Source organism: Cottoperca gobio, chromosome 8 (assembly GCF_900634415.1).
Source record: "Cottoperca gobio chromosome 8, fCotGob3.1, whole genome shotgun sequence".
Classification (NCBI taxonomy): domain Eukaryota; kingdom Metazoa; phylum Chordata; class Actinopteri; order Perciformes; family Bovichtidae; genus Cottoperca; species Cottoperca gobio.
Window position 1 is genome coordinate 18,210,428 of NC_041362.1, and position 105,338 is coordinate 18,315,765.

At 41.2% G+C, this 105,338-nt stretch overlaps 3 protein-coding genes across 6 annotated transcripts; all 3 read right to left on the bottom strand.

The window, feature by feature from the left end:
- Positions 1 to 21,801: 21,801 nt before the first annotated feature.
- nfil3-2 (nuclear factor, interleukin 3 regulated, member 2) lies at positions 21,802 to 32,404 on the bottom strand. Of its 2 annotated transcripts, none has more exons than XM_029438625.1 (2): positions 32,187 to 32,404; positions 21,802 to 26,173 (listed from the first exon to the last, which is right to left on the bottom strand). In XM_029438625.1, the coding sequence occupies exon 2, from the start codon at positions 25,726 to 25,728 to the stop codon at positions 23,854 to 23,856; it is 1,875 nt and encodes a 624-aa protein (XP_029294485.1). In that variant the 5' UTR covers positions 25,729 to 26,173; positions 32,187 to 32,404; the 3' UTR covers positions 21,802 to 23,853. The 2 variants fall into 2 exon arrangements, with proteins under 2 accessions (XP_029294485.1, XP_029294486.1); XM_029438626.1 differs by lacking the exon at positions 32,187 to 32,404 and adding an exon at positions 31,037 to 31,079.
- A 5,029-nt stretch (positions 32,405 to 37,433) lies between these two features.
- On the bottom strand, positions 37,434 to 40,642 carry nfil3-6 (nuclear factor, interleukin 3 regulated, member 6). The gene is made up of 2 exons (XM_029438601.1): positions 40,317 to 40,642; positions 37,434 to 39,449 (listed from the first exon to the last, which is right to left on the bottom strand). The coding sequence occupies exon 2, from the start codon at positions 39,374 to 39,376 to the stop codon at positions 38,180 to 38,182; it is 1,197 nt and encodes a 398-aa protein (XP_029294461.1). The 5' UTR covers positions 39,377 to 39,449; positions 40,317 to 40,642; the 3' UTR covers positions 37,434 to 38,179.
- Positions 40,643 to 68,552: 27,910 nt separating this feature from the next.
- Positions 68,553 to 103,892, bottom strand: LOC115011643 (paralemmin-2-like). 3 transcript variants are annotated; one of them, XM_029436811.1, is made up of 9 exons: positions 103,467 to 103,892; positions 87,732 to 87,828; positions 81,463 to 81,513; positions 78,496 to 78,576; positions 75,361 to 75,473; positions 74,771 to 74,903; positions 73,913 to 73,937; positions 71,291 to 71,371; positions 68,553 to 70,655 (listed from the first exon to the last, which is right to left on the bottom strand). In XM_029436811.1, exons 3-9 carry the CDS (start codon positions 81,505 to 81,507, stop codon positions 69,805 to 69,807), a joined length of 1,329 nt encoding a protein of 442 aa, XP_029292671.1. In that variant the 5' UTR covers positions 81,508 to 81,513; positions 87,732 to 87,828; positions 103,467 to 103,892; the 3' UTR covers positions 68,553 to 69,804. The 3 variants fall into 3 exon arrangements, with proteins under 3 accessions (XP_029292671.1, XP_029292670.1, XP_029292669.1); XM_029436810.1 differs by lacking the exon at positions 87,732 to 87,828; XM_029436809.1 differs by lacking the exons at positions 87,732 to 87,828; positions 103,467 to 103,892 and adding an exon at positions 96,676 to 96,759.
- Between the last annotated feature and the right edge of the window lie 1,446 nt (positions 103,893 to 105,338).

Here is a 105,338-nt window from a genome sequence, read left to right on the forward strand (position 1 = left end):
GCAGCAGGCAGCTGTTTACAGTGAAAGAGCTCTGAAAACCGCCCAGACAAAGTTAGCACCTAGCTGGTGGACATAGTGGAACATTTAGCAGCTAAACAGGTGGTGGAGACCAAAACAGAGCTAAAAGGAGAATAACATTTAGGACTTGCATTCATCAGATGGCCAGAAACAAGACTCCAAATGAAACCAAGCCTTGCTCCACATCTGTTGGACTAACAAGTTCATCATAGCAACGTGATCATTTGTTAGTTTGCAGCTTGGTTCTGCTTATTGTAGGTTTAAAGTAATTGCTAATCAGTTTGAGCAGTAGTTGTGTCATTTGTAATGAATTTTCTTTTAGCCTTCTTTAGAATTTAAACAAATAATATGTCATTTTCTGCTACTCGGGTCCCTCAATCAAAATAATAACGATTGATGGAGTTTTGAGTCATTGTGAAACAGTGTGGGATCGTTTCTGCAGTGAGCTTCTACCGGTTAGGATTCCTTCAATGTTCATCGTTCAGGTTTCCTCCTCTCCAAAACAAACGGACCCGTGACACACGACATCCCGGTGGCCACTAACGTTTGCTCACCATGTTACTCTGATAACTAAAGATCCAGACGTCCCGTGACTAAAACCCTCATCAGGTTCAACTATATTGTAAAAAATAACCAAAATCTAAAAAGCGTAAGAATGAGGCAATTTCTTCTGGTAAACAACCACAACGCTGAGGTTGGGAATACGTCGCTATTACAGACAACCAGGTTTGAAAAGTGTTGGAAACATTTGAAATGATGTAAGTACACAATTCACCAACATATATAACACAGGTGTGGTCGTTTTAATGCGGAAAAGTTACATATTATATGATTTAAACCAGAGAACTTCCTCATTGTCGCTTTATGAACTGTAATATTGTAATGTTACTGGCTTAATCACAGAAGTTGCAATTGGACTCTTCGTGTACACGCGTTTGTCAGCAGTCAGCAGAGTCTTGAAGGGGGGTTGTTTATGAGGTTATTGCACCAGGAAGCTGCGCTGTAGACCTCATTTCTGTGTGTGAGTGTGTATGTTTGTGTGTGTACATTCCCGTGTGTGTAGATACTCACTCGGATGTCTGTGTGTATTGCTTGCAGGTATGTGTGCGGGATGTATGTGTAGTTTACTGGGGCAAACAGGAACAGGTGGGTAGGAACAAGAATCCCCGCTGCTCTCCTTACAGTCACTTGAACCAAGGACGGCTGGAAACAGATGGACGGGCCTGTTGACACTAATCCACTGTATGAGGTAATGGAGTTAGCCTGTGTTTGTGCACTACTTCCTTGCCACTCCTGACTTACTGACTGACCTACTTAACCAATAACTCACGTGGCACCAAAGCAAGCACACACACACATTTATGGTTTCTTTCCCAGAAGCTTAGAGGACTGTAAGATAAAGAGTGTCTGTGTGTGTGCGTGGGTGGATGGGTAAGTGTGTAATGACTCATTTGTTCATAATTACCCAACAAGAGCAAGAGTAAAATCTCACTAATAAACATTTGAACATATTTACAACATTAAAATGATGTTGAATGTTGTAAATGGTGTCACTTGAGGATAATGCAATGATCATTACTCTATTTATTTATTTTCTATCTATTTATTTTTGGGCAATATCTCTCCTTTGGTTTGCAATATGAAGAGAGTTGAGTACATTATAAATGTTGTTCCTGTCAGCATTAATTTAAGACAGAGTGTGTATTATTAGCAAACATTGTGGTTACAGGTACCGAGTTACCACCACTCATAAAAAATATTAATGAAGTGTAACTAAAAGTAAAATAGTTAGGAAATGGAACAAGGTCATTGTAACAAGTGGCAGAAAGTTCATGGCTCTACATACAAGTTGTGTGCGTGTGTGTGTGTGTGTGTGTGTGTGTGTGGTGCGTGTGCGTGCGTGTGTGTGTGTATGTGTGTGTGTGTGTGTGTGTGTGTGTGTGTGTGTGTGTGTGTGTGTGTGTGTGTGTGTGTGTGTGTAGGGAGAGAGAAGATTGTGGTATGTGTCCTTGACTCTATGTAGCATGTATATGTATGTTTTGTACTCAACATAAATCATAAAATGTAAGTAGGAGGAGATGAAAGAGAAATACTAAGTTAACATCAAGGGGCAAACTCTAAAAATGTGTCAAAACAAAAAGTCAAAACAGAAATACCTTAAACCTTTTCTCTAACATCCAGCAGGGGGCTACTCCATTTGTTGCAAAAAATAAGTCAGATTGTATAGAAGTCTATGAGAAAATGTCCTGACTTCTCACTTGATTTATTACTTCAGTAAACATTTTGCTAACGAGTTTATGCCTCAATTGTTAGTTTCGAGTCTTCTTCAACACAGCATGATGTTCATTTAGCAAATGATGTTCCCATTTAAAGCAACATAGACAATAAAGCAAGGAATGCTTTATGGCGGGACGACCTTGTGAATGACAAGATGCTACCACGGTGCCGTCCGGTTTGGGTTTTTCCGCGTTTTTTGTCTTAGAACTTTACAATTTGAAGTGAAAATTAGCTGTAACATTTAACATCTAAAAATATCTTGTTCAGTGTTCGGTTGTATTTAACTTCACCCGCTCATCCTCTTGTTGTTATCTGGTTCCAAAAAAACTAAATGCCAAACTCAAGGCTTAAAAAGGTAGTGCCCATACCAGTGGTCATCACAGTGACTACGTCCACTTCTTATATACAGTCTACGGGTGGAATTGAGGTGCAATGAATGCAATACAACACACATGAATACAACACACCCACAGAATACTTCAGCTTTCATTAAAAGCTGACCAAATCTGTTTTTACAAATTTATCGAAAAAGTCCTTCCAAGGACTTGCGTCTGTACACTAAGGTCGTACGTGTTGTTCCAAAAATTATAAATATAACAAGTAGTCATTGTTCATGCAGATATCTGCGAGACCTTGGTGCAAACATTTCCCTGCCGGACGGACCGAGGAGGGATGAGGACAGATGCGCTCTCTGATTCTCTGTGTTTATGTTTCATCATTAGAGAACGGGACAATCATCTGAGGTCTAAATAACTTGCCTAATATCACAGAGGATCTACAATCTACTCTGCGTGTTTGAGGAAATGATAGTGGGTCATCAAGCTGGCCTCCAATGTCACAGGTGTTTGAACACATGGGAGGTGTTTTGATATGTAACATAATATGTAGTAGTAAACCCCAGATTATATTCCAGTTGTGGAGAGGATCAAGTTCAGAGATGTGTTTTCTGCTGCAGTTCTTCTTGCCCTATTTCATGTTCAGTATGCCAGACATAGTGAGAACCATCAGTGATGGGGAGTAACTATGCAACCTAATCAAACTACAAAATAAATGTAACTCGTTACAGTTACTGAGAAAATATTATGTAATTAAATTATAGTTACTAATCAAAATGTTGGTGATTAGAAAGGGGGGTAACAGCCAGATATATTTTTTATATGTAGAATATAACATTAATTCTGTTCTTTGAATGGCTCCTTATATATGTCCAAACTTTGGGAAATATCAAGCTTTGTTGCCCAAATACAAATAAAATGTAAAAAGTTTTACAATTACAATCGTTACATCACTTATTATTATTTTTATTAAGCGGATTCAGCCAAATTAATCAATACAATTTTAAAAGTAACCTTCCCAACACTGACCGTCATACATGTCGTCTTTCTAGATGATCAAATATTCAAAAAAAATGTTATCCTAACATTTTTCATAGTTTATCATAATTCATTAAAGCTGATTCAAACTTGAGAGATGACTTTCAGCACATCTTTTATGGCGGGAAGATGAAGGACTCTCACGTAGACTTGACACGTCACATTGAAAATGATTTACAGTGAATATGTCTCACAGCAGAGATTTGGAGTAATGTTTTATGTTACGCGTGTGCCAGGACAACATGAACATCATCAGCTGCCATTTGAAGTTGCAGGTTGACCACTGCGATGTAAAATCTTACTTAATAAATTAAATCCACTAATCTTTTATTCCATGTAATTTAATAAGTGAGGTCAACATGAATTGTCAAATTACAATAGCTAGGGAGAGACATGTTATTAAACTGCGTGTTAGATGTAGGTGGGATTTTACTCTAATTGGTGGTCAGACAACAACAAAAAAGATAATAATTATCTTTCTTGGTTATCTAATATTACCTCTATTACAAAGTCATATATTACTTCATAATAATAATCCATTCAAACAAACTCAAACTTAAGCCTCATGACATTTTACCTTTATGTATTTCAGCCCACTGAAACAAGATTACCAAACACAATATTTACTTATTTCACAAGAGGCCCTTGCACCATCATTATCACTTTGTTTTCTCGTTTCTTTCTATTTCAAAACAGTGGCTCGCGTCTATGCTCTGAGGTCTTGCTAATGTCTGTAGAAACAATGACCAGTTGTTACAACATAATTTTTTTTTAGACCAGGACTAATGAGGGGAAGCTTATCAAAGGGAACAAGCGAATGAGAGAGAAGCGTAGAAGAAGAAGAGCATGTGATAGAGAGTGATGCTGAGCTGCAAAGACATGGACTGAGATACAAAGCCTGTCATTGTCTGAGAGCTTGTGCCTGGGTTGCACAATAAACCAGATCCACTTGAAGGCCTATGAAGAATCCAGGCTCATAGCCCAGTCCTTTGTCTGTGGCAGGAAGCCATCGCCACTGTGGGAGGGATAACATATCCTGAAACATGTCAGTCAACAGGACACTCTCCCACGCCTGCATCCACTGTGTGTTCATATGGATCCTGCTATAGTTCAGGCTGATCTCTTCCACTGTTAGTACTTATACCTACGAAACGTAACGCATTATATTTCATATGTAACTCACGTAATACATTTGTATTTAACTCCACGTAATCTGGAGTCAGGATATGCAGGGCTGCCTCTACGGGAGTCAGAAGACAGACTGTAGTATATAGAGCGACAAAGTCCATGTTGGGTGGAGGTCGAGTTGGATGGATGGATAAATAAAGCGCAGGACTTCACCAGTTTGTGTCCCGTGTGAAACCAAAAGTCAACATTGACTTATTTTAACCTTTTTTACGTACTTAACGAAAGCCACGTACGTAAGTTATGTCACAAACTTACTTATTTTAACCCAAACCCCGTTTTTTCCCAAACCTAAACAAGAAGCTAAATGTAGGTTCTCCACTGATCGATCATGTTGTTGGACATTCGTAAGAGAACGCACAAAAAAATAACAAAATGACTTTTCGGCAGATACAATATGTTCGAGGACAGGTTGTATCTTTAGGGAAAGAGGTGGACATCCGTGCTAGATTCCTGCCCTATTCTTAAACAAAAATCTCTAACCGCAACATAAACATATTTGACTTTACCCAAACATAACCATCTAAAGACTTATATCTAAACATACTTTATAATGCTTTATTAATCCATTTTTAAAAAGGTTTTATTTACTTTATTTGTCTTAACATCATTCTTAGCCATGGTAGAGGCTCTATAGATGATGACCTGTTGGCAGGTTGGTCGATACTTTTGTCCATGGATATATCTTAATAACTGTATTAAATTGTGAGTGTTTTGGTTGTTGTGGGAAAGAATTTGTCCATTGTGCCTCCCAGTGCGACTCCAGCGATGTTTGTCCAGTGTTGCTCTGACCTCTGACCCTGTTAGGGAAATGGCTAAGTCTTTTTTTCCCTTCTTCTGACATCTGATCCCAGAAATAATCTTGCATGTGGCTGCTCTCGATCCTCTCCGGTCTCGCTCACCTTAAGCTTGTTGTTTGCAGCTTTGTGACAAACTGGATCGAACTGGATGAGAAACTAGGTTCAGTGGCGTTGTGTGCGGGAAGAAGTATCAGTTACACTTGACACACACTGGAGCTGTGAGTGTGTCAACAACGTGAGAGAAGCTAACAGACAACGTGAGCGAAAGATGTATGTCAGCATGTGCTGTGTGTCACTGGATAGAGGTCACACTATTATCTATGCATGTGAATGCTTCAGCAGTTTGCAAGACATATATGCACTGTAAAATCTGTTGCACACAACGTAAACAACCCTCTCTGAATTCTTCCATTTGTTTGTGAGCCTCTCTTTTCTATGGAAAGGCTTCTATGGATTAGATAACGCTATTATGTGCAATCCTCCTCAAACAAAAGGTTCTTTTTTTTACCGAGTTGCGTAACAGGCCACTGAATGCAGTTAAGCTTCTCTGCTTTCAGATCATATTTTGACTATCTCACTGGGAAACCCTTCTCGGAGGTTTAACTCCTCTCCCCTCCCACCGTATTTAATTTTTACCGTGGCAATGCTGACGTCCTGCAGCTGTGAGATTTGTGTTTTAAATCTGGCCGGAACAGTGCGATGCCTCATTATTACTTATTACATGTTTCAAAACATCTTAAGATCATTGAATGGGACAGGAAACAGTGAACTACTTTCTAAACTGTCAAGAATAATGGGCCTCATTCACTAATGTCTTCTTAAATCTGATCTTTTTTTGTTCTTGCGAAAGGTCAATTTCACGACGTATTCTTAAACCGCAAATGTTAGTACCTGTGTTCTTATAATGATGAATCCCATTGTCCTTGTAATTTGACAGCGCATGCCAGTTGATCTAATTACAGTAGCATACAGGAGGACGCCCCGCTAATCACACAGAAAGTGAAAAGAAAAGTTCAGAGAATTGAGTCAAAAATGCCCAAACCAAAGTCTAAAGAGAGTGGATGGACTCTAAACGTAAAAGAAAGTGGAGGTCCTTCTACAGGAAGTGAACAAAAAAATTACTCATCAGTGATCTACTCCTCCCTCCTCCCCCTTAATATTTTTTGTACTGCTCAGCTGTTGATGCATAACCTGAATGATTCAATTTCTTAGCCTTGTCTGCCAGAGTGGAAAGTGTGCTTCCCCCAGTATGTGATACACTGCCCTGAACAGCAGACTCCTAATGGAAGGCTGTAGTCACCCACCCACACCGGTGCAGTCAGCTGCTGCCGGGGGCCCCTAAAACAGCGTCTGTGCTCACATTCCAGTCTGAGGAGAAAATAAAGATCACCCCATCATCGTCTCCTTCTCTCTCTTTTTTTCTGACTCCCACTCCTGTACCAGACATGTAAAACCACCTTTGTTTATGTCTCCTTTAAAGGTGGCCATTGTTCTGCCCCCTACACAAACTGTCATGGCATTAACACCTAGGGAAAACTAACTGAACCTGCTGATAAATAACGGTCGCCCCTGAGAGGGGTCGCAGCAGAGACGGGACATTCCTGCAGTTGGCCGTTGAGGTGGAATCAAAGCCAGCTGAGACACGTGACTGCAGTTTAGTCAGTTGGTTTGGGATCCCACAAGCTGCTGTATATGGTCTGGATTCCTGGAGCAGAGAGGAGATTTCCTCAGAAGTCAGGGAGGAAAAAAGGAAGGAGGGGGGTCGCCAAGAGACAGAGCCATGTTAGGAGGGCCAAATCTGAATTTCAAGCATGCTCTCCTTCTCTTTGCCCCTGATCAATCCCAGGAAGACGAGAGGCACACCCATGTGCTTCTAATGGGGATCCTTAAATAAACAACCAAAAACAACCCCCATCAACTGCCCCTCTTTTCCCGTCTGTCGCACAGGCCTCAGCTGCTTTGCTGTGGCGCGTGGGGTTCACTCGAGGCTTTGCTGCTTGTAAAGTTATTTGGTGAAAGGGTAAGAGCAGGGCGGGGCCGCACTGAAGAAAGTGGGGGGAGCTGACCTACATTTTTGCTGGCTGCCTCCAGCGCCAGCCTTTGGCGCTGTGTTGATAACCACAAAGGGCTCACTGACTTATACCTATTTTTGTTTCAGATGAGGCCTGTCAGGCATCAAGGTATGTAAGGGATACAGCAGATGGTAGCTTGAGAAAGCACAAGCATGTTTTAACCTTTTTCTTTGCATTTCTTATGTTATACGAATCGGTGAAGTAAGACACAGGTGATTTAATAAAAGTAGATGTGTTCCTTTATTTGATTAACAAATGACCTGAAAATAAATGACGAGTCAAGAGGATCTGTGTTTATCACTAATTAACAAATGTTAGCATGCTAACCAATAACCTGAAGGGGTTTTCACACCGCCTTGCGGTAACTCGCCACCTCCAGTCATTTCAATGAGGGGCAGCGGTTTCAATCACAGCCGTAGGTGTATGAAAAGGTCGCCGCCCACGTGAATGTGCACAGATTGCCACGCAGAGTTTAGTGTGCTGAACTTCTGGCAGTAAACCGCCTGGCTTCGGCCAATCCAATAGAAGGGGGCGGCCATCGTGGAAAAGAATGAGGCGGAAGAAGAAAGAATTAAAGAGGAGCAATGGAGGAGCTGGTTATGCTGGTGCTTGAATACCCGGAGTTGTACAACACGGTGCTAGCTACTCAAAGGACAAGCAGAAGCCTATTTTCTTGGGGAAATATTCACACCGCACCTAGTTAGCTTGCACTCCTGGCAAAAAGCCTTCATCACATTCACCTAAGAGCCTGTATCATCGAAGCCTTGCACCGTAGCGGCAGTAGCAACTTTTAAAAATGCTTTGCTTTTTTACAGGACATTCTTGCAGGTAGGCGGTTGTCAATGGTGGTGTGAAAGTATCTTAAGATGGTGAACATCAATAATATTGTACCTGCTAAATATCAGCATGTTAGCATTGTCATTAAAAACATGTTAGCGTGATGCCTTCCAGAGTTGCTAGTGTGGCTGTAGACTTGTAGCCTTGTTTGTACTGTAGTTTGTTGATTTAATTTTTAGTCACCCTTGAAGAGAAGGTTAGGGAGTGATAGTGTGATCTCTCCTGCAGGTTACGTGCTAGAGCATAATGAAATCATAGTTTTCCCCTTAAACCCTAAATTATTACAGGCAAACAGGGAATCAGCCATGATAATGATTTGCAGAAAATTATGTTTTTTTTTGCTTTCAATGAATTACTCAAATTAAGCAATGCCTTAAGGCAGCATACTCAGACAGCTCACCCTTTTTGATTATGGCAGTGCACGCAAGGTATACATACCATGCCTGCTGCCACAGCGCTCACCTGAATGCTATGCTGTCACTTGCTGCTTCAAATAGCATTTGAAAAGCACCACATCTGCCCCAGCATCCACCTGTAGGCTTTGAGTCTTCATTTGCCTTGGGGGGAAAGTGTTTATCTTCACTCCCCCTCCCCTGCTATGCTGTGCTCTGTGCTTTCTTATAGGGAGTGACAAGGTCTAGACGCTGAATCTCAATCCTACACATATTCTTAATTTACATAATAATCCATTCCACATGAATTGTCTGACAGACACAAATAAATGTGAATAATTGCGAAGGGTCTAGCTGCAGAGCTCCAGGCTCGGACCCACCTCCCCTGTCCAACCCTTTCGGGTCCCAAGCTTTGAGAAGGTAGTGACGTCTGAAATTGTGTAGCCTACGCTAGAGATGAACATCAGGATACAATAGAATACATTCATTAGTTTGAATAAGCCACAAGACCTCCAGCAATAACGCCAAGGTAATCAACACAACCTTAATACTTTAATATACCTAACTTATAAAGTTAGGTAACATTGAGCAGCAAATAACTCGTACTGACCTTAATATTTAACCCTAAATATGCTAATGTCGTTAGCTAACTAACATTAGCTTTACCTGAAATGTTTACATTAAGCTTTTTGCATTTTCTTACTTGTGTTGTGCTAACGTCACCATTAGTTTGCTAATGACTTTAGCATAGCTACAGTAGCATGTTATTAAACTCATGTTTAACTCGTGATACAATGTATCACAATATACCAGGGGTAGCCAACGCGTTGCCTGTGGGCACTTGGTCGCCCGTAGGGACCACGTGAGTCGGCCGCCGGGCATGTTCTAAAAATAGCACTAGTCATCATGAAGCTCTATCTAAAATTTGTATTTAATTGTTTTGCTGTTAAAAACAAATAAATCAATAACACTTGAATTATTCTTTATTTTAAAATGACAATATTCCATCCATCCATCGTCTACCGCTTATCCGGGATTGGGTTGCGGGGGCAGCAGCTCCAGTAAGGAACCCCAATCTTCCCTTCTCCGGGCCACATCCTCCAGCTCCAACTGGGGGATCCCAAGGCATTCCCAGGCCAGTGAGAACGAGTTTGACTTACTGCCGAGTATCCGGACACAACTCTCGCTTTGAGCATACAGGGATTGGATGGCCCTCAGAAGTGACCCCCTCACCCCATACTCCCGCAGCACCTCCCACAGTATCACCCAGGGGACCCGGTCATACGCCTTCTCCAGATCCACAAAACACATGTAGACCGGATGGGCGTACTCCCAGGCCCCCTACAGGATCCTTGTGAGAGTGAAGAGTTGGTCCGTTGTTCCACGACCAGGACGGAATCCGCATTGTTCCTCTTCAATCAGAGGTTCGACTACTGGCCAAACCCTCCTTTCCAGTACCTTGGAGTAGACTTTACCAGAGAGGCTGAGAAGTATGATACCCTGTAGCACACACTCTCTGTTCCCCTTTTTAAATAGGAGAACCACCACCCCGGTCTGCCACCCCCTAGGCACTGTCCCAGACTTCCAAGCAATGTTGACGAGGTGTGTCAACCAAGACAGCCCCTCAACACCTAAAGCCTTCAGCATTTCTGGACGGATCTCATCAACCCCTGCGGCTTTGCCACTGTGGAGTTGTTTGACTACCTCAGTGACTTCCATCAGGGAAATTGACAATGATCCCCCATCAGCTTCCACCTCTGCCTCTACCATACAGCGCGTATTAGTCGGATTCAGGAGTTCCTCAAAGTGCTCCTTCCACCGCTCGATAACCTTCTCAGTCAAAGTCAGCAGGTTCCCACCCTTGCTGTACACAGCTTGGATGATTCCCCGCTTCCCCCTCCTGAGGTGCCCTGCTTCCCACTCCTGAGGTGCCGGATAGTTTTCCAAAAGCACCTTGGTGCCGACCGAAAGTCCTTCTCCATAGCTTCTCCAAACTTCTCCCACACCCGCTGCTTTGCCTCTGCCACGGCAGAGGCTGCCGCCCTTCTAGTCTTTCGGTACCCTGCAACTGTTTCCGGAGTCCTCCCGGATAACATAACCCGGAAGGACTCCTTTTTCAGTCGGACGGCTTCCCTGACCACCGGGGTCCATCACGGTGTTCGAGGGTTACCGCCCCTTGTGGCAACTAAGACTTTGAGACCATAGCTCATCACCGCAGCTTCAGCAATAGAGGTTTTGAACATCGCCCACTCAGGTTTAATGCCCCAAACCTCCACAGGGATGTCTGAAAAGCTCCGCCGGAGGTGTGAGTTGAAGATCTCCAGGACAGGGGCTTCCTCCAGATGTTCCCAGTTCACCCTCACTACCCGTTTGGGCTTACAAGATCTGTCCAGAGTCTTCCCCCACCCCTTAATCCAACTCACCACCAGATGGTGATCAGTTGACATCTCCGCCCCTCTCTTCACCCGAGTGTCCAAAACATGCGGCCTCAGATCAGATGATACGATTACAAAATCGATCATTGACCTTTGGCCTAGGGTGCTCTGGTACCACGTACACTTATGAGCATCCTTATGTTCGAACATGGTGTTTGTTATGGTCATTCCATGACTAGCACAGAAGTCCAACAACAAACGACTGTTCGGGTTTAGATCAGGGAGGCCGTTCATCCCAATCACACCTCTGCAGGTGTCTCCATCGTTTCCCACAAGCAAGACTACGTGTCCTAGTGGAGCCCCTTGCAGAGCTCCATTCAGGGTCTCCAAGAAGGCTGAATACTCCGAACTGCGGTTTGGGGCATAGGCACAAACAACAGTCAGAGTTTTCCCCCCCATAACCCGAAGGTGTAAGGAGGCGACCCTCTCATCCACCGGGGTGAACTCCAACATAGCGGCGTTCAGCCGGGGACTTGTGAGTATCCCCACACCCGCCCGACGCCTCACACCTTTGGAAACTCCGGAGAAGAATAGAGTCCAACCCCTATCCAGGAGTATGGTTCCAGAGCCAAGACTGTGCGTAAGCCCCACCAGATCCTACTGGTAGCGCTTCACCTCCCGCACTAGTTCTGGCTCCTTCCCCCACAGAGAGGTGATGTTCCACATCCCCAGAGCCAGCCTCTGCTGCCTGGGTCTGGTCTGTCGAGGTCCCCTACCATCACTGCCACCCGTGTGACAGCGCACTCGACCCCAGCGGTTTTTCCCATGAGTGGTGGGTCCACAGGATGTAGCTTCTTCTGGTTTGCTCCATGGCAAACCCGGCCACCAGGCGCTCGCTGTCGGGCCCTCCCACTGGGCCTAGCTCCAGACAGGGGCCCCAGGCTTCCTCCGGGCAGGGTCTCTCCTTTACTTTCCCTCTCTATCATGAGGATCGTTTTTGACAATGACAATATTGAATATAGAATTTAAAAAACAAAAATGTTTTATGTATATATGAACTCTGACCAGTGGCGGGCCGTGCATTTCACACCTAGGCCTTCAGTGATGTCCTACACAGTCCCACCTGAATTATTCCACCTCTTAATACCATCATTATGACGCCATGGCTCTAGAAACTATACATTTAGACAGAAACGCAGTATAACCGGGCGTTACATCACCCTAACAACAGAGTTATATTAATATTTACGAAACATTTAGTTGTAAATAGCAGGCATTCCCAGCAGTACAATTTGCAGTGCCTCTCGGAGGCTGTGAGCCGGGGGTACCACTCGTAGTTAATGATTTGAAAGTGACGGACAAACCCTTTTCCCAGCTATGATAGGCTCGCTAGCGTCGGGGTTGGCCGTTCTCTTCTCACGATGTCTATCTTGTCTTGAAAGTTTGTCTTGAAAATGGCGTTGTAATTATATCTGCGACCAAATTGATCTCTTCTCCTCCTTTAGCCATTGTGGGTTGAAAAAAAGCTTGTAGAAATCTACACAAATTAGCTTGTTCAAAGTTTGCTAGCTCTGCTAGCTCTGCCTCTCAATAGTGCGTATCCAATCAAAAGACGTGGAATTGCTGACGTTATCGTACACCTGCTAGCTGGCTCCAGTGTCCCCAACTCGAAATCTGATTGGTTAACGCCACAGTTTTGTCTCCGTTCACTTTAAGCGACAGGCGCCCGCACTGTTGATTCTGAAGGCCTAAGGGCAGATTTCTTGGATCCTGGCAACACATTATGGCTGAAATATGATTGGATAAAAGCTCTAACATAAAGACCAGACCTCCAAATCTCGATCTGAGGCTGGAAGCAGCGCAACCAAGAGGAAAGCTATGAAATGAAGAGAATAGACTATGGGGAATCATTTTATTTATTATGAATATTAATTCTGATTATTATTATTAATGATAATTTTATCATTAAAGGTGAACCATGCAACTATGCTATTCAGGAAGTTTGTATCAAACAAGTCGCCCATCGTATTATTCAGTACCCTTGAAGTAGCTCTCAGTATCAAAAAGGTTGGTGACCCCTGCAATATACGCTCCGTAACATTAGGCTACTTAATTTATTATTGTTAAGCGCAATCAAACAGTTCACTGCGCAATATAATACTATGGCATGTCAACATTATTTATTGATAAGGAAACACGATTAACACGTGATTCTCCACCCTGGGTCATGGCAATGAATATACAATATAGGCTGGAGGTGGGCCCGAGCCTAAAGCGCTGCAGCAGGACACTATCGGAATAAACTGTACATTTAAATAATGAGTCACTTTGTATTCTATTCAATTTTATTTAGCTTGTATTTGCCGATATGGAGAATGCAAAAGTCCGCAAAAGCTTCTGATTCAGCTTTGTCACTGTTTATCACTGTTTTTCCCCTTCGGCCCTTTTTCGTATATTCAGCTGCCACAGAAATGAATCCTTGAGATAAACACATTCCATGGTGGACTATTCTACAAATAACAACATGTTTGTTGTCAATATGTAAATGTGCGCCATTTATGCAATGTTATTTGTCTGGCAACTCCTTTCAGAAAGATCTGTCTGTTTGAACTAAAGTATACATCAATGATGTAAAGACTAAATGTATTACTGTGTGTTCTCTTAATGTGCTTTTGTTTCCTTGTTCCTGCCACTCCCATTGCCTGTCAACACACACACACACACACACACACACACACACACACACACACACACACACACACACACACACACACACACACACACACACACACACACTAACAACACCTGTAATTGAGACTTTCCACAAGGTCACTAATACTGGAGTCGATCCAAAGTCAACAGTAAGCTTAACAAACGACAAACTGCCATTTCTGTGTGGCTCTGTCAAAGGAAGAAGAAGATTTTTGTTTAGGTGACGAAGATGTTTCCTCAAAAAGTCTGCAGATGGCGGATGAAGCTTTATACTTTTAAGGTCAAGGCACAGTTACAGATTGTCATAGAAATATCTGTTTTAAAGGTTAAGAATGTCTCGTTCCTCTGGCTGAAACATCACGTGTGACTGCTGACCTCATTTTTAGCCATAGATGAGGAATTGAAAAAAAAAACAGAGGCAAGACAAGTGAAGGTAATATGCAATGAGTGAACCCTCTCCCTCACGTACATGCACATACACACACAAACACAGACATGCACACACCTCCATGCACACACATACACATACTGCTTCGTCCTGGGCCCCCTGACTGAGCCCTCTAAAATCCAAACAAACATTCCACACTGCCGGGATCCAACAGTAACACAGGCAGCCATATGCTACTCAAGTATAACTACAGGCTGCCTAGTGTTGTGTAATACCTTCCCCAGCGCATTCTAACCTGCACCACAACACTGTTGTCTTGAGATATGCCCTCTGTGAAATCAGTGTTTGCAGCCAAAGTGAAGAAGAAGCAGTTCTTTCATAGTAGATCAAACACAAAACAACAAAAAATATGTTATTTTATGATTTTATCAACACAAGAGTGTGATGTTTTTTTAAAGTGTTATGTGTTATAGGAAAGGCTTCAGCATTGCCTTTTTTTCTCTCTCTTAATAACTCACTACCATTCGTCTTTTTTTTTACGTAGCTCCATGTTTATTGCAATACTCATTAAACATTACTAGTAAATCATTCATCATGGTGTGTGTCAAAAAACCTTTGATAGCCGTTAAGTCAATATTTACATGAGATTATCACAGTTTCATCTCTTTATATGTGCACTCGACTCAGGCCTGATGTTTACAACGCTATCGTGTTCTTTCACTAAGCTTTGCAATGATTTCAATTTTGCACACTATACAAACACATTCCTTTTCATTTACTTCATCGCTCTTTGTTACTTATTCAAACCATTAAACCATGACTCTGTGAAGATATTAAACACCCCACACATCCTCTCAGATTTACAAGTACACTTACAGTGATTCAAGTTGTTGTGTATTAAATAAAAGGTGATATAGTTAACGGAAAACAATATATGTTTTCCTTATCATCACTGGATTCCAGACTGTTTGATTTTGGCAGCATCAGTGTTATTGCAGCTGTGTAATCTTGGTGAAACAATGTGGCCCCACTGCTGGCCCAACATGTTTTTCATGATCTGAATTATTGCCTTGACCTTTGAAATGACAGTTTGTGATACAGTCTAAACACAAATGTTGCTAGACAGTATCCAAAAGTGGTTCTTTGACTTGTTATTATAGCGGTTTTGGGGTTATATGGCACCCATCTTTAAAAGGTTCTCTATAAAACCTTTTAAAGATGGAATCATTTGAAGTGTCATTTAGCATTATGTCGCTTAAACAAAAAAGTTGCCAAATAAAAAGGTTGAAATATATAATAATTGTTGTTCTTTGTTGATTTGTCCCTATGTCCTGTGTGTGACATTAACATTGGAAATACACTTTTCTTTCTCACTTATAATGCAGTGGTCCTCAACCAGGCGGCCTTGAGATAATAGTAATTTATTGAAAACATCAATTACACTAGAATACTTCAAACCCAAAACATCAAGACATAAGTAATCATTTGACAACATAAATAAAAGAGTTAATATATGAACATAATAACAGCCTTTTTTACTTTCTGTAGATTTCACATATACTTATTTTTGTCACATTATGAATGGGAAAAAGGAAACAAAGAAGGATTTCTGCTTTGTTAATATTGGAGGACTACAACAAATCACTTTTATGAGGTCAAATGGAATAAGCTGGACTAACTGCACTGTGTGTGCAGGTCCGCCATGATGACAGACGGGTTATCATGTCCTCTGTGGGGGGCACTGGAATATTTCCACGCGCATGGGGGCAAAGAGGTCGAAAGCCACAGCTTAAATGTGTTATCCTCTGGAAATATATAATGTTTGTAGGCTATTTGAAGTTATGTTTTTATTATTTCTCAACTAAACTAAACTTAATTCTAGTAAACTAAGCTGAAGAACCAGCAGAGAACCTCTAAAGAACGACACAGGGGCCCAAAAGGTTATTTGTGTGGCAGCGGTGCTGTAAAGCATATATTTCATTGTACTGCATTGTAATTGGATTGTAAGTGTTTTACAATTGTCCAACAGACAGTCTGGATCACTGCATCCCTGCATCTCCCTGCTGCACGAGTTCAGGCATCTCCACCTGAGAGAGGGCCTCTCTGGGCGGTGTTACCGTGGGTGCGTGTGTGGCTCGGGTGGAGCTGCAGAGCTGCGATGAATGCACAAGCAACAGAATGTGTGGTATTTGTGTCACCCCCACCTCTTACATCACTTGAGTTAACCTGTTTGGCAGGGAGGTGCAGGTGGAGATGGCCTTGTGGCCCAACAGGAAGGAAGCCCATTGGGCGAATGACACAGCCAGCTCTTTGTTTTTACTCCCTACAATGTTTTCCCACTCCCTCTCTTTGCCCTCTGGGCATCCATCATCATTCATGATCTGTCCTCACCGTCTCCCTCTTTGGACTGTTTCCCTCTAGTGATTGCACACTCTTCATCTCTTCCTCTCATTATCTCTCCCTCTAGCATATTTTCTCCTACATTCTAATATGAGCCGGCAGAACCTGGCACTGCAGTGACAGCCCTCGCCCAGGTCTGCTGCTGCGTGCCAGTCAGCAGCAGGTCCACTGCTGCATTTGCATTCTGCTTTGCTAAGGAGGAGGACAAGTAGTGGGGATCCCGCTGCACTGCAGGTGTAGATGGTGAGCGGTAACTGAGGCACCATTTTGTCCCACCAGATCTCAGGACTGGAGACGCTGTAAGAAATGGGTCATACTAACGTCGGGATAAGTAGATCACAGTTTGAGGATTAACTCGCGCTGAGTCAGATTTTTCCTTTTCTTTTCTTAGGCTGCTCCCATTTTTAATGGCATAGTGTCACACACACATAAACACAAACACACCTTTGAAATGTCTTTGAGTTATTAGCTTGTGCCACTTATTTATTGCATGGTTCGGCTAAACTTTCTTTGGGTTTTTAGATCCTTTTCTCTATTTCGTTTCCCTCAGTATAGGCGGATTCTCAGCTGATCGCCGTAGCGACACAACGCGACAATTACTGAATCCATCTTTTCATCGGCAACCAAATGTCGGCATTACGCCAATTGTACGCTGTAGTTTTGTGAACTGCTAAATGTGGTCGTTATTGATGATAGCTTGCCTATTTAAAAATTGGGTTTGTGCAGGATGGCCGGCTGGTGACAATTCTTTCTGACCAATCAGTGGTCTGCGGTGTTATAACTCCACTTTCTAGTATCGACTAAGCTCACATTGAACATCCACAGTTTTTCCAATAAGAATAACTAAGAAAGAGTGAATTGAGTTGAGTAGAGCCGTGCTGCACCATGCAGTGGAAATACAGCCTAATTTGTTTGTCAAGAATAAATGCACTTAAAATACATTCTGTGACATTCCTGTACATCTTACATAACTTATTCATGTGTGTGTGTGTGTGCGTGTGTGTGTGTGTGTGTGTGTGTGTGTGTGTGTGTGTGTGTGTGTGTGTGTGTGTGTGTGTGTGTGTGTGTGTGCATGACCTAGAGAGTAGGGTGAAGACAGTGGGGGCCACAGTGAGCCCAGAGCTAATTCAGGGCAAGGCCACTCCCTGTCCGAGCTCTATCACTCCTCCAGCCGCTTCAGACCAGTTTGAATGTGAACAACTGCGTGTTGTATTTAATGTGTCATCCATCTCATCTCTCACTGCTAGTCTTTGCTGAAACTAAAGATGCTTCCACCCTAAGAGTTTATCTCAAACTGAAACTGCACACTTGATTTTTTGCCATAGCCTCTTTTTCAACACACATTTTGTAGTGCTCCCCTATCTCACTTCATAATACTGCATTTATACAACTCTAACTTTTCTTCTCATAGCTCTTCCCTCACATTTGTTTAGCTCTTTATTGTTGCTGCCTCTGTTCAGACTCCTTCTGTAACCTCTTCATAACATGGGGTGAGATGTGTACTGAGCCTCAAGCTACAAGCTAGTAATGTAAGCAGAAGATGCTTTTCATCTTTACTTTTTCATATGCTTGTTATGACTGGCTTTGAATACTGGAATATTTTCCAAGAATTATTTTCCAAAGAAACCATTTTGTTTTGTTCTCCTTATGTAATGATAATTCTGCTTAGTTGAGCATACTTTAAGTTCAGGAGAACTTCAGTGTCACATAGTGAACTGTGGAAAATGATAAACATGTAAGTCTTCTGAACAGCAGTGTGGGGAAACTATGTGCATCATCACTTCACTACTCTGTATATTTGCCCGTGCACAGGTGTGTTTGCTCAGCAGCTTTACAATAGTGTTGATGGAAACATTTTAAAAGTCGACATGTTCGCTCCTTATCTCCGCCAGTCGTACATCTGTGTTCATTCATGCGTGTGTGTCTGTCTGTTTACGGCTAAACTGGCATTCTTCTCGACCCTTCAGCCTCATATATGTTGTGCTCATTTCTAATTGTACGCTCAAGGACCTCTCGTGGTTGTGGTGACAACTTTAATTTTTTTTATTTATTGACTGTTATACCGCCATTGACTGCTGACTCCTCTTAACCGACTGCTACGGGCCGCAAGTATCAACAACTGCTTTGAAAAGGCAGACTAAATACAAGCCTTACCTGTTGCAGGCCACATTTTAGCCTTTGTTGTGGCTAAAAAACTGACATCCATAGAAAAGTTTGGTGTCATTTTGAACCGGAACATCTGCAGAACAATTCCATACCGGATATGTTATGATAACCTAAAGTTAGGCACAATAAGAGGTAAATAAATCCCCGTTTTTGTTATCTTCATCACCATCTTGACTGTAAGGAAGCCTGGAGAGACAATTGTCACTGTACACCCGCTACTGAATGTAGAATGTTGCACACAAAGCCAATTGAGGTTTAGCTGTGTTTGGCATACTTTCCAGTATGCAGGCAGGGGATTTTTTCAGTCGTGTTACCTGAATCTGACCTGGCTTCACAGGCATCCTGGAACCAGCCCCAGAAATGTGTGAGAAGCTTCTAGTGTGACATCTTGAAAATATACCAGATCTCTGCAGTCCCCTCTCCCCGTCCAACCCCGACTGCTCCATACTATTCTTCTCTCTCGTCCTCCTCTGACTCTGCATCGCCCTACCCTCCCTCCTCCCTCCTCCCCTGCTCCACTAACCCTTTTCCCCAGGCTGTGAAGGGGAACCAGGTAACAAGAGAGCCCTGTTTGCCAAGAGCATCTCTGCTGCCAGAGACGAACAAGAGTGACACGGATGGAGCCATAACCTTCATCGATCCATCCTTCAGCACACTCCTTCTCTTTACTCCTCTCCCCCAAACTGACCTACTTTCCTCCTGACCTGTTTATGCAAGCTCCAGTGCAGCAGCCATTCAAGTCAAATCAGGAAAATATGAGATGCAGTAAAATGCTGCCGAGGCTTTGCTGTTCCTTGCAGGGAGTGTCACCTTGGTATGATCCCTGAGGTGCTACATAGGTTAGCTATTCTAAGGAATTTCATGTTTACTGAAAAGACTCCCCGTAATCCAAAATCCTAACGGTACGGCAGTTTTTTCCCCCCTATTTTTGCACGTGTGTGAGGGAATGTGAATTGGTGTGTGTGCATGCATGTATTTGCTTGTGTGTGTGTGACTGAGAGCATTGTGAAGGGCATTGATGCGTCAGCCTCAAAGAGGTGCTTTGTTTGCAGACTTAGATCAAGTTAGTGCACTGGGTTAATTCCCTCCCCCCTTTCCCCCCTCACTGCTCCTCCCTTCGCCCTTTATGTTGTTATGAACATGACCCCGTTTTGGTTGGTGGGAGACAAAGATAATCAGTAATCAATAAGTCAATAATCCACCAATTTTTAGGGACCAATTGTATAATAACACCTTTACAATTTTGTATTGTAATTTAATTTCTAAATTTAGCATTTAAAGGAATAATGTGAACCCTAATTAAAAAGGCAAGATATTATTATTATTGAATATTCACCTCATGTATCTAACTATCATTTACACGTACAGTCCTCCAACAATATGGTAGCATATAGCTGCTGAATGTGGACTTTGATAACAGCCTTTTCTGTGTCACTACAAAGAATGCAGTGGGACTTGGCCAGGAGGTTGGCAGGACAGTTGAGCATGCAGCAGCAGTCAGAGGCTCAGACTGGCTCGGCCCCGGCTTTGTCCCACACAGAGCTGACTCTCTCGGTTCAGATATAGGCTGTTTAGTTTGAAACGTGGCCCACTTTGTGCCACTCCTCTGCTATAAATATTCTGGATTTTGGAGGGGGGGCAGGGAGGCACACCTGTTCAAGTTGTTACAACAAAAGCAATCCTTTGGCTTTGGAGGCCAGTGTCTCATTGCTGAGTGAAATCATGTTAGAGCAGAGATGTATTTTAGAACATCCTTGATTGTGATTTTATTGATTTTCAGCTTGAGTCTTTCTAATGTCCACTCAAGGACAAATGTAATGTAGTCAAAAGTAATGAAGAGGCTTAAATATGAGTCTCAAGTGCAAAGGCTATAATCAAAAGAGTGTGTACCTATACAAGGGCTTTGGCTAAGTTTACTTGAGTGCACCATTTGATGGCATTTGCATGCATTAGGCTCATGTCTATTAGTAGAAGTAGGCCAGTGTTACATCACACAGGCTTGCCAGGGAGTCTGTAGGCCCCCCGGGCAAAGTGCGTCACTGCGAAGTTCTTCTCATTGCATATTAGCCTCAGATGCAGAAAAGTGAGTAATGGTAAGCTCTATACAAAGCTATCTCTGCCCAATGGAAACAGGTTGAGCATTGGTTACACACACATTATCCTGGTTACACACTCTCTCCACCTCCCTACTCTTATTTGGAGTGTAATTCATTTGCCAAAAAAGAGACGAAACACAAAATAAAAAAGGTTAAAGATGAATTTTTTCTTGCAACACTTAATTTAAAAAAAATGTTCTGTATACATTGGGATAATATCATCATAATTTTTTTGGCAATGATAATGTTGTTTGGAAAATCTGATATTGCGAGAGCGTTATTTTTGAGAAAAGTAAACACAAAAAATAAACAGTCTTACAGGAAACAGGGGCATGTCTTTATATAACATGACAAGAAACTAGCTGTCCTCAAGGAATATAAAAGAAAGATTAAAAACCAAGTATGGTTATACTGCTCTAATTTATTCTGTTTGGTTACCAATAGTGATTCATTCTGTTATGTCAATCAGTGAGTAATGTATTACCCAACTGGTGGTTCTGGCATAATGTTGATAGTATGACAAGCCAGGCTGGCAGTTTGAATGTGCTGCATACAGTCTGTGATTGCTATTTTGACAGTCGCTGCTCGTAGAAAGATCAAAATGGCAGCTCTGTTCAATGTAAGGCGGCTGCATGTGTGTGTAACATCCAAACAGGTGTTTTGTGATAAACCACACAAACAGTGGTGAAAGAACAGAGAAAAACAGGCCATTTTCATTGATATGTTGCTAGGGTCAACATTGTTTTTATTTAATTTTTCTTGAAATGCTCCCATCTTCCACAATGAACATTAGTGTCTGTACATACATATTCATGTCAAAAGGAAGCGATGGTAATGACCAACCAAACCAACCACCACCCATCTCTAAACACCCCACTAGCTTTGCCTTTTTCTTTTTTTTGTCCTCTTGTCTTTTTCATAAAACCATCAGCAAAACTACAAACATTACTGATTAATACACACTGAAAAAAGGGGAAGGGGGCATGAGGAATGAGGCAAATACATGTCATCACAGTCAATAGAAAAGACACAGAATAGAGAAAACAGAACAACACCTTGACGAACAAATAAAAGAGGATATAAAACCAATGAAATAAACATTACAGTGTTGTTTGAGGGTGGGGGGAACTTTACATTTATACACAAGCACCAAAAAGCCAAACGTGGTACATAGACCTTTGCTAAACTAGGATCCAGTGCAGGCAATTCATCACTGCCCAGTAGCAGAACTACCATGAGAAAGGGATGAATGACCCCTGATATGAATAATGGAGGCACATGGGAGACAAAGGAGGTAATTGTTTTCATTAATTTAAGCTCAGATTGCTGTTGGGGAATTTTAAAACTGTTACCAATTGGAGGATTAGAGTATTTTGTTTTGCATTGGCTTTTATTTCACAAAAACTCAATGATCTGGGAGCCAATATGAACATCGAGGGCCATGCTTGGTCACAGTATAAAACCTAATTTAATGTCAACTAATGTCCAGTAACTCTTCTTAGGTCTTTTCGCAAGAGGAACTTGTTCAGTACAATGCAGTGTGTTTACATGAATGTGACGCAACTCCCAATCATCCCAAACCTCCATTACAGTTCAAAGGCTGCATCTAAAAAGTTCTGTACACATTCTCCGTCTATGTTCCTGTGGGCTTTTCAACAGCGATGGGCGTGTGAGGAGAGGGAAATAAATACATTGGACCAGTGAATGGTAACAACAACAAGATATGGTTGATAAAGCTCAATAAAATAAAGGCTCATAGCCTGCAGCTGGTGAATTCCACCAAATATTTAAAGGCTGGTTAAAGGTTAAGAAATCCAAACATTTTAATGAGGCCTCTGGAAACAACATGTTCTCCATTCAGTGCTGTTGGCTCTCCAAACTGGACGGCCATTGCTGTGTAAACAGGGCATTAAAAATGATTAATGCTAAAGCTTAACAATCAAGAGAGAGGCGTTTTTAATTTGAATGGGTCCTGTATCAACAGTGGACAACATGGCTGTACAGTAATTGTGATTCATAATAGGATGGTCACTTTCAAAACCCTCTTTTACCGTTGCAGGTTTGTCGCATTTTTGTTGAATTTGTATTCAAATTTCTTTGTAAAATATATATTTATAATAGATACATATATTCATATATCACAGTAATATACAAACCAAGTGCTTAAAAAATAAAGGTGATGGCGATCTTTGTGTGAAAAAATGGAGTTGGTTGGGGAGAGTATGGGTTGGTAGAGGTAGGGTCTGGGAAGAGGTATGGAACTTGATATTTGTAGTGTTGGTGGTGTTGGTGCTTCTTTGGTCGAGGGAATGTCCCCAGTGTACGTTTGCATTAGATTTAAATTAAGGCAGATAGCCATACATGTGTATGTTTGTCTACAGTCAGATATGTACCAAATTTATAGTACTTATAAAGCTCAAAACTTTTCCTATTTCCTACAATCTTGTTTGTAGTGATCTAAATGTTGATGAAAAGCAGGCAGTTCCATTCCTCCTCTCGTCACATAAACAAAACTGCTTCTGTAAGTATGGAGAGGATTTAAGAAATGACAAATCTGTACAATATTTACAAATATGATACAGCCCTCTAAGAAGTCTAGCCTTTTAGGTGACATTGGGCATAGGGGAGTAGAAAAAGCCCAGCTTGCTGTCCCAAGGGCTTGAGGAGGGGATTTGATTATAGGGCAAAGGCATGACGGCAGGGTAGATCTTAGAGGTGAAATTATGTCTTTTGTTGTGACAAGTTCTAAAAAAGAATGTCACTTAATCTCGCCTCTTGTTTCGTCGTCCACCTGTCTCCTTTTTCCCACTCTCCTTCCTGCCCCCCTCCGCCTGTTTATAGCCTCCACTCGGGCTCTCTCGCATAATGTTCTGCTGTGGCATGAGTGACAAGTAAGGATGCTGGGGCAGGGGAGGTGGAGTGGCAGAGGGAGGGGTTGTCGGGGATTCCTGGCCCGAGCAGTTGCCCCCACTGCTCCCGGTGCTCATGGCCCGGTGTTTGAGTCTGAGTTTGTGGGGCAATGCTGTGCCCTTCACCTCCCCCTGGGGATCACGGCCCTGGGCCTGAGAGCTTCCCTGGGTGGAAGGCAGAGGCGAGGCAGGGTTGTGGAGGCTTGTAAGATGTTGGTTGTGGTAGCTGCCCATATCGGAGCATGATGAGGAGGGGGATTCATCATCATCAGAGGCGTCTTTGTCAGAGCTGCGAGGATCTCCATCAATGGATGATGTGTCCTTGCTTGATTGGCCTTGGTCGTAAGACTCGCTCCTGTGCCCGCCTTCATAGGTCAGCACAGGTGGCTCCTCGTCTTGTGCACCGAGGTATGAAGGATGAGGCTGCTGAAGATGATGGTACAGGTGAGAGTGGTTGACCCCCTCTGCAGATGAATCTCTCTCCTGCTGGTGCTGCTGAGGAAGTTGGCAAACTCTGTACACATGTCTCTCTTCAGCCTCATTACGGCCGTCTGAGAGATCATATGGAGGGGAGTCTAATGTCTTCGTCTCCAGCTGCTTTGTCACATCAGCTAGTGTCTCTGTGGAGCTCTCTGTAACAGACTGGGGCAGTTGGCTGACACACATTTGGCTGCTACCGCTGCTCTGCTTCTGGGCGGCCTGCAGATCGATGTCCTGGTGCCTTGTTAGGGCGTCCACGGGATAGGAGACATTGCTAGAGCCGTACAGAATAACGCTCCTCTGGGCAGCAAGTGGGTGAGTGGCAGGCTGGCTGACAGTGTTGATAGTGGTAACAGGCTCCTGGTGGGGCTGTTGTTGTTGTTGTTGTTGATGTTGTTGGAGGTGATGGTGATGCTGCTGCTGTTGGCTGTGATACGCAGTCTCCAGCTCCTGAGAATGCTGCTGGATCTGGTGGTGAGTGGGCACAGTGGGCACAGTGGGCACAGTGGGCGCAGTGGCCAGGCCGTGGTGGATGTTGAACATGATCTGGGTGGTGGTACCATTGGCAATGTCCATCTCTAGCCTGTCACCTTCCTGTTTGATCTCAAAAGGTATTGGCTCGGGGCTGTCCCTGGAGGAGCCGTCGGACATGTCAGAGAGGGAGCCACGCGGGGAGTATTTCACTAGCTGCCTGTGGCCTTCGTTGTGTCCAGACTGCTCCGTTTCTGAGGAATCAGAGTTCATCATCACCTGAGAGCCGCTAGAGTAACCGCTGGAGTAGTATTGGGCAGAAGAGGAGGAGGATGAGGAGGAGCCACCATTCCCTGAGTTGTTGGTTCCACCAATCTGTTGGCTCTTTTCAATGTAAGAGGCCGTACTTATAAGGCCAAAGCGCAGCTTCAGCTGGAGAAGCTCTGTCTTGAGCCTCACATTCTCATCATTCAATGCAATGACACGGTTCTCCAAAACCATATCATTGAGACGTCGCTTCTCCCGGGAGCGCTTGGCGGCCTCGTTGTTTTTGCGGCGTTTCTCCCAATAGCAGGCGTCCTTCTTCTCATCCGAAATGAACTCGCGCTTTCGCCTGCAGTTCATATTGTTTTTGGGCTTGCCTATGCGCCCCATGCGCGATGGACTCCCTTCGGCAGAAGGAAGAGATTCTTCATAACTGCTGAAGGTCTCAATGCAGTTATGGTTATCCTCTGAGTTTTTGTTTAATGTTTTGAGGGCTGATGTCAGATTTTCCATTTTTGTATAGTGGCAGCCAGTTTGAAATGTTACTTGGGGAAAAGACCACGTCGGAGGTCAAGGGGGTGAGGGGGTGGTGACAATAATAACTTTAAAGGTTTTCTCGTCTGTTTATTACAAGTTCAGTGTAGTTACGACAGGAGGCCACTCAAGTGTCCAAATTAACCAAAAAGATAAAGAACATCTGGAGCTCAGCATTAGCCACCCTCATTTATCCAGTTGAAGGGGTTTTTGGTTCAGTGTCCAGACTCAACACAAATTTCTTGTTTCCCTCTTGATTTTCCGCTGTTGGTTGATAAAATTAAGCTGGCGGAGAAGTGTCCTAGATCTCCACGAAAACAGCAGGATGTAGGTCGACCCGTCTACCTCAGCGTGTCAGTCTCTTGGGGAGCTTCGCTCTCGCTCCGTCTGTCTGTCTGTCTTCGGTTGACTGCAAAATGAAAGGCTGCAGAGATAAAAACAGAAGAAAACAATATGTTAATTCATGTGGACTGCAAGCGTTCCATTATGCATTCTCATAGCAGAGTTAATAGTATTTATTTTAAAGCATTTCTCCTTATGTGGTTATTCTTCTAAGCATGCATAATGATCAAAGACACATTTCTACATCCGGACAGCTTTCTTTTGCTGTTTTGGCATGTCTGGCTTTAACTGACTGTGTCGCCCCTGGCAACTAATGAATAGTCGCTAGACCTCACCGTCTGACCTTGTAGCCCTCCTATTGATCTGCTCTGTCTGCAGCCTATGAACCCTGACCCTTATCATGGCATGTTGATGTTGACTTTTGTGATGCAATGAGGGCATTGAGTTCATTGCAAGGCAGATGACCCCTGTTTTATCTTGTTGCCCAGTAGTTATAAAGGCTTCAGTATAAGGTTTTAAACTTATAGAAATATCTGAGCTCGCATTTCTTTTAGGCAGCAGGAATAATTTTTTTCTCAATTCTGGTAATTGGAAATGGCATACATGGCAACTGAGGCAAGTGCAGACATGAAATAAATAATGTAACACCACAAAAATTGCATCAGTCTGACACATGCTGAGAACCCAAAACGTGACTGTTTAAGGATTAGCTATATTTGTTTGCCTGGCGAGTATTTTGGGCCAAACAGAGCAAAGTGTGAGTCAGATGCAGGGCTGGTGGGGTTCCCTGGATCCATTTTAGAACATTTCACGAAAGAAAGGGAGGCAGCCCACTGCTTTTCCACTGACAAACCCAATCCACAAACAATGCTGAAATACCACTACTCCCCATGCGTTCCTCCGCAGAGGAATGTGGCAGCATTCTTCCCCAAAACAACTCAATGCCAAATCAATGATGCAGAGTGAGCAGATAAGGCAGACAAAGGCAGCAGCCAGTGCAGGTCAAGGATAAAGAGGCTGAGACTGGGCAGATTTGAAAGGTGTGGGGGCAGCTGGGAGGTGGAGCATTGATAAATGTAGGTCATGGGCTCCTGGAATGAAAGGAGGCGGGAGACGGGCAAGAATAACATGGCCTGTTAACATCTGGGTAAAACACAAGGGGTGGTCGGAAGTCTCATAACTAAGAGCTCGAATTAAGCAGGGAACCCACTGTAATGAGCTGAACAGGTGTGCCTACAGAGTCCAGACATGACCAGTAAATTGTAATTATTAGGGCATAACACTAATCAACTGAAATCATCTTTTTGAATTCTGTTTTTAACTATGTTCGGGATTGCAATTTATGTCATCTGTCGGTCCTCCACTCCAGACTGAAATATCTCAACAACGACTAAATAAAAAAGGTAGGACTTTTTTGTAATCGTCATTGCAATTTCCCATCCATTTTAACATCTGCGCTCCTGGGTTAAACTGCATAAACACTATTACACTGTCTGAATCTAATCTAATCTCATAATCTTGCAAGGTGTTTGCAATGGTTATACTCTTTGACACCATTACGTAACTACGGGCGTATCCTTGCAATGATTATGGATTTGAGCCCAGATTCTCAGAAATGTAGACATTGGCAAAATTTAAATTTCTCTCCAGAGATTAAATCTAAGAATCATTATGTTCGCTCCATATTCGTTTGAAAGTGTCTGGATTCTTTCTGAAGCTTGGCCGAACGGTTATCCTCGTGAGCCTTTGACATGTGGCTGTTGGGCATAAGATGCAAAGAATGAGGGCAGAGACTTTCTTCTCAGCTCGTCCTACTGACCCAAAAACTGGGGACTGACCCTAGTAAACACAAGTATCACTGCCTGGAATATAGGTCAGCCGAGCTGCGTAGAGGTGAAGCGTCACAGGAAGAGATCAGAAAGAAGACAAAAAGAGATGGGAAGATGAAAAAGAACAAAGAGGCACAGAAAATTAGAGCATTTCCTAAATATAGATGGAGAGGTAAGAGCAAGTGAAGCGGAGACAAAGGAAGGGAATCGATGACGGAGAGTTAAAACAAAGAGAAGGATAGAGGCGAGATTAGCTGGGTAGGGGGGAAACCAGAGACAATTGCGACAATGTTGGTACTGCATCAATAGAAGGAATGTGTCACCCCTAGCAACAAAAAGGGCAGCCAATCATATCGTACTTTCTCTCCCTTTATCCGAACCAGTGGCATGGCCAAAAGCAGAATTTGAGAAATAAACGTCCTGTGAAAAAAGGAAGACTGATTGACGTCACCGAGTGCGTACATTGCATATCTGTCCTGCAGCCAGGCTGAGCGCGGGCACATGAATGAACTCTCGTTTTTAATCAACTCAAAGTGGAGGCTCTCGCCCCTCTCGCTCCTCTCGCCCCTGTTGCACCCCTCAGTATTCCACCATGTGAATGAGCGTGAATCATGTCGACCTACATGGCGTGTCTCACCCTCAGCGCTCAGCCTGTAATCCATTTCATTCACACTCTTTGTCATCGAAATTACATAAGCTTTACGGCGATGCTTAAAGCCAGAATAACTTGGCGAATAAATCACTGCAGCCAACTTCAAACGCTGTTTTTTTTAATGTGCATGCATTAATGTAATTTTCCAGTTTTCACTGAAGCACACAAGCCCCACACTTTTCCTTGACCTAGTTTACTCTTTTCAATTTATCAAATGTTCTTCATGTGTCATCACTAGGTCTCTGTGGCACTTGTGGAATGATAGCACGGTAAAAGAATCCAAGTTGCACTCGCTCACACAACCACAGGTCCCGCACCGCAAGAGTCTAAAAGTGGCAATGGAAACAGTGGAGCGAGTTCAAACCCCTGCACGTGTTTCTGTGGAGCGTTTTAGGAAATGGGAGCAGGTCTAAAATAAAAAAGAGAAGGGGGGCATATGCTTCAGAGAAAATGATGAAACAGTTACCCCCCCTCCCCCCGGGAAGAATGCAATGTATGGCACGTGGTGCAGAGTTGGGGGGTCATGGGTGGGGCCTGCTTGAATTCCAAGTCTGTTGGCTGACTTTATCTTCTCAAGAAAGAGAAGGAGGGGGGTTTTATGAAAGCAGGCAGCATGCTAGCAAGGCAGAGTCTTATCCAACCTAGATCCTTGTTCCACGAACACACACAGGCCATATCAACCTCTCGAAAAGGAAAAAAAAGCAGAGTGACTCAGTCCATGTGTTGCACCAGTCACATGTGCTCCCTTGGCCTGCTAAATGGTGTAATTCGCCTCTGTGCTGGCTCCAAACCGCAGCACAATAACAAAGCACGGCCCTCATATTTTATCCTCTTATATATACCAGGAAACCTGGGGAAAGTCAAGAGGCCACAAAGTGCGACAGGATGGAAACCTCTCCATGGCTTTTGACCATGAACTCCCCTTCCCACATTCTCATTCAGTAAAGCTAGACAGGGCGTCATTTACCCTGAATAACTACACAACCGTTGTCTTAGCAGTTCAGATCAGTGATGCAATAGGCTTTTCAAATATTTCAAAAAAAGTAGGACTGCACCCTCTTATTCGACTTATTCGGTCGTTTTGTTCTGACATTTTAAAAACTTTTTTCAAGCTGAATTGCTTATTTCCAAGAAGAGTAGGAGCACATCTCTGGTGAACACAACATTTAAAGTGGTGCTTTAGCTTGACTCTTTGTGGAGAAAGTTTAACAGATCTGTCGATTAAATCCATTATTCTAATAGTCGACAACATCGTTTGAGTGTTAGTCGACTAAGAATGTGTGCAACTGAGAACAGCTATAGAAAAAAGATATGAGTGTTTGTTTGTTTTATAATTTCTATAAGTTTTGATAAATGGAATGATATGTATTTAGGTCGCGCAGGGCTTTCATCTTCTATTTCTGCATGGCTGTCTCGTTTCTTTGTTATGGCGGGGCGAGGATTTATTTTGGTGGGGTTTTGATTCTGCTTTTCCAGTCAGCGGCGGTTGTGCGCCTCATCCCCCCTCCCACAGGACTAATGTGACCTACATTTAGCTGGCATAGAGACTTCTGTGTGTGCGCCAAGCAATTGGCAGCGGCCGCTCCGCAGCAAAGCGCAAGGCTGCAGCCACAGACCGGGTTTCCATCTATTGCATAATCTGTCCCTTACTTTGATCCATTTTAATTATTTAATTCACTTATTATACACCCTGCATAACCTATTTTATGTTCCATACACGGTATACAGCTATGGAGGCGGGCAAGTGGACAATTTACAATGCGTAAAGTACAGTCACGCTTCACTGAGAAGGACACTTTCACAACATAATCGGAAATCATTTTCTTAAATCTAGAAAATGGCTTATTCAAACTGCTATTATGCGATGCATATAAACTGTTAGATTATTACATGTGGTGCTTTAACGCTGGAGAAAAAGGCTGCAAAAGGTGGAGGGGGATGACCATGCCCACGTGCAGCACATTAACCACAAAGCCTGTGTGGAGAAATGAAGCCAAGGTGTGTTTTCTCTTTTAACACATAATGTAAAATAACCCACAGACACACTCATTTGCTTTGTTTTTGCCTACAAGTTATAACAAAATGTTACATCACTAGTGAACCAGTGCTGGACTGCAGGTACAGCAGTTTTAATATACGTTCAAGTTCAATAAAAGGCCATAATGTATGGTTTAATTCACATAGCAACACATTGTGAGAAATATGTTACCCCGCATGCCTCCTTTGTTGCTCTGTCTGACAAATCGTCTTCATGCATATTTAATCGGATCCCCAGTCATCCGAGGCGACTGCGTGAATCCATGTGTGCTGTGAAATTCACCCAAAATACGCGCGCCTCAACAAACAATCTACACATTTTCATCTGATGTGTTGTCAAAATACACACCTCTATAGTAACTGTCAAAACTGTGTCAGAAACACATGTGACCCACATTTGATCCAGATGTTCTGATCCACACCTCACCTGGCAGAGCCCGCGAACTTCACCATTCACCATCCTTTCTATTTCTGGCTCCCATCAGGTTCCCAGGTTGTACAGAAATAATTAAAACGTCCTCATGTATTCAGGAGGACGGGTGATCATGCCTGTCGCTGTGCTGGATTGTGTTGCGCTCCCTCAGACTGCTACAGCCTACCAAAGGGTTAACCCGGAGCGCTGCCTGCACAGCAGCGTTAACCTTTACAAAGAGCTGCTACACGTGACAGAGAGAAGTGTGCCTGCATGGGATTTTTTTTCCCATTTATCTGCATCGACTAGCCTACTAACCAAAAAGAAGCCCGGTACAAATAAATCGCTGCTACATATAAACCTGACACTGAACGTTACAGATGTGGGATATTTTTTTTAATGTAATATTAACAATAATATGAATAATAATATGAATAATTACTGGTAAATAACAGGCACATTACCTGAAAGGAGGTGTATCACTAAAGCGAAGCGGATAAACAGACTAAACGTAATGGCTGCAATGGTTGCCGATTAATTTCTCGATAAAAATGCCCGAACGTCGTAAAAATAATGTTCATCCCAGTTTCTCATAGTTCAAGGTGATGTTTTTAAATGTTTTGTTAAGTTAAATAGGAGAGAAAAGAGAAAAAACTACTTTTATCGAAAAAGCGATTAATCGATTATCAAATTAGTTGGTGATTATGTTTCTGTCTCTTATTGTTGCATCTCTACTAAAAGGGCCCTAAAAGCGCCACAACAATCCGTGGATATATGATGGGGGTATGCACCATTACACAACAGCGCGGATGTGTTGACCCTGCCTTATTACAACTGTGGCATCGCTCCAAAAATGTCCACATTCGCCTCCATGTGCTTCCACAAAAACCACCGCACCTTTTTCTGAAGTAATCCCAAAACCTCTGGCTACCCCCCTCCCTCGGCCCCCCAACCTCACTCAAACACACACGCAGACCCTCCTATAGTCTTCCGAGGGGGACAGCCTCGCCTTGACATTGAGAAAATGTACCCAAGCACCAAAACAAACACTCGTGGTGTAAGAGCGGCTATGAATTTCTCACACAAATGCAAAAAACCGCGGATGATTTAAAGAACCTGTGAATCATATCAATATCACATGTTAATGTAATAGCTCCGAACTTACCCTTTTTGTCTAAAAAGCACACAATCCACAGAGGATACAGGTTCCTATCCAAAAATCCGCTTTGTGCATCGGCTGCCGGTCTGCTGTCCGTCACTTTCAAAACAGCAGCTCTCCGATTAGTGCAGGTATATACGCGAGTGTGAACACAGTGCCGCTTGTTTTCAGTGCGCTGCTCATGTCATGTTTCCTATCTCTCTCTCTCTCTCTCTCTCTCTCTCTCTCTCTCTCTCTCTCTCTCTCTCTCTCTCTCTCTCTCTCCTCAGAGTCTCTAAATGTATGTTAGTAGGTCAGTTGTTGCATAACAGGACACTTTGGGTGCCTAGTCACGTTTTTTGTTTCTCTCTTGGCTCTGCCCCCTCCCTCTTTGCTCGCTATCAAATCCTGTTGCAGGGGAGGAGATGCTGGGGGGGGGGACGACGACGACGACGACACGACGACTAGGCTCCAAGCCAAACGTAGTCAGATGAAGGCCTATGATACCAATAATTCAGTCATTCAGAAAAAAAATCAGCACGCAGAGGAAAAACACAAAGAAATGAGTAGTGAGCTCAGAAATATGAAAAGAAGCTGTTTTACCCACATCTGGTATTTTGGGAAAAGCAGTTATCATCCTTTGTGCAGATAGCAGACTGTTTGACAGGCCCATGAGACTTTCTGAGTAACTGAATGATATTTCATATTTGTTTCATCTGCTGACATGAGGCAGCCAGCAGCCAGCTCAACTCAATCTTCTCACCTAACTGTCTGTAACACAGCGATTAAGTATATTTCCAAAGTGGCTTTAATGTCCCGTGTTTGTCCTACAAGTTAAGGCCTGGACAGCCAATGTTAGCCCAGTTGTGGAAAATATATAAGTACATTTTCTTAAGTATTATATTGTAAAAGTACACTTTTACAGTACAGTTTTTCCATTTTATGCCACTTTGCTCTTCTAAAATTGTACTTTCTACTCCGCTGTGTTAAACATGTGGCCGTTCTCTATAATGTTGTAAACGTTGCAGTTTTAAATATGTAAGTATTTAAAAACAGAACTACTTGGCTTAAGATAAGTAAGATAAGTACGTTTGTTACCTACTTAAATACGTGACGTAGTTACATTTTCATACGTGACGCAGTACTGTTTACGTAACAACGTAATTACACATGTACTACGTTGTTTTTTTCTTATTTGCCTCTCAGGACTTATATAAGATCAAGTCACTGTACATGTGTATGTGAGATGTGTGATGTGTTTTATTTCCTGCCCCACGGTCCCTAACCACTGTACAGATACTGAATTACCCCCCCCTCCCCCTACACACACATATCCCAGGAAAATACTTATTATGCAAACCCATTGTGTTTCCAACGCAGACTAACTATTGTGGAGGAAACCACAGACATTGTGTCATTGTAAGTGCATGAACACAAGCGGAACGTTTTGGTTTGATAGTTGCAGAAGCTTGCCTTGCACTCACATCTGTCATTGTATTGTTACAATAAGCTGAATTTGCTTCCACCGCAGTATTGAATAAGCTCTTCTGGCCAGAATCATATTATGTAATTGAAGTGCACATTTTGATTTATCTCGAACACAAGCAGGAATGCGTGTCATGTTGGCAGGGACAAAGCATGGAAGAGACTCGCGCACAGAGCCGAGGAGTTGAACTATATTGTTATGTCACTGCTCTGATTCAAACACGATCCTTTGGGTAATTAAAGAGCAGGCTATTGAATGGCTATATATCACAATGGCATTCAGGGGAGTGTATTTGGATGAGAGCTTTGTGCTTAGTGCAACAAGTCCTCATACCTCAACGACAGAACAGGCTGTTTGCCAATGACTTCCAAAACAACACATGACCGTTGGACAGTAACAGAAGCAGGCACCTATTGTCAAACTGTCGCTCTTTTAAACACGTGGTTAACGCTGTGAAATGAAATAAACCTACGTGGTTAGGTTCAGGCAACAAAATAAATTGGTTTGGTTCAGGAAAAGATCACGGTTAGTTACGTAGCTGAGGTCACGTACGTAAATGATGCAAATAAGTCTACACACGAGACAGGAACATCAGTCTCCTTGGAGAATATCCTGTTTTTGTTACCCTCAATTTCCCAAACTCTTGCGAGATGGTTAAGATTAGAAAAGGTGGTCAGGCAGCAAGTCTCCCGTCATAATTAACGTTAATAAGTTGCCCACACAAACAACCTCTAACAGCCTCTTTTTAGGGGAGGACAGTCTGGCTTAGTGACTGTTCCTAAATGTGTTCAGGCAGCTCCTATTTAGTTGCAGGGAGGAAAGCAGCAATACAATTGTTGCTTTACAATGTAGATGGTTTGGATTAGCAGACAGCCATAGTCCTCTAGACATAGGAGGGTAAAGGTCTGCTGAGTGTCTCAGTACATTTGTGGGACAGTACATTATCCACAGTGATTTAAACTGGGGGGAAGAAAGTGCCTGAATGGATGCTTTGAAGGCTGACGTCTTCTGCGGATGTGTTCATGATCTCCTTTCATCTCAAAGGCTGTACTATCTTTGGGCGTAAAAGTGATGTGTGTAGGTGTGTACGTTCAGGAAACTTGCTTTCCTTTTTTCACAATTATCCTTCCCCACACAGATTCAAGCACTTCCCCGTATTACAGTAACATTTGTGTGTGTTCGGTGCATACACTTGCAATAATTGTAACAATTACTCCGTATAATTGGATCATTTTGTGATTTTTCACCTTTCATGCTATAATAATTATTTGTTCTTGTCTTTGTCCACGCTCTAGTTTGTTAACTCTCTCAATTATGCTAAGTGGCCTAGTTCTTGATTTGCTATTCTGCTTTATTGTTCTTTCATATGTACTATTAAAGCTTATAAATGATTCCAGATTTGTGAAGTTGCTACAGCCATCTTTCAGAAACAATGTTTTGTCTTATCTGCCATTCATTCAGCATCCACTTTACGCCTGCATCCTGCCACCCTGCATTATCAGAGGGTAACCCCCGAACACAGAGCTTCACATTTGAACTAAATGTGTATCGCCATTCCTTTGCACCTCTTTGTTTCCTTCATTAGCTGGAGGATACAAACAGCACTGAAAGAGCAGAGGCATTGGCTGTGAACTTAGATCCCCCTCCCCCCATAAACACACACACGCACACACACACACACACACACACACACACACACACACACACACACACACACACACACACACACACACACACACACACAACTTTCTCCCTCTCTGTCTCTGCATCACTCCCTCTCTTTTTTGCACCCCATCCTTATCCCCACCCTAACCCAACATTTTACCCCTTCCAGCTATGTCTGCAAGCGTTCCCATGGCAACTGTCGCACTGCCTGCCTAGCAACAGGCTTTATCCTTTTACTGGAGGAAAAAAGGGGCAACAGAAGAGGGGGGAAGAGGGGGGTTGTGGGGGGAAGAGGGGTGTTGTGGGGGTTGCATTTTTTCTTTTTAAAAGTGGGTGAGGACGGCAGCGTAACAGCAGCATGTTGCAGTAAATTCATTAAATCCGACTCCCTTCTTCTCTCCGCTCCACACCTGCAGCGTCTACCTCGACTCTTATTACTCCACATTTCCATTTCACCGCAGGCTTCTGCAATATACTCAGAGTCTATCTGTACTTGCAAAATGTTGCTTTTCTAATCTGTTTTTGGGAGGAATTGTTGCCAAAAATGAGTGTTTATATTCTTAAATTTAACTTCCCACAATGGATTTGAAAAGCTAGAATAACTGCTTTAAAGGAATGAGCTGGCGAGAAGATCACCTCTGTCGTAATGAAGTGGTGACGATATCAAGCTGAATGAATTATTACAGGATGATTTCTCATTACAAACCAGCAATGACCTGAAATAACGATATCTGTATTGCAGTGAATATTTATCTTTCTCTAAATCCAATTGACCTTTTTATACTTGAGCGTCAGCTACTGCACGTTGCTACCTGCATACACACACTAAAAATACATGTGCAGGGTTGCTGAATTTAACTACCACTCATCACCATGCCAACTAACTTGCTAACCTGTAGGAACAATACAGGTTGCAGTGATCCATAACATGATTTATACGTGGAGGATGGTGAAGCACAGACTCTGGGCTCCATGGTGATGCTGAAGGTGTTGTCTCTGCTGCCCCCTGCTGACTACAAAGTTGCATTGTTTCTTTTTTAAAAATTAAAAATTCAAACCAAGGGAAACAGTGATTACAGAATTTGAGTTGATCAAAAACTGTTTAGAATTTCGGGAATTGTCATTGTGTAATGACAATAGAGCACAATAATCTGGACTTTCACCGTCAAATCCATGCTATCCATTTTCATTAGCATGAATTCCCTCCAGCTGTTATGATGAACCCTTTGGAAGGTTTCTAATGGAAGTGTTGAGTAACTGTCTCTGTCTCTGTCTGGCTGTCAGACTGCAGGGACTGTGGGAGTGAAACCTGCCAAGTGCACAACTCCTCTCCTCAACGCCTGCATTTGTCAGCACTTGTCAGCCAAACCCTTCTCTTGTTCTCCTTCTTTATCCTCTCATTATCCGTTATCAGGGGAATTATATCCAGGCTGAGCAATGTGACATTGTGTGCATTTAGCTTTATTGCTGTATGCTATTTACAGCGATGTATGTTACATAACAGTGAGGCATTCATTCTGTGCTGTTTAAAGGAATACTTCACGCTCAAAATTACCATTTGTATATGCATTGCTTACCTTTGAATACAACTTTGTTTTTCTCGCATGCCTCCACGGTCAACAAAGAATCAAACACAGAGAAGCAAAGTTTTCTTCAAGTATTCAAGGTAACACAGGGTGAGTATTGGATGTACAAATGATCATTTTGGGGGTGAAGTATTAATTTAAAGGAGCACTCCAGTGATTTAGTAGTGTACCTTTTCTTTCTGGACTCACAAGAGATGTATATATATATATATATATATATATATATATATATATATATATATATATATATATATATATATATATATATATATATATATATATATATATATATATATATATATTTATATTGTATATAAATATATATATATATATATATATATATATAAAGAGATTTAAAAATCTAAGAAGCAGAGGTCGAGATATCCTGACTTTTAATGACATCATTATGACATAATTAGTGTTGTTTTTTTTACTTAGAGAGCTCCCTCCAGATTTCCAGAACACTATTTTTCACATGTAAAATGAGTGGCATGCCCCTTTAAGGTGTCCTTGAGTAATGATCAACTCACCACCAGGATGTATTGAATGATTTATTTTTAATACGAAAATGTACAGAAAGACACCAGACATTACCTCGGTACAGTTAACACGGCAGTGATCAAATGTTTTCAAACAGGGCATAAAACAAGACTGAAGTGAGACGTGAAACACCAAAACAGTACATGTTACAGTATCTTTCCTAAGGAGCTCCTTGACATGACCTTGTGTGATACATAACACGTGATGAGAAACAAGTCTAATATATGTTTTGACAGAACAAACCTTCCTTTTAGCCTCGATGACCAATGGAGGTTTTGGCAGCTAACAGTTTTATTTCGGAGTATTTACTGTTTGTGTTTCCAGCTTCCAGCAGTGGGACACTTTGAGTCAAACCACTGCAAACACTCCCGCTGGCTGACTTCCAATTGAAGTGAATGGGGCGTCAGAACCACCAAAATCTGTTGTCTCTTAATAAAGTAATGCAATGATGTGATGTAAACAGTTTTATGTTTTTAGTTGTCACAGTGTACGGAATAGAGAAAGTATTACACACTAGTACAGATATAAGACTCCCTGTCTGAGCAACGTAGATCGTGAGATTAAGTAGTTTAACAGCAGGTTATGAGATGAAGGTTTAATAGACATTTATTACAATATAATATAGCATTTGAAATAAAAACAACACGTTAAAAGTTCATTAGAGTTGAAAGTTTTATCAGTCCTCGTCAATATTGGCATGGTTTTTCCATTTAAAGTCTTGCCCCTGGCAACACTCACAGTCCTCAGTTGACTTTGGCCATGAGCTGTTCTGTGAAAAGCTTCTTCAGCTGAGCCACCTCCACGCTCAGAGAGTTGAGCTGAGTCTTCAGGTGAGTGTTTTCGTGCTTAAACTGGACCTCGGTTGGTCCTTGCGTGTGAGGAGGCTGGAGGCTGTAGCCGACGGCGGAGGCGTTATATTGAGGGGACTGTCTCCCCTTCCTGCCGTCCTCCCCCTCCAGCTGCTGGAGCCAGGAGCCGGTGCAGTGCCCTGCTGCGGTGTCACCTCCACTCAGTCCTTTAGGGGCCTCTCTCGGACCTACTGTGGTTAGTGCTGGACTGCGTCTGGTGCCGTTGTTGTCCCCCAAGGTATCAAACATGTCCACGCAGCCGGGCGTCTTGAAACGTAGCTTGTGAGGAAGGTTTTTCATCGACTCAGCGTAGTCCAACCTCCCTCCAGTAGGTCCTGCGACGTGGTGGACCTCAGCAGGGGAGTGGTGGAGGTCGTAGCCCAGCTCCTCTGCCCTGTGCGGCGATAGCTTCCCATGGTCACTCAGCCGGTCTTCAAAGAAGATCGGACTGCCTACACTGGACCCTTCTGGCGTGGAGAACCCAGAGTCCTCCGACATGTTCCCAGGATCTCTGGACGCCCTGGAGCTCAGCTGGCCTGTGTGGTTGTTGGGATGTGAGGCTGAGGACCTGCCTCCATCAACTCTGTGGAGGTAATAGTGAGGAGTTGAGGTTTGAGCGGCGTGGAGAGGAGCTGCAGTGAGGGGCAGAATAGGCGTGTTAGAGGGGTCTTTGACCAGGCCGAAGCGGAACTTCAGAGCCAACAGCTCGGCCCGGAGGCGAGCGTTTTCCTCCAGCAGAGCCAAAACGCGGCTCTCTAGGACCATGTCGTTCACACGCCGCTTCTCTCTCGAGCGCTTCGCCGCCTCGTTGTTCTTCCTCCTCTTGTCCCAGTAGCCATCGTCCTTTTTGTCAACGGGGATGAACTCGCGCTTGCGTCGGATGCTGGAGGAAGGGCTCTCTTTGCGTTTGACGGCCGAGCTGCAACCAAGAAGGGAGCGGGCCAACAGACTGCTGGAGGTCAGGATGGACACGGCTTCATCAGTGAAGGACAGAGGCCCTGCTCCATCAGGACTCGCAGGTGGCTCGAGAGTCTGGAGCACAGACACATCCTGCTGCCCCCTCATCTGCTGCGACTCGTCCTCAAACATCATGTCTTTCAGGGGTGGAGTGAACCTTTCCTCGCTGGGTGGTGCTGAGGGACTCAGGATGCAGCAACAGTGCCACCTAGTGATCAAATCCAAAGAGGGACACCAGAAGAGGGATTTAGTGGTTATGCAAGAACCATTACAACACAGTATTATGTAACCCCATTACATCTCTCCAATAAAACGGGAGCGACTTGTACCATAACCTTGTCGGCCTTACAAAACATTGAATATGGGGCAATGCATGTTGTAAACACGAAGCTAATCAGCCATACCAGCCTTCTGGCACAACTATAAGCACACTGCGCACATACAAAATGGAATAAATCTTCACTACAAAGTGCCATTAATAGTAGGATAACCTACATTCGTATTTAAGTCCTTAAACAAACATTTATGGCTTCATCTTTTCTTGTTCCTCGTGATATTCTATCTGTCATCTTTCTGTATAGATATTCTATTTATTCAGCACACTTTAGGTAATTCGTGATCGGTTTCTGGTCTGGCGGTTTAACTTGCTTCATCAGCACTGACCCACATGTCTGATGTCCTAGTTGCTCTTATTTATCTAATCTGAGCTCACTTTCTTCTCTACACTCAGCAGCCTCACCGGCATTTGAGCCTTCAATGTAGCTTTTCCCCAAACAAGCTTTATTTGTAACAAATTAATTATGTATTTTCCGTATCGGACTACAGGGAAATAGCATGAGCGAATAAAATGTTGAAACTTATTCCCACATCACAACTGAACACATGGTTTACAAACCGATTAAAAGAGTTGAAGTAATGTTAAACATGATTTCAAATAGTGTCTAAGGGAATGTGTCTAATGCATATTTCGTGTTGTTATATGTAGCGAAAATATCCTCAAATGTCCATTATAATAATAATGATAATTAAATAACTTTAAAAATAGAATATAGAAGGGAATCAAACATATGTTTACCTGTGAAGAAGGATCAGTTTTGTCCTCCGCTTCTCCAAACGTCTATGTGTCCGGTTCAGGAAGCAGCTCTGTCTCTCTCTGGTTTAACACTGCGGATCCACTCAGCGCTGCTGTTACTTCATATTACGATCAGTGTGGCGCACCTCCACTCTGCTCCACTTGGAATAACGCGGCTCCTATTTGTAACGTTGAGTTCAGCTCGGGACGGTCCCTATCCTCACTTGAACCAGAGGTGCCCGTTTTTTTGTGTGTGTGCGCGTTACTGGGACCGCCTCCTTCTGTGACCCCCCGCTCCTGTCTCTCTCCCCGCCATCCAAAGGGAAGCTCCTATCGGCTTTCACATAACATAGCAGTTCAGGCATCATCATCATCATCTTCTTCATCATCATCATCATCATCATCATCATCATCATCATCATCATCATCAGACCTCCCTCGCCCCGCCAACTGTGACAGGATAATCTTCTCATAACAATTAGGTAATGTTGCGCCTGTCTGTCTTTGTCCGGCATCAACAGGCACTTTATGTGAGGCAATAGTGCAGGATTAGTAACTCAGTAGGCTATATAAAGTGTGAATAAAGTGTATATAATAATAATAATAATAATAATAATAATAATAATAATAATAATAATAATAATAATAATAATATATTTGACTCGTATAGCACTTTTCTAGAAACTCAAAGACATAGTGTTTTTACTGCCTAAAAACACACCTACCATATCATCCTCCTATCAGCTGTATGCTTCATGACTTTTTGTTGTTGTTTTGTTTTCTCTTTAGTTTCAAAGGTCATTGTACTCTTTATTTATTTATTTATTTATTTATTTTTTTTAACAATTGGCCTTTTTTAAACAAAAGATGTAGAAGAAAAAGTCAAACATAAAAAACTACAGAAACAAATTATGAAAACCACAAAACCACATTTAATTAAGTAAATAAAAATAATAATCTCAAATAAAACAACAGAGGGTTACAGCAGCTTGAAAAACAACAACGAAATGACTGTTTACAATGGTCTGATCCAATAGGATAAAACATTTATGGGACATATTTTAGATGGCACAGTGCCCTAAGCCAATCGGATATCTTGCACCAACATGCATACAGAGAAAAGCAAATGACCCAGTTCACTTATTAGCCAGTATTTCACCCACATTACTTTGCTCAACAAATCCAAAAAGTGATCCTCAAACCTCTTCGAAAGTGTCTTGTTTACCCTTAACCCTGTTTGTTATCTTGTTCATTGTAAATCAAGACATTTCCTTATGACATTGGTCAATGCTATACAATAAGCACACATCCCACACAACCCCAGGATAAACACTTTAGGATAGAGAGGTACATTTAGAGACAGCATTTGAGATATCATATGGGATAACACTACCCTAACCCTTATTCACAGTCCCACAGAGAATTAAACTAATTTCAGGAGTTATATATGTTCACTTCAACCAACTGTACTGTAAGCCGAGTATTTACAGTCTGAGTCCATTCATTCAAAAATATTTCCTCCTGAGTATCATCCTTCTAAAAATTCAGGACTGGGTTGAGATAGATGACAGTACTTCTTTCACAACACTTCCCATCCAAAATCCCTAATAAGTCTGTTTGGATGGCTGTTATTGAATTTCAATAACAGCTAACGAAAGATTGGTTGATTTTGCAATTACTATTGGTACTCATACAAGCAGCGTTGGGGTCTGTGCAAACAATGAGGAAGAAAAGCCAATATCAACACATCACAGGGGTTAATATACCAATTGTAAAACATGGCATCAAAACAGCCTAACTCACACACACGATTCCAGCATAGGATTGCTTGTTGCACAGAGTGCAGTGGGTTTGGAAGACAGGAGCTGCCTGGGGCCCTAACAGGCTAATCCAGTATGTATGTTCAGTATGTCACAAGCAACTTTCAGGAATTTCTATGCATATATATGAAAGTGTCTCATTCAAACACTGCCTAGTTTTACCTCTAGTTAAAGACATATTACATAGTATTTACGGGTTGTGTAGTTTGCTCATCATTTCCAACAAAGTAACTGATATCACTGTATATTCTTAGGAAGCTCCCTGGAAAGGACTGTTTTTAATGCAAAATAAAGATTTAGTGAGACCAGATAGTTCCTGCCTTTAATGCTGGTGCGGCAGTCTACAAACTTGCAAAATAAGGTGTCATACCTAGATAGGTGCATACATATTGCAGCACAGAACAATGCATAATGCATAATAATCCACAGCACTTTGGATAACAAACTGTTCAAATAGTATTATCCTGTGCATTACACAATGTCTGACAAACTATGAGGGATTGGTCCTCTGTAGTGCCTTTGGTTTAGGAAGACAACACCCATATTGCACACACACACTTATATGATGGGCAGCAGACATCACACGTGTCGAGTGTGAGAGCAGGCCGATAGTCTTACCTGACCTCTGTTTTTACAGTGAACACCTGTGCATTTGTGGGCATACAGGAGACAATGACCTGCATGCACTGTATCATATCACATATGTAAACTCCCTGAGCAAACATGGTCAGGTTGACGGTGAGATACACTCTGAGCCCCTTGACCCTCACTGTTGGGACACCTTTGGTTTCCGAGAGAGAGAGAAGCCAGTGCATGTACAGCCACAGCACACTAGCTGCTCCAAACAAGACTTTGTCAATGTGGAATTTTCACATACATGTTGCATCAAAGAAAACACATTTTATGGTTTTGGTTTAACAGGAATTTCAATATATTATTTCTATGGCCTAGAAAAGTTAAATCAATATTTATGAAGCTCCTCTCTCAAAGCTCAAACTTGTGATGTCATCAAGTAATAAGTCTGGAGCTGCTCCAGAGACAATACATGAGAGACTGATTTTGTGGACACACAGAATGTTTGTTTTCTTCTTCTTCTTTTTTATAACCAAAAGATCTTTATTCTACTGTAGTGTTCTAAGTTGTGAAACAGAAAATGCCCCCGTATACTCAGAACATTCCTCTGGGTGCTCTCTGTGTTATAACATCTGTTCCAGTCTCTATACTTGATGACATGAGTTTTAGCACAAGTGTTTTGGAGAGAGTTGTTCATGTTGACTAATATGTTTGGACCGTCTTAGACAATAGGAATAACACAAGGGCATTTTGAAAATGGACGTAGTTCCCCTTTAAATTATTTAACTTGTTTTGTGTTGTAGCAATACAAGGCTGTTTGAGAGGGTCTGTGTAATGCTAATGTCAGTTCAGTTAAAAAAAAAGTACAAAAATATTAAAGGAATAGTCCACAATTATGGGAATTACACTTATTTGCTTTTTTGGAGGGATTTTGATGAGAAGATTGATACAAATGATGTTTTTGCTAGCTGCTAGTTAGCATAGCTTAGCAGAATGACGGGGGAACGAGGGAACAGCTAGCATGGCTCTGTACAAACGTAACACAATCCACATACCAGCAACTCTAAAACTCACAAATGAACATGTTATATCAATTGTTTTTTAAATCCAAACAAAAACAAAGCAGCATTTGTTATCTTTGGACAGAGACAGGTTAGCTATTGAATCTCAGTGACTAAGCGTATTTCCCAATATGTTGAACCTTTCCTCTGAAGTGAACTAAGTGCTGCGTTTTTCTTCAAGACATTTAGAAATGTCTCAATTGTGTTAAATCTTTACAACGCAAACGGCTAATTAAAATATATTTTATACAAACCATTACCCCCACCAGCCATTTCAAATCACTGCAAACTGAGACATTTGAACATATCCTGTATCTTTTGTGCACAAAAGATGAGAATTCACCAGTGCCATGTGTGTCTATCTTAAGCCATTTACTGGCACAATAGTTATCTGATCCTGAAAGGCCTTGTGGTTGGTGAAACAATAGATTGCATACGACAGCAGTTTAGCAACGTCACTGCAGAAGAGGACAGAGATTAACACGGGGCTGAATCTGATTCTCTATTTACTGGATGTACTGTAGATCCTCTGCACCCACAACATATACCATTTACACGAAAGCTGCTTTAACTACATGCAATGATGTGTCATTCAGACTTTAAAAACTCCCCAGCTTAATAAAATGGATTTCTGGCACAAACGGCAAACAAACATTTATGTGCTGATAGTTGTTCGAAATGGAGTAGGCCAATCGGCCGGCCAGGCTTCTGCCTTCAGGCACACACACAAATGACTGATTGGGAAATTACATTACAAGAGCGTTGGCTTTGTGAACCACCGGCACCTGCGGGTGTCATAATCCAAAGTGCCAGGAGGTCCCTTTGTATGAACAGACAATGATCTTAGCCAAGAGAGTGAAAACCACTTTATAAAACTGTGAAATTGAAGATTTTATTAGGTTAATAAAATACTGGTTCTACAATCACGCTCATGCCTACAATATATCCATAAATCAACATTTTATTATTAAGAAATTCTTGGCTCTTTGTCATTTATCTCCAATGTAAAGATGGAAGTAACTGACTCTGCAGTAGCCATTTTTTCATTTTAATGATCAATTACTTTTAAGATACAGCTGTAACTGAGTCTTGGGAGGCGCGGCAGGAATGGAAAAGTAAGTAAAACAATGTTTAATGAGATGATTATTTCTTGTGTTGAACGTGTAGATGTGTAGCCGTTTAATTCAAGCACAAAATGTCTGTTTGATTTATCAACAGGAAGTGAGTTACACCATGCATTTAGTTACCAGTTCAGCTTTTGAAACATGTGTATGTAACACATCTACTTGAGAAAGTTGTTTTAATTTACGCTTCTGAAAAGAAAAGTCATGTCAAAGAGGATTTTAGCACAGAAGTATTACGAAATGTCTCATGGTTTGTTTGGTAAAATGTTCTCAAAAGACTTAAATTCATTTAAAGTAGACTATGTAGTTTCTGGATTATTTTATCTCTAAAGTGGGTGTAAATACTTCAGCTTCATTGTATTGACAATTGAGTGTTTTTGCATTACCTAAAACAAGCATCAAACAAGTCAGTCAGAACTGTGTCGCAACTGACCCGAGTAGGAAAACAACATGAAGAGAGGAGGAACCACATGGGTTCAACGAGTTTGAGCTGAATTCTTGACATTCTAGCACAGCCTCTTATGGAACGGCTCACCTTGTAGCTTTGACCTGCAGGGGAAAGGGGGCAGATAACCCGGTTAACAGAGCCTATTGCCTCAACTGAAAAACATCTCACGTCTCCGGGGAGTTTGCAAATGTTTACAGGAGGACTTTCAGTCACGCTGACTGCCTGAACCTTCTGAACTGAACAGTATACACAACATAAAACACAGCAGTTACAAGAAAACAGTCACATTGAGCTGGTAGTAAAATGCAAGACAAAGACAAATCGTTTACTTAACATAAAAGCACGCGTGTATGTGTATTGTACAAAGGTACAGAGATGTCCAGTGTATAGTTCAATAACCAGGCATGGAAGAACGTTAATGCTTTGAATTTGTCAACATGCTGAAGCGGTGTGCATAGCACTTTAAAGGTATAATATGTAACATTTCCGTGCTGTGCAAGAACAGAGCCACGCATTATCCAACTCAAACAATGAGAAATACATTGGCTAATAGTAACATTACTGGTGTAACCCAGAGAGAAAGCAAAGCAGGTCAGTTGAACTTGTAAAAATTTAAAATGTCTATTCAGGCAAGCATATTTCAACAAATCTATAGGCTAAAGTAATAAAACATTTTAGTTTAAAAAAAAGTTTAGTTGAATGGATTTGTAAATATCTTTCGGTTTTGTTCGGACAAAGCGGCATTTGTTTGACCAAAAGTCAACTTAGGCTCTGAGAAATTGTGAAGGATTTCTTTTTTTCATATTTTATAGACAGTTCAAAGTTAAACCATTAATCTTGAACATAATCAGCAGACTAAACAATATTGATTTAATAATTGTTTGCAGTTTAATTTGCTAAATGAACATTTGCTTTAAATGGATCTCAGTCATTCATTCCATTGAAGATTTGGGCCATTTTTTCAAGGTCCAGCTGCTCAAAGACTCAACACGACAAAGAAAACTAATAATTTTCTCAGAAATGTGTTGATTAATACCAAAATACTTATCTCTTTCCAGGAAACTTCCTCGGTCATTTTCGGCACATGTTAATTACGTCCCGCCTGCACAGTCATCAGCAGTATTAGTTCTCTGGTTTTGGATTATTTGTGTTGGTAGCAGTACTGTGCATGTATTTTAATAATGCTTGTAAAACAATGGTAGAAGTTGTAAAAGCATGCGTCTCCCAGAGGAAAGCTCTGTCAGCCCGGCAGTAAACACAGCTGTTTATAACATGAACATCTATAAACTGCATTCAGAATGAGATTCTGCAGCCTCAGACAGAACCATTTTAACATCCTGGCTTTCTTCATAATTCATCCGCTGTGGGATCTGCAGTGGTGGTGGGCAGCAGGATGGATATAAATATCTGTGCCCTGTTCTTGCCAAGTGGGTGGCACAGACAAGACTCACAGCAAGGCTGTTTACACCAGCTGACCGGCTTTAAGAAAGCAGCCACTGGGAGTCAGACAGATGAGCCGGGAGGTGTTAGCCAAAAGTTGACGGGCAAAAGCACATTACGTAAAGTAGCCTGCGGGAGGTGTCGGGGACAAGCTTAAAATACACTCTGAAGTAGACCAAAGGGGGAAGTCCGCAGAGGAGGACAGGACAGGGAGGAGGCCGTCACATCGCTGACACAGTTAGCGGTTGCAGAAAGAAGGTCACATACTGTCGATGGCCATTGATCAACTTCAGAGTGTCACTTGTCACAACAGCCCACTTTCTCCGATCCTTTCCTCAGCCTTTTATTTTACTTTATACACATTTTGGAATATTCTTCTTATATTTCCATCACCTCTGTGCTTTAATTGCTGATGTTTAAGAAAATCATTTTTTCATGTTCGCTTCATTATGGTTTAGAAGAAAATCCCTCTGCAGTGACACAGCGTGCTGCACCAACACAGTGTCACAAAGCTACATGCCAGCTTGGCCTCATTTTTCTGGCTGCATAACGTTATCTAATGTGATAACACTCAGTGCTGTTTAACCGGTATTATGCAAGATAAGAGCAGCTGTCAGTAATATTAGATATTAATAAATACAAATGGAGTTTCATTATTAACACCTGTTGTTTTGACCCCCGCACATGTTTATCACTTCAAATCAAGTTCTGCGGAGGTGTTTACCATCCTCTTCTTCTCTTTTACCTTGGCCCGGCTCCATCCCTTCCTACAATTACATAAACACATTGCATTATAGCACTGCTATACACATATGTTGTGTCACTTTTTGAACTCAACTGAAACAGTGAAAATGCCTGGTTAATCTACCATTAAAGACATAGATTTTTGGAAAATATGCTTATTCGCTCTTTTGTTGTTGCTAAGATTAAGATGAGATGACCTATACCACTCTCATGTCCAACATGTCCTCATACCTAAATCACAGAATAGGTTGTTAGCCAAAGACTCCCAAAACAACATATATGATGGTCGCATGGTGGCAGTTTTAAACATGTGACCATGGTTGCAGTTTTTACGTAGTTGGCGTTGAGAAGCAGAACTACTTGCTAAGGTTAAGGAAACGATCTGGGTTTAAATAAGTTAAACTAAGTATATGACGTAGTCACTGTGTTACATAGCACATGTCATATTCACGTAGTAACGTACATACAAACATTGTAACGTTGGCGCTAACGTAGTTACGAAGATACTGACGTTGTAACGTCTGTAACTTCAAATATCTCAAGACTTTGACTTTTTGACCCAATTATCCAACCTGACCTCCTCCCCACACGTAATTTGTCGCTCTTTATAATAAGTCAACTGTCTCATTTGTTTTCGTCATAATTACTACCACTAGAGGTCGCCACCCAACGACAAACAAACTTAACAAACTTAAATATGGGTTATAATAATGCACAGACAACCTATGTATATGTCTGTGAGGAAGGCTTGCTCCTGTCTAAATGTAAAGCTGCAACCAGCAACTGGTTAGCTTAGCATAGCATTAAGACGGGAACGATTCGGTTTTGTACAAATTAAACAAGCAATTCTTTACAGGAGCTGCTGGGCAGATTTTATTACTCTTGCTAGGCTAGCTGTTTCCCCCTATTTCTAGTCTTCATGATAAGCTAACCTAACTGGCTGCTTGCGGTCGCATCGTAATTATCGTAATGACACGAGAGTGGTATCAATCTTCTCGTCTTACTCTAAGGCGAGTAAGCTCATTCCCCGAAATGTCGAGCTATAAATTTAAATGCTTGGTAAGCACTTTTCTTGCCTACTAAAATCTGCACTGCTCTTCTTTTTAAATGTATATCTAGTGAAATGTGTAAAAGGACAACGACATTTAGCTGTCTTGATAATTATTGTTTGCTTTGCTGGTGACTAAGAAAAATGCAGTTAAAAAGAGAGCTGTGCACACGTTATGCATCACTGCTCCCCTGAGACATGTATGCAGAAACACATTTATGTAACAGCTTGTCTATACCGCAGACACACAGCAGAGCCTACATTCACGGCTCATACACATGAGATGTATTGCGGAAGCTATAAATAGGCGATGACTCACTTTGTTTGACTTGGGGGGTTGTTTCATAACAAGGGTGTGTGTAACAAGGGTATGTTTATTGATCATTAGTTGGTAATATAAGCTCCTTTACTAAATGTTTCAGTCCTTTCTCTCAGCTACCTGCATCAGTCATGACCCCAGTCTGCTCCACCTGTCACGTGGTGTTTTCCTTTTCTGGGAAACCACAAGCAGGTTATCTCCCCTGTACCATCCCAACACAGACCCTGCTGTCTGTTCTGTAATCAAACAAAAATGTTAGCATCATTTGAGCGTTTGCCCCTGACACACATAAGAGGAAAACATTTGGAAATGCACTCAGACCAATTGTGAGGAAGAAGCCAAGAGCCTCAGACCCGCTTTCCTCTTGCTTCTATTCTTGGGCACTGAAATACGTCACGCTGTTTCCAAAGCAACCACTTTTGATCGTTTGGGAGTGGGGGTGGCTTATGAAATGGTCATAAAACAAATGACGTATATTGGAATGTGGAAATGTTAATCAAAATAAGAGGACAATCTGAACATGAACACAACTGTAGGAAGAATTAAAAAAGAAGTTTGCCTTGTAATCAAGCAAATATAAAGTCACTGGAGGGTTTGTTTCTGCAGCCAAATTTTTTCTGGGATCTGTTAGAATCACTGACACCAGGAAGTGGCCCAGAGGAGCAAGTATCCAGACTCCATGTGACATAATAATGCAAATAAACAAGAACAAAATGGGTGAATTTTGTTTTGCAAATAAATCCTCTTAAACCAGAGATTAGTGTTTGTTTTGAAAAAGAAGAAACATGTAACAGCAATAAGGAACTAAAAATACAAATTAAAATAAGGGACTGTATGAAAGTTATTGTAGTGGTAGAGGTCATAAATGAATTGTATTTTATAAAAAATCTAAATCCTGCCCTGCATCATCAATATGTTTCCTCCCCTTGACACAATAACCTTCAACAATATCTCAAAACAACACATTTATGGAAACATAACACACGGGCCAACATTCTATCCACTCTCTCTATTTTAGAGCTGCTGAGAACACAGTTATCCCAGCACAGAACAAGTGGACAGGGAACAGACTTGAGCACCACAAATATTTTCCACCCGACCAGATCAAATCAATTAAATGATGCTTGAGTCTCATGGCATCAGAGCGTTGGTGATGTTTCCTGCAGACAGCTTGCAAAGAAAGCACGGTCAAATATTACAATGAAAGCCATTTTTGTGACGTAACTATTCATAAAGAAAAAGCACCTCCTTTTTCCTTCCCACCTCTCCCCTTGAATCATTTTCATACAGCCTGTAAGATGTAAAAACTGAGCAATAAAAGTGAGTTTAGAAAAGTGTATTTTCGAGCAAAGATGTAAGAGGAGATGTGGCAGATCACAGGCAGAGCGTTGCTGAAGATGTATCATTTAAGATAACTGTGTGCACTTAATAAACAACATTCATCCCAGAAGCTGCTGTTTAATAAACACAGCATCTCTCAGTCATAATACTGTCATAATGAACTTCAGATCATAACAAAAACAGATATGAATCCCAGCGTGAGTGAGTTGTCATAACACTTTTGATTAGGTGTCAGGGGGGCAGACGGCTCGGGTAGAAGGGGTTTGGGGCTATTGAATTATTCAATTTGAAAACAAAGGGGTGCATAGAGGAGGAGAGCATGGCCGTAGCGGGTTACGTAAAGCATGCTGTGCGGTTGCATAATCTGTTCATAATCAGAGGGTAATACAGATATAAATGGCCCAGTTTCCACCTTGTTCATTCCAGCGTGACAGTGGCACAGGGTCCTGAGCACTCAGGTTGGTTTAGTTTCAGTGTGTAATAGTCATTTCCCAGGAAAAGACAACTATTGCTGCATGTTTTTGTTTTTCACTGCATGAATATGGACAGATGTTAAAGTTGTTTCTGCCGTGAGCCATAATTTGTTTGTTCCATAATCTCTCCGCTCCCTAAAACCCCTTGCTGTGACACTCCACAGCACACACAGCATAGTACACCCCCTCTAAACCATATGACACAGATTACATCCCAAGTAGACATGCAACATCAGAAAACAATGTTGTTACATTGCTTCCTGCCCAGGCTCTTTGTGTGTATGATCTCTCAGTGTGCCACCTCCCTTTTGTTTTTCTTCCACAGCAGATACCGTTTAGATACAGTTTCACAGGGTGATATTATGAACAGATAATGCCCTCTGAACAGATACAGAGGAAACAGCCTTCTGCAGTATCAAAAGTAATTGATTCGGATTTGAACGACCAACTGTCTTCAACCCATGAGCCGCTGCTTGACAGATGGGTAGAGCATTTCTAAGAAGTCCTAATCAGGCCACCACCGGCAGAACAGACACATATTCCCAAAGACAGGATACAAAACAACTAAATAGAAATAAAAGCTGCAATCAAGCAACTGAAAGTAGCCCTTAAAGTAGACATAAAGTCATCAGAAAACATGCTCTACGACTTCTTTGGGAGAATTTAAGTAAAGGAAAAGACACACATTGTGAAATTTCCCAAAAAGATGAGCTGACATGAGATGACTACGACTGATCACCCTTACTTACTGTACGCAGTGAAACTCTCAACCGGTTCATCCTCAACCACTTTCAGGAAGCTGTAGACAAGAGGCTACAGGACCAGGAAGGGACCACATAGCAACACTATGCATCATCAGTAGACAGTCTATTGAATGGAACACCTCCCTGTACATAAACTTTATTGACTTTGACAAAGTGTTTGACAGTTTAGACAGGACAACATTATTGCACCTGCTGGACCACTATGTAATTCCCAGCAAGATCATAAACTTAATCAAGAACTCGACTTCTTGCAAAGTCATGCACTCAGGCCAGCTCTCCCGGAGATCTGTATCCCAGAGATTAAGAATCGAGGAGTGCCATGAAGCAGGTTTGTCTACTTTCACCCATTCTGTTCCTGCTGGCAGTTGATGGAAACAACTGAAGGGAAAAGAAAAGGGATTCAGTGGACATGGACTTAATGTAATGTAGCATGGTGGGAGCAGCTAGATGAGCTTGACTTTGCGGAGCATATTGCTCTCCTTTCATAAAGACAGATACAAATGCAGGAGAAGACGGAGAGAGTCTCTCAAGCTGGGACAAAACTCAGTCTTTCACTCAGTACAGCAAAGAACCAGGTGATGAAGAGCCAAATGTTTAAGACTGGTCAAAGTTTATGATGAGTAATAAAGCTGGAATTATGCTTCCTCGAGATGCACATGTGTAACCTTGCACCGAGGATGCCTGGATATGTTTGTGAGTCTGTTTATTATTCTTGTATGTAGTACGTTTATGTTTGTTTTTTGTCTCAGACTTTTGGAGTTCACCTATGAACCTTCGTATGTTATTCTTAAATGTCTTCTTTCTCTGTCAGCTGCTACATTGTGCTGCCATGGTCTTTTTAAGAAGGAGCAGAAATTAAAATACGAGGCAAGCCTTTCATTTCATAACATGAAGCGGGTCTTGTTGAGGCTCATGCTCCTATGACCAATTAAGGTCAGGTTTCCAGAAATCCCTTTTTGCTCTAAGAACCTTTCAGCATCTCCTTTTCAAATCCACATTGAAAACAGGAGAACACAGCAGAACATAGATGATAGAGACCATCCTGCAGATAAGTCCCGCAGGACTGTCAATCATTTCTAATGATGCTACAGAAGGATTTATGTCTAAATTTGGTCACAGCCCCGATGCTGAAACCTTAACAAAATGTAAAATGAAAGCAAATGCTGTCTAATTTATGCTGATGATGTGAAAGTTAGGTCAGTCCGAGGAACCATGGGTAAAACTTTCCATAATACACTGTGCACTTTTCCTGACCTCACATTTTAGAATTAAGTTAGATTTAACTTAATCCTAATACAGAAAGGTTTATGTAACTTTCTATATGCTTTGATGCAAAAAGACTTGATCGCATTTAACACGTAATCTTTTCATTTATTTTAGATTTTCAGAGCAAAACCTTGGTAATTGGTTATGCTTGTTTCATTCTCTTTCACAAAGGCAAAGAAAGGACATGATAGGCTGCTGTCTAAAGTTTGTATGTATCTGACTGCCAAATCTGTTGACAACGCCTCTTGAAATTTCAAGCATTTTTGTTATCTAATTCCCACCACAGCCCCGAGCACATTGAAAGCTCAGAGAGTGCTTATTGTCGTTCTCGAGGCTTCCTTTTTTGGTTTAACATTCACCGAGGATGTGATCTTCACTTTTATGTAATGCAGACTGCATCCTAATCCCAGGGGTGTTCCATAAAGTGGATTGAAAGGATTTTCTTAAGCGAGAATACAGTCTTTCCTTTAAATCCGAAAATAGAATGGGAGGCAATTCAGCAGCAGCCACAAGAGAGGCAAACCATGCAAAAAGGGGCTTTGAACAGTTGAAAGAGCTTAACCCAAAGTGAACTGATGCCCTGATGTTCAAAGCCAACCACCCAGGCCAGCGGCCAAGGGAAGGCAAAGAAAAATGTGAAAGATCAGAATGTTTTTGCAGTGAAAAGCTTTGTCCCAGAGCGATCGATGAAGACCACCCTAACCCTAAACATCTATAGCAACTTCACATTTTCCTGAATTATTACATAAATACTTCTAAGTTATTAGCAGCTATAATTCAGGCAGTGTTTGGACTTCAACTGATATATTGAAGACATTGAGTTAGCAGGCAGTGTTGACAGGATCCATGTGTGTCTCACACCCTGCCACCATCATTATTAAAGCAGCAGTGCAAACTAATTACATGTAATAACTAAAAGGGAAAATTCTGTATATTTCCGTGTTAATGGAAGTGAAAGATAATTTGTGTATCCACCTCGTGATTTGGATCTGCTCTGAAATGTAACGGGTTCTTCCTTGGTCCATGCTATACCCTTCCACCAAGCTTCATAGGAATTGGTCCAGTAGTACTTACGTAATCCTTACAAACAAACATGAACATCAAACAGAAAACATAAGCTCCTTGGCTGAGGTAATAATAATTATCTTCATTACTAACTGAATAAAATAAAATCATCAATTATCATTGAAGCAGATTTTGGTTTAAGTACCAGCTATTTTTGGAAAGGCACAAATCACAGAGTAGCTTGTGGTTGAACTGGCCCAGTCAGGAGGACATTCCACCCCAGTTTGCTTTGAACCTCTTTCTTTGGAGCGCATTAGAGAAACGGAGTTTGTAGGGTGTATTCATATACAGTATATACTGTATATGCATTAATATCAAATTCTTTGGAGAACAGATTGTAACCATTTCACTTAGACCAAGGTTCAGCAACCTTTACTATCAAAAGAGCCATTTTGCCACCTCTTCCACCAATTAAAATGTGTCTTCAGCCGCAACACATATTTCATAACACAGCTTAAGTTGTATATATAGTTATACTATATTTGTTGCATTTATGAAATTACAGAAAGACAAAGGAAACTGTTGAGATTATATTCTTATTTGTAATTGTTATTAGGACAACACCAAACTCTTTTAGCGGGATCAACTCAATGATTTCTTCCTGCACCACATCAGAGTTCACATACCTGCATCACAGCGCTGTCTGTTCAACATCATTCACATCCCTTGACTCATCACAGGCGATTGAATATGCTTCAGCTGAATTGATGTCCTCAATTTGCTGTTTGCTGATGTTTGTTGCCATTTTAATGGCCCTGTCCTTGACGGTCTTTGCGGAGAGCGACATATCTCAAATGTTCTGAACAATTTCATCTTTGTTTTTGAAGTCTGAAAATAGATGCTCTGATATTTTTAAGAATGCTTCTTTCATGCATTCTCCATCTGTGAACGGCTTTCCACGCCGTCCTATCTCCTGAGCGGCCACAAAACTAGCAGCAGTAGTTGAGTTTGAAGACTTCATCCATTTCTTGAAAGAATATTTGCTCTGCTCCGCTTTCAGCAGAAGTTCAGAATTCGCTTTTCTTCGCTTATCTCCAGCTCGGTACTTTTCAGCAAATGCTGTGTGTCTGTTCTTGAAATGTCTTTGGACATTACATTTTTTGTTGTTAGCTAATTTCTCGCCACATATCAAGCAGACAGGTAAACCAGCATCGTTGGCAGCAAAATCAAATGCATCTGTCCACGCAGAATTAAACTCTCTTTTTTCTTTTTTTTGTTGTATCCATTATTAGCTTACCGAGTTAGCCGGGGGTCGGAAACTCAAGATTAGCCACCTGCAGGGAAAGGCGCCGCGCCCGTAGACGCAGGAGAATGTGACGCATATAAGAGAAAAACATTCTGCTTTCCAGAAAGTAAGAGTGAACAACAGTTTAACCCCGAGGCTTTAAAACCCAAGGCAATTGGAGACAAAGCGTTTTTTGAAGCCATTAGACAAACACACTCATCATCTTATCATGCACGACTTCTTTATATTACTGTTGACTGTTGTAATGTGGGATCATGGAATTAGACAATTGAGTTTTCATTGTGTGAAAAGAAAGCGCTGGAGGGGAGAGGAGGATGGGGAGTGAAAGCGAATACAAGGGTTTGTTGAGGACAATGGTAAGCAGGGCCATCTGAGGTCTGCTTATTCTTACCTCATGCTCCTGCTACTCAATGTTTATTCATTCATTTCACTTCAGTAATTCAAGAAGCAGCTTGGGAAAGTCCAACATTTGGAGCATGTCCCTCTGTGGAATAAGACAATATGATGAAATATTTACACTTTCTGTAAACACTTATAGCAGCATATCTCTTTACATAATGTCCCTCAGGGTTTTTTAAATAATTTTTCATGTACTCCCAAACATCTGTCAGATGAACTCAAGTATCCCTTTATCAATACCCACCTGACATGTTCCACATGTACTCATTACAATTTAATTTAAACGGGATGATGTTTAATTCTGTTAATTATATTAAAATGTGTATTGTTACAATGTTTTTTTCATACAATTAAACTGTCTTTGTTTAGGTCTTTTTAATCAAGTGTGCATTCATTCTTCTTGGGACTAGTAGAAACCGGACCTATCAATAACCATTAGGCCTAATCTTAGCTTTTTATTTCAACTATTTATCCATTACTTTTAACGCAAGTTAACTATTTAAACCGTTATCCCTTACTTTAAGCTACCAACTGTTTATCCATTGCTTTTAGCTTTCAACCAATTTATCCATTGCTTTTATCAAACTCTTTTTAAGTTACAATCTCGAAGATCTCACTTATGGCGTTAAGCGGTAATTGCAGGTGTGTTTTTAGATCTCACTTCCCAGATATCGTCGCTTGTCATTTTCCTCGGGAATGTCGCCGCAGACACCTAGTTCTTAATACTACAAATGCAAGGGCTTTCATCAGTGATCCATAGGCTCAATCACCATTGAGTTACTTCATTCGGCGATAAATAAGTGACCTAACATACATTTCCATTACTTTCAACAAACTATAACCGCACGTACAGGGTAACTTGGAGAGGATCTGTGTCAGAACCCTGTCAGCTCACCATTGGGGTTCCTCAAGGGACCGTCCTGGGTTCCCTCCTCTTTTCTCTGTACACCAATTCATTTGGCTCTGTCATTCACTCCCATGGTTTCCCCTAGCTATGCAGCTGACACTCAAGTGATTCTGTCTTTCCCCTGGTCCAAAACCCAGGTGGCACCTTTGTTGTTTCTCCCACTTGGGCTGCAAGGAATCTGGGTTTGACACGGTACAACCAACTGTCCTTCAGTGCCAACATCGCTGCAACAACCCGCTCCTGCAGACACACTCTGTACAACATCAGGAGGATACGTCCCGTACTGACCCGGAAGGTGACGCATGTTCTTGCCCAGGTTCTTCTCATCTCATGCCTTGACCACTGCATCTCCCCCTGGGCGGATTGCTTACATGTGCCATCCGACATCTACAGCTCATCCAGAATGCAGCAGCCCGACTGATCTTTAACTTACCCAAACTCTTCCACACTACACCGCTCCTCCGCTCCCTTCACTGGTTATCAGTGGCTGATTGAATTGCTTCAAGACACTGGTACTGGCCTTCTGTGCTGTGAATGGATCAGGCCTTTCCTACATCCGGGCCAAGCTCAAACCATACATCCCAGCCCGCTCACTTTGCTCGGCATCGGCCAATCAGCTCGCTACTGCGAGTGGGACCCAGATACCCCTCAACAAAAGTCTGCCTGTTTGTGATCCTGGCTCCAAAATAGTGGAACAAGCTCTCCTTTGATATCAAGTCAGCAGAAAGTCTTCACATCTTCCGTCGCATACTCGCATCCTACTGTTCTGAGTTTGTATCCTTATGGCTGTTTGCACTTATTATTAGTTGCTTTGGACAAATGCGTCATCTAAATGACATGTAACTTTATGTAACTGTTTATCCATTACTTTTAGCTTAGTATTTCAACTATTTTAATCTATTTGCCATTGAAACTATTTATAGTGTAAGGTTACTATTTCAATCCTTAATCCAACTGTTTATGCTATACTTTAAGCTAACTATTTCAGTGCTAATATTCCACTTTACTTTGAACTATTTCAGTTATTTATCCATTATTTTTACTTTTGTATTTGAACTATTTATCAATTTCCTTAAACATTAGCTAACTATTTATCCATTACTTCTAGCAAACTAGTTTAACCATTTATTCATTACATTTAGCAATTACAACTAAATAATTTTACAGATAACTGTTTCAACCTCTCTGTTCACTTGCTAAACATGCACTGTGCCGTTCAGGTGTTATAGCTGCGTCAATGTGTGAATTTCTTAATTTCTCTCCTGGTTGGCAATCTCTGCCATATCTTTTCTTTTCTTCTGTAGCATCCAAACTGCATGTTTAGCCTTAGCGTGCCTTAGAGTGAGACTTTACTGTGTGGAGTATGAAGAAGAGTTTAACTTGGAGCCAAGTGAGAGTTCCTTGATGATGGATCCTGACGATGGGAAGTCTTGTGGGTGGAAAGAATGAGTCATCCATCATCTGTCCTCTGCGTTAGGTTGCTGCTGCTGGTGCAGAGCCGAGTCGAGCCCTATCTCACATCACTGAAGGAGTGGTGATGTCAGAGCTGTCACTGGTCTACTCTCTCATCACCCCCTCACAAAGCTCTTGGTATTTGTGCCATCAGCGCAGGGTGAAATACAATAACAGCACTGAGTGGTGTGTACTGTCTTCATTTAGCCCCTCTGTGTCTGTATTATAAACCACATATATGTTATCTCTGTTTTCGAATGACTGTTTCCTCAACTGTCGACCTTCGTTTACTGTTTTCTGGCTTGAAACTTGCGTATGACAAAATATCCATCCTCAAATCTTCTCCGTATTACTCTTTCACTTAAAAGAATGTTAACATTACAGTGAGATTTATTTCACTGACGTGTTATTTGTGTTTTCACTGGAGCTGAGATTGTTTTTGTTTTTTTTAGAACAACACAGCCCTAATGTGCTGTGTACATGACAGGAATGACTCAGAGTGTTAGCCAAACATCTGAAGAAAACACCACCCACATGCTGTTGCAGAAAATGACGCAGATGTGTTCTTAGGCAACATTATTCTTCATCTTTTACAAGGAATAGGCTACTGCTGACTCTAGTTCTGTGAAGTAAGTGAGTCATCGCTGGAGAAATTACGAAGGTTACATAACTGCTATACTTTCTCAGCATATGTTTACCCTTCCTATGAACTGACTTCTTGGAATTGTATTAGCAATCTTAAACATGATTATGGTCAAACCTAAATATATTTGTCTGAATAAAGTTATGTTACAGGTTTGGGTCAAAGGATCTGAGGTTTACGATTCTGTTAAATGATATGTCATTTCTTTTTTGTCATTTTATTGTAACATCCTAATCTGTTTACAGTAGTGTTTGCTGGACCCACATACTCTGATTAAACAGGCAATTTATTGCCCAGAATTATGTGAAAACACATGTCGTCTGGCCTTGTCTCCTGATTATTGAGGCTATACTGCCCTCATGTGGTAAATGAAACAAAAAGTAGATCAATAAATGTTTTAACTAATATGTTTAGTGTGCACATAAAAATAAGTATTTATAGAAATCTTTAGATGTTACATGAAGACCGATTTTTTTATCTCTACATTTAGATGCTTAAATATATCACATACGCATATGTTGACAGACTGTATTACATAATGCTGTACATATAGAAACATATATTCTCTTCTACCTCATCCCCAAACTATTCCACTGTACCACCTCATCCACCCATCACACTCACCAAAACTCTCCCATGTACCCACCAGAGGTTGAAGAAGTATTCTTCAACTTTGATCAAGTAAAGTAAAAAAATACTAGTATAAATAATAGTGTAAAAATGCTCTATTAAATGACATGCATTCAAAATGATACTTTAAGTAAAAGTATACAAAGTATCACCAGCAAAATACACTTAAAATATCAAAAGTAAAAATACTTGTTCCACAGAATATGGTCCCTGTAACATATTATTGGCTCAGCCAAGGAGGTTATGTTTTCTGTTCAGTTTGTTGGCTTGTTTGTTTGTAAGGATTACAGAATAAACTTGGCCGATTTCCCTGAAACTTGGTGGAAGGGTGTAGCATGGGCCAAGGAATAACCTAATAACATTTGGAGCGGATCCAAATCACAGAGCAGATACACTCATTATTTTTCACTTATGTAAACGGCCTTGGTGCCTGTGCTCTCCGAGTGCCCTTCTAGTTATTATGATATTATTAGGTACTGTTGTGTCAATGTGTAGACAGCAATTTACAGTTGTAACTGGTCGAGGTGGAGCTAGTTTAAACTATTTACAGTTATACAGTGGTATAAAGGGTTACAAGATCAATATGAGGAACTGTGGGATGATTAATGCAGTTGGAAATTTGGAAAAGTTCTGAAACGCGAATTTATCTTTGTTTTTTTGACTTAATCTAATCTTTTTTTGTGAAATACTGGAAGATTTTATTTCTTTGGGCCTCAAACTGTTATGCTACCTTTTGTAAGAGGTCACAAGCCTAAATGGTTTGGGGCCACTGGTTTAAAGCTTTTTTTGTGTAAAATCTATAGATATCTATAGATTTTCTATAGCAGAAGCGTAAAGTAGCATAAACAATGAGTAAACAATGAGTACCTCAAAATTGCATTGGTGGTTATGAGAGCCTCACCCTGAAATGTATTGTCATTAGGCGGGCTGAGGCCGGTGTCTCCTAGGAGAACACACTGGGAGATGTACAGTATGTCCTACTCCAAATGCTGATGTTCAAATTGTCATAACAGCAGAAACCTAGGCCTTGGCTGAGCCTGCTGCTCGTGGGTTGGTGAGAACTGTGGCCAATTAACACTGGGATATTTGAGCCAGGACGGGCAGAGTGAAAGTCCTTCCTCCCTTGGCAGAGTCCCTTGGCATGACAGATGGTACTTAGACGGGCTAAGCTGTGCACTTCTGTCTGCGGAGATTAGAAACCAAGCTCTCTCTAGTAAATGTGATCACAGGTCAACAAAAGTTTCCCTGGACTTTTTCTGATGGCTTCATTTAGCATGGACTTCTTTTTTAATTGAGGAAGGAAATAATCCATTGGTGGGCGTGTCGACCCGCGCATCGCTACTGAGTAGTACTTTTTGTGGCGAGTAAGACGAACTTGATGTGCAAAATCATGAATTCTAAAAGTGTATAGCATTAGTTTTCTACTTATAATCATTATGTTCATGGAATAAAAAAATCCTAAAAGTCCCGAGAAAGGAAGATCCCACACACTGCTCTTACTCAACATCACAATGTGTTGATCACATCAATGTTTCAGTCCTTCTGGACCTTCCATCACTAAGTTGTGATGCTGAGCAACAGCAGTGTCCGGGATCTTCCTTTCTCAAAACTCAAGTGATACTTTCCAACGCACCTGCATCTGAGATAGTTGGAGTGTGTTGATTTGTGGAAATATGCAAGAAGACTAAAATTGAACACATTTGTGAAAAGATGGAATCCACTTATTGAGTGTACTTTTTTTATTCAAAACCCAAAGCAAAGGATCAATCGGAAATTTACAGTGGGAACCTGTGGAGGAAGAAATGTACAAAATGACAACATCATTACAACATTGTATGCCAATTTGTTGCCAACTGTATATGGACATTTGGTATCCCATTAATAATCCATCTATGACTACAGTTAAAGGACAGGTATTGTTTTCAGAAACGTAGAAAGGACGGAGAGAATGATTGATGTAGATACTTTTGCTTTATTTATGTGCTGAATAAAACTAGTGTTTAAAGATAAGCATATTTGACACATACAAAGCAGAGTGAGCCAGAAAGCATTCAAGCTGGGACCTTCAGGATTTGGGTTATATTGATTAATTAATCTTGGATTTATGCAGCTCTAGCATCACAGACCATTGATATGCTATTTGTAGAGTTGAAGACATCAGGATGGTCAATATCAGTTATTTTCCTTTGACGGCTTTCCGTTGATCAGGCCGGATTCCCAGCGTTGCCACAGAGGAGCCTTCTGACCTCCTGCTCTTTGAACCTTTGGCTCCTGCTGGGAGATAAGACGGAGCAGGATTTAGAGTAGGAGATTAGCTCCTTTTTCTTGATCCTCGGAAATTGGGATCAATTTCAGAGCCACTTATACTAATCCAAGCATTTGTAAAACAAAAAGCATTTGGGAATACTTCCTATCTAATGTCTTCTTTTTTCAGGTTCAATGCCCCATGATCCAGAAAGCCACAATTAAAAATATTTGAAATGAAATCTCCTGATATAACCTCACCTTTAGTAGGCCTACTCATCAGTGCTTTGTGATGATGGTTCATCCTGTAGTGTTTCCCTCAATTAATGACAATATAATATGATGGCACTCTGTGTTCTTGCCAGCGTTGTACACCAAACACATGCAACAGATCTTAAAGAACGATGAGGAACACAACAAAGAAGCTATTTACAGTAATTAGACCTGGCACTTCACCTGTGTCTGCACAGATTTTATCTGGTCTTTCTTGGAGGGCGGTGGCCAAACCCGTTCCAGTTTCCCCCTGGACGGTTTACTGACATCTAAAAGCCAGAAACAAAGAAAAAGGATCAGGATATTATGACATCAGGCAGCATCTTTCCATTAAACCTTTTAGGACTTCGTAAAAGTCTAATCCTCTTTTGTCTGTCTGCTCTAACGTAAACAACAATGTTAGCATATCCAGCTAACTAGCTTAATAGTGCTTACTGATTTGTCCTGCTCTATTGGATTTGGGAAAGTTTAAACTCCAGCAGTCTGGGGTAAACTCATCCACTGAGATGGATTACGTTAGCAAAACACAATGGTTAGTCCTTATCTTAAATCCTTGTAAACTAAAACAGCCTTTAACTTCTTGATTGTCAAGGTAAGATGAGCAGCTAAACAGGCTTATGTTAGAATGATGTAGCCTTACAGTCTGCTCCATTTACGCTATATCTTTAAAACTGCTATTGCAGCAGCCGAAAAACCCTTAATGTTGGCCTCCAACTTGCAATTACGAGTCGGAGATGTCAAGAGTTTTGGACACCAACGATATCTCCCACTTGGTGATAAGAACTATGGCGACGACAAGAATGGTTGTAAATGCATCACTTCTTAAGTTGGCAAGCTTTTTAGAATGATATCATGTAACATTATGTAGCCATTTTCTCAGTTTCTCATTTTTAGTCAATTTAAAACAGTAAAAAGTCAGCTGGAGTCATCGTTTTCAAGCCTTATTCAGCTAACCTTAGCATAATTAGCTAGCTAATAAACTCCGCTAACGACAGTTAACATTTTAGCCTGAAATATCGCAGGTCAGCGACTACAAAAACCTGAACAAAATTCTTTGTCAACGCATGTCTGAATTCAAGGACCTTTAGTTTCAGAAATTGCCTCAGTTTTCCATGTTTTCATTGTGAAACAGAAAGAGGGCTCGACAGGAAAAGCAACATTAAGTAGGTGGGGCATCGTGAACAGCCAATAGCAGCAGGAATTCAATTATTTTAGGTGTTTACATTTAGCATGCTAAAACGGGTTTGACATGAAGAAGGCTTTGATGTGAAATTATTTAAAACTCCTTATTATTCACTGTATATTTGACTCTATGAAGGTTATAAAACAAACACAACTGTGCTGAAATGTCTTTGAAGATGTCACAGTGTATTTGGGTAATACATTATCCTACAGTTTTGTTAGGGTAACACACTACGGCTTATTTGACCTTAAGAATTAGTAATTTCCTTCAGCTTAGCCCAGTTTTACCCCCAGACATATTATGATGCTGTCACATGTAGCTTCATCATCTTCACCTTGAGTCAACCCCACACATCATTATCCAGTCACTGTGGCTGAAAATACTAACATGGTGCTACATAATGACACACGCCCTGGCTGGATGCACTGTTTTGTCGGGCCCTCAAGCTCTCCTGCTGTGTATTTAGGCTGCCACAGCAGACGTAAAAAAATAAAATGCATGTAAACTCTACATACTTTCAACGAGACCTATCAACGGTCTGAAGTCATCTGTATTTGCACAACACTATAACCGAACCAGAAAGTAGCCTTCATGTTGTCACTCAGCCCACTGGCATCTGCTGACTCAGATCAGACGGCTGCTAGAGTGATTCACCCTTAACCGCTTGTGACAGGGTTGACACTAAGTTGTCGATAAGACTGCTTAGATAACACTATGTGATGCTAATGTAGAGAGGCATTCATTAAAGTGCTCAGACTGAGTGTCAGAAGGCCAGGATGCGCAATGAATAAAGATCTAAGTGACTCTTATTAGACATAGTATTTACATCTTAACATTTTCAGATGGAAATAATCTATAAATGTTTTAATATTTTCCATTTGTTTTTCATAACATTGTCAATAATAATTATCCAAATGATCAGATTGGGTTTTACTGAAATATTCTTAACTTGGAAGTTGTGGTAATTAATGTACACATTGACTTTTATGGTGCATTGCAGTCGCATACAGAATACTCATCATCAGTGGTGGAACAAGTCATTAGATCTACTACTGATTTAAAATGAGCAATACAACAATGTAAAAAGAATCAAAAGTCATGCATTCATAAAATCCTAACATAAAAGTATCTCTGAATTGTAGTGGAGTATAAATAGAAAGTGGCATAAAATGGAAACATTTAAATAAATCAGAATTATATTCAAGTGCAATACTTAAATAAATGTTTTATTTAGTTACATTCCACCACGGATACTCATGTTAAACCCATGACAGAGACCATGCAGACTAACCTGGTGTGAACATTGGTTTGAGTCGTGACTTTTCTCCATCTTCATTGCTCAGCCTGTTCTCTCCATACAGAGAGCATCTCTGTTTGTGCAGCTCCTCCTCTCTTTCTTTGGCCTCCCGTATGTCCTTCTCTACTCCTGGCTGCAGAGCCAGGGCTGGACGTAACTTGAAGAAAGGATTTTGTTTAAGGATGGGAGATTCTTGTTTCGCGTTTACATCCCGAGTTTTACTCCTAGCACCAACAGATGATATAGAGACATCTGTGTCTATGTCCTCCATGCTTCTGTACAGGCGTGTCTGCTTGTCTTGTTTTGTGTAGCGGCGCAAGCGTGTTTTGTCTAGAGAACCCCCAATTGGGTTTATTGATTTTAAGATTTCAGGACTTTTCTCAGTTTCTTTATACAGTTTGAGGGAATGTGCTCTGGAAACAGGGTAGCTTTTAAGTGACAACATCTCCATGCTACGTGTGCGCTCTAGCACAGAAGGGTAAACGCGACCTTTCATCAGAAAGGTAGGAGGTTTCTGATGCCTTGTCGGACCCTCCATGTTATCCTGCTGGAAAGCCTCAAACAGCAGTTTTGTCTCCTTTAACTGGCGGACTTCCCCTTTGCTGTACCCCCCCGGGATCTTCCCCTGGTTGACCAGCACCAGCTCTCTTTGAAACTCCTGACTTATCTCCTTCTTCATCTTCTGCTCAGAGAACTGCCAGTCGCTGCGCTGGTCTGGGCCATCCTTGGTCGGCTCAAGTGGCTCAAGCAAGATATTGGTTTTAAAGGGGATCTCTAGCACATCTGGATTATCTGCCAGATTGAAGAAGCCACCGGCTCTCTGCAGGTTCTGCTTCCCCTGGGCTCCTGTGTGGATCTCCGTGGAGGTCTCGGCGACTGAGAATTGGTGGCAGGAGGATGAAAATGTAATTTGGGTGGAAGATGTTTCAATGGGATCAAATGGAGATGTGTCTCCAGGTACCCAGCTGTCACTTTGGTCATCATTAGAGTCTCTGGGAATCGCATGATCCTCTGACTCTAAAAGCATTGTGGACGAAGACTTCCTTTCTTTTGTTGTAATGTCTTGACTCTCATTCTTTTCGTTCTCCATCAGCTTCATTTTTGCTCCTTCTTCCTCAACAGTGAGAAATCTATTCTCGTCAGTCTCATCTCCACCTGACAGATCGGCTTCTCTTGCTTTCAAATCATCTACATCATTCCCAAGCACGCACTTTGTCTCACCATCCTTCTCTTCCACAACCTGCTGGGAGGTATGAGGGCTCTGTGGTGTACATACATCCTGTCGTAGCTGCACCAGTTGCAGACGTTGAAGCAGTTGCTCTCCTTGTTGGATTTCAGTAGCTATTCTCTTGCTTCCATCTCCCTGTTCTTCCTTTGTCTCCATCTCTTCAAAGCCTTCAGAGATGGGGGAAACTTGCATATCGCCCGTGCTGCTCTCTGTCCTCACCCAGTTATGCTTTGTGAGGGTATAGTTCAAAGATCTGTTGTCAACATGCTCTTCAACATTGAACACTTCTGTTGGGATGTCTGGTACCTGTGGCTGATAGGTTGCTGCGTCTATCATGTTTTGGCAGGACTCAACATCGTCATCACTCACACGGAGACAGGACAGCTTCGAGGCATCTGTCTCCACATCGTCACAGTCGACATTTTCTGTGGTTAGTTTTGAGTCTGTCTCAGAAAGACCATACATGTCTTCTGATTTATGTCCGTCTCCCTCTTTGTCAAAATGTGTCTCATTTTCAGAGTTTTTCTCGATGCTTGAAGGTACCTCTTTTTGATATTTTTCTTTCTCCTCTTCAGTTTCCCTCCACTTTTCCTGCCCCTCCCTCAAAGTTGCGATATCCTCAGGTTCTTCAACCAATTCTTCGTCCTCTGTTGTGCTATCCTGATGGTGTCTTCCGGATGGATCATGACATGTATCCTCCATGAATGTTTGGTCTTGATCTTTGGAGTCCTTGTCTTTAGACAGAGATACAATGTTCAGAGACTCCTTAGAAGTCTGCGCTATACTTGCTATCACTTCATCCTCAACAGTCTGTGCTACCATTAACTGCTTCTCTCCGTGGTGCCAGTCTAAGCCACTGGGATTATCTTCAGCCTCTGTGGCGTCAGCTGCCTCATTTGTAAGGGTCACACTGGAATTATTTGCTGTAGTATCCGTGCTGCCCTCTGCGGGCAAAGAAGGAGCCATGTAGGGTGGAGGAGGTGGGATGAAGACATTGTCTACGCCCTCATCACCCATCACACCGTAGTAGCTACTGATCACTGCAGGGGCAGGTGGGATGACTTTTGTTTCCTCGTGGGGCTTCTCACCACAGGTCACCAAAGGGCTCTCTGTGTGGTCTGCCACAGGGTTGGAGTCCATCTTCATCCACAGACCACCATCATCTTTAGAGACCAAACCTTCAGGGCTGGATTTCTTTGCTTTTGTTTCCATGGTTTAATGCACTTCAGGTTTTATTTTCCTCTATTCCCCTTTAAGGTAAAATATGAGACGCATGAATCACTGGAGTTGATAATAAAATCCTTTATGTCGTTACTAGTTCAATCATCTTCTGTTAATACGGTAATGAAAAGCTGATGAGCACAGGTGATTAACAGCCAGGTACTAACTGTTTGTTAGTGTTGTTACACTGAATGTAAACAGAAATGTTATTTTACAAGAAACCTCCACAGGGCACCTTTAATGCCCTTATCATGTCCGCTGTGTGTTCATTGTGCATATTCACGAACACATTCTCCGTTACATTAAAACAAACCAGTTGACACCGTTGGCCTGGAGCTGCCCTTGGAATTCTGCAGCCCTCGGGCCTGTGGCTGCTTTGCCCTTTTGGTAATCCAGCCTTTCTTATAATTTATCTATTTTATAAAGATCTGAAGTGTGCAGATCTTTCTCTTGGCTTTCATGTTTTATCATCCACATTCTTAATTCTTCTGCCTGAAGTGATCATGACACTCGTATTAAGATGTTTTTTTCAGCAGGGCAAAAAGCTTCTGTGTTGTGGTGACTTTTTCTCCCCCACTGTGAACTAGCACAGCCAATTCTGCTGACAAAGGGAAAGAGTAATCGGCTTTGCTCTGTCTGCTTTGGCATGCACACTATGTACAGTATCTGCCAGCCTGGCCGGCCAAAGAGGCTCTGATCATCTCCCCAGTTTGCCTGTTGAGAATTATGCTTTGGTAAAACAGACATTAACTCATCGGGTGACTGCCTGTTATCCACGAGCCACAGAGACTTGTCCCGTTACTGGTCTGTGATCAGCCCTGCAACAAACATTCCTCTTTAACTGGACATGTATTGTGCATTTACACTGATGATCACAGAGAACATGCATACACCACGCTGTGCCAGTGAGTACTTTATCAAGAGGTGTTCTCCTTATTATAAATATTATCCCATTGTTATCTCCCCCTGAGCTGCTTGGTTTAGATATACAAGTCTATATTTACACCTGTATTCAGGAGCTTAATGCCAGCCACTGCATTTGAGGATTATTACCAGCAGCGGCACACTGTATATAAAGCTCCAGCAACAGGACATATTCATGCGCCTTAATGAGCTTAACCTGTTTATTCCATCAACCTTTCAAGGAACCTTTTCTACGCGGTTGTTATGAAGGCTTTAGTAGATTACTTCAAATGCTATTCTAATACTTTAGTGACATTGTGCATGCACTTTCATGATTCCATTATATAATATTTGGACACAGATGTGAGGATGGCGTCCACGTACAAACTGTATTATTCTTAGGAAAACTAAGTTTTGATGACCATGACATGATCTATAACTGTATTTTTTTTTTTGCTATGACCAGATAACACCTCACACTCACTCATATCATCACATAATGTAGAAATGTTGAAGGATGAAACCCACCTGACTGTAGCGCTGCTGTCATCTCCTGTGCGTGATAGTACCAAGCTCAATGGAAATATGAATGATCCAGCTGATCTGCTTAGCACCTTCCTGTCCTGCGTGTCACGTGAGCACCCAAAATCCTTCTTTGAGAAGCAGCACGCACGTTGAAAGGACTCGCAGCAGCATTATTTCACTAAGTGTTGCAGTGTGCAACATTTCAGAGTTACATGTCATGAAGTCTTGAAGTTAAACACAAAGTACATACTAATTATTTTCTGTTTTATCATCATTCCAGTAAACATCCACTGTAATGAATAAATGGTATAGTCATTGTGTAGTAAAATGTTCCCCGTCAGTGTTTTACTATTATATGTTTTTGGATCAATAATACTGCTGCATGCATGTGTATGTCGTATCTTACTGCTGTAGATGTGTAGGGTTGTGCTCATTTTAACTCCTTTATATCCTGTTGGGTAGTTTAATCTAAACGCATCATATTCTATAAGATCATCATGTTTGTAGTTTTGTCTCAGTCCTGTGAGAACCATGCATCTAAGTCATATTTCATGAGTTTTCAGCTCTGTGATGATGCGAGACGATCCCAGAGTGTTTTTTTAAAGACTTTATTTGGCTTAAAAAGAACATTTTATCACAAACATTCAACGATACATGTTTTTCATTCAAAATTGTAACCTGAAAAGTAACTAAAGCTGTCAGACAAATGTAGTGCAGTAAAACAACATTTACCTCTGAGATGTAGCGGGTTAGGGTTAGTATAAAGTTGCATAAAATAGACATGCACTTAGATGTACTTTGTGATATTCCATCACTGGATACAAATAATAAAACACTCAGTTGTGCTGTAGCAGACGTGTATAAAAGAGAAGAGAAAGGGGGATGTAACTCCTCCGATGCAACTCCTATGAAAAGTTTCGATCAGCCACAAAAATAAGTCTGTAAAATGTTATTTTCAAACATCTTTGTAACTTAACTGCTAAATTATATTTCTTTGGCAAATTCTATCTACCTATACTATTGCCTTAATGCGGCTTCAAAGCCTTTCCTACAAACCCAGAAAATATAATTCTGGTGGAGAACAAACTAATCCTGTTCAATTTAAAAGGTCTAGTAGTTGGACTCTGAGAAATAGGTTTAACTTTCTCTTTCATTCCAAGACGTATTTCCCAAAAAGCTAAAAAGTTTAAAATATATTTGAACAAAAACTCAAAATGTGAAATGAATGTGTAAATTGTAGAACAGAAACTCATCCTCAGGACTTCATAGGAGGATAATGCTGCTGTTAGTGGAAGCTACAGCCCTAAGTAGTACAGTAGAAAATGTAAAAGTTTGTTACAAATGTCACTCATTTACAAATGAACATTATTAAAGCAGACGCAATGATTCACGTCATGATTACTTTTAGAAACACTGATGCCCAAAGCTGTAAAATATTCTTCTTCTGCTTCTTCCATTCCTAGAGCAAACTATTCTAAACATATGGAATATTTTTGGCGGATAATAAAAAGGCACAGACAGTTGAGATATCGGCTTGTCCTCCATATTGAAACTCTCAGCTTTGTCCACCAGAGGGAGGAAGTGGATTTTTAAAAAGTCCCTCAGAGCTGTTGTCAGTCCACAGCTGCTATAAAAAGACCTACGACATGATAAATGTCTCTTTCTTTGGCAAAGTGATGTGAAGTCATGGCTGCTCAGAGCCAAAACCGTTGTAAGACTACACCAGGTGGTGGTCTATTCTCTCAGATCAGTCATTTAGGCAGCAGTGCAGCATGTAGTGTCTAATGGAAGCCAAGAGTATTACGAATGATACGATTAAGGCTGAGGAGGGAGTCGCTCTCTTCAATCATTTCCTCACATGACAGAGCAGCACTGACAGGTCTTGCGTTTGGGAGTGCCTCCTCCTCCTCCTCCTCCTCCCTCTGCTTTACTGGGTGAAGATGAATTATGTAGCTCCTTATCTCCCTCCTCTCTCTGGACCCCTGCCCCATTTCCATCCAGGGGAATGTCCTGAAACACTTGGGACTCTTTCCCTACCTGAGGTGAAGCGTGCGTTTGTGGTCCTAAGACGTGTTCTTCTCCTTCCTCCGTGATGATCACTCGCTCCACAGTGATCATGGCTTCATGGTCCTCTTGGCTCTGAGCTTGGTCAGCATCAGTGTATCCCAGGAACACAAGAGTGACTGGGCCTTCCTCCAAACTAAGATCCTCCATGTTTTCTACTTCTCCGGTGATGTCTCGCACCGCCATGATGCTTCCGTCTTCTTTTTTATCCTCCTTGTTTCCCATACTAACAGCACAGTCCTCCGTCCCCAGGGCAGCATCAATTTTGTAGCTTCTTGAGCTGTTTGACTGAGTATTTTCCTCTTTTGAAGTGGCGAGAGGGGTAGAAAAAGACAAGACTTTTCCCTCCGGAGCTCTGTTGGCATCTGCATTTGCTATCTTCGTTTCTGCCTCGCTTGGCGTGACTTCATCCAGCAGCACTTTCATCCCCACCCCATCCACAAATCTCAAGATCTGCCCGAGCTCTTCAGTCGAGGGTTGACTCCCAGATCCACCGACAGCTTGGATGCTCTTCCTGCCATCGTCGAAGACGGTGGTAGCCGCCGGACCGCCGGCCGGTGCGGACACAGGGGCCACTGACCTTACGATGGTGGCGCCTGTCTTAGGGTCTCTCTCAACCTGCACTGCCAACATTCCCAGGACTGTAATATAAGGGAATTATGAAGATAAAATAGTTTAAGTCATTTCTTTTGGGTGTGTTTAACAAAGTTAAAATGCACAAAGGTTAAAGCCAGGTCAGGGCCAGAGCTTTGTGTAACTAATATGATCCAACACAACAGAACATATAGACACACAATAAACCAAACACAGCGAGCTTTGTACTCCATACTCCAGCGGGCATAACAAATTTACCAATAAAAATATAACAACCGGCCGGCTAAATATAACATTGTTCTCAGGCCGTTACTTCCGTCCCATCGTTAAGTCGTACCCTGAGGGCACAGCGACATTAAATAAAGGGCTCATCATTTACAAGAGGAGAATAGAGAGACTACTGCAAATGACATTCTGTAGCCTAAAGTCCTGTTCATCTTGTCATATATTTATCATTTTTCCAACATTTTGGTTTCGTTCCAGCACTGCTAGTGACATTGACACAAAGGGTTGTAGTCAGACTTTTGAGGACCTTAAAGAATTATTTAGGAGACTCAAACCTCGAAACTTTGAGCCGAAAATACATAATCCATGACGTTGGTATCTTCAGTGTTAGCTGCAGCCCTGTCGTCACACTCTGCGTTCATGATAAGTTACAACAAAGTCTATTCCTGTGCCTCACCTGATCGGCCTTCTTGCCCACTTTCATGAAACATCCTTTGTGCCATTTGTATGGAGAAGTGATCCTCAGCCTCTTTATTCACTGGAAAAGAAAACGTAAACTTTGTACTGTGTGTTTTTGATTCAAAGTAAAATGTAAATGAATTTTATGCTCATAAATTTTATCTCATAAATCACTATATATATATATATATATATATATATATATATATATATATATATATATATATATATATATATATATATATATATATATATATATATATATATATATATGCAATTAAGCGGTGAAAATTGTAATTAACAAACAGAAGAATTTCCAGCTGTGTTGGATGACAGCACCCCCTACATTAGTACAGCATTACATAACACTGCGTGTGCAGGAGCTGCAAACCGATGACACGTTCCACGGAATACAAACTTAACCGTACAATAGAAAAGAACAGATGCCCTAAATCACTAACGACACAAAACCTTTTTCAACATAACGTTGGTATGTTGAAAAAGGGGGAAAATATGCATCAATGTTTGACAGGTACACATGACTTTCAGCAACAAAGAAGTGCTACGATGCCATTATTTTGCCTTTTAACTTCATATCCACATAGGAAGAGGTAGTCAATAACATATATACTATATCACATAGTTGGGTGAAAAGATACATTTAGATTCTAGTCCAGCAAATAAAAAAATAAGCTGGCAAAGGCTTGTTTGTGAAGGGGGAAAATAATGTTAATAACTTCATAACCTGCATCATCAGATAAGTTTGCATCAGAGCTCTTGAAATGATTCACTATAGAAACAGCTACAGCAGAAATCAGTAAGCCAGTCGAAAGCAGAACACACTCTCTAAACTCTGAAGGTTTTTAAAGAAGGGTTTGTTCATTCATAGCCTAAAAACATGGCAAATTTTTATTTTTTAATAGCTGTTGACAATACTTTCTGTTTTATGGAGAAATTATCCAAAATTCCCTCTGCAAAAGCCTTTGACTCTAAAATGCCAACAAAATGAAACAAGAATTTTGAACCTGGTTTTATCCAAAGTCCAGATTTTTTTTCTGGAAATTTAGCACATTAGCACATATTAAATAAGCTAATGCCTCATTGGCACATTCAACATACTTTTTACCATATTCACCTGCGGTGTCTCCCATTGAAGAGTAAAACAAAGCCCTATCAGTTTGCTGAAACGTTGAATGTGCTAACATGACTTTAGCATGAATGCAAATTTAGTAATACTAAGTTTAGGGGGAAGAAAGTCATAATTAGTCCTAAACGGATCCAAGAACATTACGATCATCCACTACTGGTTTATTAAATTAAATAAAATTAAAGAAAGAAAAATCAGGGATGCAGCCTTTTGCAATTACTTTACCTGCAGACATTAGGGAGGCAAGCTCACGCAATATCTTCAAAAGTAAGCTAAAAACATATCTCTTTACTTTAGCCTTTTAATGGTGATATTTCATATCTCTTTATCTTAGCCTTTTAATGGTGAATTATTACTGGTTTAACATTGAATGTGTAAAGGTAACTAGGATACATTTTCAGAGTGTGTATTTTTGAAAAACTTGAGATCAAATAGAACCATCAAATTTACCACAGGAAAAAGAGGAAGTTTCTCTGATAAATGTGTTTACATGTTCTTTACACAATTAGTGGAAAAGTGAAAGATTAAAGAATGTATTGGAGAAAAACTGTCTTTAACCGATAGGTTTCATAAAACTTAACAAACAGAGGTTTGTTTATGAAGCGGGCTTTAACCAAGATTTTGCCAAAAGAATCTGGACTCACGGAGACGTCTGTGTTTTATACGTTAAAAGGTCAATAAAGAGGTTGACACTGTAAACTTAAATAATGGGTAGCAAAGGGAGTAAACCAGTTGAAGGGCCACAGGGGCCCATTGTTGATCTCATACTTTCAAAATATGGCCCTGATAGTTTAAAACATTTACAAGAATGGTGATGAATGTGGTTTCAAGTACGGCACAGATACAGAAACTAGGCATGATCTCCAATATTATTTTATACTATTTTAATTCTGCTATTTTTATAATGGTACTTCAGACTCATTTACATCTACACTGTGATTATTGTACTGTAAATGATCTTATTCTGTCCTTGTACTAATTGTTATGTTTCTGCTGTGAAGCACTTTGGGCTGCAATTCTTGTATGAAAGGTGCTATACAAATAAAGATTATTATTATTTATTACACTTCTACTTACAGAAATATCCAACTGTGTTGCAATTTTCTCAATGTTTTCTGCCGTACGTCAGTTCTGTTATACTCTCACATCCTGCTCACTCCCAACTTCTCTAACTTTGAGCACACGGTGGAGATTGGCTGAAAGGGGTCGGGCTAAACCTTTGCCCTCATGGTGTTCTCGTACAGCAGAATGCAGGCAGCTAGTAAGTGATGTCGTCACAGTTAAAGTAGAGCTGTTTCTCAGCCGCGGCTCCATTCTGTCAACCCGATTTATATTACTATTCTTCACGCAAAGACTTAGTTATGGCAAATTATAATCCGTCAGAGAGAATAGATTCATAGTCATGGGAGTGACAAAGAAGAGATAGAAGCTGATGGTAAGCTTCCGACCATTACAGCCCAGCTAACTTCTTACCTTGCAAGTCCTCGTCAGTGCCAGCCTGCGGGCAAAAGAAAGGAGACAATTTAAGTGCTCTCCGTGGTCCGACACTTAAAACAGACACTGAGTCTGCAACTTTAAACGTGCGTCTCGCCTCCTCTCCGGAGCCCTCCCCAACTTGCGCCCTGCCATAAATATTTCACAGTCATCATCAGAGAAGTGTTGAACCGAGCTTAGTGCCGTCACGTCGAGTGGCACTGAGACTACTCTGCCCAACGGCCACTTCTGTCCTGCTGTTAGTCGCCTGTGTTCCAGCTAAATTTGGGCTGTACAGTAAATAAGGAACATTTACTACAATATAAGATAAATGTAGGCTGAAATTATATCAAAACGTCTTAATAAACACGCAAATGACACTCATGAAAACAACCGGGACATTTATTTCATTATTCACCAAATTTAGAGTGAAATTCTGAGTTGATTTACTCATGCAGCAATAACTCATTATGTGGTAGCGCTGTTCTCCATTTTTTATTCATGATACATAATTCGAAGTGCTCATATCCCAGCTGTACAGGCCAGCAGATTATTTCTGTTTGCTGTAACATTTATTTATTTAACACTCGACTGCCAGGGATGTGGCGCGAGGCCAAACTGAATATCATTTGCATCTTTTGACCTAAGAGATCATTTTGCCCCTAATTCACATTCACCAATGTAGTAGTTGAGATTTTGAAAAGCTCAGCCTTTGAGGAGGATATTAGCTAAAGGGGGACTTACACACTGCCTTCACAGCAGCTTAAATCATACAATATTTTGGGGCTATTTATTGTGGGTCACTTAATTTTGCAAGAAACAACTGGACATTGGAAGCATCTGCCGACTATCTCTCACCTGATAGTGGCTGAGTGTTCTGGCTGTGCAGTTGACAGATTCTTTGTTTTCTTCTTGGGAGGCTTGTTTCTCTTTTCTGGGATCAGCTGTCTGCTCCTCCACGTCCTCAGGCGTCTTTTGACTTCTGGTTTCTCTTTGCACAGACAGAATATTTGTTAACACAAAAAAAATGCACATTAAAGCTCATAAAATAAAATGATTCAATGCAGTGGAGCAAGAAAAAAAGGAGACATTGGGAGTAGGATGTGTGTGTGTGTGTGTGTGTGTGTGTGTGTGTGTGTGTGTGTGTGTGTGTGTGTGTGTGTGTCCATGGCTTTAATCCATCACATCAACTGTCACATGGCTGCCTCCTATTTGATCTCGTCACGGTCAATATAGAAATGTATCTGTGACGAAAATACTGTACTCTCCGCTTCATGGCACATCATATCTTTAGAAATGGACACATGGAAATTGCATATCTGTGTGCCAGCAGAGGGCAGAATAAAACGGTTTAAAACCACAGTTGTTCCAGTCCCCCTCCACCATGAAGGTCTCAACATTAAAATTGTAAAAACGTGATTGAATTAAGCTGTTAAAATGTGTCTTACGCTGTCGAGTGCTTGTCAGCTTCGTCCCGCAGTGGCCGATGGGGCCTTAAGTTGTCAAGTGCCGCGAGGACAGGAGGTGTTTCACTGAGCCACTGATCCCTCAAGTACTTCCTCTGTAGGAGAATATGACAAAAGAAAAGTGTAAACTAACAGTCAGTGAGAAAAGTAAATGTTTGGTGTTTTATCCGAGCGGTCAACACTAATCATTAAACCCTGAGAGGATCTATTGCTGGCTCAATTGACTGTGTGCACGTGGCAACACATACTGTATACAGTTTACAATGATAATGGTGCCAGATTTCCCCCCCCCCAAATACTTAGTATTTTTTAAACTATGAGCACTTATTTTAGTCAGAGGTAGACAAAAGCAGGCACCTCAATTTATGCCGGCCTTACACCAAACGACTTTTCAAGCGATTTCGCTGTCCAGACAAATTTCCAATGTCGGAATAAAATCATGAGTTATGCTAGAGTTGTGGAGCGCTCCCATGATCTTCATTGTTTGGTGTGAGGTGGTCATAAAGCAAGAGATGCAAAGTGTAGTCGACTAATCGATAAGTCAATGGGCAGAAATATAAATCTGCAACTATACTTATCGTGTAAGTCATTTTTCATTCAAAAATGGGTAGAAGATGGTGGGGTTATGTCTTCTTGTGAGAGGGGGTCAGACTTTAGTCTTTTTTTAGGTATTTTCCAAATCTTCTACACTAAGCATTATCCGTCAATTTTGCCATCTAAATTAAAAACTGACACGAGCACTTGGTTTTGATCCACTGTGGCTTGCTAACTTATCAAGCTAACATTAGCTCTACAAGTTGGTTGAAAATGCCATAAATATTTTTAATGTGTTGGTTGACTCGTTCTAAAAGTAAAACCCTGTAAATGGATATTAACCATGTACATGATGGCTAGATACTTAATATCATGCTAAAAGACAGAGGCTGAAGCTAACAGGAGACACATACTCGCTAGGCCTCGTTATGGTTGCTAAGCTATAATTGTACAATTGCTGTTAGCGTCAATTCTATTACACCATATTCCAAAACAGAAAATAGAGACATGCCCAAAACAAATGTATTGCACACCAGGCCTTCTGCCTGTGTTGACACACAGACCAGAAGAGATCATTCGGGGGGGGGGATCAAGAAGACACACAGCTAGCTGCCTGGCAGCGCTCCTCTGCCATTTTGGCTCCTCTACAGGCCAAACCAGGCCTGTGGGGATGCCATTTTGGATCTTGCCGAAGATGAGTAAGACCAGCAGACTGCTGATGTCTGAGAGTGACAGTGAAAAGGTGTCACAGCTCTGTGCCGCGGCCCCCAGCCAGACTTCCTGCTCCTGGAGTTAAGACACAATCTGTCACTCATGCCTGGCTATAGCAGTAGGCGTGAGTAGGAGTGACAACCTGAAACCTGACCATGCCTCTTCTTTACACTAACACTAGAAGCCCCAAACTCTTGATTGATCCAACTCTCCACACGGATTTATGGCATGTATCTTGGTATATGGGCCCCGCTCCTGGGGGTGAAACCAGGACAAAACATAGAGACAGTAGCTGCTGTGGAGTTTTTAACTCATCTCAATTGAACTCTGATGCCTCTATATGACCTACATACGCAAACAAGACAATCAGTGAGAAGAATGGCTGTTATATATTCTTGTTCTTAATGTCCTGCAAAATCAGACAAAGCGCTTTACAGCACACAGACTGGCCAGTTAAAAGGAATCTGGATTTGATTCAAAATATGTCTATTTTATTTATGTTGAATAAATTGCAAGACGTGATTTAACATCAATATATACATCTACGTTTGTGGCTAAAACAAAGCCACTCTGGCGTAAATGTAGCTAACGAAAGCTTAATAAGTCGAGGAAAGCAAGAACCGCAACACTTTCTGTGATTACGAGCATGACACCGAACATGCACCTGGTAATTAACCATAGTTTGTGTCGCTATTCATTCTGCAAACAGCTGTGAAAATAGTATTAAAAATAAGTTGCTTCTTTTTTCACAGACAGATCAATGTCTTTACAGAACAAGGCAGTGGTGCTCATGGGAAATGCAGTCTTTGTTCGATGGAAACACTACCGCTCTTGTCCACAGGGGCCACCAAAATCACCACAAAATGAAATGTCCTTGTAGTTGCTTTGAGTGAGAGGAAGTGACAAACTCTCACATTTATGCGACACAAAGATGAAGACGCCGTTGTTGTACATTCAGGCTAAAGTCATTCAACTGCAGCGGGGATAGTCTGTCCCTGCCGCTAGCAATGCACTTGCCCCGAGGCAACGGGTGTTTGGAGAAAGCAGAAATGTGTTGCACGCTGTTTGTGTGGCAGGCTGTTACAGCGTGCCTGATCCAGCACTGGGGTCCAGAGTAAAAGTAGGATGTTATTTGTTGTTTATTTTTGAAAAGAGCATGCCCTGCAGGGAGGAGAGACGTGTAAACAATCCCCAACCTATGTCAAAATAATGTCCTTTTTCTCCTTTTCTGTCGTCACCACTTAACATCAACATATTGTTTTCAACACTGGAACAGCCAGAATTTTAATTAAATTGATTTCCTCCTTTAGGTCATGATCCCTGATTCCAGTGCAGGCAATCAGTGTTCTTTCTGCACATCAAATGCAACATGAGTCATAATGAAGTCCACCCAGAACACTTGAGCTAGGCGTCGGCTAGAGAGCGGCTCAGCTTGGCAGAAGTCTTAATATATGACAGGACATGAGGGTGGGACACAGCAGTGGTGAATGTTTAACATGACACAGCTGGTGGGAAAACAATGGGAAGAAAATATAGATCCCAGCCCTCAGTTTTCACAGCATAATATTATCTTATATGGATTTATACCACTCTCATGTTTGTACTAAATATCAAGCTGGTAGCATGTGCTGGTAGGCAGGTGTTGTTACCAGAGACAGGCCCACTGTTCCAGCCTTGATGCTTAGCAAAGCTAACCGACTGCTGGTTGTTTTTATTTATCGTACAAACATGAGAGTTGTATCAATCGCCTCATCTAACTCTTGGTAAGAGCATATTCTCAAAATGTCAAACTTTTTCTTTAAATAGTTTGGAGGACCAAGTGGGAAGGTTTTTGCTTCATTGAAAAACTTAAAACAGCGTCACTTAAATCACCTTTTCCTGGGCCGTCTTCAACCACTCCTCTTCCGTCTCCCTCGTCAGCCTCTTCTCTTCTTCCTGCTGCCGACGCCTCTCCTGGTGACAAAAGAAAAAGTCTAATCCCTGAAGTGGGAATGTGAGGAAAAGAAAAGACTTTTGGAGGTTTCCTGTCACCGTTGTTGAGGTGCGTCATCAAAGAGAGCAGTGATAAGTAGGCAGTTACAGCATTAGAGGGGAAAACTCTGGAATCTATGGAAGCCCATTACTGCCAGTCAAAGAAAAACACAAGATGAAAACTTTGTGATGGAAAGTCATTATAATGAGAAACTTTCTGAAAGAATGAGAACATTGCTTAGAGATACAAAGTCATTATTTTGAGAATTGTTCTCAATGTTTGAGATACTAAGTCAATCGTTTGAAAACATTTCCGCATTAATTTTGAGATGCTAAATCACTATGTTGGGATACTAAGTCATTATATTTAGATACTATTTAGATACTAAGTCATTATATTTAGATACTAAGTCATTATATTTAGATACTAAGTCATTATACTAAGTCATTATATTTAGATACTAAGTCATTATATTTAGATACTAAGTCATTATATTTAGATACTAAGTCATTATATTTAGATACTAAGTCATTATATTTAGATACTAAGTCATTATACTAAGTCATTATATTTAGATACTAAGTCATTATATTTAGATACTAAGACATTATATTTAGATACTAAGTCATTATATTTAGATACTAAGTCATTATATTTAGATACTAAGACATTATATTTAGATACTAAGTCATTATATTTAGATACTAAGTCATTATACTAAGTCATTATATTTAGATACTAAGTCATTATATTTAGATACTAAGACATTATATTTAGATACTAAGTCATTATATTTAGATACTAAGTCATTATACTAAGTCATTATATTTAGATACTAAGTCATTATATTTAGATACTAAGTCATTATACTAAGTCATTATATTTAGATACTAAGTCATTATATTTAGATACTAAGTCATTATATTTAGATACTAAGTCATTATATTTAGATACTAAGTCATTATATTTAGATACTAAGTCATTATACTAAGTCATTATATTTAGATACTAAGTCATTATATTTAGATACTAAGACATTATATTTAGATACTAAGTCATTATATTCAGATACTAAGTCATTATATTTAGATACTAAGTCATTATATTTAGATACTAAGTCATTATATTTAGATACTAAGACATTATATTTAGATACTAAGACATTATATTTAGATACTAAGTCATTATATTTAGATACTAAGTCATTATATTTAGATACTAAGACATTATATTTAGATACTAAGTCATTATATTTAGATACTAAGTCATTATATTTAGTCATTATATTTAGATACTAAGACATTATATTTAGATACTAAGTCATTATATTTAGTCATTATATTTAGATACTAAGACATTATATTTAGATACTAAGTCATTATATTTAGATACTAAGTCATTATATTTAGATACTAAGACATTATATTTAGATACTAAGTCATTATATTTAGATACTAAGTCATTATATTTAGATACTAAGACATTATATTTAGATACTAAGTCATTATATTTAGATACTAAGTCATTATATTTAGATACTAAGACATTATATTTAGATACTAAGTCATTATATTTAGTCATTATATTTAGATACTAAGACATTATATTTAGATACTAAGTCATATTTAGATACAAAATCATTATATTTAGATACTAAGTCATATTTAGATACAAAATCATTATTTTGAGATACTTTCTCAAAATAAGGATCTTTTTCATCACATTGGCAGAAATGGGCTTTCATAGAAATCGTATGAGGTGGATATGAATGAGTTTATTAAGACAGTGACACCACTGTGAAAGAAAATCACACACCACAGCTGATAAGGCAGGAGGGACAGCATCTCTGTTTTACAGTATCTACTTCAAGACTTCCACTTTTTGACCAAGAATCACTCCCAACGCCCCTCACTTTCCTGCTGCAGCTACAGAAAATGTAATAACTGTTGAAAGCAGACTTTCTAAGCTGCCTTTACATTTACATTGCTTGGAAGTCCTTCCTGTAATCTAACGCACACACAAAAGACAGTTCTCACTACTTCAGGTTATCACTACTTACCCCTCACTTATAAGGAAGCTTCCTGTAAATTATCTCTAAACAGCAAAGAAAACTTGAATTATTCCAAAAAAGAAAACAACTGCAACGGCTGTTTTTCTTCTACTAACAAAAGTCAGAACTTGATCCAAAAGCGCTGTACTTATGGTGGTGGGTTACACCCGACTTAGTATAATTCTTCAGTACCACCCCTTTGCAGTCATGATCCCTGAAGACAAGCACTTCTTCTGTATGAAAGCAGAGCTCTGAGAAAGACGGAGAGAGAGGGGGGATATTTTTAGGCGACGTAACCGACAGATTAAAGCGCAGAGAAACAGCTGGCGCGCGGAGATGCCGAGAGAAATAGTTTAGTGACGCAGCACATTGTACACATGACTCTGTTTCTGTACCGTCAATGTAAGCTGTAAACATGCTGAGGCTCACCTAAGGCCCTCGCTGTCTCTGGTGAAGTGTGTCACTTGTGTTTTAGAGTTTACATTCGAGAGGTCAAGCAGGCTCCACTCAGGCCCTCGAACCTTTCATTTCACAGATCACTGATTATTGGCCAGAAAGTTAACGTTCTTTGCTCGCTCACTTCAGGCAGTGCAGATCAAGTGAGACCATTCCACTGAAGGGACATAAGACAATGATGCTGTCTTATGGTGCTGGTACGATCATTTTGACATAAAATGAAAGTTCAAGCCGGTTTAGGGCACACTGAAGTGGACAGTAAAAGGGCAAAAGTAAAAAGACACAAAGCATCTTTGTATACCAAGAAAAGCGCTATATCAATTAAATCCGTTGTTATTAATACAAAGAAAGACATTCTCACCGCTATGGCTTGCAGCCTTTGTTGGTACTTCTCGGCCTCATCCATGCCGGGCTTTAAAAGAAATAAAATATTAAGTTGTTAAGTAGAGACTTTTAAGAAAACACGAGGAAGCAATACAACAATTATCAACATCCACCAAACAGGGATACTTGTACTGGTAAAATTAAGTAGTTAAAGATGTTGTCATGCCAGCACGCTGTCTGTGAAGGATGCAGCTATCAGTGGGATTAATGATGAATTAATAATAATTGTTGCATTAAGCTTCGGTCTACTGTCTGTAATATGTCACACTATTCTCAACAAGCAGCTGAATGTTGATGAGAGAAACATAGACATCCAATTCAACAGTTAATAGGCATTTCAAGATTCTCGCGTGGAGTTATTCAGGCATGTGTGACAGTGTCCTACGGCTGGGGTTATTATATATTTTTAGCCACGCTCGGGGTGTGGCTCTGGGGTCTATTGGTTGTTCAGTTGGTTGGTCTGCCACTTTGGTCCAGACTGAAATATCTCACTAACTACTGGATTATCATGGAATCTTAATGTCCCGCAGAGGAGGAATCCTGATGCCTTTGATGATCCCCTGACTTACTGAATACAGACCTATTCTAAGAAAAATACAAAATGCAATAACATTGATGAAGTTGTCAATGTAGAATGATGCGCATACTCACACATGTAAAAATAAAAACATGGTAACACAAAGTTTGCAGATATTACATTAAAGACTGTTGTCATGTGCAAATCAATGAATCAAATCAAATCAAATGTATTTATATAGCCCAATATCACAAATTATACATTTGTCTCAGTGGGCTTTACAGACTGTACAGGTTACGACACCCTCTGTCCTTAGACCCTCGCATCGCACAAGGAAACACTTCCTAAAAGAAACCCCACAATTAAAGGGGGAAATGGAAGAAACCTCAGGGAGAGACTGAGGAGGGATCCCTCTCCCAGGACGGACAGACGTGCAATAGATGTCGTGTGTACAGGAATGCATTGTAACTTCTTGAGATTTTGCATTCCCGAGAATGAGACGGATGTACGTATGAATTTACGGCCACACAGAGATGAGAAACTTGTTTTTCTCCAGCTGATTAAGTAATAAACCCTGACAGAGTTCACTGAAAGGAAAAAGGTGACGGAGCACAAACTTTGCCACCATTCAATATCTCAGAGCTGGTCGTCCCTCCATAATAATGAGGAGGCAAATTCAAAGAATTATTGATTGATGGAGCAGCACTCAGTGAAACAAAGAGGAGTGATAAAGAGACTCTATTGAACTACATAGATATTGATTACTTCACACCCCGACTCACAGATTAAATATCTGAGCTCTTGCCAAGACCAGGCTCCCACAGTCTCAGTATAGACAGACAGAGTGGGAGGGAGACAGCTGTGGATACATATAGCTCGCATTCCTCACACATTTATCTTGCACTCTAAACTTTCTTCATGCCATCCGGGCAGTAAAGTGTACTTTAGCTCCACCTGTTAAAATCATGTTTTCATACCTCGGGCACTGGTGAAACAAAAGTAAAAGGGAAATGAAAAAGAGAAACAAGTAAAAGAAAGAACAAAATGCTGATCATACTGTGAATGCTAGAAAACAATTTTTTGACCAAGTTGTTATCTCTTCAATTTAATTTCCTCTACAGACATTAGGATCCGCAGAAGCTTAATATAAAAGTAATGCTCCTGGATTGTAATCCTGTGACAGACTGTAGACTTCCTGCATTACATCAAAGCCTCCATCTCTTTGAAGTCAGTAGGCTTAAAACCCTTTGAGATGTATAATAATTTACCGTTAATGACTGTTTATTAGTTCACCCGAGATAAGGGAATATCTGCTTCAGGCCCCCAGAGTGCTGCCTGATGAGTCAATGCACCGCCCAACTCCAAAGCGTTACCATCAGATCTCTATTTCGTATCTAAAAAATTAGGTGATGGAGTTCTGGTGTGTTGTGTAGAAGTCCTGGTGTGCTCTTTCCTGAGCCGGCATGATAACTTTCAGAAAGAGGACGGGATAATATGGATTATATATTGCTGTGACCTCTTTGCAGGGGACTGGACCCTGGTGGGACAGTGCAGCGCTGGGGTTCCTAACCTCTTTGACTTGTGTTCTTTTAAAATGATGCAATATCTACATGTGACCCCTTGTCATATGTTTAATATGGTTTGTATTTTGTATCCAGCATTCAGCAAGAATATAGCACCGATTACAGCTACAAATAAACATAATCTGGTGTGGCAGAACCTCTTTCAGATCCTTTCCCATTAATCATCCCAGTACAGAACCTCCTCTTGATGTTGTGACAGCTTTGGAGGTTAGGAAGTTAGGAATCATTGATGTAATGCAATGTAGGCTTTTGTTGATACCATGTAGCTTTCTCAAAGTAGAAATAACACTGTAGGCATTCAAACGATTTGCATCATGATAGACACGTTATCAATAACTAAACCATATTGTTATTGATAGTTTCACTTTGGCCTATAGTTTATGTAGTCCATTGGTGTGTTTGTGCCACCACCCGGGGGCTGTACGGTCCGTATATCCGTATTCAACCCCATAAACAAACAATCAAACCGCCAACACGTACCATGGATGTATGCAAGCCCTTGGTGTAGTCTCTCACGTTGCACTTAGGTCAGACTGGTGCTACTCACATTGCACCTTTAAAATGTCCTGGTTATTATTCAAAATGGGTCATTAGAAGCTTTACTTGGTAGCAGGGTTATGACCTGTCATACTGGATATGAGCAGTAGCGCGTTGTGGCTAATGTTGGCCAACGTTATTGTTATGCAGTTTTTAAGGGTGAGGTTTAGGCCTAACCGTAAATGCCATGCTAGTCTCGCTTTAAAGTACACCGGGATCGGGATCCCGATCGGGAGCCATATATGGCTCTTTCGATGACGCAGACAATTTTGAGCTGACATTTTTTAACATGATTAACAAGTAATAAATAATTATACTGTGTCATTTTAAAGTAAAATATTTAGCAGCGGATTTTTCTTTAGTTCTCCCCTCTCCGCCGCTGTCTCTGACTAAGTGTGTGCCCCCCCCCCCTCTCTGTGTGTGTGTGTGTGTGTGTGTGTGTGTGTGTGTGTGTGTGTGTGTGTGTTCTTCGCGAAACAGAACAGAGGAGAAACTGCGCAAAGCAAGCAGTAGACCAGAGGAGTCAAACTCAATCACAGAGAGGGCCAAAATTAAAACCTGGGACTACGTCGAGGGCCAAACACGGTCCACATTTATTGAACAGGATAGACATATTGGATAAAGTGCAAAAATATATGGAACACATTTAGGTAGGCTACATTCTCCGAGTATGCACATATGTCAGAGCCAGATGTTTGGAGTCTTTTCTTAGCTGCCAGTTTAATGTTTGGAGTTCTGTGGAAACCCTCAGTGCATCAGTGAGACTCCTGTGTGGGTTTGTGTTCATCTTCATCACAGAGAAAAGCTGCTCTCACAGGTATGTGCTTCTAAACATGCAAAGCATTTGAGCGGCATGAAGGTTGGAAACTGTGCAACACCCACAGAGTCATACTTTGCCTTGAGTGTGTCATTACACTGGAGGTCAATCAGCTCCATTTGGAAGTTCACATGTGCCGTTTCCACATCAACTGCAAACGGGTTGCTGAGCAGTTACATTTTGCACTGCATCATACATGTCCGGTGCTTATTATATGTTCCATTTCCAGAGCACTTCCTGGTGTATGATGCAGTGATACACCATCAGCTGCTTCTTCTCCTTCATCCAACTAATCCGCTCTTTCACAGCGCATCTAAGGCACTCCATCGGTCGTCAGTCCCGCCAGTTTGTCCTGGGGCCGTTTCATTTCGGACACATTTAGATACTCCCTCAAATATGTCTTTTCCCGTGGCTGTGCCATGCATTGATTTAATTACCAAAACCGGCGGGCCAGTTATGATATTTTCTCGCGGGCCGGATATAATTGTGGCCTTGAGTTTGACACCCGTGCAGTAGACACTGAAACGTGCTCATAACTTAGATAAATAACATAAGTGTTTAGTTTATTTAATAAAAGAGCACCTGTTCAATGTGAAAAGTGAGTTGTGAATATAAATAAAAACAACTCAGGGGGGGAGGGGCAGGGTTCCGTTGGGGGGAGGCACAGACAATGGTAGGGGAAACACTGATAGCGCTTTTAGTACTCGGAGACGTGATGTACTTAAAACTCAATTTTATTAAATATATGGCTCTCAAGGAAATACATTTAAAAATATTTGGCTTTTATGGCTCTCCCAGCCAAAAAGGTTCCCGACCCCTGCACTACATTAATGAAGCTTATAATTAAGAATAGTAGTATCAGTTTATTCGATGTTTCACTTGGATGTGATATAGTAGGCAGTGTTTCCCCTACCATTGTCTGCGCCCTGTCAACGGAGCCCAGTGCCCTGCCTGAAATTCAAGGTGGTTTTTATAAATAAATATATTTTGTATTCACAACTCACTTTTCACATTTACAGGTGCTCTTTTATTAAATAAACTAAACGCTTATGCTATTGAGCTAATTTATGTGCAGGTTTCAGTTTGTACTGTCTACTTTGCGCTTTCACATTCTCTCCGTTTTACAAAGGGCGGGGCTTCGCAGCTCACACACACACACACACACACACACACACACACACACACGAAAAGGAGAGGGGAGAACTAAATAGAAACCGCGCCACGCACGCACGCTGAGCGCCCCTCCAAAGCAGTAAACCTAGGGGAAACACTGAGTAGAGACACATTATAAGGCCGAAAGGCCGTTTGTCATGGTTTGGGCAAGAAGCCTTGGTTCCAATGAAAAGAAAATCTAAATCTAGTTTTCTATGTATTTAACCCAACTGTTATTGAACTCTGACCCATATGTAACACTTTAACTGTACTGGTGTGCAGGACTTTCATGTATAACTGAACGTCCATTATATTCCAGCCTTTGGCAAACAATTTCCCACAGCGGTTGATTAAGGGTTAGGGTTTATCGTTAGTTGCAGTTCGAGGCGCCATTGCCCCATTCGACAGGTTTTCCTCCAGATTAGGCATTACCGTGTAGGACAGCTAGATTCCTTCATCCAAGAAATGCCGTAAACTCTTTAGAAGTCACAGCACTAGCTTTTTGTTTACCCTGTATTTGCACTACATTGTATGTAGTATGTACTACTGGTTTATTGTTCATATTCTACACATTAAAGCTAATTGCATTCATACCTTTATATTCCACAATTGCATATTTTTCATTTTGCATTCATCGTTTAGTATCAATCATTCATATTTGTAAACGTCTATATGCACTTCACTGTTGTTTAGACTTTCTAGTTAGCTGCTGATCTGCATTTTGTTGTCACGGCTGACTCTGTGCAATCACAATACCATGCAAATCCCACAAATCCCTGCAGCCACGCACCAAAATCTGGAGGAAAGCCTTCCCCCAAGAGCGCAGGCTTTTATAGCAGCAGATTAACGCCCATGGTTTTGGAATGACATGTTCAACGATTACATATGGGTGTAATGTTCAGGTGTACACAGAAATATGGGAGAGAATATAAAAAGGTAGAAGTCAGATGAACACAGTAGGAGCCGGAGTTACAGTAAGAGGATGGGTTGCATTAGTGACAATACAAGTAGTGTTCATTTATAGTCTCACTGACAGAACTTTGTCATAGAAACAAAGTCATTTCATATTCAGAACAAAGCGCAGCAGAAATCAAAGGAAACACAAAGATCAAGACAAATTAGATCTGTCATCCACAGAGTCCACAGGTGGGGAGCGTCTTTGGGACATATGAAGGAGAAATAATGAAGAGTGTGACTGTTCATGAAGGAGGAGCACTGCTGGGAGTTGAATATGAGAAAGAAGCTCAAGGTCACTGACAACCCCGGGGGAACTGCTATCTACTCATGACCACACACACACACACACACACACACACACACACACACACACACACACACGGGTATAATACTAAGTGTGGTGGGAGTGTTGCCTGGAGGTTAATGAGATCAGAAAAGGGGTGGTGGATGTTTTGTTGGCAGTGAAGCCAGTGTTTCACAGACACCATTATTCTCATGGTAGCCCTGTGGAAACAGGCCTATATGATGGATGTTAATCATTTGAGACCATACGTATCATTCCCTCAGGACGCACAGCGACAGTGAGACAAACCGTTGACAAGAAGGGCACCGACTAACAGTGCAAGGATAAAAAACAGTTTGGAGGGTAAAAATGAAGAAAGGCAGAGATGTAGATTGAATACCTTGGAGGTTTATGACCCGGGAGGAATCACCACGGTCAAAACTACAGGAAGCCTCCCTTTGCCTCATGGACTCAACGCACATTTAGAGCTGCAGCCTCTGCGGGAACGAATAAGATATGTAAGCAGTGTTTTCAAAAACTCAAAATAGTGTGTAAAACATATACCAAACAATATAAAAACAAGGAATCCCATGTACCTTCAACGTACACTCCTTTAGAAAGGTTTGCGTTCTGGTTTTTGTCAGAAGTTAAACATTTCAGAATTTCCTCTAATATCTATTTAATATTCTAGATGGTTTTGTACGCAGCCAATCACCGCCCGATTTAATGCGACATAATTGGCCCACTATCGCAGCGGAGTGAAGTCAAACTGAACGCTACCATTCACATGATGGTGATCGAATCAAATGAAGTACTCTATTGGTATCCATATCACTTTAGGGTACTGGCCCTATTCAGAAGGACAGAAGTTGATAGCGTTGTATTCCTTCTAGAACTTATACAACTAATGTGGTGGAAACAATTTTGTCATTAAAAGTTGACAGATGGTTAAAAAAGTAAGTGAAAGTGAAGTGGCGCCCTGGTAATATCATACCAGCTATTGCTTTCATCCATGATACAGTAAAGCACAGTGGAGCAGAAGGACATGCACTTAATTTATATTCTGTAAATTAGCAAGGTAGTGACTGTCAATGTCTCATTCATAAACAACTATTAAACCATGAACTTCAAAAAGAACTCCCCTCACCATTACAAAAACGGATGCAGAAATCCTTCACCTACTCACAGGGCATGCCGTCTCTACCGCTCTATTGGTTTTGATCTTTTCACACATACTTTTCTATAAAAAGACAACTGGAAGCTGCTTGCTTGTACAAAGTGAAAATGTTTACTAAGGCTTCTGATGCACACGGTTGAAAGTGCACATAGAGCAGAAGAACACAACAGTGGGAGAACTGCAACACGCAGTTAGGTGGGAAACTCGTTTCAAGCTCAGCGCTGCTCAGGCAGCTTTTGATGTCCACATTAACAATTGGAATCAAGGAAAAAATATTATATGCCTTCCTCTCCGGGAGCTTTAGGAAGTTCTTCTAAATTGCAAAGGAGGTCAAATAAATGGCACATATTTTGATATTTAAAATGTCTCTCTGGCCTTTTTAGTGCCTGGTCACGACTTCTCTCTAGTTGGGTGGGAAAAGCATTTTGTGCAATCCAAAAGAAAAGCAGATGCATGAATTTTAAAGTCTGTGTTACTTACAGGAGGGGCGGCATCTTATCTTCTCCAACCTTATCTTCTCCTAGGGGATTCAAAATGGCCTTTTACAGCTGTCACTTCCTTTTAACACACGACTCACTGTTCTGGCGAGAAGTGACGAGAGTGGGTGTGAAGTGTTTGAGCATCAGTGGTACACAAGCGCTCAGGCACTGTATGCTTCTGGGTTTTTTTTAAAAGGTACAATTATCACAGAAGTATCTGCTCTTCTCCTCGAGAACGGGAAAAAAACCTCATCTTCAGGAGTAGCAATATCACAAAAAAATGTCAGTTAGGAGAAAGACAGGAATCTTGTATTCTGTTTCATCATATTGAAAAGCAAAAACGGACTTGTTCTGTTACTATTTGACAACACAAGCACGAAGTTCTTTGCAAAGTTTGGGGATCTTCTTTCTCGTGTGTTCTTTTCCCCATGTGTACGATTCATCGATACACAAACAGTTTGTACACATCCAGCAGACACGGTCAAAGTCAGCATTAAATTGGAAGCTTGTTTCTGTCCACCTGGGACCGTAAGTCCAACATACCTGATACACTCTGGTCTGCTAGTGTGAAGTGGGTTTATCTACCCGCTTTGAATGTTATCAGCCAATTGAATGGGAGTTCTCAGCCTTATAGTTATGAGTTAGAAAAGGCCTGCTACACCTACTAGTAGGTTCAGCAGGTTCCATTATCATCTATTCACATGGTTGATCACCAATATGATTATAGGAAGACGACACAAACCTCTAGTGCAGGGGTCGGGAACCTATGGCTCTTTCGATGACGTGATATGGCTCGCAGACAATTTTGACCTCACATTTTTTAACATGATTGTCATTTTAAAGTAAAACATTTAGCAGCGGATTTGTTTTTAGTTCTCCCCTCTCCTTTCCTCCGCTCTGTCTCTGACTGCACAGCGCACACACTTACATACGTGTGTGTGTGTTTTTGTGTGTAGGGGGCGGAGCCCCGCCCTTAGCGAAACAGCAGAGGAGAAACTGCGCAAAGCAAGCAGTAGACCGGGGGTGTCAAACTCAATCACAGAGAGGGCCAACATTAAAAACTGGGACTACGTCGAGGGCCAAACACAGTCCACATGTATTGAACAGGGTACACATAAAGTGCAAAAAGATATGGAACATATTTAAGTCAACTGCAAACGGATTGCTGAGCAGTTCAATTTAAATATCTGAGCTGCAATAGTCGGCAAAGTCGCTCAGTTGATCAGCAGAATGCTGTCGGGAACACAGCGGTGGAGATGTTTGTCAGTGTTTGGAAACACGTAGTGACCAAAGTTTCCTTCTGCATCAGAGTCTCCCACAGGCAGCTCGGCTTATAAAGCTCTCACTGCATCACACATGTCTGTGATCACACGGCCCTGAAGCTGCAGGTTTAACAGTGAGATGCTTCGTTATGTCGCACAAACAGTCCAGCTCACATCGTCCCAGAGATCTGTGGTGTCTTTCCCTTTGCTTTCCAAAAACTTTCATTTCATTCGACACATTTAGATACTTCCTCAAATGTATTTTCCTGTGGTTGTTCCATGCATTGATTTAATTACCAAAACCGGCGGGCCAGGTATGACAGACATATGATATTTTCTTGCGGGCCGGATATAATAATAATAATAAATTGTATTTGTAAAGCGCCTAAAAAATCTAAAAAAGCCCTTCAAAGCTAAAAGCAATCTCAAGGCGCTAAAATGCAGGACAACAAAAACAGCACCAACAACAACAACAGACATAAGAGGTTAAATAGGTCATAATTGCCTTGAGTTTGACACCCGTGCAGTAAACACTGAAACGTGCACATAAATGAGATGAATAACGTAAGCGTTTAGTTTATTTAATAAAAGAGCATCTGTTCAATGCAACACTGATACCTCTATTAGTACTGGGAGACGTGTTATTTTTAAGAAAATGCATACATAAAGTCGCGTTCAAATTTATTAAATATATGGCTCTCTGGGAAATACATAAAGAAATATTTGGCTTTTATGGCTCTCCCAGCCAAAAAGGTTCCCGACCCCTGCTCTAGTGGCCGTAGTAGTTATGACTGGAGCAAAGGAGGAAGTCGCCGTTGATGGGGATGTGTGTGCACAGCGCAGAGCAGCCGCCATTAGCTAGCCAGTGGGACACACACGCAGGGACTCACATGCACTTATCTGCACGCAAGGCCGGCCTGGCTTTGTGAACAATGTACAGAGAAGCTCAGCAACGCACACAGAGCGTGAGTGACTTCAATCTCTACTGATGTACACAGAAAGTAGTTGTTTCTATAATAATGCTCTGAATATAGTATTTATAACCTTTAACAAAAGGGTTTTTAAATACATGAACAATTAAATTTGAGGTGTCACATCTAAAAGAACGCAACAATCGACAGTTTCTTCCCCTGTGCAGTTGGCCTCATCAACAAGGCCAGAGACCCCCACTGACACTGTCTCTCCCTCCCCCCCTCTACACGTTACATTAACCTGTCTGATCCCGGTTGAGACACTACCACTTCTCCACCAGCGGCCGGCACCATAACCACGCCCCCCTATCATTCTCTCTGGGGAGGTGATTGGTTGCAAACTTGCCCTGACTATTTTGCACATTTCTGCTACTACCACTATTGCACAGCTCCTCCACTTTTAATTAAGATATACTGTACATATTTTATTACATTCTGTACATTCTTTTTTCTATATTTATATTTCTTGTACACAATTTTTTTTTGTATTTTATAGAAGTTTCCTTTTTAGTAATATTTCTGTATTTGCTCTTATTTTTAATTTCTCCTACTGTGTTTATGTTTGCACCATTACACAAAGCAAAATCCTTGTATGTGAAAACCTGAAGAACCCAGAGATTAAGTCAGAAACACACAGGGATGGATCTCATCTTACGCCACCAAAATACAGAGAATATTGTGTTTGCCACAAAATAACAACATGACCGTTTTTTAAAGAGTGAGTAATGAATCAGTGTTGAGCAGTAATGGCAGAGCTTTAGCATCATGTCCACAGTAGATGTCCTTTGTCAGATGCAGGGGGAAACTGGGTGGCAGCCAGCTCTGGCAGCCTCCTCTCAGCTGATACCAGAGCGCCTTGGAGGGGGGGTTGACTCAGATCAATGTGCTCTGTGTCAGGGACTTCCCTGTGGCTGGCTGGCTGGCTGGCTCGCACGCACGCACGCACACGCACACGCACACTAATTAAAGCTTAACTGCATTCTAGTGAGGCCACATATCCTCTCCTCATCATCCTGTGTTTATGAGTCTGCAAACATTTATCTGTACATTTACATCCCGTTACATCACATCCTTCTCATGCAGGTACGAGTGCACTCTGTCATGTGGATATTCTCTTTTTTATTTTGTGCTTAGAGGTCCTCCTCTGCTGTCAGATGGGTTTATTTGTGTAGAATTGTCATCTTGCGGCACAGATTGTGGGCCATCGTGTGTGTCTGATTCCTTCAAAGGCCTGATGTCAGTGTGACTTACTTCATCATTGGCTCAAATCAGCATCAAAGCCTCGGCAGACGAGGCTGCTGCAGATGGTTGCTGTGTGCTCCGTTGCCTTGTTTGTCTGAACGGCTCCATCAAGTACTTGTTAATTAGAAAGAAGGGATGTCCGTGCTTCCCAGCAGGGTGAACGCTGCCCTGTACAGCCTTCAGTATTTAACCCTCGCCTTCTACTCAAACAGCAGTGAATTATGATGTTGCTCACTGTTGCACACTGAGTACATTTCTCGCTCTCTTCATTTTTATTCGCTCCCCTGTGCACACTCAAACTTTCTCAAAGCGTTCCTCAGTCTACATGCTTTGATGCTCTGATGCTCTCTCTCGGTTTTGCTAGAAATAAAAATGATGTATTATCTTGAACGTGTCTCAAATCCTGCAGTCAGTGCAGAGCTGGAGAGAAGCTGCGGGATTGGAAAAGCTAGTGATCAGTTATTCTAAAAGGGCCAAATAATGATGGATGTATAAGTACAAAAAACCATGCATACACTATTTCACACACATGAATTGTTAATTATGAAAACACAACAGTGAAAATGAAATGTGAGGGAGGTAATCTAGCAATAAAAAAAATCTTACATTAGGTTGTAAGCTAATTTCACTGTTCTATAAGGTCATCTAAGGTGCTTTTATAATATATAAATATAATAATAACTGTTAATTTGGTCAGTCTTTTCAAATTGACAAAAACTGCCGTCTCAGCTGCTAAAGAACAGACTTGTTTGTGTGTGCGGTGCAAGAGCTTGCACACTTAACATGGTATGGCAGTGTGTTAAAGTGCTGGTGTCATAACTGATGCTTGGATCACCATGTCCACTGCATCGCTCTGCATCACCTCAGGCAGGCCATTATTTTAATGTTGCCACAGTTGCATTTCTTGCTCGCGCCTCCTCTGCTGTGACATGCCAGCCATACTGTAGCAAATTGAGCCTGGTCCAATAAGAGAACCAATTTAAAATATAATGAGGGTTTACTTATGTGTGTAGAACAAATGAATTCAACACTATGAAATGATCTCATAAAATCAGTGTAATTTATAGGAGGAATTTAACAGCACTGCACTGAGGGAGGCAGAAATGCCCTATATTTCCAGCAAAGTAGACTTCTGTTAATGATTATATCAACCCGTGATGTACAACGTCAGGTTGATGGTGGAGTACTCATGACAAAAACAACAGGTCTAAAAAATATATTGAAGTTCAAATTAATCGCGCCAAGAAATTACCCCGAGTGTGTGAAGGCCTTTAGTTTCCTAAAACAGGGATGGCTTTGCTTTGGTCAGAAGAAGCTGACCTTCGCAGGAATGGGGTGAATCTCACATGCTGGCCCAGAACTCACAAGCCTCCTAATCTTTTTGCCCCCACTGCTCTGTCTTCTTTTTGGATTCAGCAGAACTCTCTGATTGCACGACAACAGCTGGGAGAACTTGGCATTACAGAATTGGTTATGACATTATTTATCACACAAAACCTGTTTTGTTTATTTCAATTGATCTCCAAATTGAAAATCAATACACAATGTTGCAGAAAATTAATGCTGACGGAGCTAATCATTTATATAGCATTGCTATACAACACAGCCGTGGTCTAGCATTCCTTCTAGATTAAAACCACACTGCCTTCCAATCAAGCTGAAATACCAAGTGAAAATCAACATTAGTCAATAATATATCAATAACAGTAATTGCCATAGGACATAAATACCTAATATATTTATTCAAGTACAAACACCAGCAGTAAAAGTGATGAACATCCATTTATCATTACTTTAGTGGCAGTGTGTGCTGCCTGAGCGAGTCAGTGAACTGTAGTTCAACAAAGGAGCCCTATAGTCCGGTCTCACTTTTCTGTGTCTGACCTTCCAGACTCACGCTCAGTTGTTCTCTAGATTTTATTCAACTCAATCAAGTTACAAGTTATAAACAAAGCTGACTGCGTAAAATATACGACAACAATAGCTGATTAAAGCAAATGTAATCAGACATCTGCTGCATGGTTGAGCAAACGTATGTGAGAAATACTCTGTCACTCAGCAAAGACCTTGGTCAAACTATTTCAGCACTTAGCTGACATCTGCAATGAACTCTGATCCCTCCTTTCTAAAGTTGCATGCTAAGACAAACAAAGCAGGGCAAACATTACCATAGACAAGAGAGGCATCTGCCTGGATAGCTCAACTAAGAGGGCTCCTAATGGCTAAAGTAATACTAACATGTTTGGATATAAAACACAAAAAATTATGTTCCTATTCTCATGGATATTTATATACTCAACAACATAACTTATCGCCTTATACATGCAAGCAAAGCGCTTTTTTTTTTATCATCCAACACTCATCTACAAATGAATGGACTAGACTAGACTGGCTACTGCAGTTCGCGAATGCGCACTGCTACACACCTAAGCACTCTTGTTGGTAAGGACCCTGAAATTCTGATGTTTGAGTCTCAACGTAAAACGCTATAAAAAGGCTAAAACAAATGTATCACAATGCGCATTCCAAGACAACAAGACAGAGAGTCTACAGTCATGATAGCAGCTCTGGGAGAATGTAGCCTAAATGTGCTTTGAGCTAAATGCTAACATCAGCATGCTAACATGCTTACAATGACTGATAACATGCTGATGCTAAGCAGGTATAATGTTTAGCACGTACACCATCTTAGTTTAGCGATAGCATGCTAATGTTTGATAATTAGCACTGCACACAAAGTACAGCCGAGGCTGAAGGGAATGATTTATTCGGTACAACACATATGGTATGGGATGTCACACCCCCTCAATCCAGACATCCCTCAATCGTTACAATCTTTAACTCGCTGAGAACAACCTCGCCCCGCAGAGTTAGCTAGCTACAGCTATTTAGCTCTGTTTCATTAGCATTGACAGGACTTGGCTCGAAGTCAAGTTGATGAAATCAGCTTAACTGTTCCAGTTGGTGTTAGTGAAAACCACCTCAGTTGGTGAGTCGGCTGATTTATGGGTACCATTGTTCCAAGAACTTTGTGTCAATATCGGCTGGTTCATGTTTAGCTTCACTAAAGCCAGGCTCAGACTACAGGAGATGTATCCCTGACACAGGAGGGGTTAATCTGATCTGGGACCTTGGTCTGTACCGATATTGGGCCCAGATGATCTGGCTGAAGAATACTTAACCTGCATTGACCATGTCTCCCCAACCATAATCTCACCCAGACTCGTTTAGCCTTCCGATTTTGTTTTTTTTCCTCACTGCAGAAAATTGTTGCACGTCAGTCTCCATTTTGTTCACAACTGCTCAAACTATTTCAAAATCGGTTAGGATAGTAGTCACTCCCGGATTAACAAAAGTACCCGGAATTATCACAAACGCTAAACAGGCACAGAAAGCCTTCTGTAGCCCCTGTTCTCAGGAGTGTGCATGAAGCACCAAGCTTGTCCCATTGTACCTTTTGGCGCCAACTACAGCTCTCATCCCTGGAGAGGCGCGTCCTCCTCTTAGTCAGGAGACCCATATTCTTTTGAGAATTGTTCTCTGACATCCCTGCAGTGGGCTGTGCTTACCACATGGAATATGACTGCTTCTATGGAAATCTGTAACATCCTTAATACCAATAATATTTTTCAGAGGAAGGGTTAGAATAAGGCACGAGGGAGGGCTCATGTCAGGGTTTTTCCAGGGCCCTCAAATCACTAAATCCACCCCTGCAAAGACCACATAAACTTGTAGGAATAGTTAACTGTGTACAACATAATCTTCTGTTTACAACACCCACAGCGTGTCATATTAAGTTGTCTTTACTTGAAAAGAACTACAGCTTTCAAAGTCATCTCGACTTTTTTCATCCATTTCTCAACGTTTGTTGCTGAATAAAGCTGATCTCTATGCTAAGACACCAAAAGCCTACAGTTCCTCTCCATGGGATATTTCCCTCCTGTTGAAGGAAATCAAAGAGCTGCTGCAGCCTACACGTTATGATCTCACACACACACACACACACACACACACACACACACACACACACACACACACACACACACACACACACACACACACACACACACACACACACACACACACACACACACACACACACACACACACACACACACACACACACTTCAAAGGAAACATATGATTTCACCAAATGTGCACACACCAATCCACCCACAATGTAGCCAGAGGGACACGGCATGCTGGCACCCACCTTAGAGCAACAGTCAGCATGCACAGAGGTTGATAGCCGTGACACACACGAGGGGGAATTATGCAGCATTGTCTCTCTGTCCTCCCACTGCAACTGCAGATTGAGCAATGTCTTACTCTATCTGGCAGCACTGCTTAATTCTTGTTTATTTTACATGGGACACAGATTGCTGGGGGCACACACAATCTGATCTGTGAAATAATCTATGTATTGTACCTTTGCACTGTGCTGCAGGCTGTCTGTGAGCTAAATCCACACACAGCCACATTGCTCCAGGTAGGAAGATAAACAAGAAGCCTTAGTTAAGATCACCAACACTATTCTGTTTCATATTTACTTCGTGTCCATGTTGAAGGCTGCCCTTCCTCTCCTCTGCCCTTCACACTTCCCCTGAGAGAGGGGAGGCAGGGACCAGCCATATCCCTAGAGTCAGATATAATGGGTGCATGAAAAAAGATTACCTTTTAATGAAGGTCAATATGTGGCACTGTCAGCAGTTTAAAGTAGCATGTGTTAGCACATTAAATTGCATATGCTACACATTGCTGATAATCATTTTCTAACACATACCATTTGGTAAAAAACTAAAACAAAACAATAAATCCCATTTAATTCCATATGCACTCCTTTGTTACGTTTTGATCATAATTCCCTCTCCAAAATCTATTTTATAAAGCTTTGAAAACATCTGTAAACTTGAATACATTTCCCTTAACACTTCATTTTACAAGATTACATTGAAACACATCATGATAACGTTATACTTTACCTTGCACCCTAATACAAGGCAACAGCGCCCCTGGACACATCAGACTGAGTTTGATGAATAAATAATTCAGCCCAGACTCGTGTGCTTTAGGGGCCGCTAACAAGAATCGTAATTTTAAATTACTTTTGGATTTTAAAGCTTTCATATAGGTAATCTATAAAAATAAATATTTTGTCCACTTATTTCCATTTGTCCAGTTAATCATTTATCCAAGTTACATCATCATCACGTTGTATTATTAGGCACTGATACCAGTTCAGTAAAGAAAACTGTATCTTCTTCCTCTTTTAGAAATATGATCCTTTATCTATCTAGCGTCAGCTGGCAATAAAATGGGAAAGAGGGAAAACTATTTTAGTCAATCGCAAAGATATTTCTGGCCTCTGCTGAGGCGCTTTCTTTAAATAGCCCTGTGTCTGTGTTCTTCAGATCACTTTATATTTCTACTTCATTTAATCTGCCTTGCTTCCTGTTTTAAGAAGTACCACAAACTACCATTGAGCATGTTATTAGAGCCTTAACTCCATTGTAAAACAAAGTGCACAGTCACAAGGGCTTAACCTCAAGTAACCCGGGATCCATTCAAGAAAATCATCTCACTCCCTGGCCCCGAGCTCATTAAAACATACAAATAGCTGGCAAGTGGCCTGACCCATCTTTTGTATCCGAACTTGGTTTAAACACTGATCTAGAGAGACAGTAGGTGTTGCAGAGGGGTTAGCTGAAGGTTTAATTAGTTTGTTCTTCCTTCCTACATTAATTAACCTATCATAATCCAACCACTTTCTAAATTGGAAATGATATCCATGGCCTTTATATATTTGTTTCTGCAAGGCTTTCGCCAGAAGAGTTGTTGGCAAGTAGCGCCCAAAAGCCGGCGCGTGCTGATGGCAGCATTAAGGTAGGGCCCGAAGGTTTTTGTGATAACATAATCATGGACGAAATCCCGAAAATAAGAATTTAAAAAAAGCTTAGAGAAAAACACAGATTCCATAAGTTTGCTAGATAACGTTAGCTTGTAATTGTTGGAAGCGTCAGTGTAAAGAACACTAATCTCAGACCTGCTTGTTTCCGATAGTGCCATCAAGTTTTAACAAATAGATGATGAAGCTTTCCAAACATATATATTTTGCCCACTGAGCTGCCCCACTGTAACTGTAGTTACATCTCTGCTTAGATGCTTACAGGTACAGCTCAGTCATCTCTGCAAGGATTGAACCTGTTAGAAGCAGCAGTGTGACATGTGACGGTGGAGAGATGTGAACAAAGAGCTGATCTTAATTAAGAGTTTAAATGTGTGAACACACTCCTGTTGTTTTATGCTTTCTTTCCACATCCTCCACTGCCTTGCATTGACATTGTCTATTATTTAAATGATCTTTAGAATTTTTTATTAACAGTTTAACAGTCCATATTCGTTTGTCTATTATTCCATTACCTTTCTTGATGTTTTAGGTTTCTGCTGTCGTACTGTTACAGTGTTGAGATACTTTAGGCAGGAATCATATCAAAGTCATAATATTTGGTATTTTGACAACACTAATAAACATTGTTAATAACTAATCGAATTCATTATAGACATAAATAATTGGATATCCTACATCTCCTTGCAGCTCAGTTTAGTGAAGAAAAAACCAAAAGACCACAGAGGTCAGAATTCTGGGTGGTATATTTATGCTTGATCGTGACCAGATCCAGAGAGACATCACAAACATAACAACACTGGCCACAGTCCAGTACTACATCATTTTTATAGCTGCACCAGAGTGGGCTCTGATTGCACATTCAACATATGAATAAGTGGACAATGTTTCCAGAAATGTTGATTTATGAGTCCCACACTGACCATATCTGCACTGCAAGCTTCCCCCTCATAACTGGGTCACCTGATGAGAGGGTATGTGGGACATAGAGCCTCATAAATTATGCAGAGTAAGAGAGCGGTAATAGACAAAGAAGAGGTGCAAGACTGTGATGAGCAGCTGGGGAAGAGGGAGAGACAGAGTGTCAGAGACTTTGAACCATATTCTTTGTTGGTCTGTAATGAGTCTAAAAATGATAGCTTTGTTATCTGCAAATAAACCAAACAACATAATCAGGGCAGAGGTTCTGTGTCCCAGTGGTGCTATCCATCATGTTGCAAAGCTGATTCACAGGTCAGACACTGACAGCTCATTGTGTGCTGCAGGCCTCAATACTTAGGTCTTTTTTCAGCATGTCAGCATGCGTCTTCTTGAACCATTTTAGGCCACATGATGGACATCCATAGCCTGGGAGGTTTGGCTGGGTCAGAACAGGATAGGTGGGGGGAGGGTTCATTTCAGGTTAGTACTCAATGCAAAACAGAGAGACTGTCCGCTTCCTCAACACAGGAAATAACACATCAGAGCAGAGCAGGGTGGAGGAGAGAGCTGATAATTGATGCCTGAGCATCACTGTTGTAGACACAAATTCACCAGTTCTAATTAAATTACATCCGTTTCTAAAGCTGGTTGAGCAACACATATTTATAGTGAATAAACACAGTTAAAATGAACTACACTGAACTGAACACACTATGACCAACAAAGTAAACCGGTTTCCCAAATGCATAAAACTCAATGTAACATTGCTGCCCTAACAACCATACAATAACATTCAAGCTGAGGCTATTGCAACCAGTAACACATCCCACCTATTGACAGAGGTTGAATCGTACCGATTTTACAGTTGTTTTTAGTGAAGAAAACCAACAACTATTGTGTCATGAAATGTGATAATATGATAAACTAAGAGGGTAAACAGCAGCATGGTGAGCAGCTTGAGCATGCTGGTGTTAGCATTTAGCTCAAAGCGTTGTTGTGCCTGTACACCTCCACCTATCACAGCTTCACAGAGAACATAACGTGGCTGTACACCTTTAGGGTTGTTAAAACAACGTATAGCTCTACCATGCTTGCACGGCATCTATTGCATCCACTTGTTGCTTATTCAGGGCCAACCCACTTCACTTTAAGCAGCAGGTAGCAAGCAAGACACGGGAACTTGGCGTTTGGAGTTACAGTTTTATTCAACGATAAATAAATTGTACACACACTGCACTGCTACGTTTACAGCTATAGCGTTATTGCCCGCGCGCACGCACGCACATGTTAGTTTTCCTAGAACTATAATGTTATTCTCAACCCTCCTAGTCGATAATCTTTTTGAGCTCAGCTGCTGGTGAATCATGTCTTTGGGATTTCTATAAAACCTGGTACACCACAATACTGTCATGTCAGCCAAGCATAATAGCAAAACATCCAGAATTGCTACAAGGACAGTCCCGTCTCTGCAGGTGTCTGACATGGGGTATAGTTGTATTGTTTACAAAAAAATGTCTGTCTCATTGCACACCATCTCTCCGCACCCCAGGAAATAATACATCTGGTGATCTGGAGGTTTGTTGTGGCCCAACACTTAAAGCGTCTGATGTACTTACTTTTAACTTTAGCTACTGGAGCTTCTACCACCACCACCTCATCACCCTGTTACTCACTGTACTTGACATTTTGGTCCCATGACCCCATTATGCACTCGAGTGTGCTTGGCCAGCTATCACTAATCGTCCTTACACATTAAAGAGCTGTGGGCCAGTTCAAGTTTGATGGTTCAGACCCTACATTAGATGCTCGTTCAGAAGATTTCATGGTGACCAACAACCTTCTACCCCTCCTCCGTGTCACCAACACTTTGAACTGCCTGCGTAAATTCCCGACACTACAGGAGCGTTTTTAAAGATTCTGTCCAGATGGAGTGTGAATAACTATTCCCTTCATCTTTCTCCTTCTCCCACCCATCCTCTCTTCGTCCTCCGCCCCCACCACCGTGTGTCCTACCTAATGAGGCGCTCCGCTTCAGCATGTGGGTGTCTTATAGTCAGTCTCAGCTGCCTCGGGCACCAATCTGGATGCTTGTAACACTGTCAAACCCTGAGAGTGCTGCAGATTCTCTCTCTCTCTCTCTCTCTGGTGCTAGCACACCGCTCAACATGCAGTAACATATAAACAACGCAAACAGCCAAATGCATCAGCACACACACTTCTCAAGTCGAGCCAATTTTATGTACAGAGCCCTAAATTACAAATCACAAGTTTTCCTACGACACCCACCTGATGCTTCAGATAAGAAAAAACTCCTCCCAAAATCTCCTGTCTAGCCTACAGCGCTTTAAGAAGGTAAATAATTGATGCACTCACATGCCAGGTCACATTGCATCACTGTCTGTTGAATTTAGAGTCCAGTTATGCAGCCAGCCTTGCTCTGTCAGAACCAAGCAGCAACCTTCCGGGCTGAGCAGTGAAGCCTTGAATCACCACTTGAGAACGGCTCCAAAAGGGAGTCAAAGTCCTTAGACCCTGTTTTAAAATGCCCACCTTAACTGCAGAATTAAACACGTTATTAGAGGAGTGGCCGCTTTGAGTAACAGGCGGGTGCCATCTCAGATCGCTAACCGCTAGCTGTCTGCTCTGCTGTGTCACCTGGGACGCCTCAGTTTAACCGACGATGCCCATTTTTAGATCAGCCGGGAGTTAGACGGTGAGAACGACTTTGAGCTTCGCAGCGGCGTTCAGAAACCTTTGGCTGACGTCAAGGAGACTACGTCCATATTTTATACAATAACATCAGAACATAACAAACTCCACCTGCCAGCACTTCTAAACAGCGCTCCAAACTAAGGATGACCCGTTGTCCCGGGGACAATAAAAACAACATCTGGGACACAAAGATACTATGTCTGGGCCAATTATGGGACAGTAGAGATACATAACATTACAAATGAAATGTTTACGGGTCATAGAATATATATCCTTTTAATTGTTAGGTGTTTAAATTTGAAAAGAATGTGAGTTGGCACCGCATGGAATAAGTTCTACGCTACATCATAAACACAAAATCGATCATAGAGAGAGACCACCGCAGTCATCAAAGTGCTGAAGTGTCTGAAGAACAGCGGTGGCGGCAAAGCAAGGAATCCCCCTGAAGCAAGGCAGTCTCTGAAGGCAGTCACAAAGTGATGGAAAGTCGCATCAGAAGAAGACGACCAATGTTGAAAGACGAGTGCGAGTGTGAGAGATGGAGACTGATGGATTAGGGGGCAGCAGTAAGGAAATAACGACGAGAATTATGTATTACTAATAGTACTTTAATAAGATAATTAAGTATCTGAATATTTCTGCCAGCGCTGTATTACAATTTCACCAAGTCACAGTTTAATTAAAGTAGCATATTACTCAGTGCAGGTGCCTAAAATACACTTTAGGCACACACATCTTATAGTGCCACGTCTTTTTCCATCAATGCCTGTCATCAGTATGGATAACATATTTTAAGCAATTACTAGCGGATATAAAAAGCCAAATATATTGTGCATGTGCAGAAGTATACCCTTGTTCCTGTGTCTCAACTGCACATACCCTCTCATAATACCCATTTTCCACCACAGACCACTGTTAGCTGACCCTTTGGATGGATTATGCCTCAGACGTCGGCAGAAAACAGTTGCAGGGAGGAACCGCACATGTATAGTTAGAGTTGGGTGTAGCAGGAACGAGGATGGTGACAGTGATGCTGACTGGTGGTGTTGGTGGTATGCCTGGATTCAAGACTTCTTGATCACTGTGTGGCCTGCACTGCATATGAAACAATTTTGGATGTAGACTGTAGTCTTTTTAGCATCTGTACAAGAATTTCCAGAATTGATATCCAGGAAATGCAGATTTATCCATTTTTTTATACTGTTTTCATATATGACAGGACATTGTTACTTCCCATCTCTTTCCCAAAAAATGTACTTTTAGAGTTTGATCTATTATTGAAGCAGACTGTAACTTAGCTGCTTCTTCCATTCATTTCCCTCAGGCATGAAAACGTTGGAATAAATAGTGCAGAGGTTTGAAGGTCGTGTCTGAGCTTTTTCTTTGCTTGTTTGTGGAAGGAGGAGAAGTCCACAAAATAATTGGTTGTTTAGCAGGAATAAGCAATAATGAGTAAAGCGTCTTACCTTTCACAACTTGCAGGTGGTAGACTTAACAGCAACTAAATATTAAATATTGCAAACACACTGTCAGGTCTCAGGTGCTGCTTTATCCTGCGTCACTCGGAGGCTTTTTAGAATAACTTTTGGAGCCCAAAGTGACGCAAAGTTCACATACTGGAGGTGGGAGTGACTTTAGCCCGGTACTATGTGTGTGTAACCGGAGCAGACCTGAGCGTGGCGCTGCAGACTCCCGTCGTTAACAATGTAGCGTGCCTCAGTAAGAAGGCGGAGAAGTACGAGAAGTTAGTTGGTTTCGCTAGCAATTTATTAGCCAACACAACACATGCTACTGTGGGCCACAGCCAACGCCAAAAACAACAAAACCGACCTTTTGCGTGCTGGACTATAAACTCCCGCTCCTCAAACTAGCAGGAAAAACAACAAACATCCCTCCTAACTTTCGACCAATCAAACGTACGCTCTTTCACACAGCTCGCTGTCATAGGTCGCTGAAAATGACTGACAGCTGTTAAATGTGTGACATGTTCACTGGCACCCTGAAAATCTCAGTGTGTTTCTACTTCTTTCTACTTCTACTTCACTACATCTCAGAGCGAAATATTGTATTACTTTACTAGTTTATCTGACAGCTTTGGTTACTTCATAAATTCAAATTTGTAAAAACGTATAAAATATTATGTTTTTTTAATACATTTAACCGAACATGATATTCAAGTACAGCTGAATTTCCATTAAACTTTATTGGAAGCTGGTGATACTCTTTCACTCATTTTTCATCCAAAAATGTTATGGTTTCATCTTCACAAATGTGAAAATGTTCTGTTTCCTTTAAATTATTTAAATTATTAAATTAAATAATTAATCATTTAAATTTCTGGGGTGTGCGTGTGTGGTGCAAATGTGAATGTGCAAAGTAGACAGTACAAACTGAAACGTGCACATAAATTAGATAAATAACAGAAGCGTTTAGTTTGTTTAATAAAAGAGCACCTGTCAATGTGAAAAGTGAGTTTTGAATAACACTTCTTTCTTTTGAGAAAAAAAAATAAACACCTTGAATTTCACGGGGGGGGAGGGATCCGTTGGCGGGTTTGGTTAAACTAGTAACCAAAGCTATGAGCTAAATGTAGTAGACTTAAACTACAACCTCCCCCTCTAGAATGTAGTAGAATAGAAAGCCACAGAAAATGGAAATGCTCAAGTACATAACAACTGTACTTTAGCACAGTACTTAAGTAAATGGACTTACCACCACCTCAAGATTGTCGCTGTATCTCTCTGCTGTTTGGTGCTGGGCAGGTAGTGCACCGTGTGTTTTGAACCTTTTCTCTGAAAACGTCTGCCAGCGTTTTGAGAGCTGTGAGACTCAACTAAAACAGTAAAGTGACCGGCAAACCAAAACAATGAGCTTTAAATCAATCTTATAGAGACGCTATAAAGCTTGGTAGAGGTGAGTGGAACAACAGTTAGGTGCTCATCTGTGGGTTCATCACTATGAGTGACCCCTCTCACATTAAACATTAGATGATCTATTGTTGTTGTAAAAATATTGATTTAAGACACTTTAGTATTAGCTGGTGGGTTTCAAATAATAGGTCCCAGACTAAGAAGGACTGTGTCTTCAGCCTAATTTTACAAATGTGATTTATTTTCATGCAGGTTTGCTACCTGTCACCAACATTACTTTGCTCTGTCAGCCAGTGAAATGAGGTTCCCTTGTCACCATCCCCGGCCTGGAGTCGTCTCTATTTACATCTCATTATGAAAAGATTGCTGCTTAACTTCCATGTTCTCTGCTTCATGGAGGACCCCATCTGGTGTGTGTGCAATAACATGCATCATTTCCCCCTGTGCCTGAGGGGTTTATAGCAAGCC

Excerpts from the sequence above, each read along its gene's own strand:
- nfil3-6 (XM_029438601.1), bottom strand. The coding sequence starts at position 39,376 with ATGATGTTTGAGGACGAGTCGCAGCAGATGAGGGGGCAGCAGGATGTG.
- nfil3-2 (XM_029438625.1), bottom strand. The coding sequence starts at position 25,728 with ATGGAAAATCTGACATCAGCCCTCAAAACATTAAACAAAAACTCAGAG.
- LOC115011643 (XM_029436809.1), bottom strand. The coding sequence starts at position 96,744 with ATGCTGCATAATTCCCCCTCGTGTGTGTCACGGCTATCAACCTCTGTG. Across the intron at positions 81,514-96,675 it reads ATGCTGACTGTTGCTCTAAG|CCCGGCATGGATGAGGCCGA; the intron begins GTGGGTGCCAGC and ends TTTCTTTTAAAG. Across the intron at positions 70,656-71,290 it reads TGGGCAAGAAGGCCGATCAG|TCCTGGGAATGTTGGCAGTG; the intron begins GTGAGGCACAGG and ends CTTATATTACAG.